Here is a 130,719-nt window from a genome sequence, read left to right on the forward strand (position 1 = left end):
ACAAGATCATTCAAACATTGAAAAAGGAAAATAAGAATTTTAAAATTAACTTTAAATTTGCACAGGCAACCGGGCGGTGTGTGCAGTTGTAAAACCAGCTAAAAGACACACAGCAGCATTTAGAACCAAAAGCTGATGAGGGAACAAGTATTTGAGTATTGGTAATCTAAGCGGGACAAAATAAATGGCTGGATCACTGTTTCAAAGAGTTGCCAGGAAATATTTCACTTTTACCCAGTGGGCGAAGGGCAGAAAAGTCTGGCAGTCGTCGGCATAGAAGTAAGTATGGAACCTAAATACATGGATAAAAACCTGTGGCCCTAAAACTGAGCCCTGTGGGACCCCACAAGACAGAGGAGCGCGAGGATTTAGACACAGAAAGACCGATCAGCTAGACGAGATCTAAACCAATCAAGTGTTCTGAATTCCCGTTAAGACATTTACACGTGATCTAAAATGCGGTGGTCCACAGTGTCAAAGGCAGCAGTCAGGTCAAGTGGAACCAAAACGGCATAGTGACCAGAATCATATAACAAATGGATATCAATAATAAATCTTAATGATGCTCTGTACTACGGCGTGCTTTAAAACCACACTTTGTAAATTTCCCTGAGATGATGTGTTTTGAGCACAGCCCTTCCAACTGCTGACTCGATCACACAGAGTCCACAGCATGTTGGTTTTCTATTACTTTACTACACGTTTATTCTACCAAAAACAGTGATATATATCCTGTAAGTGTTGTGGGAGTTATTATTTCCTTTCAGTTCCACAGCAGCGAGGGTGAAATAACCAGCACTCTGTTCTTCGTTTCAGACATCAGTATTTAATTTACATTATTGATAACATTTCGGATCTGTTAAAGAACTTTCTCATGAACATCTCTAAGTGGGACAAAAAGTGCAAATAATACCAAACAATGTTTTTTTTTTGTTGTTGTTGTTACAGATAACACTGCGTACACTACACTATTGTGCACGAACCAAAGTTAGAAACAATGTGACTCAGGTTTCTGGGCCTCTTTCAGAGCGGATACGTAATTACAGAGGATCGAGGGAAAAAGGCGGGACTGAGAACAAAGAGGATCGTTGTTTCATACAGGAAATGCTTCTGTGTTGTGTGATGGGATCGCGCTAGAGAAGAACTGAAGGCGTAAGCCTGCAGGAGGACATGCCAGAAGCACAGTAGCAGGTGTCGCGTTCGTCTCTAAAGTCCGTCGTCATACAGCTGCGAGGATTTGGAGCTTAAAGTCCCCCAGTTTGTAATTCTGTATCTGGATAACGATCAGTCTGTCACAGTCATCACGGACACAGTGAGATTTCTTGTTCCCGGTATGACTTCTTTTTCCCCTATTTTTTTTTTTTTTTTTATTACTAAAGAAAAACACAAGATTCCCTCCTTAACCAACAAACAAGGCTCAGAGAAAAAAGCTACAGTTACAGTCTCAGTGTAGATAAATCTGCTGCTGTACATAAATAATACGGAAGAGGGCAGAGAAGGTGCCTGTGATATTTCCAGGAGCTGTCCAGAGGAGCGGCCATGCTGGGTCATCATTTTTACTGGTAGCCCTTAAAACACGATTCAGACGGATACCCTCTGCTGATTAGGCGCCGCTGTTCCTCGGAGCTTGCATTGTGTGGAGCGCAGAATTTATTACAGCCACGCTGACCCAGTTGGCTCCAACATAACAAAGAGAAAAAGGTTGGCTACTGTGGTGGTCAGCCATGGTTGTGATTGGCTGCTGAGGACTTTTGTCTTTAAGGGGACAGAGAAGTGGTGTGATTGGATACAATATATGCATGCTCTCTCATCAGCCGTCTACATGTATCTCTGCAGCTTTACTGGGAAGTTTTTAAAGTGAAGCGGACTTGAAAAACGATAGTTCGAGCAGCCAGTGGTGTTCCAGGGGGAGTTTCCATGTGGAAGGGGTGGCAGAAAGTGATCCTCGGGCTCCGTGGGAAGTGTGCGTTCTCAATGCATGCTGTGTTGAACTGCCATCGGGGGGGGTTTATTTGATGATCTGTGGACAGTCGCTCCAGGCTTTGGCCTTTCGTTTCGCTAGCGCCAGCCAGGCGGGCTCTGTGGACACCTGGGGAGAGTCGCTGGAGGGGAACCGCTTCGACACGTCCTTGACAGCAGGTGGCGATGGTGTCGAGTCTGAGATCTCAACTGGAATTATAATAAACAACCATAAAGGATGAGTAACAGGTCTGCTGCGCCTTAGAAAGCAAACAAATCCTTGATCTTTGACACATCGTGTCACCGTCTATTTCATTCGGCTTTTATGGGATAGACCAACACAATTTGTCTGAAGTGGGAGGAAACCGACACTGGTTTTAAAAACAACATGAATACAATTCTAGGGGACATTATGTGCATTTATTCAGCCCCCTTTATTCTGACACCCCTAAAGAAAATCAAGTGAAGCCGATTACGGTTAAAAGTTACGGTCTTCGAATAAGCGTGGCTAGAAGGAAGCCATTGATAAAAGAGATCCATAAGAAGGTCCATTGCCACTAGCCATGTAGGGGACAGCAAACAAAAATAAAAGTCCAAACTTAATGCAAAATTATATCTGTGGAGGAGGAAGCACTGCAACCCCTGGAAGCATCATCTCCACCGTGAAACATGGTGGTGGTAGCCTCAGGTTGTGGGGCTGCTTTACTTTGGCTGGGGTTCATCTTCCAGCGGGACACTGACCCTAAACACACAGCCAGGGTTACAACACAATGGTTTAGATCAAAGCCGTATGTGTTAATACGGTCCCCGATCGAAAATCTGTGCCAAGACTTGACAACTGATGTTCACAGACACTCTTTATCTAATGTGAATGAGGTAAAGCTACTTTAGAAAGAAGAATGGGTGAAAATGTCTGTCTCTAGACCTTAAAAGAGGCTAACATATTTGCAGCGCAAAGTATTTACGCAGGGCAGTAATAATGAACTACTTTGTCTTGTTCAACCACATATCAGCCCAATAAAATACACTTAAGTTTGTAGTTGTAATGGAAAAAAAGTGAAAAAAGGTTGCACAGCACACCCCCTTTTAAGTCTACTGTAATTGTTAAAATATAAAGTTGAATTTTTAGCTCGGAGCGAGTTGGCATTAGAACAAGAAAATCCTCACATTTGCACACGTCATCCTTCAACTGAGCTTTCTTATCACGGAAAAATGACCGATCATCAAGCCAGTGATTAACAGGCGCAGGTGGGGGATCCCTACCTGTGACTGAGCTCGGTAAGGTGCTGGCCTTTTTCAGGGGGTCCCTGCGCTCGAATCGGCCCAGCAGGCTGTCGGGCCTCTTGGGTTCCTCTGGCGTCTGAGGTTTGGAGGAAGGACTGGTGCCGCCGCTCTCTTTGCCTTCTGTGGGACTCACCAGTGCGACCTGCAGAAAGAGATGTGAGAATACTTCGTAGGATTCAGAACTATGTCAGGGGGCGTAAAGGACAGTGGGTAAATGGGGATCTGGGGCACATACACTGTCTCTCTCCCTGGCTTGCTTCTCTGCTAGCTTGGCTTCTCTTTGGCTTCGACGCTCCTCGCGGCTCTGCTGTTGCTCCCTGAAGCCTTTCTGCTTCTGCAGGGCCAGGGTAATCCATAAGGGCCCGGCTTCTTTCTCCTGCACCCTTGCGCTGTCCAGTGAGTGTCTGGCCTGTAAGGAAGGTTTTTCTGCAGGATAAAAAAAAATACATTTGATCGTTACCATGCCTTTAGTAAATAGACTAAACGTTCTTTTCGCATTTACAACTAAAAACGCCTTCATTCCAGAGTCATGTTTGCCCTGCTTTTCAATTGGTAAATTAACACTCTAATTAGTAGCAACTTGGAGTTAAGTGCCTTGCCAAAGGCGACATTGAGATGTGGCATGGGAAGCAGCTGGAATTGAACCAATAACTTTCTAAGACAAGTGCTCTTGCCGCCCACTATAGCATCTTAGAAATAGTGAAGCCCTTCACCCATAAACACAGAGTGGTATCCACTAATAAACAGCTGGTTAATGGTCATGGGGACACCGACCTCGCCTCATAAGCTCTGCCTTCCTGTCTGCCTTCTCTCTCCAGGGGATGTTGATGGAAGGGAAGAAAGACCTCTTCTCCTTTGGCTCCTCCTCTCCTTGGACATGACTGTGGCTGCCTCTTTGCAGCTGGCCCACCGTGGACGGCTCTTCGCTTCTCCAGGCCTGCTCTTGGACGGATGAATCTGGACTCTCCATCCTCTGGGTGGCCTCCTCACAGGGGAACCCGTGGGCTGCTTTGGGTAGTGGAGATGGAGGAGGCGTTGGGCTGGCTCCGGAGGGTTTGGGAGACGTCGCTGGCCTTCGGTAGAGCGGTGGTTTGGAGAGGACCTTCTCTCCGTCGTTGTGCGCGGTGGGGCTGGTAGGTTTGCCTGGCTTGCCCCGGGTTATGGCAGGAGAGGCGGACGCGTGTAAATACTTGCCCACTACTCCCTCCTTCTGAGGCGACGTGGGACTTGATTTGTCAGAAAAGACCGAGGAGGCATCGGAGTCTGGCTCGATCGGGGTAAGAGGCGATGGGACTCCGTCAAAGCTGTCTCCGGCGCTGTAGCGTTTCTTCCTTTTCTCCGTGGACTGCTCGCTGTGGAAGCGCAGGGAGTAGTTTGTCCTTCTCAGTTTAATCCCAAAAGGAGAGGGGCTATCCTCGCCTTCCTGTCCCTGCGCCTGCCCCTCCTCCGTCTTGCTCTGAAGTCGGCTCTTGACTTCGGAGCCCTCGGGTTTGTCCCCCGGGCTGGGAACCAGGAACGACGGGAGGTCTTTGGCAAACATGTACTCCTCCGAGCCCCTCTCAACAATCCGAACAGTTTTGCTTGTCTGGGAGAGACATTTAACGGTCGGAGACTGGGGGGCCGCTGGGGGAATGTCAGATTGAGCAGCCTCCTCTCCTCCGTCCTTATTTTCTGCAGCAAAAGCCTCAGAGTTTCTGTTTGAGTCTCCAAACTTCTTCTTTGCGGGGGTGATGGAGAACTTGGCACTGGCGGACATTGTTTTTCTGAGGTTGGTATGGGAGAACTGAGGCTGCTCCTCGCTGCCCAGCTGAGGCTGACTCCTGCTCGGAGGGTCTGGGTACTCATCGTACTTGCCATCCTCTACCCCTTTAAATATCTTCGAGCGGATACTCGCCCACTCTGCCAGCACGGCTGCGCTCGACTGATCTGGGGAGAACGAAGACTCGCTGAGAGATTTGGTTTTCCCCGATTTGCGGTCCGGAGAGCTTTTGCTCTTTGCTCCGTGGGCTTTCCTTTCCTCTCCCAGACCCAGCAGGGACTTGCATGCAGTGTCTTTGATCTGATCTAAATTGACAGCTGTCCCACAGAGCTGGGCGCCTGTCACCAGGATAGCTGTGTGGGGGACATATGGAGATGCCGGTAGGTTGGGGGGGTCTTGCCCTTCTGGGGAGGAAGGTGAAGCTCCCTCCCTTTGATCTGCATCAGCAGGCCTCTGGTGGCTGGAGGCTGGTGTAACAGGGGTCAGGTTGACCTTCTGGAACAGAATCTGTTTCTCTCCAGAGGAAACTTTGAAGGAAAAGGGTCTCTGTCGCTCCTCCATCTCCCTCCAGCGCTGCTCCTCAGCTCTCCGCTTCCTCTCCTGTTCATCAGAGCCCCCGGCAGCCTCTTCTCTCAATTTCTTCTTCTGCTCCTCCAGTTCCAAGTATTTGTTTTGCTCCGTCTGCCTCAGCTTTAGTTTCTGGTCCTTTTTCTTTCTTTCCTCTTCTTCCTCTTTTTGTCTTTTGCGCTTCTCGGCCTCAAGTTCCTGTTGCCTCCTTGCCACCGCCTCCTCTCGCTTCCTCCTTTCTTCCTCCTCGCGTTTCTTCCTTTCCTCTTCCTCTCTTTGCTTCTGCTCTTCCAGTCGCCTCCTATCTTCTTCCTCTCGTTGCCGGCGCTCCTCTTCTCGCTTTCTCCTCTCCTCTTCCAGCTTTCGTACTAGCTCTTCCTCCTCCTGCCTCCTCCTTTCTTCTTCTTCCCTTATTCTCCTTTCCTCCTCCTCTCTCCGCATCCTCTCTGCTTCCTGTCGCATCTTCCTTTCCTCCTCCTCCCTTCTCCTTCTCTCGGCCTCCTCCCGCATCCTTCTTTCTTCCTCTTCTTTCATCCTTCTATCCTCCTCCTCTCTCCTCCGTCTATCTGCCTCTTCTCGCCTCCGTTTTTCCTCCTCTTCCCTGACTCGCTTTTGCTCCTCCTCCTCTTTCCTCCTCCTCTCCGCCTCCTCTCTCATCCTCTTCTCTTGTTCTTCCTGCTGTTTCCTGCGACACCTCTCCTCCTCCAGCTCACGCAGCCTCAGCTCCTCCGCCCTCCTCCTCCTCTCCTCCGCTTCCTCTCTGAGCTTCTGCTCCTCCACCTCCCTCCTCCGCCTGGCCTCCAGTATTTCCTCCTCATAGAGTCTCTGTTTCTTCAAGCTTTCTTTGGAGGACTCCAGAGATGCTCTGCGCTGATCATCTGAGAACACCCCGGCTGCCTCCATGTCCTCCTGCATGACTCCAGGGATAGACACCTCCTGGAGGTCCTGGGAACGAAGAGGCAGGATTGCTTTAATGTTTTAAACCACAGAAGGAGGTGACAGAATGTCATTGATCAACATGTTAGACAGTTGTGGGAGCTCAAATTACGTCTTCCTTACCAGTGTGAACCGTCGGTGTTTGCGGGAAATCCTCTGGTTTTTCGGTTTGACTGAAAGTTTATGCTTGGCAGCCGTGTTGTCCAGGCGAGGGACAGACTGGGGGACGGCGTCCAGGTTGATAGACTCGATGGTACCGGAGGGTTGGAGAACCCGTTTGGACCTGGGGGACTTTACTGGCGTGCTGTGCTGCCCGGATGATTGAGCTCCTTGGACCTGCATTTTCCACAACAGAAAAATAAATAAAGGAACGGTTTTTAATCAGAGCATCAATCAAGTCAGTTAAACGGCTGTAACATTGTTCTGGTCAGTTCAGTAGTGGAGGGGGTTGTTAATCAGCGTCGGCTGTTCTGGGGTTCATGAAATTACCACTAAAGGGGCAACAAAGGAATGGTTTAGCAGGTGGAGGCAATGAGCATTTTCCTTTCCTAATTGTTTTGACTACTTTTCAGTAGTTCTGGATCTGACCAGAGTCCGTGTCACTGCTGGTCGCACGAGGCGACACCTGGACCCTACAGCGGTTGTATAGGCAGTCCATCTCCACCAGGATGGTACATCAATACCTGCTAGTGACAAAAGGTTTGCTGAGTCTCCCAGTATAGTCTCAAGAGCACGGAGGAGACTCCAGGAGACAGACTATTACTCTAGAAGGGCTGGACAAGGCCGTATGGGGTTTTCACATATGACTGCAGGCTCACTCTGAGCTGATCTGGCAGATGTGAAAGCATCTGGAGAAGCTGTGGTAAACGTCATTTTCAGGATGAAACCCTTAAGCCCATTGCACAAACAATGGGTCCTGAGTTTCTCCTTGTGAGTAATAATGCCTGGTCTCATGTAGCAAGAGTAAGCAGGAAGTTCCTGGAGGATAAAGGAACTATTATCACTGACTGGCCTCCAGGTTCCCATGACCTAAATCCATTAGAACATCTCTAGGACGTCAACTTTGGGTCCACCAGGTTGCTCCTCAGACTGTCCAGGAGCTCATACCACAGGGCACCATCGGTCATATCACAAGGAGCATGCCCTGACGATGTCAGGCATGTGGAGGCCATACGAACTACTGAGTACCATTTGATGTTGCCGCAACGACATATCAGCAAATCAGACCAGCCTTGCCACATGAGTTTTTCAGTTTCATTTTCTCTATGACTTCGAATTAAGCCCTCTGTGGGACGATCATTTTCATTTTCATCAAATGAAGCGGTCTCTTTTTGTTACTAATATCAATGTGTTTCATTGGGATTTTAGGTGGCAGACCAACACAAACTAGTGCTTAACTGTGAAGAGGAGAAGAAGTGATGCATCGTTTTCACAACTCAAAGATCTTAAGGGAGTGGTGTGCATTTGTATTCACTCCTCTTCACTCTGATACCCAGAATCAGAAATCAGTCAATTAGTTGAGCTCATCTGTGTGTTTATCAATGTCAAACTATAAATGCATGCAATGAAATATCTCTATAAATCCCCCTGTTTTGTGACTTCAGAGGCTTGTAAAAAGAACGTTTATGAACAAACAGTTTTTCTTGGTCCTAAAGATCAAGAAAAGCAGCCGGTCAGAGAGAACGTTGTTGAGCAGGTTAAGCAGCGTTAGATTATAATAAAATGCACTGAAGGTTTGAACACAGGGCTCTGCTCAGTCCGTCGTCTGAAAATGGAAAGAGGATGGTACAGTTACAAATCTGCCAAGACCTGGACCTCGTCCTAAACTAGCAGGTCAAAAGCAGCCAGGAGATCCTTTGTAACTCTAGAGGAGCTTCAGAGATCCACAGCTCAGGTGGGTGTTTTGCTGACTGGATAACTCTTACTTGTGTGCCGCACAAATCAAAGCTTTATGGCAGAGTGGAAAGATTGTTTAATTGTTAAAACAAGGGGCTTGCTACAAATCTTGCGGACGATACCACGCATGTGAAGAAGGAGGTGCTCTGGGCAGGTGAAAACAAAATGAAGCGTTTGGCACTATGGATCTAATAACCCGTAATAACGCCCCATTTTAAAGTTCTCTGACTAGATGACTTCTACACTTTGCTTCATCAAAGAAAGTTAAAAACTACAACCTACTTTTCCCCAATCATTACTCGTTTAAAATCAATAGAAGAAGTTCTGTCGTTACCTTTGGTTCCATTTTTGGTGGCTCGGCTTCTACCTGGGCCAAAACCCTCAGAGGGCTTCGGGGAACCTCTTCCTCATCTGAACTTCCCTCATCTCCCTCACTTCTGCGAAGAGAAGAAGGCCTCTGGCCGAACTTTATACCTTGTGCAATCTGCCTCTGTTTGGTGAACACAATGATGGAACAACATTAAAGCACAGCTCGGGTGTTTTGATCCACTTGTCATGGTAGAGAAAGCCATATATGCTTTAGGCTTTTAATGATGCACCTGGTCCCTGCCAAGCAGTACACCAGCTTGGCAGCTCAATCTTTGTCTCCCCTGGGCACAAGGCCTTCTCCAGATAGCCCTGGGTTGCTCCATGTGGGCACCTGCCCACTTCTGTTAAGTATTAAGTTGTACTTTTTTGGTCATCACTCGCAGTCCATGGGACTGGTGCCAGTGGTGTTCTAGCAGCTTCTCGATCACATCGGGCCTAAACCTTGGTTTCTGACCATTTTGTACAAACTTTCCGTTCATTGCCAGATTGTAGAAACTTGAACACTGATGGGTGTTCAACATGGAAAATGACTCAAGGCACACATTAAAGCTTGTTTTGGAATGGATAAAGCAAGGTATTAAGCCGTTGGAATGGTCCCACCCGCAACACGATTCAAAATGCATAGTCTTTGTCCAGGATACCAAACAATTTAAATAAACTCTTAATACTTCTGCCAAGAAAACTGGTTAATTATCAAGACAGAATGCTGCTGGAAGCTTGTTGATGGCCACAGAAAGTCTGTTGAGGTAAAGCCTGCTAAGGGTCATTGATCTAAATATTATATGTATACATTGGAGCCCTCCTTGCTTGCATTTCAATATTCTTAAGTATGTATGGTGAGCTCAGAGAAGTGTAGGATTTGTGTGAGGCCCACCTGCAGGTTCCTAACTTTATCTGAAACGTTTTCCTGGGACATGCTGTGATCCAGACCGAGTTCCTTCAACGGCTCCTCTGGGATAAAGATGCTGTCGTGGGAGAGAGCTCGAGATCCAATGGGATTTAAGTCCCTGCAGAAGATTGACAGCATCCTCTAAGTTGCAGACATTTACTACAGCTCCTTTAACGCAGTGATGGAAATCAGCTTTTTACACTCTGGCATCACATTAAAAACATCATTTTACTTTTTCCGTCGAGCTGAATTGCTTTCAAACGTTATAATTGCATGTGTTCAGAGACCAAACTGTATTATGCATACAGCAATCTGCATGAAGGTTACGTTTGGGTGTTCTGTTGAATCGTGCCCTGTAATCAAAAATCAAATGCACTTACCTCAGATTTTTATTAGACTCCTCATTGTCAGACACAACTCCACTGCACACTTCCCCAGTTGAAAAACTTGCTTTTAACTCTGCTCCATCAAAGCTCCTTTTAGCTTCCCGCTTCTTCTTCTTCCCGAACAGCCGTCTGAAGGGCTGGAATTTGCCCTGCCGTCTCCGCTCTGCCGGGTGAGGGGGGTGGGGTGGGGGGGAGAAGGCAGACGATAACCACAGCTCAATCTTTTTTATCTGACTTCTTGCTGCGATAACGAGCAGGAGGATGCCCGAGGGTGTGTTTTTAGTGTGCGACTCCGAGAAGATAATGAAATGCAAGTGACATGGCTGAAATAAAAATGAACCAAAACAGCAGATAAAAGACAGATAAGAGAGACGACAGCGAAGAAGAAAACCTTGGTTTCCAGTTCTGGAACATGGGAAAGATAAATCTCAAGCCTTAAAAGCAAGGGAAATAAATGGCAGGAAAAACTTTACCGAACACATCCCTGTTTTCACGAAAATCCACAAGCAGGAAAACACCAAGTCTCACAAGCCAGTGAGACAGCCCAGTGATTCACACAGCTCCAAGAGTCGGAGCCAAAAGTTTGACTCATGTCACAATGTTCTATTCACATCACAGTTTATCCCTCTGTTAGTAAGTAATCTCTTCAACCGTCAGATTAGAACAAGAGCTCACACCTAAACATGCATCAACATGTGACATAACTAGTGAAAGAGACTGCAATAAAAATCTTTTAATGGTGGTTTATGAGGAAGTCTTAAACCAAGGCAAGAAATTAACCTTGGACTCTCAGCTTCAGTTATAAACTCTGCTACGTACACACAGGTCCCCCCATCTGTCGAGACCAAAAGATGAAGTTCACTTATCGTGCATCATCAAAAATTGTCATCGTATCCGGCTTTCGACAAATATTTCTGTGATTCAGAATCTGTCTGCCCGCACCCGAACGCCCTGCTGTGTGTTTTGCTTTTTCTCTGCGTGTTTGTCGCCCATTTGTCTGTCTGCTTGTAAGGATGCACCCAGTGAGGTAAGTGGGTGAGGTTACAGAGCTGTGAAGCTACTCTACACCGTTGCACAGACAGGCGTTCTCAGGCTCTGTATGTATCCCTTTCAGAGCTAAAAGTAGCAACTGGTGTGGGATTTCACTGCACACAAACCAAAGGCATGATGGGAAGTGATACAGTAAACTAATTTCTCCTCTTAGATCTTTTGACCCTAAACTTTATCCTTCTGTGGGAAAATGGATGACCATATGCCCTACGTTAAGGATTGAGATATACACAACATGAGTTGGATTTATGCTCATCATCACCATTTTAACAAGTTTGAAGCAATAATTTGTAATTTGGTTTGTAAGTGTAGGTTTTCTCTGTGATAAAATCATTTTGTGTCCAAATGCTACATGTAAAGCACCACTTGTGGTTGGATAGCTAAATTTAAGCTAGTCTCTGTAAAAGACGGTAACAGGGCAGAGAGTGAACTTGGTTTATTTAAGTGGTACAAAACATTTTTTTAAACTTAAACTTCTTCCACTTTATTAAAATAGTGAAACAATAATTTGATAATTTGTTCAGTAAATGTATTTTCCTTCTGGCACTGAAACCACAACGCTTTCTGACGGTTAGCTTAGCATTCTGCGATGGAAACTGCTAGTTTAAGTAAAATCCTACCGGCCCCCAGGTGTACCCGCTCTGCTGCACAGGGGGCTGGATGTGGTTGTTTTTTTTTTTGCTTGTGTGAGTGAGTGGCGCTGTGGATGGCGCTGGGTCTGGTGCTTGGTGCCCTTTAGCTCATGCTGTTGTGGACTAGGGCAAGCAGGGTTCTGGATTCTGCACCTGACTCCTGCTTAGGTGAATGGAGCCTGGTGAGTTGGTGGGCTGTTGCCACTGGTCCCTGAGGGGCCTCTGCTCCATGGCCATGGGGGCTCTGTCCTGGGCTCTCTGCTGTCTGGTTGCCTTTCACAGTTTTACTTGTTGTGGCCGTATAAATATATATATCCATCCATCCATCCATTTCTGACCCGCTTAATCCCTCACGGGGGTTGCTGTTGCCTATCTCCAGCGTTTACTGGGCGAGAGGCGGGGTACACCCTGGACAGGTTGCCAGTCTGTCGCAGGGCATATATATATATATATATATATATATATATATATATATATATATATATATATATATATATATATATATATATATATATACAGTTTGCTTGCCGTGAAGCTGGACATAGTAAGTGAAAACAAAAGTTGCTGAAAGGAAAAAAGTCTTGCTTTTCTCTTTTAAAACACACCCATCAGGTATAATTAGCCTAGTTCACCTCACTGTAGAACTAGGGTCCATACCAAGACTTTTTTCAATAGATTGGTATTAGAGTCTCTCACTAAACTTAACTCCTGATATGTTTGTAAAATGTCAGTGATTTCATCTTCTGCCCCTGAAGCAAGCTGTGCCGTTTTGCTGATACGGAAGAAATTTGGGTTTTCCCTAATAGTCTTTTTCACCACTATGTTTACCATGACAGCAATGGCTGCTGCATCAGGATATGTAGAAATTAATCTGTAGAAGTCAGTGGTACTATATGAAAAATACGTGCATTTCATTTTCTTCCATTTAGAGTTTAATATCTTCTGTTTCAGGGGCGGTTCTAGACAGGGGCCAACAGGGGCCCATGCCCCTGTAGAAATGGTTCTGGCCCCTGTTATGGCCCCTGTACTAAAGACATGATATTAAATACACTTCTCATAATTATTTGCAATGGCAAAGAAACCATAACTGATTGGTCAATATTATTTTTTACCTATAAAGTTTTACTCTAAAAAGAATTTAAAACTTAAGATGTTTCACGTTTAGCTTTAGCCGTATTGAGCAGGGGCAAAGTTTTTAACTGCTAGATCAGGGGTCTGAAACCTGCAGTTCCAGAGCCACACGTGGCTCACTTAATATTATTACAGAGTTTAATATTGCCATTTTATTGTTTTTTTAGTTTTTTGTTCTGTGAAAAAACACTGGCCCCACCTTGGCCCCCCTGGTAAATTTGGTCTAGAACCGCCACTGTTCTGTTTTATTCCATGAAGGGAAGACTTTAAACTCTGTATTATCTGGTTCTGGACAGGGCAACAGCAGATTTAGCTTGTTTTTCTGTGTGCTTTTAGGAATAGCTGACTGCATGACAGAAAGCATGGCTGGCTTTTTATATGCTATGACTAATATGTGGATTCTTTCTGGGCGACAGACGTATCTGCAGACCTGGAGGGGGTCACAAATGTTTTTCATCTAGCGTATCTGTTCTTATCTCTGTTTGTGAGAAAATGGATGGTATAGCTTAGTGCTCCGTGGGAACTCTTCTCTCCGACTAATATCAAGGTGCAGCGCTGATGTTCTGCTTCCCTACAGCATGTTCTCCCAACATCTCTGCCCATCCAGTGGCACAAAGCCCATAATGCACTGCCGTGGGCACGCTCAAACACTCATGCATGAAATAAGACAGGACACTTTTTTTCTGCAGCATGGACAACATGGCAGCAGGATAACACAGAGATCCAGCCCAAGCTAACTCATAGGTTGAATTTTGCTTTCTATAAACATGCAGTGAAGTGTATTTTGGCTAGACATCTACACTTAGACCCTTGCTGGGATTTACACATTAACCCACTGATGAGGGATTATTTATTGTCCAGCTATCGGACTGCCATTTAATATATTTTCAATGTAAAAACACAGATTATAGCTGTTTCTAGGATTGCAAACTGGGATTTCTGTAGGTGTTAATGTTGATCTAATGCAACTATTTAAACTGTGAAAACCCAACAAATAGTCTCATATTCATTTTAAACAAAACATGAAGATGAATTTAACAACATGCACGCAACATCATTGTTATGGACCAACATTTTGCCGACATTTTCGAATGTTTTGCCGAATTTCATCAATCAAAGCAAGATTTCTAAAAAACAAACAGTATTAAACAATGAAACTGTTTGTCTTCTCTTTCACTCTAAATGATTCCAATATTTAAAAAATAATCAGACTGAATTAAAGAAATGAAAGAATTTAAAAATGCCGATTGGAAATTTAAAATCAAGCCATAAATGTAGAACATGGGTGAATCATTTTAATGTCAAAAGTATTTTCTTAAATCTATTTTTTTGGTTTGAAACTATGTGCTTCATTAATATAATTTCATAGAAGAAAAAATACCCATCCTATTTTTGTAATAATTTTTCTTTTGTGTGTGTGTCTTCTTTGTTTTAAAACCTAACAACAAAAATAAGATGATGTTTTTTTTTTTAAAAACGACAACGGATTTCCTGAAGTAGAAGTTGATAAAAAAGTCTACTTTTTTTCTTCAAAAGGTCATGTAACATTTGGGGCTCTAAACATTTTTACATTGATGCTTTAAGCTGACATGTTGATGAATGTGCATTGTCCTAATTCAAACAAAAAAATAAAAAACAAGTGTATTAGGCTGAACTACGTGCAAAAATGGCTCTTTAGATTGTAAAATTTGCAGAGCCCTTGACTAGACCATGAAAATAAGAGCACAGTGGAAGGACCGACAACAAGCTGTTCGTATCATGCAACGCAAATGTACTTAGTAAACGTTTAGCTGTTGCACAAAAATGTAGATGATGTGTTATTGCTTGCAGGTAATTTAGCTGAATTTACAGTCTAAATTCTGCAACCACATTGACACCATCTTCAGCTCATTGTACAGAAAGTATTTTGAAGGTATGTGAACTAGCTTTAGCGAAACTGTAAGCACTTTTTCTAAAATTGTTATTTGTAAAACATGAAATATTTATTAAAATTAAATTTTATTGTGAATGGAACAAAGATGTGGAATAAAGATAAGTGTTATTTAGCTCTGGAGCTATTTTCGTCTGTATTGTCTTTTGCATTTGGACACAAAAGTAGCTTTCTAATTAGGCACTAAAAACTCTATTTATTTTTAATATAGAATAATTTTTCAGCATAGACCTAGCCTTCAAATCATCTTACAAGGATCTAAAAAAAGGCAGGAAAAAGTTTCAGAAAGATGTCAGAAATGTGAAGAGAGCACATTCCAGGGTGAGCCCTCTGCAAGTGTCCCCCACAAAGCCAAACCCATCACCACACCATGCAGGCCTTAAAGAGACAGTGAACCAAACGGAGGTTATTCTGTGTCTGTTGAAGCATTTCTATGGTTGTCTCACAATGTGTTTAACATCTTTATCCTGTTGAGAGCTCCAATGGGGTCACATTTTCTGCTTACTGATTGAGTCGAATACATTTTTATTTAAAATCATCTGGTATTGCTAAGAGTTCAAGATTTCATGCTCTCTAACAAGTCTCTCAGGACCTTTGGAAAAGAAGATGACCCCCAGCATCACAGATCCTCCCCTGTACTCAACAATGGGCATGAGCTGCTCTTGCAATGCTCCTCCTTTGTCTTGTATTGTATGTTAGTTTGATGTGATTCCTTTATTTAACTCCACTGTCTCTTTAAAAGGCCCCTTGAAAGCACTCTTTATTTCCTATTTACCTGGGCCTTGGGGTTCGGTTACCTCTAAAAGCACATCGTGGTTAGTTTCTGTTGCATCCGTTGCCATGGTAAACTGCACACCTTGACTGCAGTGGGAGAAGAAGAAGGTGAACATGAAAAGGGGTCCTGTTATTTACTGATGAGAGCGAGCACAAGCTTTACAGAAAAAAACAATGAAAGCAAAGGAACATGGGAAAGGGGAAGAGGCTCTGAAATCCGTCTGCACAGAAGCAGACCGGCTGCTCAGCTTCTTCACGTCCTGCTTTTCATTTAACTCTCCACTGCCTCCAGCATTGTCATCAGAAAAGGTTGGCTTTGTTAGCTCCTGCGGAATGGCTCTTGATGACGGAGGTCAGAGAAAGCCTGTGGTGTTTGACGTGCAACACAAGCACTCTGAGAACACTTTGTTTGGTCTTTCCCTTTTAAGTCAACTCAGGCTTCTTACAAATTTTCCATTTAAAAATGTCATTCAAGTCCAAAATACTACATTTCCTGACAGCTTTCAGAACGGTCTGCACAACTGAGTTCAGAAATTGTACTTGCTGGTTGTAGTTTTAAAAGCTCAGTCTGGTCATAGTATTTCAGCACTAAACTTGCTGCTTGTTTGCTTAACAAATCAGGAAACAAAACACAGCTAGAGTTGACTTTTGATCCACTAGTGTGATAAAGGGCTATTTTATTTTGTTGAAAAAAAAAATCTATAAAACATATGTTCCCCAAAACTGAACTGCATCATCCAACTGTAAATGTGGACTATTCAAAAGAACAATTTGTGAGGATTGACAAGTATTTTAAAAAATGTGCGTTTGCAAAGCTTAAGTAAAAATAGAATTCCCATTTTTTCACCTAAACCAGACCCAGGTTAAGGACACACTAATCCAAGTTCAAGGACACCGAAAAGCAATAAGACTGCCTGTTTTACTTGGAACGGTTATGTATTTACAGTATTGTAAAAAAAAAAAAAGTCCCCCTTAACAAACTTCACACGTAAACATTTTAAATCAAACAAATCTTAATATCAGACAAAGATTATCTGCATAAATACAAAATGCATGCTTAAAACAACAAAATAATCTAATTAAGGGGGAAAATGTTATCCAAACTGAACTAGCACTATATAAAAAACATATTTGTGACCCTATTAAATTGACTAATCATATTTTTTTGGTTGAATTTCACACCTAGCCAGATTACTACCAGAAAGGTAAAATAAAGACATCGCCCAAAAAGATCTTGTCTGACAATATGAAGTAGGCTGATGGATCTTAAAAAACAATCACTGCTCAATTTAAAGAAACTGACATAGATCACGCTGATTGCATTGTGGGTCTAGGAGGATCAACACCTCAATTTGGTTGCACTGTAAAAACCAACACTACTTCAAGAGTACATCAACAACCATCCCTAGAGCTCTCAAAGAACCCAGAAAAACATCTAAAGCACTGTACACCTCGGCAGCTCAGTTAAGGCTGTCAATGGTTTAAAAGTTGGAGAGAGACTGGGAGAAGAAAGCATCAGTGGGAGAGTTCCAAGATGAAAACCACTAAGATTGACTAAAATAAGAACCATGGCTCCATTGATGATCTCCAAGACCTTTGAGAAAATACTCTGCGGACGAAGATAAAAGTGGAACATGCTGCAGGTGTGTGTCCCAATTATTTTTGCTTAACATTGACAGCATTTCAGAGGAAGAACATCATGCTGACAGTCAAACATGGCGGCGGTGTGAGGGTCAAGGACTGCTTTGCTTCTTCAGGACTTGGACTACTTCATGTAACTGATAGAACAGCTAAACAAATCCTGAAGGAGAATATGTGGCCATCTACAGTTATGCAGCAGGGGAATGACCCAAATGACACCGGCAACCACACCTTGGTATGGAGGGGCCAAGTCAAAGGCAGAGTCAGTTGTTGTTAGCTAGCTGTTTATGTTCAAAAGCTCTTCCATGAGGGTGAAATCAAATGATTAAAATAAGGGGAACTCATTTCTTTACAGTGATTAATTATTTCCAGTTATTTCAAATACTGGCAGTGAAGATGCCACAAGCTGTTGTTCGGTTTAAGAGCATTACTTTTTCACACAGAGCCATTTGGTTAACTTTTTTTTTTATCTTAGTCTTATATCAAAATTTGGAAAGTCATAAGTCTTATAAATGTAACAAAACACAATAGCAGTAAAAAAATAATCTGCAAGACAACAAATAGGTTTACACAACCTTAGAGCTTCAAGTTCTTTCTGTAAATCAAAAGCTGTTGTAATGTGGCAAATCATAGATGAGGGAACAGTCAGTGTTTACATTTTTTGTTACTTTAATAAGACACAAAGTCTGGATAGCCAAACTTTTTTTTTCTTTTCCAGATTAAAAAAAAAAAAAGATCAAATAAAATTACAGACTTTTCAAGACTGTGTAGGAACCCTGTACAACAGCACACCTTAAGTTACATTCAATCAACCTACAGAATGCCTGAATAACCATTTCCTACAAGGGCTACAGGATGACCTTTTGTACAATTACATAATTAAGAACAGAGCACGAACCACCAAAATAAACGCTGTCAAGAACCAGGAGGTCACTGACAGCCTCCTAAAGACCTGGATTTCCTCTTCAACACCTGTCTGCAGTGTACCACTTTAGCTAGAGGTTTTCCGCTGCACTGCACGAGTCGTCTGGAAAGCAGCTGCATAAAACCAGACAGCAACGAGGGAGCCGGAGAGACGTCTGCCATCTCCAGTGGGACCAGAACGCAGTGTGCTTCCTTCCTGAGGGTGACGGACACAGGCCGACCCTCTCAGAAATGTCTCATTTAAAAAAAAAAAAGACTCTTTGTGCAGCCAGACCAGAACAAGGAGCAAACAAGCACGTTTGGTAGTAGGAGTTTATGAACACAGACAGACTGTGTGCAATTGTCTGCTGCTGCCAAGAGGGATGTTGTTGATTTTTCTCATTTTATTGTTTGCATCTTAAGTTGGTGTTTGTTGGCGTTGCATTATGTGAACCACTGCAGAGGACGCTGATGGAATGAGATGAGCAGGGGGAGCAGCCATGTGCTCTACTGTAAGGAAAGAAGTGCCTTTGACAAGGATACAGCTGCATCACAGTATGGCAGTGGCACAACACAGTGCAGCATCTTAAAAACAAGCCAGCACCACAACGTCCCTTGTCCCACAAAGCTACCAGTGTCCTGATGGTATGGGTCATGTGTTGAAGCAGCTAAGTGTCACAACCTTACAGCACGAGCAGCTTGCTGACGAAGCAGACAGACAAACCCAGTTTACCCGTTTCAGCAGCACAGCTTGAGATGGCCGCACAGCACCGCGGTAACACCCGAGGGAACGGGGATTTGCTCTTTATCACAAAGCTCGTTTTACTCAGATGAATGTCACTGCCGTCTCCACCGAGGCTCTGGGCGGAAATGAGGGAATAAATACAGAAACAGAACAGCAGGTTTGGGTTGTAGTAGTGATGATAGTATCAAAGTGCAGTCAAAGTGACCCATGAAAGGTGACCAGAGGATGAAGGAGAGTAATATTGAGCTACACTGATAATATTTAGGGCTGTCAAAATCACTGATATCCTGATATAATCAGTCCTTCACTAAACAAATTATTTAAAGATACTCATTTACGTCAACAGTTATATAAACTGACCCATTCACATTTGCCCAAATTGTCGCGCTTCTTCCAACTACCGTGCTAAAATAACAGACATTCAGCCTCTCATTTCAACAATTATCTACTGCCAGACTTTGAGCATAGCCAGAAAAATACACGTGACCCTCTTTAGCTGTCGAGGCACACAAAAAAAACATTGTTCTGCAGTACTTTCCCTGTAAGGCAACTGGACAAGAAAAAAGGAAACAATGACACATGCTAACTATAAGCTAATGCTACTACACTGACGTTTGAGAGGACATAAACAGGTTAGTAAAGCTCCTGTATCTGCAACAGGGAAGTATGAAAACCTCCGGGAGGACATAAGCTAATACTATGTTTAAATTTTAGCTTCATGGACACAGACAGCCCAATGACAGGATCATGACCGAGCTCCCCCATCAAGATGACCTTCCATGTTGTTCTATTGCAGTACGAATCAACACAGGAAAACATAAATCAGCTGATAGCTCAGTCGGCTACTAAATAGAGAGAGAAAATCAAAACAATTCATGCATTAAATAGAAATACATGCATTAAATAGGAGTCCAAAGAGAGACTTTGTGGCAACCTTCACAAGAAAAGCAAACACAAATTCCAACCTTATTGTAAAAAACGCAGGAAGTGTGGAAAAGAGAACCATTTTGCTTCAAAGTGCAAGTTCAGACAGGAGAAAAATAAAAAAGGCAGACCAATACACAAAGTTTTGGAGTCGAGTAAATCATGTGACCATAATGGATTTATGTGTGCATCAAGAGACAATAAACCAAATGAAAGTGGCACACAGTAAAAGCCAACAACTATTTGCAGGTAGGATGTTGAATAAAAAGTTCATTGACTTTCAGATATACCGTGGCTCTACGCATGATGTGATACTTATGCACCTGCTGAATCCAGAAACACAACTTGAAGAAATAGACAAAGTACAAGTTATGTAGAACAAGACTAGATTGAAACCACTTGGCAAGTATAAAGACAAACTCAAAAATCCAAGAAATGACTATCAGTACAGGCTGAATTTCCAAGTAGTAGAACAGGATAACACAACCCCCTATTAGGGAGAAAAACCAGTGAGGCAATAAAGATGATTATGGTTTAATATGAGAACACCCTGGCCATATACAGCAGAGTGACCAAACAGTGTCCAGAACAGCCAAAGGAAAGTGGTGAGGAGCTGTCAAATATGGATAAAATAAACACTGAATACAGGATGTTTTCACTGGAATTGGCTGCCTAGGAGAGTATAACATTGACATTGACAAAACTGTCCAACCAGTGAAATTTTCAAAGCACAAAGTGTCTGTGGCTATGATGGCACTACTCAAGGAAGAGTAGGACTTGGAGATGCAAGGCGTCATCGCACCAGTTGAGCATAACATGGACTGGATGCGGAATATGATGTCAGTAACCAAACCAAATGGGAAAACAAGGATCTGCATCGACCTAAAACTGCTGACAAAATCATAGAAGAGGGGTCATTTCCCTCTTCCCACCATTGATGACATTTTGCTGTAACTCTCAAAAGCCAAAGTATTCACTGTTTGCCATGTGAAACATAGATTTTGGCATGTTAACCTGGATTAGGAGTCAAGCTACCTCACCACGTGTGCAAACGTTTGTGTGGTACTGTTGGCTCAGGATGCCAATGGGTATAAGCCCAGCCTCAGAAGTCTTTAAGTAAAAGCTGTTGCAAGCACTAGAGAGCCTAGAAGGGGTGCAGATGACATACCTATCACTGTTGGGAGAGACACACAGGAGAAGGCAAATGAGACTCCAATGAAAACCTGAGATGCTTTAATCTGAAATGCAGACAAAAGGAATCAAGCTAAATTTGGACAAGTTTAAGCCGAGGAGAGAGTCTGTTCCTTACATTGTACATTCACTGACTCCAGAGGGGCTTCAAATTGGCCCAGAGAAGATACAGGCAATTCAAGATTTGCCCAGGCCCACAGACATTAAAGGTATACAGAGAGTTATAGGGATGCTAAACTACATGTCAAAGTTTTGTGCTCACTTTTCAGATGACTGCTAAGTTTTGAGACGACTCACGCATAAGGACAATGTGTGGGAGTGGACTTAGATGCATGAAACAGCCGTCAAGAGACTAAAAGAGAAAATAAGTGAGACACCACTACTGAAATACTTTGACCAGACTGAGCTTTTAAAACTACAATGTGACACTTCAGGTCTAGGCACTGCTCTACCTCAGAATGGTAAACCTGTAGGCTTTGCAAGTGGAGCAGTGATCCCTGCCGAGAGGGGTTCTGCCCATTTCTGCAGAGAGACTGTCCGTCATCTGAAATGCGACAAGAGAGGATGCAAAGCTACAAGGAGCGATGAAGCTGATCTTAACAGCTTGGCCAAAGAATAAAAGAGCCATTGCACAGGGCTATCCATCCATCCATTTTCCATCACGCTTGTCCCTTGTGGGGTCGCGAGGGGTGCTGGTGCCTATCTCCAGCATTCAATGGGTGAGAGGCGGGGTACACCCTGGACGGGTCGCCAGTCCATCGCAGGGCCATTGCACAGGACATTCAACACTATTTTGCCTGTCAAGAGGAACTGTGTTTCCAGATTGGCATACTGTTCAGGGGAGAAAGACCAGTTGTCCCTGAGTCTCTCAGAGCTGACCTGACCCACCGTACATAAACACGGAAGTCTAAGGATGCCTCAGATAGGCCGGTGTGTGTGTATACTGGCAGGGCATGAATGAATCGATAAAGACTTTTGTATCAAAATGTGACATTTGCAGGTCAGTTGACCCCTAACAACAGAAAGAGACTTGCAGCCCCATGACGTCTCTTACAGACCCTGGTCAAAAGTAGGAACTGATCTGTTTTCTTGCCATAATAAGGACTAAATGCCAATAGTTGCTCATCAGGGGATACCAGATGTGCTGATTTCAGATAACGGGTTGCTTTATTCATTACAAGAAATTAAGACATTCAGCAAAAGTGGGAATTTAAGCACTGAACATCTTCAACTGGATACCCACAAAGCAACAGAAAGGCAGAGTCTGCAGTCAAACCAGCTAAACGGCAGAAAGCTGCATCTGGGGGCCAAGATCCATACTTGGCTATGCGGGATCATTGTAATACTCCAAGCCAAGATCTGGACACAAGCCTGCCCTACAGACTTTTGAGTAGAAGAACCCAGACCCTTCTTCCTACTAAAGAGTCCCTGTTGGAGCCCAAAGTGACAACCAACAACCAAGGACTTATCACCAACAGACAAAGGCAGGAGAAATACTAAAACTGCACATCGAGGGCCTTGAGCTGTCTCAAAGCGGGGGACAGTGTGCAAATCCAGCCATTTGACCATGGCCAAACTTGGAAAGCACCAAAGGTGCTCAGAACAGTGAGCCCAAGGTCATGTGAGGTTGAGCTGGAGACCGTGGTGTCGTGAGGAAGAAACCATCACCATCTCAGGCACAACTACAGCCCACCTGCTCCACCAACACCTACAGACACTATGTTCAATGATGAGCAAGGTGATAATGCCACTGTTACAGCTAGGTCTGGCAGTCGATTTGAGTGTGGGACTCACCTGGTATAGAGCAGGCTGCAGTAGCATGTATATGGTCATTCAGAACATTAATAAAGTTCAGCTGAGACACTATATCGCCCATTCTGTATGACTTAAGACTTAAGAGTAAGTGGAACAAAATGAAACAGGGACGAGAGCAGACCGATGCAACTCTAAACTGAGACACACAACAACTCTTACAACACACCGCTGAAATGATTCTCCTGGTTCACACCAGCATGTGCTTGAACCCAGCTGTAGTTTCTCATAATGCTGTTCACTTAGCAGCGGCTGCTGGTCCCGAGCACAGTTACAATGAGGCAGCACGTACATGCACTTGACATTTAGCTAAGTGTTGGGTAATTCTAAATGCGGAAGATAAACATCAGTGCTTTGCTGTGATTAATCACCGTCTGCTCGGCTTGTACCAAAACAGAAACTGAGTTCCTTACAGTAATTGTTTCAGACACGCCTCTGTTGATCATCAAAATCCCCAGACAAGAACAAAGCTCTGGGAAGTTGGTTGGTTAGAATTTAGTGATAAAATAGGATTTAATTTTTTTCGTCATATTTCTTCGTTTTTTTTTCAAACAACCTGCTCTTTGTTCCTTCATAAAGATGTTCAAAAAATGAGAGTAGGTCTGGTTGACCTACTCATTACTTCAAGTGCTGCTGAACTTTTCACCTCACCTGATATACGTAGAAGGAAATCTGTCCTAGTCGTATTTTCTGGTGATAGCTTTTACGCAGTCACCTGGGTAAAAGATCTGATTCCCCCAAATTGTTTACACATTTTATCTGAATTACAACCCCAAAACCCCAGTGGATTTCATATCATAGACCAACAAAAAGAATGGCATTATTTTGTAGTAACACAAAATAATCTACGAATCCAACCATCCAATTGTCAATACCAGTTTATCCCTGCAAGGAGAGGGATTTTGGCAAGATAAGTTATACTCCCTGGACAGATGACTAGTCTATCCGAAGTTAACGAAGAGACACAGAGGACAAACAACAATGCACACACACACACTCATACCTAAGGACAATTTACAGAAACCAATTAACCAATTAAGTCATGCTTTTGGTCAGTGGGAGGAGGCCGGGCATGCACAGGGAGAACTTGCAAACTCCATGCAGAAAAAGGCCAAGGGGTTTGCATTCACATCCCCTGAATCAATGATTTGTAGAACCACCTTTTACTGTAGTTACATATGCAACTCTTTTGGGATTCATTTCTACCATCCAGACTAGAGACTGTTTATTTCTCTATTCTTTCTAAACTAGCTCAAACATAGATTTGATGGAGAGGGTGTGTGAACATCGGTTGTCAAGTCTTGCTTCAGACTCTCAGCTGGAGTTACGTCTGGACTTAGGGCGACTCTCACACATTAATATGCTTTAATACACAGACATATTCAATAAATTAGAACATTATTGAAAATTCACTAAGAGAAGCACATAGATTAACACAGACTGATGATGTTTTAAACCCTTTAATTGATTTTCACCCAACTCCATCTAATCAAAACACATAATTTAAGATTAGAATATTGCATCAGACCAATAAAAAAAAGCAACATTTGTCATGCAGGGATGAGGGCTTGATGAAAAGTATGTTTAATTCCAGTTAAAAAAATATATTTTCAAAAGGTGCCTTGTATCTAACAAACAAGGCCCTTAGAAATGCATATTAAAATTTACTGAATATGACTGCAATCCATTCCTGTGGTTATATGTTTCGGGTTGTGGTCCTGCCGGAATCTCTGCCTCCGTCCTAAGACCTTTCCAGCCTCTAACAAGTTTTCTCTTTGGATTGCCCAGTACTTTGCCCATCAGCTCTGACCAACTTCCCAGCTCCTGAAGAAACCCTATCAACAGCCATACTGCGATGAGGATGACTTCTTACGGCTTTCTTTCAACAATGCCTTTTACCTTCAGACTCTTCATAAGGGCCAGATTGGTGACGTGCAAAACAAATCGTATCCCTGTCATCAGGTTCTCACATCTGAACATGGAATCTCTGCAGCTCTTTGAGAGTTCTCATACGGTTCGGCTGCTACTCAAAATAATGCTTTCCTTGTCCAGCCTGTCAGGTCAGGTGCACTGTCCAGTCCTGGTAGCTTTGCAGGTTGGTTTACATTTTCGTTTGATAGACTAAACAGAATTCTGTGAGATGTTCAAAGCTTGATATGTTGTTTCATGACTTAAACCTTCTTAAAATCTCTCTACAACCACCTGCCTGACCTGCCTGGGCTCCGGGGTCTACATGATCCTGTGATCATGAAATTAAATGACACAGATGAACTTTATTTGCTTATCAGGGGATTTTGGAATCTGTTCTACTGGACTGTATTTGGGGGTTTAACAACAAAGGGGCCTGACTATCAATATACACCACTTTTTTTTTTTTATAATTCTATATGTACTAAAAGTTTGAAAACCATTTAGCATGGTACTGTGTGTTGGTCTGTTACATAGAACCCAAATAAAATACTCTTAAGTCTGCAGTAGAAACAACAGAGAATATGAAAACAATGGTATGAATTCTTTTTTGCAAGGTTCCTGTGCACAATCATGGACAATTTTAATGCTGAAAGAGCTTGTGGTGGTGTTATTACATGCAACAATTCTCATAAATACTTATAAAACCATAAAAACCAATAAGCTCTCTTCCCTCCGGGCCACCAGGCAAAAAGCGGCTGCCCAAGCAGCCTTGCCATCTTTAAGAAGTGCCACCAAGTGTGGCAGAAAACCTTGTTAGAAGTGCCAGAAAAAACATTGTCAACGAAAAAACATGCAGATCCAATAAGCCAGAGGAAAACTTAACCTCAGTTATAGAGCTGGTCACCTATAGAGATCCAAAGGGTGAATTAAAAGGAAACAATGGATTTGGGTGTCAAATGCAACCTGTGTCACATGACCAGGGTTATATTTTCCATGCATGGAAACAAAGAAGCCCATCAGGCACACAAACTCTGTCTCTCGTGATAATAGCTCAGTGCAAACGGAGCAACAACAACAACAACAAAAAAAGTAGTTCAGGAAAAATCAACTTAAAAATCAACTATGTTGTGTAAAATTAGCGGCCAATAGCGGTTCTACCTTCCCGGTACCTCTTGGTTTAACCCGGAGAGTCGTTGAACCAACAGCCTACCCGGCGTATTGAGATCTAAACCTAACTTTGTGAAGAAGAGCTCCTTCTTACCGTTCTGCTGCTGTTCTGTGTGCGGGGGGATCTGAGAGTGTGCGGCCGTTCCACCTGCCTGCTGTCACCGTGGATCTAGGGCATTACCTGGAGTCAGGTGTCAGACGCGGTAGGAACCCGCTTGTCTTAGTGTGTGTGTGTCTGCGTGCGTGTGTGTGCGTGTTTGCGTGCATACAGAGGAACCACGCTGTAAACACCTCTGAATATCCACAGATTACTATGAATTTGATTGCACCGTTACTGTACATCGACTGGAACATAAACTCACATGTGCATCAGAGAGGAGCGCATGTGCAGTCTTAGGGGGAGGAGGAGTGTCTTGCTGGGGCCGGGGTGGTGCTGACTGAGGGGAGATGGGCGTCCTCCTGTGTCTGTTAGTGCCACTGTGCTGAGGAGGCACAAAGTGACACTTTGTTTCCCCGTCAGATAAGCCTGTGCAGGAGAACAGAGTGGCATTCATCATTTCCACCGACTGATGCGCACAAAGGCCTTCGTTGTGGCTCCACGGCAATATGCACGTGTGATTCTAAAGGTTTTTAACACAACAAGCCACAGCTGCTTGACGGCATTACGGCCACAAACGTCTAGTATATTAACCGCCTCTGATGGTACAAGCTTTCAGAGCCTGCCCTCTGGCTGCAGTAAACAAGCACAGCCTCTGAGTACAAGCAAACATTTCAATGTATTTGTTCTAATACCAAACAGCAACTGGGGTCTTTGGCCTCAGTAGCACACAGCCAGAAAAAAAAAACACCCTCTCTACAGTATATGGCTAAATTTAATCTGAATCCTAATGGCTGTAAGGGCTGCTCCCCCTGCTCTCCGGTTTTGGCAGGATCACACTGTAGCCTCACAGGGATATGGTAATGATGGGGCTTTACCGCCCTGACTGCTGCCTGTATTAGAACAGCGCAGCACTTCAAAGACAGACGACTCTCTGACAATGTGCAGGAGCAGAAAACGCGCAGCAAAAAGCAGCGCAAACAGGCCCTCACACCAGCCGGTCGCTGGTTCACACACGCGCGGCCGACGGAGGCTCTTGACAACTTGGGCTTACGGGGATAAAAAGCGGGGGGTCCCACATCCTCAGCTGTGCTAAGTGAAAGCGTGGCGACTTGACTCAACATGCAGTGAAGCAATCAGTCACATCTTTTCATGGAAATATTTTTGAGTAATATGTCTTAAATCTACATTTCTTAAAAGGTGGGCGTAAAAGTGTGTCTAAGAGACTTTTAAACTGATGAAAGACTTTAAGGAACGTAGTGGTGGAATAGAATGTTATTCAAGCACGCGCAGAGCCTCGCGAAAGTATTCAAAGCCCAGGAACCATTTTAGATTTTTGGAATTTGCAATCATTTGGCTTTAATGCTATTTTTATTTGTATTTTTTTTTTTTTAGGATTTTATGTGATGACAGATTGGAAGGAGAGCGTCTGGGAACAGCAATTTTAAGTCTTGCCACTGATTGTTAAACTGATCCAGGTTTGGACTTTGATCTAAAGCCCTCCATCTAGCTTTGGCTTTAGGGCTGTTGACATACTAGAGCACGGGTGTCCAAACTTTTCGGTTTGAAATTGGGAAGTCAAAAGCACTCGAGGGCCAAAAAAATGAATTTAAGAAAAACATAATCAAAGAAGTGTGAATGTTTTTTACCCGTTCGAGAAAATATGATCATTATAAATAATCACATTAGACTAGCTCTATTTAGCTCATTTTAATAAATGAATTCCAAACAGATTTTATTGCACCAAAGTCTGTGTTTGAGTAAAAGTCGTTGGATAAATGTCGTCCTATTTACTATAAAATTAAAGAGCATGTAAAATTTGTGGTTATTAAAAGACAAGGATTTTGTGTTGGGGCCTGGCGGCTGGCCCCTGGGCCACACTTTGGGACACGCCTGTACTAGTGGGTAAACCTCCACCCTAATCTCAAGTCTCTCGAAGCGTCTATCGGTTGTCTCCCAGGACTGCTCTGTATCTCTCTACATCCGTTTCCCCATCAACTCTGACCAGACTCCCCGTCCCTGATGAAGGGAAGCATCCCAACAACATGGTGCTGCCTCCACCATGATTCAAGCGGGCGATGCTTTGTTCAGAGGAGATGTGCAGTGTTAGATGGACTCCTTTGCATGTAAGGGGGTGGGGGGAGTGCAATCTAGGTCCCCTAAGACCATTGCACTTTCATCCACGTAATGCTTGACAGCAAAGGTAACTTCTCATGGGTATTTTCTGCTATATCACGTGCCTCTTGGCTGCTTCTCCCATTAATATTCTCCTTGCCAGGCTTATAAGATTGGATAAATGGGTAATTTCTGGAAGATGGTTTTGAACAGTTCTTGGTTGTAAATATTCAGAGAATAACTCACAAATATAAAATCCCAACATAATGTATTGATTGGAGTTGTAACGGGATAAAATGTGAGGGGAAAATGGGTATGAATAATCTTGCAAGGCACTGTATATCCTAGGCAAGGGAACATATTTCTGAGGGCATGATTAGCTGCATCAAACAGAAGTGTAAAAAAAAGGAAGACAGTCTTCATAAACAACTATCTGGTGAGTACACAGTTCTGTTTGGGTTGAGGACCTAAGGGCAAATTTCCGCTATGTATTAAGTCAGTGGTGGCCTGCAAACCAAATGTTTTATTTGTGGATTTAATGAAGGAGATGTTTTTGCATACAATCCATTGCCTGCATACATGTATCTTTCAGTAGGGAGGATACAAGCTGAAGATTGAAACTGCAAGGAGTAGAGATAATGAATGTGGATGAAAGGGACCCCAAACACTTTTGTATCTTTTATTTATTTATTTGACTTTTACTGTGTTGATGCAAACGGTCTAATATTTGGCCAGTTTGTTTATATGGGGCCCCAATTTTTATTTCACATAATTTTCCTTCTTCTGCTTCTTCTTCTTCGAGAAAAACAAAATCAAACTAAAACAGGGAAACTAAACACAAAAAACTGTTTCTCTCTGGCCTTCTTTTTGCCTCCCTTTTAATATATTTATTAATACACCAGAAACTTTACTATATTTTATGTACTTTTTTTTCTATTTTGGTGTGTTGAAATCCATTCAAGAGATTGTTTTATTGTTTTTCCAGTATAGAATAAGACAGGCCATTCATGGCCCCTGTACTGATTTTGTGCCCCACCCCCCAGGTGGCTGGTACAGATGGAAACTTTTTATTTACATTTAAGGCAAAATTATTACAGACAAGTTAAAATATAATTGAATGTTAGGTACAACAGAAAACCTTAAGTCTTTTAATAACCACACTTTTTACATTGTCTTTAATTAAATAGTAAATAGTTCCGCATCTCTCCGACTTTTACTCAAATGTAGACGTTGGTGCATTAAAGTCTGATTGGAATTCATTTACTGAAATTGGCTAATACAGATAATCTAATTTGTTTATTTAAAATGATCATATTTTGTTGCACATGTTAAAAAATTTCACAAAAATATGTTGGTTATGTCATTTATTTATTTGTATTAATTCTATGGCCATTGAGTGAATTTTGACTCGTCATTTTCGGCCCACAAACCAAAAGGTTTGGACACGCCTTAAGATGTCCTGTCAATCTACCAGTTTGCATATGAGCTGGGGAAAAATGCTTTACCAACAATAATACCAATTGTTATTATTAACCATCTAATCAAATTTGCATAAATAGGATTGTTAACCTTTTTTCAAATTCAAAAGCAAAAACTAGACTTTAATTTCTATATTAAGGTTATTCAAAAAATACATTTTCTTGTTTATGGTTTATGGCATCCATAACAATATGTAAAATTGTTCTTAGAGCACAACATAGAGGAATTCCATTAACTAAGAGTTAAACACCTGGGGTCAGCAATCTAAAGCGATAGGTGGTGCCCTAGAAAGGTGAAGAAGAAAGTGCAGGTATGGCGTAGAGAGCGGGGTATCATGGGAGATTTGTGACAGAAGCATAGCTATTAAAACATTTTGGAAATCAGTATTATTAAAATATTTACTGCATTACCACAAAAAGCTCATCCAATTGAACACATGCTGATTGGCTTACAATGCTATGCCAGTTTCAAATGTAGGTGCTCGTTTTATTTCGGTCGACAGGACGACGTGGGTTTAAGCATTAAACATGAATGTCTGGCATTGAGACGGCTCTCTCCATGTCTTAGGAAAATGTCAGCCAGGTATTGCGGTGTCATGAGAACGGCTGCTGGCATGACATCTGACTCTCGTAACCGTTAGGCTCGTTCAAACTGGTTGATGGTGTTCAATCACACGGTGGAGCCCTTACATTCATAGCCCACCCATTAGCCGCGCTGCATCTAAAGGGCACATCCGTGGCGCCGTGGTTTATTCCTTACAGTCTACAGCACCCAGCAAGTGATACAGTCTATGCCTACATGTCAGAGAACTAGGGACCAAATTAAACCCCCTTTAAGAAAAGGAAATGAAACGGACCAGTTTACTTAACGCCAGCAGCCCGATGAGCACAACACCAGCAGCCCTGTGAATTCATTCCTGGCCAACTGCCATAAATTCTCCCTGCCTCCGAGTGTCTCAGCAACAAAGTCTACTGACTGTGCCAGAAATACAAGCATTGATTTAAAGGGGTTTAGATGACCCGTGGAAAAGCACATCTATAATTTCATTTTTTTTTTTTTTGTTCCCTCTCAAACATGTAGGCCCTCGCCATACGGCCTTTGTGTGGTTTCAACCCAACGCTTCAGATGCTGGCATTGAGCATCATACATGTAAAAAGACAGCCATTGCTTCAGTGAAAGACTCCATCAACATAGACTGGAAAGCCACCAATCAATACCCAGCCGAAACGTTAATGGCAAATTAGCGGATGCTGCCGCACAGGGATCACGGTCTATTAATTGCCATCCAAAAAGGCACAGAAAGAACAAAGAATCTGGCCTCCGTAATAATATTGTCACCAACGGGATCCGAAAGGCGTGCACATGATCACCACTGCTTTGGCTTTATACGAGGAAAAATGGATGCAAACGTGGTCTGTTGCAAAACGCGTTTGCGCATTTCAGGTCGCATCAAATTGAAAATATCCCATTAACGGCGCACGCATACACAGACACATCTGTGGGAGGGATGAAGCAGAAGATCGGTGCAGGTCAATTGTAAATGAGAAGAGGCGGCTGTGGTGACAAGGTCACCAGCGTCGTGCAAATGGAGATAGATAAAAAAAAAAACAGTCAGCATAAACGCAAACAATATGGAAGAAAAGAGAAATCCGAGCACCTTTGTGTCAGAAGGCGGTTCTTCCCTCCGATCGACGCTGAATCAAAACCCCTGGTCCCCCGGCTGCTCCGAGCCCTTTTGTGTTGCTGATGCTGCGGGTGCACGACAGGCAAGACGCACGCACCGAGAGTCGGTCCCGCACAGCTGCCCGCGTGCCAGACGGAGACGGGGATGGAGAAAGGGAGGGTGTGGCTGCGAGAGCAACGCGAGCGGCGGCGGCGGAGCGCAGCGAGGCGCGGCGCGGCGCGGCGCGGCGCAGCGCCGAGCGTCACGATGCGAGCGCGGTACAGTGGAAGCGCGTGCTTCTCCTGAGGCAGGTGAATGAATGGAAAACCCGGCAGCCAGCGTCCAATGGGAGGAATGTAATGCAGGAAGGCGTTAACCCTGCAGCTACGCTCTGTAGGCCTATACTGATTATGCCAAACCTTTGAATATAAAGAAAAACTCATTTTGAAAAGAAAAAAAAAAAAACAAACAAACTAATATTTCATGGTTCGAATGCTGCCTTTAAAAAATACTAGGAATGTCCAAATAACATTATATTCACATGCAGTGAAAGGCACAAGAATGTATCCCACTTAAACTTTTCAGGTTTTTGTCACGTGCATGACAAATTTCCAATTTTATCAATGTAGCAAAACAAGCTTTTTAAAGTCAGAAACCTTTTTGTTTACGTTTGCATTTCTGTGCTCTGAATCGGACCGAACCTGAATCTGTTGGATTAGGTTAGCTCAGGTCCTTTATTATTTTATCAGTTCAAGTAAGCCTGTGTCTCAATAAATATTCATCATTTAAAGTATGCGACTCCCGAGCTCCTGTCTGTGATCCGCTCCGACCACCCAGTGTTGACGCTGGCAGGTATTCTAGCAGGATTGCCCTGTATTCAGCTCCATCCACCTTCCAACTACCTCTAGTGATCGACATTCTTAGTTTTCTCAACATAGCAGTCTGAACACAGGGGAGACCAGCACACCTTCTTCCACATGTTGGAAGACAGCAACAGTACAAATAAGGATCTCTGCAGTTTCTCTTGAGTTACAAGAAGCCCCACATACCACTCCTGTTTTAGCGTTATGGATTAAAAAGTGCTTTCCGACATGGTCAGAGTTAGAATTTTTGTTTTATAACCCAAGCTATTTGTTCACAACCTTATCCGTGGCCAGAGTTACTTGAACTTCATGATGTTGTTTGTCCAACAATGTTCCGTAACAAACCAATCACGCTTTACAAGAACAGCAGGATTTATAGTGAGATTAAATTAGATACATACTGTATATAGCCTATGCCATTTACTAATTAGGTGACCTTTAAAGGCCCTTGGGTGCAATAGATTTTATTTAGGAATATCAGTGTCAAGAGTATACCTTTGCTACTGTTATGATCATCACACTTTTGTTGTTTTAGAAAACATATTTTCATTTTGAGGAAGAATGAGTTTTTCATTTGAGTACACGCTGAACAATCGTAGTGAATTAAGCCAAGTCACTCTCAGGGAATATGGATTTAAAAAACAGCTCATTTTGATTAACAGAGTGGCTGTGGGTTTCACCAAGGGAATGCAGGACGTGTGCTCTGATTCCCAACAGATAGCTTTAGATGTCATTACTACTAGGCATAGGCTGGTTAGGTTACATACCATTTTCATGGTCCTTTTCAGAGAAAGCCAGAGAAAATGTCAGATTCTTCTTAACTGCCAACCAGCTGGCTGATATTGGGCTACCACAGTACACTTTTCCCTTGCATGAAATTCAGCTGTAAATATGTCTGGGTGTGAAAAACAACAAAAGTCATGGTGTCAGGACTAAAAGAGTGCTACCCATCAGTTTTAAGAATATAGCAATGTTTTACAATTATATTTATTTGAGCGACCTGTCTGTTAAGTAGCAAACAGTGTTTATTATTTTATTTATGCTTATTACTGAAACCATTTGTAATTTTACTCAAAGTTATACTGTCAAATTATCACACTAACCTATAACCAGTTGCAACATAAAAAAGTTAACCTATATGTTTTTTTTTTTTGTTTTTTTTTCTTCCAGTGAGCTAAAAGCTAAATCCGGATGTCAATGTAAAAAAAAGACTCTGGTTCCTCATGAATGACGGACAGGCAGTCTTCCTCTGGAATGTAAATAGAAACAATACAGGGGTACAATTGTGTGCAATGATTAAGAATAACATTTTAGCAGTAACGTACAAATTACATGTATCTTGCTTACTTTTTTAAAGATGTTGAGACTGGAACCCATCTAAAAGGATGAATTAACAAGGGCTCTTAATATTCAGGCTCTGCGTCGTAGAGTGAAATCATATATTTGAGTTAAACTGAACTGTGGAACCACACGTTCTATAAATGTTAAAGAAAAACTACATTTCCCAGCTGGAAAGGAAATGAGGACTACAGAGGTCTGCTGTTAACGCAACAACAACAGCAAAAAACATTCCGGACACTAAACCCGTTATTATACACGCATCTGAAATCTTTATGCATTTTCAAGGGTTTAATATAATTTGCTGTTCAGTGGATCGATCCCTTTGTATTTTTAGTATATTTTATGTTGCATGGTGGTTTTATTTTGAAAGTATGTATTTTAAACCACATTTTAAAATATAAACCGAGAGAGAAATAATGAGTAATGACATGTGCCGTGCTCCAGACTGCACAGCACATATTTAATGTGCGTTTCTCCGCTATTTGGGATAACACTGTTGGGGGGGATTTTATTGTGACGATCCAAACGGGACTTTTTGCGAGACACGCTTGCAAACTTACTTTGAGCCTTAGCGGAGGTACGTGGTAGGTACCGAGCGGAAACTTCCACACGGAGCTGCTGCAAGAGTTTATGGTCTCCAAAAAAGTGGCAGACACCGGGCGAGCGAGCAGGACGCAGGCAGGATGCTTCCACGCAGGCAGCAGGACTACGGCAAGCGAAGGAGCGACGGAGTGCGCGGCGTCTCCGTCACCAGCTTCAGGAGCGCGGCGAGCCCGGGCTCCGTCCGCCGCGGCTCCGCCGTGCTGCCCTCGGTGCTAACATTCCTGGTGATCGTCGCCTCCGGAGGCCTGCTGCTCATGATAGAGAAAGGAATGCTGAACGGCGTGGAGACGCCTTCTCCTCGGGGCAACGCGAGGCGCCTGGAGCTCATCAGAGAGAGCCGAAGAAACGGCGCAGATGGCGCGGACGTGGACTCCCAGGTACGCGAGTGGAGATGTTCTCCTCGGAGTCACTGGAGAGGTTTGGTTGGCTTTCTTTCAACCAACATCTGTCGAAACAAGTTCACCGAAAGTTTTCTTCACCCCTATCTTAACGATTCGTGTGTAGAGAAATGTGATTATCAATGCGGATGCAGAGAATAGGAATTTGGCTCAAAAAGTCTCATTACTTTACAGCAGGGCTGTCCCAACTTTTTGTCACGTGGGCCAAAATGATCAAGTCAAAAGTATTCGAGTCAAAGACATAAAAATAAAATGTATTTAATTTCTCCTGGATTGTAGTGGGATTTTTTTTTACCTGCTCCACAAAATATGATCCTGCAACATTTTAATTAAAGTCAGATTCTCTGTAGGAATGGGGTGCATAAATCATGGTAGAGTCAAAACTTTCGCACACTTGCCAAATTGTTTTGCTAAATGGATGACCATCTCAATAACAACAAAAAACCCAAACTATTTTGTTTATTCGCAGCATTAAAAAAACAGACTTGGGTCGCTCTTTCTTTGAAAACACTTGCTCTAGTTGTCTAATTCTATTAGAGGGAAAAATAGGGCTGGCCGATAATTTAAATAATGATATACATCGATTGATAGACGTATATCGATTATAGAAAAAAGGGTCAATAGAAAGTTCAATAGAATAAAAGTTTCCTTCCTTTTGCATTTTAGCCGTGTAGCCCCCTTCAAAGAGTTCAGAGAGCAAGTGCTCTTTTTTTCCCTTTTTTAAAAACCTGCGGTTTTGGTAAACAGTTGGTTGAATAAAGGGTTGAGTTTAAATTCAGTGTTTGTGTGTTCTGTATCCAAAAATAGGCCGCTAAGCAACAGTATAGAATGGCCTGTGCTACATTTAAATTATATGTTTTGAATTTGTTGATAATTATTGATATCGATCAATACGACTTATCTTTTATCCATATGCTTTTTTTTTAAAGCATATGGATGAATAAAAGATGAATACTTTGTGTGGTACCTAACATTTTCAAGTACAAGAAGATCTTAACTTGTTCGTAATAATTTTGCTCTCATTAAAAAGGCTCCATCTGCATTAGCTACCCCTGCAGGTGGGCCAAATCATTCTTGAATTACAGTTGGGGGGGGTCACACAAAATCAGTCCAGAGGCTGCAAATGGCCCCCAGACCTCAGTTTGGACACCCTTGCTTTACAGAGAGGGTAACAAACTAGCCTACGCTGAAGCTCCCAGACAGGGACAATTAATAACAGTTTCTTTCACCTTTTTTAAACCATTTAACAGCAAACAGCTTTATTAAAAAGAGAAACCTAGCATCCACTTCAGAGATCAAGTTGAGATGAAGGTTAAAATAGGGTTAGGTTATACAACTAAATACCAAGCTTTAAATTTATCCTCTGCGAATGGAAAGAGTACGGCACAAACCTACCGAGACGTGGCCCTCCACCTGAACTGACGCACCTGCCAGCGACGGTGTGCTCCACAGATCTGGCCTTTATGGAAAGGTGGCTTACAAAAGCCACTGTTTAAAGAATGTCACTAGTTTTACCACAATCTATGAAAGCAGGTCATCAAGGAAAGTACTCTGATTAGGTTAGATCAAATGGTAATCTTTTTTTGAGGGGGCTTTATGTGCCTCAACTGTGTGTCAGAACCTCCCCCAAAAAAACAACAACATCCCTATAATGAAACATGGTGGTGGCGGCATCATGGTGTGGGGAGGATTTTCCCCTGATCAGTGTTGATGAGAAGATGTATAAAGCTAAAAATCAAGGCAATCCTGGAAGAAAACCTTAGAGGTTGCAAAAGTTTAGAGACTGTGGTGGAGGATTATCATATAACTCCAAATGTATAATTTTTTTGATACAAATATTTATGAGACCTCTACATCTTCCACAAAGTCGGTATTTTTCTGAAGATACAGTTTGCAACATACAAATTAGATTTTTTTTACACCCAATATAAAAATGCAGACAACATGAGGAGAATGTATTTTTTGTTTGGTTTAACATATCAATTACAATACAAAGAAAATTTAAAACGCCTGCCTTTTCATTATTTTTTTTAATGCAACCAAAAAGATTTTGGTTGCATTTTTTTTATTATTTTTTAAAATGTGAGGTGTCCTCACAATTGCCTGAATCAGGTTTTAAAGGGCTAAACATACAATGAGAGCTACAATGCAGTGATTTCTATTAGAACAAGTTCAATTGTTAGAATGACGACGTCAAAGTTTACTGATGAATCCGACTGGGAATCGGGGGCAAAACCTAAATTGCTTTTCAGAGAGCCAATCTGACTGAGTCCCGAGTTATTTTGCAAAGAAAAATGGACAAAAAGTTTTAGATCTGCAATCCTGGTGGAGGCGTACACCAATAGAGAGGGGCATAATACCAATGCATGGCACATTTCAGATGAAAACCATATATACCATTACATTACAACTCCTAATAAAATACATTTACCTTAGTGGTTGTAATGTGATAACATGAGGAAAAGTCCAGGAAGTATCAATACTTTTGCAAAGCACTGTTAACTAGTGGAACGTATTTAATTCGCCTGGGTTTCGTTCACATCTAGATCCTCCAGGAGATCCGCAACCGCACCATCAGAACCATGTGCAGCCAGAAGAACATGCCCCACAGCATCTGGTCCCTGAGCCCCCCGCAAAGGAAGACGGTGCTGCAGCACATCCTGGTCAACGACGAGTACCGCTTCCTCTACTGCTACGTCCCCAAGGTGGCCTGCTCCAACTGGAAGAGAGTCCTGAAGGTCCTGAGCGGCGCCTTGGAGAGCGTGGACGTCAACATCAAGATGGACCACCGCAGCGACTTGCTGTTTCTGTCCTCCCTGAAGCCGGAGGAAATCAGCTACCGCCTCAAGCACTACTTCAAGTTCATGTTTGTGCGGGAGCCCATGGAGCGACTGCTCTCCGCCTACAGGAACAAGTTCGGGGAGATCGAGTCCTACCAGAAGAAATACGGAGTGGAGATCGTAAGGCGGTACCGAAAGGGCCGCGCCAAGGAGGCGTCCCTGACGGGGGACGACGTGACCTTCGGAGAGTTTGTCCGCTACTTGCTAGACGAGGATGCGGAGCACATGAACGAGCACTGGATGCCCGTTTACAACTTGTGCCAGCCGTGTGCCGTTTCTTACGATTTCATCGGCTCTTACGAGCACCTCGAAAGGGACTCGGACTATGTGCTGCAGCGCATCGGCGCGCCTCCCTTTGTTCGCTTCCCGGAGAGGCAAACGTGGTACAAGCCCGTCACCACGGAAACGTTACACTATTACTTGTGCACTTTGCCGCAGAAGCTACTCAGGGAGCTCCTACCCAAGTACATTTTAGACTTCTCCCTATTTGCCTACCCCCTCCCAAACACAACCGTTGAACACTGCAGGCATTAAAAGATGTTCTGTTTTGCAGTTTTATTTTATTTCAGTTTGTGTTTTTTTTTATTCCTAAGTAAAAAGGCTGTATTTTGAGAGATGTTAAATATGTTGTATTCGTTGTTACACCAGCGAGTTCAAAACCACTAAAGCTTCACAGTGAGTACATGAGGAAAAGGGTCACTGAATCTTTTTGGGACTGTTGCAGTTGAACGGAGCAATTCATTTTCTAGTGACTGAAGTATTATGGTACTGCTGACCTTGGTGAAGGTCAATTTTTAACAGTGTTCTGTGGACATTCTGTGGTTTAGCAGGCTAAACCCAAGACCTAGCTAGAAGTTGGCACGCATTCACCGTCAGCATGAATCTCTGTACCGTAATTTGGTTCTTTTAACGATTTGTTTGAACAAAAACTGGGTTTTTTCCTCCAATCTGCATGAGTGTCAACATTTTTGCTCGAAAGTTTTTATGTTTGAAAGCCTTAGCTTGACTCCTCTTTTTGACAGTATAGCCAAGGTGCCCGGTTTTCGTCCTCTCCCAAAATGGTTTATTTCCAAAAGATGTCTAAATTTCAGTGGTGATATAAAATGTTGCTTATGGAGCAGAGGCTTCCTTCTTAGTTACCGCCTTCTCAGTCACTGCTGATATAAAAACTGGCTTCACTGTGCACAGCAACATTTAGCGGTCCTCCATTTTCCTGTTTATGGCCACTTTGAGCCTTGGTGCATCTTGGACATCCTCACCAATTTCCTTTCATCTGAGAGCAACGGTTTGCGTCGGGTGGTTGAAAATGGACAACTGGGCAATGAACCCTGACACGCACCAAAGCTTCGTTTTAGAATGGATAGGTCAGAATATTATTAGGCTTATTGAAGGGCCTCAACCCTATTGAGAGTTTATGGTTTACAAGCTAGAACCCCAAGAGAAAACCATCCATTTAAAAAGGGAATTATGCCAGAACCATCTCCATGGCCATACAAAAGAAAAAAAAAAAACAAAAAAAAAAAACCTTGGTCACAGTTTAACCATTACTCGGATACATGTTTGCATTTAGACCTGCATTTATCATTTTAAACCAGGGTAGATTAAATCCACAAATTAATTCTTGGTTTTAAAATTCAGTTGCATTATCAATCTTCTGCGAAAACTCCCCTGAAAAAAAAAAAACACAATTCAAAGGAATCATTTAAAGACTCCAAATAACAGCACATTCATGCTGATGAGTTGTTTTTTTTTCCCTCTGTGCCTTACAGTTCATGTTAGAAATTGTTTTCCATCAAATAAAACTGAGAAACTTTGTAAATATGTACATCCATTTCTTTTGTGATTCTTATTCCCTTTATTTTTTACAAATAATTTATTATTAGAATGCATAAAAAAAACAAAACAAGAATATCAATGAATAATTCACAGAACTCCCGGACATACATACCATTTCATTAGTTTAGTTTTTGGGGTTAGGAATGTTATGAATAAAACTCCTTTCAGACATGTTTGACCTGTTAATGTACCTGATACCAACAAGAGTTATATATATAAAATATTTGGAATAGGAAAACATTTAGTTTCAGGATTAAAACAGTTTTTTCCCTGATTTGAGACATTGCTTGGTTAGTACACTTTAGCAACACAGAGGCGTGCTTCAGGCTACGTCACATCGAGGTCTGTGGAAGCCTTCGTACTTCATATCCAACTATAAACTTATAGAGTTGATCTGACTCACTGCAACTTCATTTGTCTTTAATCCTTGAAGCTAACATTCCTGAAGGGGAGAAGAAAGAAAGGTTTCAAAATATTATAATAAAAAACAAATCAGTTTGTCATTTACAGTTTAAAACGAAGGATTTTATGATAGAGCAACAGAGTTCACCATCTTCACGACCAAACCTTACTTGTCTGTGGACTGTTCGTGGGTTCGGAGGATGGAGCGTTCTGCAGAGGTTTGGTGAGAGCCGCCGGACGAGCTGAGGGGAGACGAGCTTTGCAGAGATGAAAATGACAATCCCTGCCGACGCATCTCCTGAACCGCTCTTTCACTGAGGAGGACAGTGGCAGAAATGTTCGGATCGCACCCTTAGTAACTATTCGTCTATTTGCATGTATGCTCCTGTACACGCTGCAACACATCAGTTAGCCCAACCGCATCTCAGGAGCTTCGATGCTGAGAATCCACAGTAAAATCTTCAGCAGGTGACTGCAGAAATGCGTGGTTTTAACAAGTATCTGCAGTATTTGACACTCATCAACTTCATGTCTTAATGGTCAAAACCAAAATATAAAACCTCTAAGTTTTGCTGGAAAAAGAAAAAGGCTATTTTCAACAAAGAGGAAAAATGTTTTTGGAAATAAAAAATGGAATATCATTTGGTGCTAAAACAAAAACAAAAAAATCCACATTTTTTTACATTAAAACTGAAAGTCATGTCCTGGTGTTTCTATCAAAATTGCCCAAGACGAGCCATTTTTAAAGTATCTGTATACACACATTTTTATATATAGACAAGTTAAATGAGCTTTTTTTACTGAATATAGAAATTTTCTATAGAAATCTTCGACTTGCAGCAGAGAGAGGATGACTTCTGCATCAAGGTAAGCAGGGATTTGTCAGCGATGTCAAAATGTAAACGATAAATATAAGCTTAATCCTTTCCTATATCCCCCTTTCCGGAAATGTTCAGGTTAATGGTTCACAGTTAAAATAAACAATCACCTGAAAACTTCAAAGCACTTATTTTGCTAATTACACAAGTAAGCAGTTGGTCAAGAAAGTTCCCAGTTGTTTGCGTGACTAGAATTGCTTTCTTTTTCCAGGATTCCCACACATTTCTCATCTTAAAAGAAATTGTCGCACCCGACTATAGGTCACAGGATCAGCCAAGCTATGAAAAAAGTGTGACTTATAGTCCAAAAAACACAGTTAAAAAGAAAAGGAGAAAAAAAAACAGATGATCGACGGATGTATCCATGAATGAAGAGCTAATGGACTAGACAACGGAATAGGTAATAAACCCTGGGAGTACAAATATTTTCATAATCTGCATTTCCTTTTCCTAGAATTATCCGGACCTGAAACATAAATTTATCAAAATGCTTTTTTTTCCAGACTGTGCAGGAGCCCTGTTTTTTTTACTAACTCCAGCATTTCCAATTGTCAGCAGTAAAAAAGTTTCTCCTGATAGAAATAAGCTCACCGTTCAAAGCGCTCGGTGGTCAGCTGTCTTTTCAGGACGTCCATCTCCGTCTGCAGCTGAGACACTTTGCCGCGGAGCTGCGACACCTCCCTGGTGTGCTCTGCACTTTACGCACATATGAAACAAGCGTTTAACTTCCTCGTTTTTAAAAAAAGATTTTATTGAGCTCAAACCAGCGCAGGGAACTGGACTTGTCTTTTACTTTTTGCTGTCAGCTAGAGTGAGCCTGTCGCGCAGGGCTTTGAGCTCAGACTCTCTCTCGCTGGCAGTCAGATGCGTCTGGAACTCTTTCTGCCGGTTGGTGGACAGCAGCGTCTCCAGGTTGCGCACCGTCAGCCTCTCACTGGCCAGCTGCTTCTTCAGGACCTCGACCTCTGACCGAACGTCCTCCAGCTCTCCTGTGACCTTAGGGCAGAGGGAGAAACCACCATCACACCACTGACCCGCAGACGCCTCAGGCAGCTCAGACGGCTCTCGTCACCAAGAGCAACGCGCTTCGGCCAAGAGTGGAAGCGTGTTTGGAGGGAAACTAGTTTAAAACACCGAGTCTTACTCACCCTCTCTAGGTCCATGCTCTTGGAGGTGAGCTGCCGTGCGGTGAGGTCCTTTCCTGAGTCTAGTTTGACACAGAGCTCCCTGACGGAAGCTAGATCGGAAAGGAGAGCGGCCTTCTCCTCCTGGGCTTTGCGAAGCTCCTCGTCTAGTCGGGACATCCCGCGCACCAGTGAGGACACCTGGGCTTCATAAGCCTGCAGTGCCTGCATGTGCTGGGAGGGACAGGGGGAGAGAGAGAGAGAAGCTACATTGAGACTGGAATTTCATTTTATTACACCGGACTTAAAAAAAACCCAACAACTCAAATATACAGGACTGTCTCAGAAAATTAGAATATTGTGATAAAGTTCTTTATTTTCTGTAATGCAATTAAAAAACACGAACTGTCATACATTCTGGATTCATTACAAATCAACTGAAATATCGCAAGCCTTTTATTGTTTTAATATCGCTGATTATGGCGTACAGCTTAAGAAACCCAAATATCCTATCTCAAAATATTAGAATATCGTGAAAAAGTATACTAGTAGGCTATTCAACTAATCACTTGAATCGACTAATTAACTCGAAACACTGCAGGGTTTCCTGAGCCTTGAAAAACACTCAGCTTGGTTCAGTAAACTAAATCCCAAGTATGGTAGTGGTTAAGAGACGACATAAGATTCTCACAGTAACTGGTGTACTGACCATGGCATTACTGTCCTTGATTGGCCTGTCAGTTCCCCTGACCTGAACCCCATAGAGAATTTGTGGGGTATTGTGAAGAAGAAGCTGAAAGACACCAGAGCCAACAATGCAAATGAGCTAAAGGCCGCTATTGAAGCATCCTGGGTATCCATAACACCTCAGCAATGCCACAGGCTGATTGCCTCCATGCCACGCCGCACTGATGCAGTAATCTGTGCAAAAGGATTCCCAACCAAGTACTGAGTGCATTAATGGACATTTTCAAATGTTTGATTTTGTTTTGCTGTTATCATTTTTTTTACTTGGTCTGAGGAAATATTCTAATATTTTGAGATAGGATTTTTGAGTTTTCTTCAGCTATACGCCATAATCAGCGATATTAAAACAATAAAAGGCTTGCGATGTTTCAGTTGATTTGTAATGAATCCAGAATGTATGACATTTCATGTTTTTTAATTGCATTACAGAAAATAAAAGAACTTTATCACAATATTCTAATTTTCTGAGACAGTCCTGTATGCTTGGAGTAAATCTGGATGTTGTCTCTACACCTGTTGGATCTCTCTCTCCTTTTGTCCGACAGAATCCCGGAGCTGCCGGCGCTCTGTGTCGGCGGACAGCAGCTCCAGGCGGATGGAGTTAGTGAGGCCTTCGGCCTGGTGCAGTTTCTGCTCCTGTTCCTGCATCCCCGAGTGGGCCATCTTGAAGCGCTCCAGTAAATCCCTGCTCTCTTGTTCCTGAGGATCACCGCTCGACAGTCAGCGGGTAACGCTCTCCAGAGAGGCCAGGAGCGGACAGAACACACCGAAGACCTTTCTCCTACCTTCGTGGCCATCAGTTTCTCTATTCTGGACACCTCGGAGATGTAGGCGTGGACCCTCAGCTTCAACTCATCCTTCTCGTGCAAAGCCTCCTCCATTTCTAAATGCACAGCCTGGGCATGGAGACGTTGGTCAGGTTTGTGTTTTTGCTCCTATTTTCTAACACAAAAGGGAGTGAACATTTGCGCCTACTTGGTTCTCCCTGGTCATGGTGGCCAGGTCGTCCTGCAGCCTCCTGTTCTCTCTCAGTGTGACTTCCTTGTCTCTCCTGAGAGCGGCCAGCTCCTCCTGAGACGCGTCCAGCTGCCTCCTCAGACTGCTGACCTCCCTTTCACGGCTCTTCAGGGCTCCTTGTAGCTGACTGAACGAAATGAGGAAATCCCAGCTGTTTCATCAGCGGGAAAAATCGTAGCAACATGCTGCAGGGGCTTTTGCTGTCGGCACGTGGGCCGACTAAAAGCGGTACTCACGCCAGTGAATTGTCCATGTTTTTGACAGTGAGTCTCACATCTTCAAGGGTTTTTTCCTGTGAAGACGTCAAAGAAGTGCTCCTCATTAGTACAACCTACTATGACAGATTTACGAATGATTTAGTCCAGGTGCTTACATAAATATAGAACACAAACGCATTTAAAAACACTACACTGCGTTATGAGCTGGTAAATCACTGATTTGGGCTTTGAAATGTTTAATAGCTCATGCTGTGTGTACCAAACAGCTAACGGTGCTCTGGACTAGGGCTGAACGATTTTGGAAAATAATCTAATTGCGATTTTTGATCTTAATATTGCGATTTAATGCGTTTTTTTTTTTTCAGTATAATTTATCATGTCTTTTTAAACATATACAAACAACAAATCAATCCGTTTCATCGCTCAGCAGATCAGGTGCTAAAAGAGCCACTGTGTCTCAACTCAGAGCAGAAATGATTGCGTTCTGCCTACGATATATTTCAACCAAAACTGCGATTTGATTTAGACTTTTCTCTGCATTAACCACAAGCAACAAAAATGGCCTCTAGATAAAGATGTTTGTAAACATGGACTATTTAAAACAAGAACTTTTAATGTTTTTATTAATCAGAATACTATTCAAGAGAACAGCTTGTTGAACATAAAGTGCAACCAACAAGTCTATGTATTAAACACTTTGACCAGTACTTGATGCTATGGTGAGATTCCTGAAAGTTTCTGCTAAAAGTTTAATTATTTAAACTCTAAAACAAGTAATAAAATTAGATTATCTCACTGCTGAAACTCTCTACCCTTCCATGTGGAGGCAAACCCACATTAAACATTTTACTAACACCTAAAGGATGCATCTGATTCACTAATTGTTACATAGCCAAAAACTGCAGACCTCTGCGATTTGGGAATTGCGGGTTTTTTTTGTGTGACTATATTGCAAATGCGATTAATTGTTCAGCCCTACTCTGGACTACTCACTTACTCTGAACATGAGAAACTGTAGTGAAACCATTTTGATTTCATCTGTGTTGCATACTGCCACACATCTGCAATAAACATCATCTGGACTTTCCAGAAGCTTCTTTTTAGCCTGCTTTACCAGGTCTGCTTGATGATTGGCGAAAGACCCAAACGCATCCAAATTCCAGCAACCTGGAGGTAGTCTTCCTCTTTATTATTCCAGCCAGCATGGGCAAAGTTTCATGACTAACGTTGTAATAGACTCTGCATGATGCCTTGGAGGCCAGTAAGATGTTCTGGTGAGATCTTAACATCTAAAATTAAGTCTCTGCATTGTAAAAACAGCTGATTTAGTTAGAGGCAACTTTTCTTTTTGTTCCAGTACATGGAATCCACGTTTGCAATGAACTCAAAACAGAAAGACATCAGCGCTGTTTAGCCAAGTCCAGTTAAGCCCAAAATCCTTCATATCCTGCTAATATAATTGTTTATCGATCTCAACTCATCGCTTCTCTCCAATCTTTAACAAACTAATCGCGTGTTGTCCTAAAAAACCTCACAACCTTAGCTGGTACCCACCCAGTCCGTGGCTATTTAAGATGGACACCAGCGTTCCTGCAGTTTCTAGGTGAGAGCAAGTCTGGTGGTTCCTGGATGTTATCTGAACATCCTAACCAACTTCCTGATGCAGTTGGGAGTCCCAGCAGGACTTTGATCTCCAACACCCATCAGGAATGAGGTTTGAACTGTTAAAGCAGCCCAACATTAACCTTCTGTACCAGCCCTGACATCAGCGCTAAGACAGGTCTCTGTCTGGAAGCAACTATTTTGATTGAGTTCTAGTATTTCTAATAGAAAGCCAGACTTATGCCAGAAGGTGCAACTTGCTAAGGGATATTTAATGAATTATCAAAAGGATGCGCCTGTAATTGTTTGAGCCCGTATAATCTTGACCAACTCTATGTTAAAGAAAAAATATATTTTGTGTCCAGTTGTTTTTAAAATACAACCTGGCTGTGTGCTGCATTATCCTTTCAAACCACAAAAACACATAAATTAGGATGACAGTCATGTCAATGATCTGCTGCCATGATTATTGGCAGTGTACATATATTTTTAACAAAGAATAGATGTTAAATGTTGATGTACTTGTTATTACCTTCTGGGACAGGTTGTCCTGGAGAGCAACCAGTTTTTCTGTCTTTTGGTCCACCTCGTCCTGCAGGGCATCTTTCTCCCTATCCAGGGCAGAGATTGACTTCTGGAGGGCAGCTACTTCCTCTTTGTGTCTAGAGCTCTGCTGACTCAGCTCCCCTGACAGGAAAGAAAAAATAGAAGCAAACTTTTAAGCTGCTATATATATATATATATATATATATATATATATATATATATATATATATATATATATATATATATATATATAAACAAACAAGACTAAAGCGAAGGTTTACAACATCCGCCGGAGCGGCTCAACCACCTAATCTCTCTTCCAGTCTTTCAATCTGCTCGTGGGCCACATGCAGCTCGTTCATCTTCACTGAGAGCCTTCGTTGGGTATCAGACAGTGACTGCTCCATCTGCTCCTGCAGCAGCCTAGAGACGGAAAGACACAAGTGCAAATCTCTGTTCCTCAAGCAGATCCATGCAAACTTAACTTTGGCAATTATTTTGACAATATGAGAAGCATCTGTGGAGCCAGAGAGCAAAAATTGTTGAGCCGTATTGTTGATTGGCTCTGGTCACAATGATCTTTCCCCTATTCGTTAAATTCGTCAAATCTAAGAACCTGTATGATTTTTCTTTTTTGTTTTTAATCTATAAATGCATCAAACAGCATTTTCCTAATTTAACAAAAATTTAAGATACCAGATCAAAGCAAAGTACATTGATTGGATGCATAAATATGGGATTATCGTGTAATTACTTTATTTTCTGTAGACTTAAAAATTTATAGTACCAAATCAATGAACCTGTAGTACAGTTTTATGTTTTATGGGATATGGTCCTCAGGGAAGAAAAAAAAAAATCTGTACTAACAGATCAAACAAAACCACCAAGCAGCATCATAAAGACAAAAACCTCACAGGTGCATTTCTCCTTCAAAAATACACACTTTTTATATAAAACGTCCTTCCCTCTGGCCGATTTATAGTAGTATTTTCACACTTCATATAGAAAAGCCTCACAGCAGAACAGAACAGAGCAGATCTAGACAGAAACTCACCTGAGAGCGCTCGCCTCGGCCCTCTGCTGGGCCACTTCTTCTGCGTTTTGGACCACAGAAGCGGACCGCACCTTCAGCTCTTCCTCCGCAGCCTCCCGGCTCTCCTTCAACAGACACACCTGGGCGCGCAGATCCAACCTCTCCCGCTCCAGCTACACAACCCGAAGCATTTCAGTTATGGCAGAACAACACGCCGTCTTTGACGGAGGAAACGTTTGAACGTGGATCCGACTCACGCTCTTGATGGTATTCTCCAGGTCGAGAATCCTCCTCTCCTCTCCCTGTCTGTCTGTGAGAGCTGATGTCTGGGCAAGCTGCAGGTTAATAGCAGGGACAGTGGTGGTGGTCACTTATAGGTGGGCAAACGGGTGGACAGCAGGGAACTGGGATTTATGAGATCATTTCTAGGTTACTTTTTAAATAAACCAAGTGATCAGATAAAGTCTTCACCTTTAACCGCTCCATCAGAGAGTCCCTTTCAGAGCTCATCTGCTCAAGCTTCACTTCTGCTCGTCTCAGCTCCTCCCGCTGTCTCAAGACGTCAGCCGACAAATCTGCTCTGCGCGACAACTTCAGGTCATCTTGAGCCTTTGGGTGCAAGAGTAGATGTCAATCAGGGCGTATGTAATCTTGTTTTTATGTACTTCTCTGATATGTTTAGGTTTGAAACCTACTTGCTTAAAGAGGGTTCTGAAATGCTCCCTCTCACTAGTGAGGGCTTTCACATTGTTCTGAATGTCCTCCATGTGCTTCTCAAAGTCCATCAGAGCTGCCTTGAGCTCATCCCTTTCTTTGATCACACGGATCAGCTCTCCCTCCTGAACACCTCCCTGAAAAATAGTAACACATTAAGGAGACGTTTGGCATGATTTATACAGCTAATTGAAAGTAAAACAGAGATCTTAAAATAGAGAACATCTCAAGCGTTTCGATAAACATAAGCTTCCCAGCTTCAGTCACTGGTCAGCCAAGTCCCAGTTTGAGTCTCAAAACAAACATCTGCATAAAGCCTGCGTTTCAGTGAAAAATGAGCTCTGAATGTTTATTACAAGGTCTTTAAAAAGAATCTGAGGGACTGGGTCGCTTCAAGTTAGGCCGTTTGTGACGTTTCTTGGTTTACCACCAGTGAGACGACACCCTAGGTGTATGGCAAGCCGTTTTAACATAAATTCGGTTTCGTCTGACTATCAGTAATTACATTCCAGATATCTTAAATTGCATTTTGACTAGACAAAACTACATTTTGACTATCCGGAATGGTAATTTAAGATATCTTTATTTACATTCTTTCTAGGAAGAATAATAATTCAAGATATCTTCAATTACATTGTGACTAGTCAAAATTCCTTTCAAGATATCTCAAATTACGTCACCGGATTCGTCATTGAAAGCGTCACACATCCGTAGATGTAATTTAAGATATCTCGAACGTAATTATGACTAGTCAGAATTACAATTTAAGATATCTGAAATAAGACATTGCGTGTAAGCCCCTTATTGGCTGTAAGCTGCCCAAAGCTGCCTGAACATTCAATGGCCCTGGCTGTTTTCAACATAATTGTAAGAAAATACCACAATATAGAAAGAGCTTTTTCAGTATGGGATATGCAGAGAGGGCGAAAATAGTATACTTGAAGAATGCTTAAGAAATTTGCAAAGAATTTCGGATTTACTTGCTGCCGACACACACAATGCACTGAAAAACGGCTAGCTGAAAGCGCTACTATCGACTCATGTCCAAGCTGGAAATAAGGAATATTCCTCAGCCCGGACCAGTTCAGTTAATAACCAGATGCAGTTTTTATACTGTGGTAAAGCATCTGCCTCTTCAGAAATTATGGTAAAGCCAGCTAGCTCTTGATTTTGACATGCTAGACGGCACAAGGCATTACAGCACCCTCCTTTAGCTTCTCTGAAAACAAAAGCGCACGCCTCCGGTTCCTGTGTGATGAAATATGGCAAGCCGTTTCGTAATTCAAGATATCAGTAACGTCATTTTGACTAGTCAGAATGTCAATTTAAGATATCTTAAATGGAAAAGCTGAATAATTCAAGATATCTCTAATTCATTTAGAGATATCTTAAAAGGAATTTTGACTAGTCAAAATTACAATTCAAGATATCTTAAAAGGAATTTTGACTAGTCAAAATTACAATTCAAGATATCTTAAATTTAATATTTACTAGTCAAAACTATATTTCGCCTATCCAAAAATACATTTAAGATATCTTGAATTATGGTGGCATTTGAGATATCTTTAATTGGAATTATGACTAGTCAAAACTAAATTTAAGATATCTTGAATTGTAATTTTGACTAGTCGTAATTTAATTGTAGATATCTGAAATGGGTATTTCAGATAGTAATTCATTCGAGATATCTTGAATTGACGTTTCCATACAACTCAATGGAAAATCTGATGTCATTTCGACTAGTCAGAATGTAATTAGAGATATCTGGAATAGGTATTTTGACTAGTCAAAATACAATTAGAGATATCTTAAATTGCTAAAACGTCTAGTCATAAAACAATTTGAGATATCTCGAATGTAAGGGCGGTAAAACCGAATTTATGTTAAAACGGCTTGCCATACTAGGTGTTAATTATGAGCCAAAAGAAAAGCCAAAGTCCCCATATGTTTCTATAGCTGCTGAAAGCACTCTGTGTAGTTAGACATGTCTGTCTGTCTGTCTGTCTGTCTGGGCGGAAACATCAGTTGTTAAAAGTTACCACACCCTGTGGGCGGATAAACAGCTGGAAGGACTCCGGTTCTTCGCCCCTTAAGCGAACTCCACTTGTTGCATAAACATTTTGAAGGAATGACGCTCGAAACAGGAACTAAACTTTAACATATTTAATCTAACAAGGCACAGGGATGTTTACAGCTTCAGTACTGGACTCTCATGCATAAAACAACGCAGGAAACGGAGAGCCTATCCTCACTTATGTAAGCCTTATACAGAACCGAGTGTGTACACCCCTGCAGAGAGTTTCTGTACCTTTTATGTACATCTGCATCATCGCATGGTCCGTTCATTGTGTTGTAATACATTAGGGTAGGACAGTTTATCGCATTTGCAATATATTTAAATTTTAAAGAACACAATTTCCTAGTTGCTGAGGTCTGCAATTACTGGCTATGTAACCTTTAATGGATAAAACACGTCCTTTACCTCTCGGTAATGTGTTTAAAGTGGGTTTGCCTCCACATGGAAGGGAAGAGAGATGCAGCAGTGAGATAATCTAATTTTATTACTTGTTTCAGAGTTTATATAATCATGCTTTTTACCAGAAACTTTCAGGAATCTCACCATAGCATTAAGTACTGATCAAACTGTTTAATACATACAGACTTGTTTGTTGGTTGCTCATTATGTTCAACAAGGATTGATGTCCAAATCAGTTAAAAGCTGTTCTGTTGAATTATAAGATTCTTGATTAATACAAAAACTGTTAAGTTTTTTGTTTTAAATACTCCTTGTATACCAACATCTATATCTACAGGTCATTTGTGTTGCTTGTGGTTAGTGCAGAGAAAAGAAAAAAATTAAATTGCAATTATGGTTGAATTAAATCGCTATTTTGATTTTTGGCAATATCGTACAGCCCTACAACACATCCTGCTGCTACAAAAAACTTGCTCAGCTCATACGGCCTTACAACTTTTCTGTGCATATAAAATTGCATTATTTTGGTTTAACGCCACATTCCTGACGAATCCTTATATTTACAACGTTTCTCTTTTGTCTGTACATAGTGAATGTTAAGCTGAATGACAATGTCTTTCTATGTCTAAGTTTGTCATGCGGTGTTATAATGTGTCTTAAATCCCATTTTTGCAAGACGCAATCAAAGCCAATTTGGCTGCAAAATAAAAAAAGTTTGGATTTTTGGAGGAAACCCAGTTATTTAGATAAAGGATGAACAGAAAAGTCCATTAATCAGAAAAAGGTGTCTGTGGCAGCCCTCGTCTCATACCTTGATGCCTTTGCCTTTGGGACTCCTGCCTCTGTCTGGACTGCGACTGGGGCTCAAGCCGGGCCCACCAGCTCCTCTGGCCCTCTTGTAGCGCTCGGCCTCATGGCGGTAGAAATCCCTCTCCTCTTCTAGACTTTTCACGAAGGCGTCTAGACGAGACGGGGAGCGCTCTCTGCCACAGACTCCATGTTTGGCCCGCATAGCCTCCAACTCCAGCACCAGCTCTTTGTCTAGGAAACGAGCATCAAGTCATCAATAACTAAAGCACACACTGCAGAACGGATGTCGTGTGGGGTTCAGCAACAGAGCTGGAACTGGTTCCTACCCGCTGCCATGGTCTTCTCCACTTTGTCCTGCAGCCTGGTTTTCTCGTCCTGCAGGAAGTTGATCAGTCCCTCCAACTTCTCGTTCTGCTCCTGGAGCTCCAGCAGCTGATCTCTTAAGCGGTCTCTTTGAAACTCTCCTTCGGACTGCTCCTGGATTCAAATCGTTACATTAAAATCATTTCTAATTACGCTAATAAAAAAAAAAAATCTGATATCAAACGATCTTTATAGAATCAATTTTTCAAACCCTTCTTGTCTTTGTGATAATATCCTCCAAGTCTTCGATGATTTTCTGCTGCCGCTGAATTTCTTTCTATTCAGACAGAAAACATTTTTTACACAAAGCATTCATAGTCTAGTTCACATTTCCCTGTTAAACATTCTCTCACTTTAGTTTCTTGTAGTTCCGTATCGACGTTCTCCAACACTCGCTCCTTGTCCATCTCCATGCACTTCGCCAGGTGATCTATGTGCGTCAGTTCCTCACAGAGCTCCAGGTTCTTTAGGGAGAGGTTCGCCACCTCCGTGGAGGCGTCCTTCTTCTTCTGCTGCAGCCCTTCTATCCTTTCCTCCAGGGTCCTGTTGGCCTCCTGCAGGTACTCGATCTGCAAAACAAGGACCGCAATCACTGAGAAACCCCTTCCTGCGAATTCCGCACGTCACCGGCAGAGACGGCTGAACTCGCCTGCAGGTTGAGATGGGCGATCAGTTTCTCGTTGCTGACGTTCTGGACTTCGAGGGAAATGACGTCGTGAGGTCGCCCCCCCTGGAGTGCGCAATTCAAACGCTCGATCTCTCTGTCCCGTTCGTCCACCTTTCAAACAAACATAACGCCTCGTCAGATTCGGAGAGATGACCACGCCGGCGCGCAGTGCGAGGATTAGCCGTCCTCACCTGAGCGTTCAGATGATTTATACATTCTTGGGCGTTTTCCACGTCTAGTTTGAGTTTAATAATGTCTTCCTGCAGTTCGTGAACCCTACAAAGCAAAGCGGCCGTGAGGCGAGGGGGAATCGATGCAAATGAGAAGTGTACACAGAGAACACCGCGTGAGCTTTAAAGCGAACCTTCTGTCGGCCAGCTGCAGCAGGTCAGCTATGTAGGGATCGTCGGGCTGCTGGACCGGATAGGCCGACGTAGAGGAGGGAGGCGTAAGCTCGTCGATCTGCATTCTCTGCCGTCTGAATGGAATACTGCGCTTTTTCCCACCTGGAAAGGACGACAGAGAGGAAAAAAAACAAAAAACGGATCTGAGCGCCACGCAGTTCTGCCCTCAAGCTGCCAGAGAGTTCAGAGATGGTTACCAGGCGTCTGCACAACGGCTTGCATGTTCTTCTCCTGCAGCTGCTGGATGCGCTCCGCTTTGGCCTTGCTGTCCTTCTCCAAGCAGCGCACCTTATGCACATACTGGTTGTTTAGAAACTTCAGGTCAGACGTCTCGTGGTCCAGTTTCCTGATGTGTGTTTTGAGATCTGGAAACACAAGATTGCGAGCAACGAGTACAACACCTGATTGAAATCTGGCGGGGGTGGATGGAGGATGGAGGGGTTTAACCTTTACCTCTGCTGACACGATCTTTCTCCTCCCTCAGTTTCAGGAGCTCAAGGTGCAGCTCGTTGTTTTCCCTGACCACTCTGGCGTTCTCTGCCCTGTAGGGCTCCAGCAGAGCGTCGACGTTTCGGCTCTCCTTCTCGGTCTTCCCCGCTGATAGTTTGGCATTGCGCAGGCTCTCCGTGGTGTGGACCAAGTCGCTGCAGAACACAGAAGGATGAGCAGGCATCTCACCACCGGGTGAAGTCAATGGCGATGCTAAGGCAGTCGGAGAGGGTATTTCACCTGAACAGCTTCTCCACCAGCGGCAGCGACTCTATTCCAAGAGGTTGTCTGTAGCCCAGCTGATCCAGACGCTTCCGCAGATTGACGAATTTCCTCTCCGAGCTGCTGTTCATTGTTGTTTTTGTACTGCCTGCAGTTCGCTAACTAAGTAGTGCTTAAATGTCCAGTGTTTCATTTATAATACAGGACTACAAGTTACTAAAACAGCCGCATTTTTTGCGTGAAACGTTGAGCTAGCTGGTCCTGCTATCACTGAACTAGCTACTGGTAAACAGTTTTTTTTTTGTTTTTTTTGTCGCGGCTACTGTTAGCTTATTAAACGTCAGCATAACGCTACATTACCGCGTATGGTGCCAGCCCTCGGGCCAATGGCTCGTCTCAGCTTCATTTTAATGCCGTTTATGTTTTGCATGCCGCGTTAAATGATCATAATCGTGATGAAATTAAACGGTTTCCGCCGCAAAGTGGTTTGAAAAGAGCGCCGTTGATCTCTGGTTTGGATTCGTCGCCATGGAAGTAGCACATACTGCTTGGCGGAGGCCGAGGAGCGCGCGTTTTGTCAAGCGGGGCTGCCCCGGCGGAGGGTGGATTAGTTGTTGCCGTGACACTGGTCGTACGTCAACGTCGTAGCCATATTGTGAGTGGCATTTTTTGTTGGCACAGTCTAGAGCAGGGGTTTCCGGAACGTTTGAACCGTGACCCCCAAAATAACAGTGCCAGAGACTGGTGACCTCCCAATTTTGCGCGTTTTTTTTTTTTTTTTTTTGCCTTTTGGAAATTACAAGAATAAAGTAGTCATTTTATTAGAAGTCTTACAAAAAAGAACAGTCTACCCCATGTTGTTAGTATGAGGAATGTTGAGCACCTTGTAAAGTTATGCTTTGGTATCGGCTTTTCCATTAAGGAACTACTAAATCTTTTTAGCACATTGCAAATGATTGTGTGACTTTATTCTTGTAATGTTCTTTACTTTTGTACACCTAATGTTTTTACTTTACCTCTCTATTACTTTTACCAAGAACCAAACATGGAGAAGCTTTCAGCTTCTATGCTCCACAAATCTGGTACAAACTTTCAGAAAACAGAAGAGCCAGTCCAGGGTGTACACCGCGTCTCGCCCATTGACAGCTGGAAATAGGCACCAGCACGGATAGACGTGTAGGAAAATGGATGGTTGGATGATGTAAATCACTTAACAGCCTTGCTGCTGAAATGTGCTTTACAAATAAACTTGACTCCCAAAACCCCACGCCCAACACCCCCCTCCCAATAAATTGGATTAGGGTCATTTTATATTAAAGAAAATAAACTATTGGCCACAGAACATCTTCATCATTTTTATATATTTGCTAGAACATGCTTTCCATGATTAAAGGCAAAACATTTGCTATATTAAAAAACAGTATATCTCTTACATTGTAGTCAGAAATTTGGATCATCATTTGGTCCATCTCGTAACCCACCCGAAGTGGGTTACGAGATGGACCCCCACTTCGGGAACCACCGGTCTAGAGCACGCCAGCTTAAAGGCAGTGCGACATTGAAAAATAAGAGAACACGGATAGAAAAACTGAATTTGGGGACCTTTATTTTTAGCTCATTAAAAAATAAATAATTCAAGTCAGTGCACTTCTTTCCAAAAGACTAGTTCAAGCCATGTACATATAAAATAATTTTTTTGCTTTACCTTCCTGTCATATTTTGCTTTTTTTTTTTTTTTTTTACCTAAATCAACTTTATAACTTATTATTTTGTGTGTTTTCTGAAAAAACTGGGGGGAGAAAAAAATGACATGGGCCATTATTTTAGGAAAGTGATTAGGTTTTTCTGGCTTATTTTGATTTTCACATATTGCTTGTTTTTGTCTCAATAATCACAATTAACAGTACTCAAATTAGCATTTATAATTAAATCTAAAAACAGTAAATCAAAACAAGTTCAATTTGGAGTAGAGCGGTCGGCCTAAATAGAGAGGCTATTAGTCCTAGACGCCGCTATCTGGGGTTCAACTCCTGACCTCAGAAGCTTTGCTTGGATGTCCTCATTCCCCTCTCACTCCATCCTTTTCCGGTCTGAAACACTTTGAATAGTTCAATAGTTCAACTTAAATGTTTCTTTTATTCAGAAAAGCTTTCTCAAGCACACCTGTGCTGCTTTCCACTCACTACAAGCTGCACCTGCTGTCTGATAGTTCCTTTGGGCCAACAAAACCAACGCGGGAAATGCTCTTATATCTCCATGGCACAACGTTGAGATAGATGATTTCAAGGGTGCTTCAAGTGCAAATTTATTTTGTAGCCATGGCATGCTGCAATAAAAATCTCACAATTTAGTGTGTGTGGAAGAACTGCTTAAGCAACATACAGGCACATGAGCAGTGCTGCAACATCTGCATTACCGCTCATTGTACGATTCACTTTTAATAAAACAGTCAAACACATGAAATGTCCATACTTCAAGCACAAATAGTTAATGCGCGTTCAGCCAAAGTGAGGCAGTAGTGAATCGTTAGGAGAGTGTTCAGCAGCTAAACTAATGGGACTGGGCAATGCTGGAAAAGTACTCCAAAATGTCCTGGATGGTGAACTCCATGGTGATCCCAGATCCAGGATAACACCTCCCTATCAACCCTTCAAAGTGCTTGTACTGACGGATGAACTCGTCTTGCATGGAGTGCCACACCACCTGGTGGAGATGATAGGAAAGTGCAGCAGTTTAGACTTGTGAAGGATTTATCTTGAGACTGGTAACGTCTAGTGAATCTGAAGGTTTCTCACCTGCAGCAAACTTTCCTCTTCGCACAGATGTTTGTCCACCTTTTTGTAAAGGTTGTCGAGACCCTTTTTCACCTCTTTGCCAGGGTACTCTTTGATAACTTTGCGCAGCTCCTGTTTGTTGAAAGCCAGATGGTAGCTCACCTCCTCCTCCCGTACGCCCAGGGCCACACGGGACTCCACCCCTTCAAAGAAATGCTGCAAGAGAGAGTTTACCCGTCATAACCTCTCTGATCATGTACGTTTGTCCAGAACTGAAAGATAGTTCTTCTTACATTGAGTTTCTCCAGCGGCTGGCCAAGGGAGTTGATTACATAAGACTGCAGGTGGTCTGTGTATTTGTGCTTGGCCTCCCGTCTCTCCGTATCCAGGCACGAGATCTTTAGACGCGATAACGTGGAAAAGATGTGGTGGAAGTTCTCCATCATCACAACGTCCCGGGGCGTCTTCTGGCTTTCACTAGCAACCTTCTCCACTAATAACACAAGCTAATGTTAGACATCTTGTTTCCAGACATCACTGGGAGATTATAGCAACATCCACGTCTTTTAAATGACCAGAAGACTTACCATTCATGAAAACAGCCCTGATAAGCTTCACGTAGGCTTTATCCAGGTCCCCCCTGCGCTCTGCGTTACGGAAGATCGTCTCAGCCAGTTCAGCAAACTCCTCAAATCTTGTGACAAAAGGCAGGATCCCAACTTTGCTTTTCTTAGAAATCTTCACTTCTTCCATCTGTTTGATCTGACCTGACTGTATAAAGACAGATTTGAACTTGTTACACAACATGGACTTTGGCCTGACAACACAAAAGACGTATTTCCTTTTCATTCACAATAGTCGTTTCCTGTCTGTATGGCCTCTACTCACAATGCATTTGTCAAAGTTCCTCTTTACTGTGACCAACACATTTCCCAGCGTGGTGCTGAGGAAAGATGCCGGATCTACGTTCTCAGCTGTCCACACATGGTGGCTCATCTTCACCAGCATGTACAGAGAGTGGAAGCTGTCAATCTTGTCGCCCAGAGCGATCAGGCTGTTGAGCTCGGGTTCGATGCTCTGGAAGATTTTATTCATCATCAGCCGCACCGTGTCTTTCCTTTAGTCACAAACAGAAGTGAACCGATTGATCTAGTTAATTGCACGTTACTCATTTCATTTAAATACACACACACACACATCAATACTTACTTTCCCCAAATACATATTCAGACAAATAAAAAGAAAAATGTACAAAAATCCATCATAAAAAAAGCAGTGATGTGAACAAAGACACTTCAGAATCTGCCTCCCTGCTGCCTCAAACATAGTAAATTAATTATGAGAGGGTAAGAGAACCATACAAAACATGGGGCGGTGATTAATGCAAAATTCTCTTAGTTTTACTCAAAATTGTAATTCTTTTACATTTTTTTTCTCAGGATACACTTTCTACTGACACACCATCTATTTCTAAAGTAATCAAAGAATTTTATTGTTGATTACCACAGAGCTCAAAGTTTAAAAATAACTTACTTCCCAAAGCTAAAGCCAATTGTTCATCTATACACAAAATAAATGTTGATCTACCAGATCGATACGTCACAAATGGGTCCCAGGACTGAACCTCATGGGTCTCCAGCGTTCATGTTCTGTCTTCACCATCTAACTGTACAAACTGGGTTTTTTTTGTTAAACAATGCCTCAACAATATATAAAGAAACACCTCCAGTCCTACAAGCTTGACACTTTGAAAACCATAAATTATCATCTGAAGGATTAAACGCAATTTTAAAATCTTTAAATAATCTCATTCTATGCTGCTTTCTTTTAACCGCTACTGTAATGTAAATAAATTCAGTTAAGGCAAATAATAAAGATCTGTTTCCCGTTAATTTCATACTCATCCTGACTTAATAATGCATGTTTCCCCTTTTCCCACAATTTAGGAAACTGTGATATTTGTAGACCAGTGGTCTACAACCCTTATCACCATAAAATACATAAAGGATTGATAATATTTGTACTAAAAACATTAAGCATGTCAAAGTACTGACTCAGATGACAAGGAGTGTCGGTGGTCGGCCTGGGGAGGCATCCTTGACGGGATGCTTCCATCCGTTTCTTCTGTTTCTGGCTGACAGGACAAGCAGAAACAAAACAATGACAAGTCTTGTTAAACGTCCAGTTGTACATGAATGACGCTGTCACTGAAAACAGGCCAGCATCTGTTGCTGTAGCATGCTATGCTTTCAGAAGAAACGCACGTCCTATTAGAAGATGGCATGCCGCCGTTGGCTTTAACTAACACTTGTTCATTTGGATGTTACAGCGGTTTGCGTTATCTGATAACAGCTGTACCTGTGCGAGAGGGGGTAGGACCGTCTGGTGCTGCTGCAGCTTAAAGAATTTACTGATGAAGTCTTGTTCAGCAAGACAGAGAGGCTCCAGCTCACTGAGGACCTGTTCAAATATCTGCAAACACAACAGCACTCCATTTAATCTAAGTTCAACACAACAAGCAGAGTCACAGAGTAAATGAAGGAAATAAAGCATGTGCTGGTCATTATGTTTCAGTCTTTATAAACACTGCCTCAGAAATGCATGTTATTTTACAAAGTGCTCGCATTCAACAAAAAACTATTTCAAAATGCAGAAGCAGTCTGTGAAAAGCTAATGGCACCTCTTAATTACATAGTTCATTATATAGCTGGTGGAAGGAAAACATTGAGGATGTTCTCAATCCAGTGGCCTAGTTTTCTACAGCGGATGCTTCATCTGAGGACTCAGAGAAGGCAAGTCCATTACTATGGCCTTAACAAAGGGAGTGGATGAGAGTGGTTCCAAGTCGCTATTGCCCCTGAACATCTCAGACCTGTCACCGATTAGATACTTTTTCAATGTTGCATGGAGAGCTGGGTCAAAACCTGGGGAATGGCAGTACCGGATCGTAGTTCAAGTTTTTAAGAAGGTCATCCTGGTTAAGTTTACTCTAAGGAAGGGAGGCGCCAACTGATTGTGAAGCTCTATGGAGGAGGGGTGTGGGTTTTGTCCTGACAAAGGAACACTGGAGCAGAGGACCTGATCTGTACTCCTGCTGAGTTGCTGAGGGGGCCAGGGGAATCTGGTGTTGGATCTGAAGGCTCACGGCTGTCTTCCACCTGAATCCCTTTGCAGTGGGCGCAGCAGAGGTATAGGTTGATGGGGATGCTATGAGCATGCCCTATAGCCCTCCTATAACCAAGGCCAGAGCTGTGTCTGCATTCTCAACAAGTTGACTGATGCCTGGGTGATGTGAAGTGGCCAGGATGAGAGTCAGCTCTTTTAAGTCATAGGCTATGGTCCTTAACCAGAAAAGTGTGGATTTATCCCCTTTAGGTTGGGCTTCAGTCTCTGTCTGAGTCCAGGGAGCTGACATTTCTTGGTGTTTCTCCACAAGTGATGGTAGGATAATGCAGGAAATATAAACACTGTTTAGGTCCTTGTCTGCAGCGATGCTGGCGTTGCTTCAGTCTGTCGTGGTGAAGTAAAGGCTGAGCCAAAAAGCAAAGCTCTCAATTAGACCGTCCGTCTACATTTCAACACCCTTTTATAGTCATTAGACATGGATCATGACTGAAAGAATGAGATCCTGGATACAGGTGTCTAAAACAAGCCTCTCTGTAGGTTTTAAGGGTTTGTGAGAGGACAACTAAGGCAGAGAGGAGAACTAAGGGCAGACCCAGAACTCACTATAGATGGCATGGGGAGGCCCTGGGATCCTCCAGAGGAGGTAGAGACAAATGTCCCAACTTCAAAACGGGAGATTGGGAGGTTTGTGTGTAAAAAGTGATGGTTAAGCAGTCATAACTGAAACTAATTATGTGTTCAACCACTGCAGCATTTTGCATTACTGACAAAGCAATCTGAGCAAATGACAACATTTCACATTTAAAAGGTTTAAAAATCTGAGCAGGTAATTCATCCTAAGAAAGTGGTAGCAGCATAATTAATTTCCTAAACTGCTTCTGTAGTTTGGATTGGTTATTGTTAAATACATTATGTATTTGTTCTTTTCATTTAACACAGCACCATGTAACTTTTAGCCACTAGGGGGGACTAGATCTGTAACTTTCCACTGGTTGAAACGCTGCACTGTCGCAAAATTAAACAGTCTCCCTCCGTGTTTTGGAATCTGATAGCAGACCACTTTGGAGCCGCAGATTGAGAAGTCATGGAGTTATTTGTAATAATAATAATAATAATCATGGCCATGACAAACTTTAACTAAAGGATGACAAAGATAGAAGCATGTAAGGTTAGCTCTTGTGTTTAAAGGGAAGCTCAGACCACTATAAAGTGGCGCTATTGGTCATGTGACCCATCCAGTGATGGATCCGACCCTCTAAAGTTACATAGGCGAGTTTTTAAGAAGGCCAGCTTGCACCGAGCATTTATACCCACCAAGGGCTGAATATTGCCTGATAAATCATTTAATATATCTCCAATTAAACTAGTTATTGGGTCAAAACTTACATGGTGCTGCTTTAGGTTGTAATTGTATAAATAATGTCCCGGAAGAACCAGCTTATTTGTTTTCTCAGCTACTCCCCATTGTAGGCCGAACATTAAGTGTCACCTTATCAAACTTGGTCCTGTCCGCTACATCCAGGTCGGAGGCAGACATGTTGCCCATGTCCAGCAGGGAGGATGACTGGGATCGGCGGCTGTTGGAGCCCTGCACAGTCAGCTTGTTTAGGCTGGAAGTGGAGCCCGTAAGCTTCCCAGAGCTGCCGTGCAGGCCTGATACGCCAAGGTAAATACAGGATATGGTCCAAGTTGGTATTAAGCAAGAAACATTTTCTCTCTAGAGTTTTACACCATTATAAAATGCACAACTCAAGCAGCACTTTTCAAAAAAAAAAAAAAAAAAAAAAAAAGTCAAGTAGTTTGCCATTCATCACAGAATTATAAAATGTACTGAAAGATTAAAATGCACTGAGAGGTTTTAACACAAACCAAGCAATTACACAGTGAGGTAATGGACTGTATTAGGTGGAGAGGGTCTGAGAATAGGATTTATTTTAGTGCCGGGTTTAAAAGCAGACATTGGAACAGACAGCTCAATCTAAATATCATACTTACTTTCTGTTTCCTGTTTGAGCGCACTCTCTTTCCGAGGAAGCGTGGCTGCAGCCGGTTAGAAAGGCAGGCATCAAAGACAGACACAGGTTAGGCTTAAAACATGCAGCATGGGGACGGGGCAGAGGCTAGATGTTAGGTGCACCAGTTTTACGCTAACGATGCAGTGCCTTTGGTAGTAGGACGGACAAACCTTTCGAAAACAAATTCTTGTTTTTGTTTTCAGAAGCAAAAGCTAATACAGAGTGCAGAGAGCAGAGATGTATGTTCCTGCCAAAACCAAAGCTCAACCGAGGGTCCTATGCAGCTATTAAATATTCACAACTGAGCATGAAAAGAGCCTGTGCAAAGGGAAAAGAAGACATTATTAAAAGATAAAACAAAAAGGCAAGACATTAGCTCCTGAGACGGCATGTATGGGTTGGTGAGCTATATTTCAAAAACAGAACTTGTGCAGAAAAGCTGTAAAAAGACAGAGGCATCGCTTGTTCCCTTAAACATTCATCTGACATGAGAGACTAAAGGATTAGAAGAGACCTCAGAGAAAACCTCCACACACACTCAGTTTCATTTACTGCACAACCGAAACATGTTTCATGTCGACAGTCACACAGTGCTGAGGAATAAAAGCTCTTACCAAACTTGCCCTTCGCTTCTTTGGATGTCCCCGCCATCTTTATTTTGGCAACCTCAAAGAAGTCTTTGATTTCTCGCTCATACAGGCGGTTCATGTAGTCGACATAGGTCTGAAAATAACAAACAGGGGCATTTTATGTGGGAAAAACTACAAAACATCATATCCTTGACATGGTATTGCTACATAATGGTATATTTGCAGTGTATGATAACAATGAACAAAAATATCATGGTGTTTACATAAACATTTAGAGTAAAAAGTGTTTAACGTGATCTCATTGAAAGGCAATAACTATTTCTAATGCTGCTAAGTATAACAGTCTACCGTAGGGCTGGACGATAATGCAATATTTATCAATCAATGGACGTATATCAATGATGGAAAAAAAGGGTAAATAAAAAGTTCAATAGAAGAACAGTTTTCCTTCCTTTTGCATTCTATCCATGTAAGTTAGTATTAGTCATTACATCCTCCACACCGATCACAAAGCCCCTTCAAAGAGTTCACAGAGTGTCAAAGAGTGTTTTGAATTTGTTCATAATTATCGATATTGAACAATATGATTTCTATTTTATCGATATGCTTTTTTCCATATCGTCCAGCCATAGTCTACCCAGTTATATTAATATTATTTAGAACATTTATTTATTTATTCTTATTTTGAATTTCAGAAGTAGACTTTAGTCATTTAAAATAAGCACAATAAGTGAAATTTAGTAGTTTTGCAGTGAGATCTTCGGCCACTGCGATTGGATGCTTTAATTCTAGCAGCAATCTATTCTGTGCCATCATTAGGATAGTTTTGGTTTTTGACATTAATTGTACTCAAAGTGGTCAGAAACAACTTAAGCAGTACCCCCAAAACACACAGACCTCCCATAACCTGCAGTTTTTAAAAGCTTTTGTTCAAAAATAAAAACTAAGTAGCCTGAAGAGAAAAGTAGCACAAGACTCTGTGGTCAGACGAACCACAGATTTAGTCACATGGATGAGTCTCATCTATTTGGTGGATTAAAAAGTAGTGCTCCCATGTAAAACCTTGTGGTAGAAGTATCAGTATATAGGAGGTTTTGCCATAATCTAAATGAAATAAATACAGTTATTTATAATATCGCACATCATCAAAACCATCTCTCTACACATGTGAAAAGCCAGCTGCACTGACCCTCGACAGGCCTTCATACTTCTCCCTCTGGGTGTTCTTCAGCCACTCCATGAGCTTGGCGTAGCGCAGCAGGTCCCTGTGGAGGGGGCTGTGTTTGGGCAGCGTCAGTTCTGCACTGTTCTGTGACAAGGTAGAGCTTTGATCGTGCCCCTGCGGAAGGGATCAAGGAAACAAACAAGAACGCCTCGTTAGAGTGAAACCTCCTGTTGAGACCCATGTCAGCCTTACGCTGACGTAACAGAGGGCTTTTTGACCTCCAGCGTTTGGACCTCTAACTTTCACGGCCTCATCTCCCCTATCTCGAGTTTGTTCTCGATTGCTTTCCACTGCAAGACATGCACACGGAGCATAAAACAGGCACGGCACTTCATGACATGAGCTCATTGCAACTAAGCTAATGTGGGCATCAGAAACATGGAAAAGGCCTCAGCCAAGTCAGTTGGTAAAGGAGGCGGAAAATGATCAGAGCTTCTTTAGCTTTGAGATCAGATGAGAGATGTTAAGTAGTTAGAAATACACCACATGCAACAACCAATGCTCCGTAGAGAGGAGGGGGGAAAAAAAGCCTGATATCTCATGGCATGTAAATTGGAGTGAATTGTGAGAGGCCAAACATTAGCAAGGGAGGGCAAGTGGGGCGGGGCGGGGGGGTTGCTGTGAGGGTACTCACTGGAAGTGACAGACAGGAAGACCTATAATACTGAGGGATGGCCATTTTGAAGTAACTGAAGTGGTTGAACTGACACAGAGACAGAGAGCAGAGTGGGATGATTCAAAGTGAGCAACACACAGAGACAAGAACAGGCAGGATACAACACAGGAAGCTCAGGAAGAGAGTGATCGCTAAACAGGAAGTTCGTGAGCGGAGAGAAAGAGCCTGGAAAAGAGCAGGGAGGGGGCCACTGGGAGCCATACTTTCTGAGCTGTAGCATACAGACTGCATGTGGGGACACCGCAAAGTAGGAGTCACATCCCACAGTTTTAGTTTTATGTTTAAATACATACAAAGGGGGAGAAAATAAACAAATAATATCGTGGTTGGAGAAAACCCGTTCTTATATAAAATGGAGGACACGTGAAATTTTAACTTTATCCCATATTGTCAAATTACAACCACAAACATCAATGCAGCAACCTTTTAGGGCATGTCTCTGCCAACGTTTACCAACTACAGTCCAGTTTTGCCCATTCTTCTTTGTACAACAGCTGAAGCTCAGGCAGACTGAATGTCTATGAAGTTCAATTTGCAGCTCTATCGCATTTCTTAATTGGATAAAGGTCTGATCTAACACATGGATATGCTTTGATCTACACTATTACATCGTAGCTCTAGCTGTGGGTTTAGGGTTGCTGTCCTGCTGGGAAGTGAACCTCCAGCATGGCCCTGTATTTTGATCCATCCATCTTTCCATCAACTCTGACTAAATTCCCTGTCCAGCTGAAGAAAGGTTTCCCCACAGCATGATGCTGCCACCACCACCGTGTTTGTGGGGACGGCGTATCGGACTCTTTCCGTGCTTCGTGAGCTCTCCAAAGCTTAAGATATTTGCTTACAACAAAACCCTTCTTTAAGAGTCTGCACAGGTTAAATTCTGGCCTGTCTGCTGTGCTCCTTGGTCTTTATGATGTGGTTTGTACAAGAATGCCCTTTAATAACATGAAGAAGTCCTAACACACGTCTATAATTACACACTGTTTATTAATTTGGTGCCTTCAGAAAGAAATTGGTTGCATTTTTGTTTAAGCGTATCAGGTTAAAGGGGGCCGGAGGACATGGGCCAGCCACACATTTCAGATTCTAATTTGTAAAAAGTTTGGAAAAACTTCCATCCATCCATCCATCCATCCATTTTCTGATCCGCTTAATCCCTCATGGGGTTGCTGGTGCCCATCTCCAGCGTTCGTTTGGAAAAACTTCCAATTCACAATTATCCACTACTTTGTGGTTGTCTGTCGCAGGAAAGAAAAATCAAACAAAATACATTGATGGTTTTGGTTGTAATGTGTCAAAATGCTTTCAATGGTGTAGCATCAGGTCTTTATGAAGTACTTCTCAACAAGCTGACTTTCATGAGATCTGCAGGTTTACTTTCAAATTCCTTTGACTTCTTTGTCTGAGTAGATTTATCAGCGTCTGGTACAGCATCACTGACAGAAAACCTGGCCTAAAAAAATAAATAAATAAATCTACTCTGCGTAATCAGATCCAGTGCACCACAGAGCACATGTCCAGGCTAAGTGAAGCTCCGAGGGCAATGTCTAAATACCACTGAGGGTGTTACCTGGTGAACAAACACATTATTGAGATGATTGGTGAGTCGACGAGCAAAAGTATCTCTCAGCTCAGAGAACAGTTTCTGCTGCTGGGTGACGGCCGCCAGCTGGTCATGGCCTAAAGGAAGAAAATATCAACTATTACAACTTATAAGTTGATTTAAAGGAATAAAAAAAAACTGGTGGTTTTCTTGCCTAATGTGGAAACTGACCTGGCCGCAGAGCTACATTCATGCACTGCAGCAGAGCTTCAGATGCACTGATGCAGGCCTCTATACCTCTAGGTGAGGTCAGGTCTCCCTCCTGCAAAGCTCTGATGTGTCCCTTTGACAGGTCCATATAGTTCTACAGAAAGACAATCAGAAAGACTCAGATTCAGAAAAAATGCTGATTCATCCACACATCCATTATTTTTAAATGCCCACGTGGTTAGTGGGTTAAAAAAAGCAAAAGACCCACCACTAAGAACTGGATCTCATCCAGCAGCTTGCCGTTGTTGGTGCTGCTGATCTGAATGAGGCGGTTGCTCTGGGAGATCTGGTCCATCTGATCTTTGACGCTTTGAAGCATCTCCTCATAGCTGCTCAGCTTTCCCTCGATGGTGTCCACCTCTGCCAGAGCGTCATCCAGGAGCTTCATCAGGATGTTGACCTGCTTTTCTGACGCCATTATGGACTGAATGTTGGCCTTGAAGTCAAAACAAATAAAGGACTCAGAAAAACATGGTGACGTCAATCTGGATTGTCATGTCAGGAGTGGCTGTGGAGGTTGCTTTGCTCACCCCATCTAAGACCTGGAGCTCCTTGAAGAGCTTTTCCGCGAAAGCTTCTGCGTTGGAGACGGCGTACTCGCACATCTCCATCATGCCCTCGATGTCCTGCTCCTCACGAGCGCTGAGCTCCTGGTACTCCTCCAGGGCATCTTCGTCACCGCCTGCAACGCTCTGACTCTCACCGCTTGGCACTGACTCTAAAGCCGCAGAGAAGTGAAGATGAAATGAAACAAAAGGGCGCGCGATCCATAAGAACAAGCACCGCAGTCAAAAGAAAATGGGGTACCCTGGGAGCCATGTGTTTCACATTCTTATAAAGCACAACCACAGTAAATGTCATTTTGAGGAGAAGGAAGTGCTAGTCTGATGGTTTTCTTGCTTTAATCAAACAGGCTATTGTTTGATTGGACATTTCACTACCAGCGATGAAAATGTTGGGGTAATATGAGTGTATGGTGGAAAGCGATCTAGGGCAGTAGCATGAAGAAGGCTCTACTGTGCCTTGAACGTGTACTCATAGCTCTTGAAATTTTCCAGACAACCACACACTTCAATATATTTCATTGGGATGTTGACAATAGACCAACAAAAAGCAGACAATGATACAGCACATGGATTGTTAACATCAGCGGACAAACATCATGAGGACCAAAAGCGGGTAAGGCCGGGATTAAGTTACAGGGGGACATTTAAAGCAGGTTAATTTAGGCAATACACAAATCTGACCTCCAGAGAAAGGGGGTCCCAAAGTGAGGGTTGCGAGAAGATTTGATACAGAGGTGCTAAAAAGAAGAGGTCTTATAGAAATACTACTTTATTCAGAATTGAATGTGTATTTTAAAAATAGTATGACTTCATTCTTATAATTTCCCCCCGAAAAAACAATCCAACTTGCCAAAAGGGGACCAGTCTGTGGCAATGTTATTTTTGGGGTCGCAGGCTGAAAGGTTCGGGACCCCCTGCTCTAGAGAGCAGTGCTGATAAGAAAAAGAAAAATAGATACTGTTCAAAGAGAAACAGTGAGACGTCCTGTTTGGAGTTTGTCACAAGCCATGTGGCAGAAAAGGTTCTCTGGTCTGATGAGACCGAAATGTATCCATCTGGTCGAAATGCACATTTCTATGTGTTGTGTGTAAAATGAACGCTGCAGTGAAAAACGACATGGGCAGCATCATCCTGTGAAGATGCTTCCCTGCAGCAGGGATGGGAAAGCTGGCCGCGGAGGACTGGAAGACTGATGGGGCTGAATGCAGGGCAGTCCTGCCACAAAACCTGTTAGGGGCTGCGAAACACTCGAGACAAGGGTTGGAGGCTCACCTCCCAGCAGCACAAAACAAACATGCAGCCAGAGTTACAGAGGGACGGCTTTAATCGAAGAATATTAACATGGTAGAGTGGCCCAGTCAAAGTTTGCACGGATATCCAATCAAGAATGAGTTTGTGACCAGACTGGATGTTCACAGGGGCTCCTCGTCTAATTGGCCTGAGCTTCAGATCTTTTACAAAAAAAAAAAAAAAACACACAGGGAAAAAAATTTAATACCTGAATTTGCAAAGCTGATAAAGGTATTAGACCCCTAATGACTTGTGATTGCAGTTAAATGTGGTTCCACAAAGTTTGAAGAAAGTAGAATTGAAATGCACAGCAAATATTTCTGAATTACTTGTTTACACAGATGGACAAACTATGTGTTTTTAAGGCAGTCAGTCCCATTGAACTGTGTTTGTAAAACTTTTGAAAACTGCATATCGTTTTCCTTCCAAAAAATGACTGCTTTGTTCATTACTGAAGTCCCAATAAAAAACAGGGAAGTTTGTGGTTGTAACAAGACAATAAATAAGGAAAAGCTCAAGTCCTATGAATGATTAGCAAGGCACTTTATGCTTTCAAATAATAATCTGGAAAGTCCTTATTAGCTAAACATAAAATGCATTAATGAACATGTGCTGCTAAAGATTCTAATGATTGAGGTGAAATGGTAAAAAGGCTGAAATTAAAAATGTAATTGCTCTTGAGCACATTTATAAATATAAAAATAAAATAATGCCTTCCCAGTTTAGTTACATACTTCAAATTGCTGTAGCACGGTGACAGTCTCTGATGAGAATGATGGTTTGACGTTATGAAAATACAGTGGAAAGAAATGAGGAAAGGGAAATTTAGTCCTACCAACCTTCCGCTTTAGGAAGTTCTGGCCAGAGAAAGTTTAAGAGGGGAAAAAAAAAGTAAGAATAAAGAAGAATTTAACATGTAAAAAAAACATAAATTGGGACACAAAGAAGATTATTTAACGTACTACAAATAAAGAAACCCAACCATAATCCAGGAAAGCTTTCCCCTTCTTTAAAACTGAAAAGGTATGCTCAATCTTAATTTAAAGCACTTTAACACTTTTTCTAGACTGCACCCAACCATTAAAAGGATCATGCAGGCCCCAGCGGTGGCTGCTGATAGACGGGTTCACACACCTTCAAGCAGCTGAGAACTGACATTGACAAACTCCAGCTTCTTCCTCAGATAACGCTGGTTCAGCTTCCAAATACAGGAAATGAAGGAGTTCTTCTCTGCCGTACTGCTGGCCAGCCACTTGTAGACCTTCTCAAAATGAAGATCAAACTCTGGATTTTCCTGAATGGGAAAACGATGCGCATTATTTCCGACTCCACAATCAGGAAATTTGAAACAGGCTGACCGAGAGCAGAGACGCACCTTGCTGGCATCCTTAGCGTCGACCACTGTCAGGTCTCGGAGCTCCCACGTCTGCTGCCTCTTGTAGAAGTCGCCTTTGTCCGATTTTTTCACTTTAACCACTTTGACTTGTACAGGCCTCTCTGTGGTGACTGGAAGAACACGTCTGATTTGTCATCAATCAGTTCTGCTATGCTAATTCGTCAACCACCGATGGTGCTCTCGCTCATACCTGTGGCACACAGGAAGCAGTTCTTCTTCTTCTTTCCTGCCTTGCAGACGTTTACTATGCCGAGGAGGCGCTCGTCATTGGGCGTGAAGATGTCCCTCTGGAGAGCGTGCTTGATGGCTGTCATGGTGGATCCTGACATGCAGAACAAACGGGTTACTAGGAACAGCCTATCGGTGCAAGAACCTCGAGTTTTATGTCCAACACGCGCAGCTAATTGTACCGGAGCCATAAAACACAACAATAAAGCACAACTATAAAAAACATTCTGACTATGTCAGGGGAACACTGATGACATACAGCAAAAAAAACAAAACAAACAAAAAAAAAAAGACAAAGGCCAGAATAGGGACATGCAATACATTAAAACTTGTGTTTACCTGTGTTGCAACCTTTTTTATGCAATTTAAATCTTGCTTTCCTGTGTTTATTATTATCAGAAATGTACCTATTAATGGACCCAAGATCAGAATTGGACAACTGTCCCTTGATCGGGAAAGGAAACACTAATAAATTTGAGTTTCTTTCTAACCATCAATAAATAAATTGGCTCGATTTTTGTAATGCCTTCATTTTCTGCTTGATTTAAAGTCAGTTTAGTTTTCCTCTTGTATGCGTTACAATCATTAGAAATAACATTTGAATTCGTTGAAACGGAAGCTCCAATCCTCCAGACCTGAAGAAGCCAGGAAAGGCCTGATCGATGCAAATCTACCCTCCTGCCTTTGAAGCAATGGACCTGAAGAATCCGGAAGACAACATCTTGTTTAATTACTGTGTTTTTAATTTTCTATTGTTTGGCCGGTGGGCTCAGATGGGGTCCCTAGGACAGAGCCACTGGTTCTGATGCCGCTTCTCCATCCATTTCATTGTTCCTGTAATCTTCTAGCACACCATAACCAAACACCAGATATAAATAGCTTTAGTTAGGAGGTAGCTTATAACTGAATTTAGGAACCTGCCACTTTTCCGCCACCATTGTGTGTTACGATGTATCAGCGCAAGATGCGACTAATGACAACTAAACGAGCAGGAGCGCACAGCCAAAAAACAAAACAAAACACAGACATGGGAGTTTAAAGCCATCTAGTACAGGAGCTCTTCCAACAATAACAACACGGCTGCTGCTGCTGCTGTCTTCTGCTAATGTTTCTGCTAGCTTTGCATGGCTAACGCAGGTTAGCATCAGCTGCGAAGCTTACTGGCATCGATCAACAACAACAAAAAACGGGGCAACATTAAAGGTCAAGACTAACCAAAGCGCGTTAGATTTGTCGAATGTGCAATATGTCAGACTTTTTGTTTTGCAAAGAATGTAAACCAAACGCAGTGGTTACCTTATTTTCTTAACAGTCCACCAGCCCTTCAGAGCACCGCCCTCTGACTTCCTGGTTGTGGACCGGAGTGGTCACGTGACGCCATCCTATCGCCAGCGGAGACAGATATGTTTTATTGTGTTACTGTTCACACAATAAAAGTAGATAAAAAAAGTAAAAGTAGATTTCCAAGCTAAATAAATAATCCCCGCTTTAAATGTCCCAAGTCAACAGTGAACGACCTTTAGGGATGATCCTAAGATTCTCATTGGATGACCCATCCTGACGTCGGGCTCACCGTTATCGCTTCTCTACAATATTCAAAGCATTTTTTCCTTAAATCTCCTCCAGTGGCGTCTCCAGAAATGTGTCATGGGGGTGGCCAGATGGGGCCATTTGGGGTGGCAAACCAAAACTAAAAGCCATAAATTCAGGATTTTATTCTACTGCTGTAGTAAAGCTGCCTGTAGAAAACTATCTTAAAGACTTCAGTAAACACCTACTAATATATTTTGGTTTATTTGGTTTGTTTGATTTGTAATGTTACTAATGATCTAACGCGCATACACTCATAACAGTACAGTTAACATTTTGAGTTGAGGACAACAATTCATTTTTATTGTGTAATTATATTAGGAATAAGGTGTACATTTATAAATTTATTGAAAAACAAAACAATCACTAGGGGAACGTAAATACTGGCAGATACAAATAAATGTGCCATAGAAGGTCAAGAAGAGCAGCCAGTGGGGTGGCCCAGACATGGCACAGGGTGGTCGAGGCCACGCCCTGGTGGCGCCATTCATCTCCTCACTCTGTCTGACCCTTCATTTGAAGTCACCCACTAAAATATACGCTGCTCTTAGGTTTGATGACTATGTTAACTCTGTGGTAAAAACTTTCATCTTAGATGTCTAGTAGTGGCCTCGCAGCATATTTTTCCAGCCTGCTCCATCCCTAGACCCCTATCTTGTTCCCTCAGGTCACCTAACCAGATACTGCTGGTGGTTCCTAAATCACAGAGGAAACTGAGAGATGATAGAGGATAATCAGGATAATCAGCCGTGGCCCCAAAGATCTGGATCTGGGAAAATCTGCCTCTGCATATGAGACACAACTACTCTTTCAACACATTGAGTCTGACATTTATTGTAAGTTTTCAGTCCGTGTTAATGAATTTTTTTCAAATTTGTTTTTTTCCATCTTGTTGTGCAGAGCTTTGGTCAAGCGTGCGTGTGTGTGTGTGTTTTTTTTTAAAGTGTATGGAAGTAAATCTGTGTGGTTGGCATTTGAATTAAAATGCCACTGAAATTTAAATGTTGCATGTTTGTACTTACTCTTTCAATGTTAGAATATATTCAGAAAACATTTTTAACCTAAAAAAAATTAATTGTCATTATATCCATATAGCTGAAATTTCATTTGTGATTTTCATTTCAAGCTAAAAATTCACATTACTATTTGAAAGTGATTAAATTTTCATCCATCCATTCATTTTCTAATCCCCTTAATCCCTCATGGGGTCACGGGGGTTGCTGGTGCCCAGCGTTCACTGGGCGAGAGGCAGGGTACACCCTGACTTTTAACTTTTCAGTTTTAAAAAAAAATCTGCATATATAAAATTTTAACCTTTTAAAATTCAAACTCAATAATTTCAGCCTCCCGATATTCAACTTGCTCTATTTCACTGTCTTAAATTCAGCATCTAAATTCAGTGTAAAAAGGGAAGGGTTACTTCAGATCACAGAGCGCCCAGCCAATCCCGTTACGTTTTCTTAGTCACATGACGTGCCGCTTGTGCCGCTCAGAGTGAAGGAAAACCAGCATCACGGAGGCGGTCATGGAAGCTAACGCTAACTCAACGGTGAGTTTATTATTTTCATTTTTCTGTAGTATTGCTTTTCTTTGAGCATGAAATTCAATAAATAATATGACAACTTGATTTAAAACACGGGTTTAGGCAGCTGTGAATTAGACAACATGCATTTTTAGCACATTACCTGTTACCTATTATTACCCCCCCCCCCCCCCCCCCCCACCCCCCACCTCTTTCCCCAAAAAGATGCTAGTCAAGTCTAGCATCTTTTTGGGTAACCAATGGCCACTTTCTGGGTTGTTTGTTGTTTCAGGTGAGTTCAAAAAGACAAGAGGGTGTCTTGTAATTTTCCATGAAATTCTAACGCTAATGCGGTAATATGACTGCTTTGCCTGCTTGGGGGGGCTTTGAACACCTCCTACACTCACCTCCTACACCACACCCCCATTTAGATCAGCTGCTGTTCTAATGACTTGATTAATGCATGAATATATTGTCATTATAACATTATCCAGGCTACCAGTTCCCTGGAAAACTGCAAATTTACCTGCGGTTCAGACAGTTTCTAAAATTTAGTTGAGAGAAGTGCACAGAGCTTCCCACAGTAAAAGTTATCATTCTCATAAAATGCAAAATTCTCTTTGGTGTTCTCTTTTAACCTGCTACTTTGTCTTGTGTGCATTTTGTGATGGCAGGGTAGTCAGGATGATATAGTTCAGTCAGCCAGGCACTTGCTTGACTTATTGACTTCATCCAAAAGATCACGGAGTGGAGGAAGGAGCGACACCAACAAACCAGGATGCCAGGTTTAATAATAAAATTTAATTGCAGAATGTTTGGAATGTTAGGATCATAGGTGTCTGCTAAAGATTCTGATACCAAAACTTTGTAGTTTACAGAGACAAAATCCACAAAGTGGAAATCTTATGCCTCGAACTGAAACACCATCTGTCCACATGGAAATGACCAGGTAAATGACAACTTTATTTATGGTAAACTGTTTTAAAGCAGTCATTATGAAGCTCTGTGTTTGTTTCACAAAATTCCACTTGGATGTATTGATATGGCATAGTATATTTCTCACTCTTTGTTGGTCCATCAAATCCTCAGAGTTTAAATCTCTCAGAAAAGGTTTTTACAGTTTGGGACCAGTTTTTCTCTCTGATGTAAAAACTGACTTATGAAGGAGAAAAAACAATTCTTGAACTGGTTAAAATAATGACCCTTGTATTTTCTTATCTGGTATTTTGAGATGTATGTTTAAATTATTCAGTGGTTCTGTGAATCTACTTCCTCATTTGTCATAGGTTATGTCTTCAAGGTGATGTTGAAAATTAAGTAAACAGTATACTTTTGTTATCTTAAATTTTCTGAACATGAGGTCTTTCCCTGGAATTTTCACCAGGGGAAGAGGAAAAAGGAGGTTTCCTCAAACAAACCTTGTCCTTGCAAAGAAGATGAAGCCACTCGATGTAAATTTTTATTTACTGCCAAAACACTATGAAAAGTCACCTAAAGAAGAAGAACAGTTAATCCACATGAGAGCGAGATTGGGCCGGAAAACTGCTCATATAGATGAAGGCACGACACATGATTTTATTTATTTATTTCAGATTTTATTTATTTTTTCTTTAAAAGGGAACAGTGTACATTAATCAACTTTAAAACAATGTAAATGTACCCGCTAGCTAAAGAGTGCCAATTTTCATCGGTAGTCCCCGAGCCAGGTGTAAAAAAGGCAACCTTAAAAATAATCACAATTATAAAATCACAAGATAAAATTACAATGCCAATTACATAAAAAAACATTATGGTTAAGAAATACAATTCATGTAAAAAAATTATAAATTATTTAAATACACACAGATAACAAGTTTGGCTCTCTACAAGCCATTTTTTTTTCAATTCAATTTATTTATATAGCGCCAAATCATGAAACATGTCATCTCAAGGCACTTTACAAAATCAAGTTCAATCATATTATACAGATTGGGTCAGATTATACAGATTGGTCAAAAATGTCTTCTTTTTAAATGAAAAGAATGACAAAGACTCTCTGATGGTTTCTGGCACTGTGTTCCATTGCTGAGATGCTCTTACGGAGAAGACAGCCTGACCAAAAGCTGTTTTTCTCCGGGGGATGATGCAGTCTTCCCTCACTGCCCCTCTGGTTACCCTGACCTCACTGGATCTGAACTGTACAAAGTCACATAGTGGAGGTGGTGCTAAACCATGTCTGATTTTATAAATTAAACAGATGTTTTTGAATTTGATAAGATTGTCCCAGGTAAGTAACTGATATTTCCTCAGAATAAGTTACTACAGTGGTGGTAATGGTATGGTTTTTTATCCAGTATTTTGAATGCTTGTTTGTATAATGTTTCTAACGGTTTTATTGTACTAGACAATATGTTATATGGGATAAAATCATGGGAAAAAAATATGATTTAGCAGCTTTAGTTGAAAGGAAATCTCTAATGAATCTGAAGTTTGCTAAACTGAAATTAATCCTATTGCGAACTTTTTGGATGTGAGTTTTGAAATTTAGATGTGAGTCTATATATAAACCTTAATATTTATATTCAGTGACGACCTGTAATCTTTCTCAAGATATTAAAATTTCCGGTTCTATATTTATGAGGTTGTTTTTTGAAGAAAAAAAACAAAAACATGGTAACTGTTTTAGATATTTTCAATTGGAGACAGGGTTGCTCAAGCCAGGTTGAGATCAGTGACATGGCCTCAGTTAGTTTTGAGCAATGAGGAGGTAAATCCAACTATTTTCTTCACTTTTTGTCCCATGACAGTATCAATCAATTTAAAAGTATGACAAAATACAGTTACTGTTTGCTCTTTAGTGATTTAAAAAAATCACACTTCATGTAACTTGTGTCCTTCACAGGGTAAATTCAAAAAGGGTGCATTTTTCAAAAACATTATTTGGGTTTGTGGGGCAACAATTGCTTTTCCATTCAATCACAGCCATACAGTTACCTGCAAAAACACAGCCAAGAAGTGAGAAATTGTTATTCATCATCACTTTTTATTTGTGTCACAGTAGTAATTTAATTTAAAAATTGGCACATTCTGATGGTGGCACGGTTATTAGCAGATTTCAGCAATAAGACAATTCAAAGTGCTTTATGTGATGGAAACATAAAGGGAAGCATACAGCACATTGGTGTGGCATGTTAAAGAAAAGGCTGACTACAGACTAAAGTTAATGTTTCATTTAATAGTTTAAATTAAACAGTTAAAGGAAACTCCTAACAGCTAACCAGAACTCAGTGTTTCACTGTCCACTATATGTCTTTGTCAGGTTAAGTAAGTCTAAGCTATAATGTATGAAGAGTGCCTGAAGCTTGACTCCCAGTTAAGGCTGGGCAATACGTTGATTTTATCAATTTAATTAAAGTTTTCAATTCATGAAGATTTCATTTTTGGAAAATTGAGATTTTTGACTCTTCTGTGGAACGTGCTAACTCGGGCCATAAAGCAGAGAAAACTTTGCTGAGGTCGACAATGGGACAGGAAAGTTTGTGGCTTTTTTACTTATGTATGTCCACAAGGACATTCATTTAGACATCAACAAAATCATAGACATATTTGCCCAGAAGCATCCTAGAGGGTTGACATTTGTAAACCCATTATCATCGTCATCATAAAGTTGAAGGTTTTGTAGAAGAGAACAATATTCTTTGTCAAGTCGTACTGTTCTATTATAGGCTTATGGCTTAACTTCACCGTACATGTTCATTGGTTTAACTTACTTTGAAGTTGTTTTTTCTCTCAACATAGTTTATCTCGTTAAAATATATTCATAACTCCTTTATCACTTGAACCATAACAAACTGTTCTAAGTCCTTGGGTCTTTTTAAGTCATTTTTTCCTTAATATAGTTTATCTGGATGAAATAGATTGTTAAAGTACATGTATATTAAAAAATCATTTATGTCTCAAATAAGTGTTTAATTCTCTGCCAAAAATCCAGCAACTTTTCCCAACTTCTAACCTGTCTTTTACGCTTAACATAGTGTTTTACTAAACATTTAGCCAAATCTTACCGTAATACAACCTTTTTTTCCCCCAATGTAACTGCCTTGACCAACTGTTTGCACTCAGAATGCTTTCCTGGGCAACAAAAGCCATAAATACATCAATCTGTCCTCCCACTGATTTCCATGCTGCACAATCCTATTGATTTTCACTAATATCCTGATCAAATGCTCCCTCCGTGATGAACACTTTTTACCACACTTTGCACAGTAACTTTCCACCGTAAATCTCTTACACTCCTGCGCTATTCTGAGCCACACATACGCACTTACATACACACACACATGTGCAGATTTACACCCACACTCACTGTTTAGAGCCGCGGATTCAGTCTCTCTTTTACTCATTCAAACACAATGATCTAATTTTAACTAACACAATATGTTGGACAATATATGACAAAGATGCCATATCAGACAGACAGCTTGCGCGTAAAGAGTCTTCTGCAACACTTTTTTTCTACGGAACCTCCTTGTCTAACCGCAGTGTTTCCAAAAAACTCCCAAATTGTTTCTCTGGGATTCCCCTTTAAATCTCCTCATTTATTAATAATAGCTTCCTGGAATTTTAGCTATTTTTGTTTGTTAAATCACCCCTTAAACCTGCATTGTATTCTTTTACCCATGTAGCTAAATGTTTTATCAGCGTCCTGCTGTTCAACAAATTTCTTTACTCTGGAGCTGTTTCTACCTGCCGCAATACACCAATTGATCTGCTGCTGATTTCCACAAAACATCGGGTCCCCACCCGTCATCATGGGTCTCCCTATCAAATTCACCCTCCATTATAAAATCTGTATTGTTCACTTATAATATATCACTACACAATGTTATGTTGCATAAAAACCTGCAGCAATGGGAATCGCTCACGCTTGGCGTCACTCTCTCATCATTCACACTGTTTTCTGCTAAATTAGTCTGTTCTTGCTGGTTGTGTGTCCAGCTCACGGTTGATTTAAAAAAAAAAATTGTATCTTTATTCCTTCTCTGGTCTTTCTGTTTCTATGGCAGGTCACGGTTTCTTATAAAAATATTTCTTGAACTCACAGGACTTATTCTTGTTGTGTTATCCCGTACAACTTATAAATTTCTACTCTGTTCTGTAATTTTATGTCAGAACTCTATACGTCTGTAATCGGAGTTTCACAGAGTCACTCTCCATTAAATCTCCGAATTCATACAATGTGTATTGCCTGGTCTTGTTCTCACTCTTTATGTAGAATTCAAGGTTTCTCAGGTCCTCAGGCCTCTAACCCAGCAAAATTCGATCGAGAACTCATTGTGAGCCGCCACGCGCAAGACTCTTCTCTTTTTAAAAAAATTCCCAATACATCTCTGAACCACAACATATTCAATACTGCTCCAATGCACTCTAAATAATTAAACAGACTTGGTTCTACTAGGAGTTGGGACACAATAAAGTTTAGCCTATATTTTTCTAAGCCGAAAATGCAGATTTGATAAAACAGGTTCTGCTTACCCTTTTTCTTTTTTTTTCTTTTTTTTGTGACCACTGTGTCCCGCATTCGTTCGTCCCAGTATGATGTCCAATTCAGCCTGTCACCCCGAATCTCGGAACGAGCCCCCAAGTGTTGAAGCCGTCTTGCTTCTCCGGGTCCGTTGATTCGTTGTGCAGGACTTAATCAAGAGTCACTCAGCCAGGACGCAGGATTCAAGTTCGCCTTTGCAAAGGGAGATATGCACCTGCTAACCTCTGCGTGCAGCAACTCTGACTCTCTTCCCGATTCAGGCTCGTTTTATTAACTTCAAAAATTAGGATTTTACAGAGTCACACAAGCAAATGACGCACACAGTATCGGTTCTACTCCCTAACAACTACCTTTACCATTTATGGATTTGTTTTTCTCTACTGTTGAAACCTTCTCTTCTGCTAATTGATGACCTGGCCTTGAGACTCTCTTCTGCTACTTTGCTCACAAAAAGCGCTTTTTACCCTAATCTACTCACATTCTACTTTGAAGCATATAAAAGCATATAAAAACATGTTAAACATTCATAAAAGTGTATAAAAACGGATCAAAGTTAATACATTCCACAGTGTGAATAAATATGAAACAATAAAAAAGGTTGCAGTGGAAATACGGAACAAAAAAACCCACTTGCAATAAATACACAAAGAAAACATAAAGACTTCAATAAAAACGTATAACAGAAAACAAGTGGGTTAAAATAAGTCAGCATAAAATCAAGAAGAAAAGTAAAAATAAAAGTGTAAGTTAAAATATATATTTTTTGATGAATAATTGATCAATTGTTGAAAAAATATCTTATTATTTTGTCACATTTAATGGCACACAAATTCATATTATTAGCTCCTTTTTCAAGCCATTTTATATTATTAAGTCCTTCATTTATTTCTGTGTGTATTTTTAATTATGGCATGTAATTATGGCATCCGCAGGCATGTTTGATGCCAACAACCCAAGGGTGATTTAAAGGTGGAACGTGCATCTTTTCTTCTCTGGGGGAATTGGGGTGAAAATCTTCAGCAGTTTGGAAGCAGCTACATCCTAGCTCTAAAAGACATCCATACTTGAGCTTCGTGCGCTTCTTCATCTCTGTACGGCTGTTCTACTTCAAAGGTGGGCAGCTGAAAATGATCCGGAGGGCTTAAAGCGACGGAGCATTCATCAAGCTGAATCTTTCATAACCTTTCATAAGGCATTTGTAGAGCCTAGCTCAACATTTATACACACCAAGTAACCTGACATGTTGCCCTCTGTAAAAAAGCGTTTTTTTTTTTTCTCCGGTCCCTTAACGCGTGTGTCTGGTCTGCCCCGTTAGATGCTGCGGACGTGCTCCCTACCCGACCTCAGCCGAGTCTTTAGCCCTCAGCAGGACTCCGCAGGAACGAGCAAAGCTAACGTCTCCCCGGACAAAGAGCTGGAAATTGAGGATCTGGAAGAGGCTGTTAAGGACGATGACCAATCAGATGCTGAAGAGTAAGTCGTGCATAAACTCCTGCTTTGGGCTGACTCTGGATTTAATCATGTATGCAATGCTAAAGTATTTATGTCCTCTGTTTCCACGTTGTCCCTCATTAGAAACACAAGCGTTAATGAATTTTTATAGAGACTTCTGTGTGACAGACCAACAGAGTACAGCTTAAAGCAGCAGGAAAATGATGGCTGCTTTTTAAAACTTTTTACAAATAGAAATCTAAAAAGTGCGGGTGTGGATCTGTATTCAGTCCAAATGATACTCCAAGAGTCGGATTGAAGTGCTAGCTGTAATTTCAGCCGCAGGACTCATGGGACATGTGTCCGTCTGCTTTGTGAACTCAAACACCTAGGAACACAGAGGTTAAGGATAAAGCTGGGGAGACGTTTAAAGCAGGGTCGGGTTTATTAAACAGCACCTCAAGCTTTAAACGTCTCACGGAGCACTGACAGGCGGGAAAAGGTGTTAATCAGAGAAGCGTCTAGCAGGCCCATGTTTAACGCTGTAGCTGCAGAGATCCCACAGCTCAGCTGCAGGACGTCTGTTTATCACGCGTATAAAACATCCGGTCTTAATGGAAAGGTAGTTCAGAAAAAAAAAAAGCTTTTGCTGAGCAACTACCTTCAGAGGTGACGGGACACAGCCTCAGACAAGTGAGCATCACAAAGCAGTGACATATTTTTCAGTTTTTAATCAGTTAAACTTGTCACGATTTGGGTTTTGTTGTGTTTTAGTTTTGTATTTATTTAGCTGATTCTGTCTTAGGTTCAGGTTCTGTCTTAGTTTTGGTTTATGGATTAGTTTGGGTTTTGTGGTGGTTTGATTTTGTACTTTGTTTTATGTTATGAGCTCTTCTGGCCTGCTCAGCTCACCTCTGTCACCAGCCTTTAATCAGTTCACCTCTCCACCAATCTGTTTGCCTGTCACTTCCTTGTTTAGTCACCAGCCAATCAGTTTGGTTCATCTTAGTCACTTCCCTTCCTTTGATTAGTTCCACCTGTTTTCTGTAATTAGTTTCTACTCTGTTCACCTGCCCACCCCCCAATTTATTCCTGCTTCACTCCATTGTTCAGGGCCAGGTCGTCTTTTCATGTTTATGGGTGAGGCAAATCCTGATCTCATGTATGGTTTTGGATTTTTGACCCTGTTTTTCCCTCCAGAGTACCTGAGCAGTTTCTGTTCTCATGAAGTTCTGAATGTTTTTCTGTAGGCTTTTTGATTCTTCAGTCCTTTTTGGTGTTGCGCTGCTTTTTGTTTAATAAATTCCTTTTTTAAAGAACCTCTGCTGGTCTGGCTGAATTCTGGGTCCGCTGCCGTGATTCATCACATTTTTTTATTTTTTTTTTATTTTTTTTTGTACAAGACATGATTTTTTTTCTTTGAAGGCAGTATTGTTTTGTCTGTGTGCCATAGATTTTTGTATTTTATGTTGTACCCCGAGTCCATTCTCAGTTGAATAGACTCAGGGAAAATTGCAGATAAGAGCCATGAGAGAATACAACTGATTTTTATTTTTTTCCGCCTTATCTTACTTTTTGAAAGCAGTGAACGGTAGGATCAAAGAGCAGTACAGTAATGCATTTTCAGTTTATAATGCATGCACTGTCATTTATGTATTTCTCTTAAGTTTATTAATATAATATGAAAGTTTAATTAGTTTTTTTAGTATTTTTAAAATGTATTATTTATCTTTATAACTTAATTTTTTGTTATTTTTAACAGCATTTAGTGACAGTTTCTGCATTTATAGTTTCCATCTCCTACAGGTAAATATATTCCACAGTATAAGTTGACAAGACGAGATGGCAATAATATTGTCGTTTATAAGGAATAAAATGCAATAATAAAGACTAAGACAAAAAAAATCCCCTCTGATACAAGATAACCCCCACATTCTTAACCACTGTGGTATTTTATACCACTCAGAAAAGGGCCCGTCTCTAAGCAAATCGCTGTATTAATGAAGGCGTGACTGGGCTGCACCATAACTGGTCTCTGAAACCTTTAAAGAGTATGAACTCTCCTCCATCAAATAGATGTCCCAAACTTTTTAAAGTCCTGGTTTTAGCCATCTAATGGTTATGCATTTCGATGCTGTCATGAGCAAAATGTTTGGAAGATATGTCAGCCTTCCCTGAGGTATTTCTCCCAAAGAAATCTTCTATTTTAGTTGAAAAATACTCTGATTTGTTATGTTTTCCGTTGCTAAATCAACGATTCAACTATAGAAGAACCTGAAAGGCCTTAGCGACTGATCATACTGGGGGGACAACACAACTGAGGTTAAACAGGGTTTCAACATTCTCTCAAAGCAAAGACAAAGTTAGTCCAGAGCTCACATTGTATGCCTTCTTCAGCAACCTATTCAAAGTCAAAGTAACTTTTCTCACTCTAGTTTCTTGTGATGTTTGTTGGTCCCTGCAGCCTCAGTGGGCAGCTGACATATCTTCAAGTATATTGCAGGATTTAGGTTTTTTCTAACTTCTTATTGATGCTCCTCCCTGCTAGAGAACATAATGTCCGGCAGTGAAAACGTTTACTCTGAAGTGTTGTCAACCCTAATGTGTGGTGCGTTGACTGATCTGAAAAAAAGATTATAAACTTGCTGGTGAGAGGAACTAGTTTGGGGTTATTTTTTACTTTTTATTTATTTTTAGTACTTTTATTTGTTGTTTGTAAGTTTTTAACAGTTGAATAAGTAACAGACTATAATAAAAATAATGACAATGGAAGAACAAAAACAGAGAACAAACTGGGGTATATAAAGTGTAAAAGAAATGTATAAGAGTAAACAAAGACAAGCACCACAAAATTGGTTATTATAAAATATCATCCCTTTACATGACGTAGGTGGTCCATTTCTCCCAGAGGGCATCACCCTTCTGCTTTTGAAAGGGTTAAGCGCTTCATGGACTGAATCCTTTCTCTTCTTCGTTTGCTTGATCTGATTTTTTTTTATTATTATTATTTTGTTTCTGTCACATGTTTGTGTTTATTCCCTTTCTGTGGGGCCCAAATGCAAAAGCAAGGATCCCGATGCTGCTTTCATTTTCTAATATAAACGGCACATTCTCTGGTTTCTGCTGCAGCTGATGGTGAGAAAATTTCCAGAGAACGTTTTGCCTCAGCTGTGGATCAAAGACTAATGGATGGAAAGCTGGATTCAGATCAGAAAACGCCTGTGGCAAAAGTATCGCTGCTGCCCAGCCTTACAGATGTTCAGAGTAAGTTATCGCTTAGTTTGATCTTAATAGTAATAATCAATATTCCTTGTTATAAGCATTAATATTCACACACAGGTATATTTTCAGCTCAGCAAAATCTTGTTTTGGTTACATTTGCTCCAGATTCAGCCGACCTGAAGTCGGTGATTTTGAAGGAGATTCCTAAACAGGCATCCACTCCACCAGCTAATGTGCAACAAGCTTGGCAACAGGAAGCCCAAAAGCAAATGTGAGTTTTTAAATTGCCCGCTTTTTTGTTTTTAAGGCAGCAGCAAAAATATTATATATATTTAATTTGTAAAAACGTCTTTATTTTTAACTGTTATTTTTCTTACAGGCCACATGGGGGCGTTACAGGACCAACGGGCATCCAGGACATTGAGAAGAGTTCAGACAAAGCCCCTGAATCCTCATGTAAGATCAGTGTATGCCGATTCACGGCCATCTGTTGTCGGCGTGCTCCTGATCTGGGTTGACTCCGCCCGTTCATGGTTCTCACCAGGTTTGGCTCAGCAGGAGGAGCCCCTGTTTCGGAAGTGCTCACCGGCCCACCGACAAACCGCTGCCCTGTCCGCCCCGTCCTCCCTGGATGAATCCTCCTCCTGGGCTGTGAAGAGACTGCTGCAGGTAGAAAGTGACAGGAGCCCCCCAGATGTTCCTGGAGTGGGAGATTTTAACGGAAATCCTTCGCAGGCTGGAGACGGTGAGCTGTTCAACAGAATGGCAGCTGAGCTCGATCAGAACAACAGTTGGATGGCTGAGGATAATAATGATGACGAGGAGGAGGACGAAGAGGAGGATGAGGATGAAGACGAGGAGGGCTCTAATGGAAGTTCCCTGTTCCACTCTTCTGCGTGCCACGCCGCTTTTCAGACTGATCTAGCTAAAAGAAAGCAGAAAAACGGCAGCATCCCCGCACCAAGACTCCTTTAAAAGACGTATTTCCTGCTGATACTCTCTAATCGAGACGGAGCGCTACTTACAGGCGCAGACTTCTGCCCTGACTGGGCCATCTGTTCACCTCCCGGTATTCTGTGGTTGGCGTGCGGATCCCACCTGCCCTTCGCTCAGCAGCGTGTCTGTCTCTGTCACCTGCAGGATCAGCTCCTTCTATCCAGGCTCCTTTTATTTTGGCTTCAATCAGCCTCTGCTGACACCTGCGCGCAGCATTTGCGGAGCGCAAGACAACCAGCTTCAGCCCAGCTTGGATTGTTAAAGGGGGAAAATCAAAAAACAAAACAATCCAAATATGCAAAGCACAGCAAAAAATTAAATAAAAGAAAAACACAATCACATTTCCCCCTGTTTTTCCCCTGGGAATGTAGTGTTGGTGCGTGCAACACATGCACCAACACTACATCCCCCACAATGCAACGATAGCCCGCAAAGTCACAGCAGCGCCAACAAGCGGCTTCATTGTTCATCAGCAGTCAGAGCAGAGATCAACTTTCAGGTACCTCCCTCCTAAAAAAATGGCTAAATGCAAGGTGGATGCTGAGAACGGGGGGTTTCAAGCCAGATGGGAGGGAGACTACATGTTTACAGAGGTAAAATGCAAACCTGTGTGTCTTCTGTGTGGAGAAAGTTTGGCTGTAATGAAAGAATATAATCTAAGAAGGCACTATCAAACTTCTCAGAAACACACAGACAAAGACAAGAATATGGACACAGAACAAAGGCTACAGAAGGTGGAAGAATTAAAACGAGGCCTTAAGTCCCGGCAGGCTATGTTCATATTTGCCAAATCACAAAGCGAGGCTGCTGTCAAGGCTAGCTTTATTGTGGCAAAAGAGGTCGCAAAATAAGCCCGGCCCTTTACAGAAGGAGAGTTTATCAAAAACGGTATGCTTAAAGTTTGTGACGCAGTGTGCCCAGACAAAAGACAACTATTTTCAAACGTGAGCTTGAGCAGTGTTGCTGAAGACGTTTCGCTTCTGCCCAACAAACGTTGCTGAACGTGAAGACCAGCTTTCCACCAATATAAAAGAACAACTTGTGTGAAAGGCAAAAGATTTCATTGCATATTCTCTTGCTGTGGATGAAAGCACAGACACATCTGATATTGCCCAGCAGTCAGTTTTCATCCGTGGAGTAGATTCCAGCCTGAGCATAACCGAAGAGTTTTTGGTATTACATCCTATGCATGGCACAACTACAGGGCAGGGTTTGTATGACGAGGTATCCAGATGTGTAACTGAGATGGGGCTGCCTTGGGAAAAACTTGTGGGATTAACCACAGACGGAGCACTTGCGATGTGTGGGCACAGAAGTGGATTGGTGGCAAGGATGCGTGCGAGGATGCGGGAGGAAAATGTTGCAGATGAGCTGATAGCTTATCACTGCATCATACACCAGGAGTCATTGTGTGGCAAAGCCTTAAAAATGGAACATGTAATGACCACCATAACCCGAGCAGTTAATATCATCAGAGCCAAAGGTTTAAATCACCGCCAGTTCAAGGCAGTTCTGGGCGAGTTAGAGACGGAGTATGGTGATTTACTGTATCACACAGAGATGCGATGGCTAAGCCAGGGAAAGGTGCTGCAAAGATGCTTCGAGCTGCGTGAGGAGATCTGTCTGTTCATGGAAAGCAAGGGGAAAGACACGACAGAGCTCCGAGATGAAAATTTCCTGTGTGAAATGGCGTTTCTCAGTGACATCACGAGCCATCTGAATGTGATGAATCTGATATGTACAGTACAGAGAAGGCCTTTAAAACCAAGCTGAGTCTGTGGGAGATGCAGACGAGGAAAGAAAACTTGAGCCACTTTTCCAGCTACCAGACCATAAAAGAGAAGCTCTCCACCGCTGCATTCCCAATTGTACAGTTTGCTGATAAACTCAACCTACTTGCCGCGGACTTCCAACGCCCATTTGCTTACAAAACACCCCGTCCGCCCAGTCCTGCCTGGATGAATCCTCCTCCTGGGCTGTGAAGAGACTGCTGCAGGTAGAAAGCGACAGGTGCCCCCCAGATGTTCGTGGAGCGAGAGATTTTAACGGAAACCGTTCGCAGGCTAGAGACGGTGAGCTGTTTAACAGAATGGCAGCTGAGCTCGATCAGAACAACAGTTGGATGGCTGAGGATAATGATGAGGAGGATGAGGACGAGGATGAAGACGAGGAGGGCTCTAATGGAAGTTCGGGTGATGATCAGAGCATCCTAAAGGCTGATCTTAAGAGCGCTAAGAGAACTGACATGCTGTGTCCCCGTGTTAGACGGCAGTGGAGAAGATCACAGAGTTGAGGCTGGCCATCACGACAGCATCTTCAGCCGCCTGGAAGAGCTTCGCTTCAACCTGGAGCAGCAGATGGGCTTCGAGAAGTTCATTGAAGCTTACAATAAGATCAAGGTACAGATCCTTCGTTACTTGTCTGTAAAATCTGCGTTCTTGTGACCCGTTTATTTTGTTCTGTTTTGTCCAAGGCCATTCATGAGGACGAAGATGAGAACATTGACCCGGGTTCCAGTTTGCTTTCAAACATACTGGGAACTGAGCACCAGCATCTGTACCCAAACATCCTTCACCTAGTCATGGCAGACGGCGCCTACCAAGAATCTGAACCAGCTGTCTGTTTTACTTTCTAGGTAAATTGAAAAGGCAATTCTCTTAACATAAAATATTCAAATCAAGCAATGATTCAAACAGCCCAAACACGCAGGGCTGTCCATCTCTGCATCACTAAAAAGCTACAGAGTCAATACCCATCTGCAAGAATAACCGCACATCTCCTACAGCCCCTTCTAGTAAAGATATTGGGTCGGCAACTTTTATGTATTTATTTATAATTTTTTTTTTTTTTTTGGGGGGGGGCGGGGGGGGGCAATTTAAAATGTATTTATTTTTTTTATAACTTAATTTTTTGTTATTTTAACCGACATTTAGTGACAGTTTCTGCATTTATAGTTTCCATCTTTTGACCAGCCGCTTTGACGTTTTTCAGTCTGGCTTCCGTGCTCACCACAGTACACAGACCGCCCTTATCAAGGTGTTTAATGACATCCATATAAATACAGACTGTGGAAGAACTACCATGCTGATTCTATTGGATCTCAGTGCAGCATTGGATACTGTCGATCACTCCATTCTGTTAGAACGCCTGGAGAACCGGGTCGGCCTCTGTGGTACAGCTCTCAACTGGTTTAAATCCTACTTAAAGGACAGGGACTTTTTTGTATCAGTAGGTAACTTTACATCAGAGACGACAAAAATCACATGTGGGGTTCACCAAGGGTCCATCCTGGGTCCCCTCCTTTTCAATATCTACATGCTCCCTCTAGCTCAGATAATAAAAAATAACAACATCAGCTACCATAACTATGCAGACGACACACAGCTCTACATCACCATGTCACCAGATGACTATAAACCAGTTCATTCACTGAGTAAATGCCTAGAAGAAATCAACGCCTGAATGTGCCTAAACTTTCTTCAATTGAATAAAAACAAAACTGAAGTAATAATCTTTGGACAAATAGAGGAGAGATCAAAAGTTAGCACACAGCTTCAGTCACTTCAGCTAGAAACCACTAATCAGGCCCGAAACCTGGGTGTAGTGATGGACTCAGACCTGAACCTTCAAAAGCATCTAAAGACAATTACAAGGTCAGCTTTCTATCACCTGAAGAACAATTCTAGGATTAAAGGATTTATGTCTCAGCAGGATCTGGAAAAACTAATCCATGCGTTTATATTTAGTAGAATAGATTACTGCAACGGTGTCTTCACAGGTCTGCCTAAAAAGTGGATCAGACAGCTGCAGCTGATCCAGAACGCTGCTGCCCGCATCCTCACTAAGACTAAGAAAGTAGAGCACATAACCCCAGTTTTAAAATCCTTACACTGGCTCCCTGTATCTCAGAGAATAGACTTTAAAATACTCCTGTTAGTCTATAAATCCCTGAATGGCTTAGCTCCTAAATACATCACAGACTTGTTATCAGTGTATCAACCATCCAGACCACTCAGGTCTTCTGGCTCCAGCCTACTCTGCATACCTAGAACCAGAACTAAACACGGAGAAGCAGCATTTAGTTCCTATTCTCCACTTATCTGGAACAAACTTCCAGAAAGCTGTAAAAGTGCGGAAAGCCTGAGTTCTTTGAAATCAAGATTAAAAACACATTTGTTTGGAATTGCCTTTGACTGTTCTAGTTAAACTGTTTTACTGTTTTTAATGTTCTTTTTTGTTTCTACATTCTATTCCTACTTGCTTTTATTCTGTTTTATTTTCCTATATTTTAATCATGTAAAGAACTTTGCATTGTCTCTGTACTGAATTGTGCTATATAAATAAACTTGCCTTGCCTAGTTTGGGCTCTAAACTAAGTGATGCCGAAATATCCCTCAGCCTTATAACGCACTGCGGCTCACCCTGACAGCAGCAGAGAGAAAACTCAGAAAGAGCCGCACTGCCCGTATTTTCTACAGTTTATGGTTGCAATAACTGATAACTGCTTAAAGTAGATTAGGCGGTGCAGATCATCATTTTGAGCAGAGATTGGTTCTAAATATGAGTTTTGTACTCATAACATTGCAGAACCCAACCCATAAACCGTATTTTAATGCTTATTTGTTGTATTTTAATGTCTATAAAATGTAAAATTAGTATTAATTTAAATTTAAATGCTTAATACCATGTCTATCTTTGTTTAAGAGGTCAAAAAAATATTTCGGCATGAAAACGGGTATTTCTTTACAAGGGGACAGATAGGGCATTGGGACTTGCTCGACAGCCGATCCCACGACCTGACGTCACAAACTGGGAGGTGGCAGTACTGTTCTTCACCAAGATGGCTGCTTCTCCTTTAAGCGTAAGGGGCTTAACTTGGTCCTCTGGAAACAGGATGCCTTTCTGTGTCTTTACGTCGTCATGGACTACTGTGAGGGAGGGGACCTTTTCAAAAAGATCAACTATCAGTCCATTGTGGTACCAACACCGGACAGGGAGGATTACTGCTTCCAATGCCCATAATGTTCTCGTTAGACAACCAACAACCAATCCTGACAGTCTTGTAAAGAGAATAGTAGGTTACAAGGTGTATGACCTCTCCAAAAGTGCTGCTGTCAAGTGGGGAACTGAGACAGAAGATGAATGCAGACAAGCCTACAGTCTTCGCCAGAAAGCAGGACAGATAAATTTCACCTGTGGGTTGTCAGGGGTTTGTGATTGACCCAAACCATCCATTCCTCGGAGCCAGCCCTGATGGAGCTGTGAACTGTGATTGTTGTGGCAATGGAATCTTAGAAGTCAAGTGTCCCTTTAAACATAGGGATGTTGCTGTTGAGGAAGCAGCCATCACAGATAAGGATTTTTGCCTTGATGCTACTCTACATCTTAAAGAAAACCATAGATACTACACCCAAGCTCAAATGCAGATGTTTTTAACAAAGAGTCGGTATTGTGACTTTGTAGTATTCACTAAGAGTGAGCCCGCAAGCATGTGTATTATTCGCATTACACTTGATGAAAAGTTCTGTGAAAACCTCATAAACAAATGTGAGAAGTTTATTGAAGACCATGTTGTCCATGAACTTATAACTCGACAGTTAGAAAATGAACCTGTTGTCAACCAAGAACTGGATAGTAATGAAAAAAAAACCTGGTGCATTTGTAATGAACCTGAATATGGACGAATGATTAAATGTGATGGTGAGTTATGTCCTTACGAATGGTTCCACTATAAATGTGTGAACATTCGACGAAAACCCCGTGGTCAGTGGTTTTGTGCAAGTTGTGAACCATGATGAGTCACTGAGGACAGCATGAATCTATTCCACACTGGATCTTTAGTTCAAATACCAGAATTGAAGGACATTTTGAATTACTTCCATTTTTATTCACTTTGTAAATAAATTGAATACATGAATGATATTTTAAAAAAAATTGTTTTTATTGTGAAATTTTGTTTTTAATTCCAGTTGTACACTTATATTGAATGGAAAAGAATACTTAAAATACAGATAAAGGAAAAAATACCATTTCAAATTCAGTGTAAAAATTTTAGACACAGAAAATAGTTAAATTAAAGTACTTTCAAACAAACATGTCACTTCTTGAGTGAGAGAATTTTCTCATTTACATAACTAGTTTAGGTGGCAGGTTGCAGAGCGCAGAACAAATGGTAACTACACTGTCGGCATGTGGGACCATGTGCATTGTCATATTCGAACTCAAGATGTTAAAGTTCTTTAGTCTCTCTATAGTTCTCGCAACATGAATGCGCACATGAGCGATCCTGCGAGACAGTTCAACCTCTTTAGCAGATAATTGGGCCTTTCCCTTGGTAAATGAAGGTATAGCAAGTGTTGCACAACGGTTGGCCAAGTCTTCTGAAATTAAAAATCCCCGATCTGCCAAAACCTGGTCACCATCCTGAATGTTGTCCAGAAATCCACTTCTGAGTGTGATTACTTTGTCTGATGTTTTCCCACCAAATGCTTTTGAAGCAAAAGAAATGGCCCCTGTTGGTTTTATGGAAACCAAAAACTTTATGGTGTTATTATGTTTATAGTTAGAGCATGTCTGTGCTCTAGCTGTTAGCTTTCCAGGTCTCTGAATAAAGACTTCAAAACAGTCAATAATGCTGGAACACCTTGGGTATGAGACCATGAATATGTGTGGCATATGTGCTATCAGGTACTCTCTCTCTGACCACTGAATAAGGAAACAAAGTTTTCTAGCAAGTCTTGGAAGTCCTTGATTAAGAATGTCCGAAATTGTGGTCAGCGAAACATTAGCCCGATAGGCTAGATCCTGATGCTGCAGATTTAACCTTAGCTTCATGAGAATACACAATAGAACACTCTTGGGGGACATGACTCTGCTTGTAGGTAATACACATTCCACAAATGAAAGCAGTCACAAGAATATTGCCACGGATGGAATGCCAGTGTGAAATTGCAGCTTGCTATCACTTTCTATCACTTGTTCAAAATGTTGCTTGTTCAATAAGGTTGACAAACGCAAATTTTCCTCTTGAAGTCGTCCTAACTCTGCATAGAGCTGCTGAGGTTCCTTCCGGAGATCACAATCACGCAGCACGAAACGACCATGACTAATATGTTATGAAGTTTATTTTGTTCCAGAAGTATTTGTGCCTTGTAAGCATGAATTTGAAGTTGTAGAGAGAGTTTGGCATGCTTTCATCCAGTCGGAAAGAGCAGGGGTCCGTTCTTCGTACGTTGCTAACTCAGTTAGCTGGATTTGATTGTTGACGATTTGGCATGATCTTGGATTGTTTGGTTCTTCGAAACTCATCCTGGACTTGCTGTCATAGCAACATGTGCGCAAACTTTCATGTAAACAGGATTAGATTAGAGCAGGGGTCGGCAACCTCTTTAACGCACCTGATGCGGCTCATCTGTTAAAAACAATTATGTCACAGAGCTGTGTCCTCATGCAGGCAGTCGTCAATGCTGGCTGACGAACACTCCTCACCAGTTGGTGGCAGTAATGTGCACTGAAAAGATGTTTGCCAACTGCCAATAAACTCAAGAAGAAGAAATAATGCTTGCGAGTGGCTGCAAAGCGAAATAAGCAGAGAGTGCAGCATTTTCAGATGCTGTTTTTTTGTAAATTCTACAAATGACAAGGGGACCACAGTGACACGGGACCTAAAATAACATGGAGTCATTGATGAGGGTGAAGAGAGCTAAACAGCAGGGTAAGAGTAATTTCTATATCTGACGTTTGTTCATTTTCAAAGTGAGGAAAAGCAAACTGGGCTTGGCTCGAGGCTGTGAGCGGAGTCCTGCGCGGCTGAAGTCGAGCTTCAGGTGCCGCCTGAACGTCTGATAGCTCGTCTAATGCAGCTGTTAGCTTGTTAGCTGGTTAATGCCAGGAGCTCGTTTACGTGCGTAACTTTCCCGGATGTGATTAAAATGTGTTCAGATTAAAAGAAAAGTATTCCGAAAGTACCATTTATATGGGATGAAAATCAAATAATCCAACCATGACGTGCGTTTACTCGCACCAAGCTTTATTCAAAATAAAAACTCTGACATTAGCAGAGTTGATGATTTCCATAAAACAATAGAAGTTTTGTACTTCTACAAAAAAAAAAGAAAAAGAAAAAAAAAAAAGAGACAAAGATGCGTTGGTTCTGCTCCCGGTCCATTGTGTCGCAAAAAAAAAAGTGTGCAGTGTGATTTAATTTAAAATTTCAAAAGAGTTTTATGGCTCCCAGTGTTTTCTTTACTGTGTGAAACGGGTCCGAATGGCTCTTTGAGTGGTAAAGGTTGCCGACCCCTGTTCTAGTGGGTCCCGTGGAGGCTCTGACATAAAAGAACAAAGTAAATATGAAATAATAAAAAAGCAAAAATACATACTGTAGAAAGTGACAGAAACATCTACCATGGGCAGCACTTACGCATTTAATTTGTCTATTTTTTGCCAGCCCTCTCTCCTGGCTTTAGCAGACTTTGAGGTGTTACCTGTCGTTTTAATTAATGAAATAAAATTAGGCATAACCTTCTATTAAAAGCTCTTGTTCTGCTTGGGAGAAAAACTGGCCATGCTGAACAGCCAATAGCAGCGTTGCTGACCATTGTTTCTACTATCGACAGATTTCCCCTTCTAAACCGACGCATGAATGCGCAGTTATCTCAGATAACTCAATCCAGCGATACTAATCATAAACAACAGGTGTGTTCGAAGAACCCAATTAGCCGGTGTAGGTACCAGATCAACTCGGGTGGTCAGATCGACTCGGGGCCCTGCGCCTTCTGATGACGTCACTATACACGATTGGTTTAACGTTTGCACAATTATGCAAAACATTGTGATTGGTCTGGACAACTTACTAAAGTAATTATAGTGGGGTGTAGGTTTTATTCGAAAGTGGGATTGCGGTTTGTAAATGGACAATTTTACGAAGAAATTCTCCATGGTCCCTGCGCCTCCCGATGACGTCACATTATGGCAACACCATCAAACAAACTACATTGAGCCTGTGGTCTGCATTTGTAACAAATACATTTTATTTAGTTAATTTAGCGGTTTCTGTTTTCTTAAACGCTTCAGCTTAACGATGAACACAGAAAAATTTGAAATCTTAGCCATTCAAAATAATCAGCCCACTTTAATTGATAAAAATGAGGTAAAATAAATTAACATTAAATTAACAAGGACCACACTGAAAATGACAAAACAAATATTCAAGCCATTTTACAAAAAAATCAACAAATATTTGACTGTTGGCTCAATTTTTGGAAGAATATTGTCACAATTTCATCTGGAATAATAAAAAACATGTGATCACAAAGAACGACATAGTAATATCAGTAGAAAAAGGAGGAATAAACTTTATTGATTATAAAGTGACAAATGCCGTGATAAAATTAAAATGGCTGCAGACTTTTATTAAAAATGAAAAGAGTTTATGGTTTAGTTTCCCTTCACTACCTTTTTTTTTTAAAAAATTGGAGGAAGGAAATTTCTTTTAAGATGTAACTTTGATCCTGCAAAATTACCGATTAAATTGTCAGACTACCACAGAGGCATTCCAAAATGATGTTAAATGTTTTCATGCCTCGATTAAGTTACTGGAAAATAACCATAAATTAACAAAATAAAATTGATTTGTAACAAATGGAGACCGCAGGCCTAATGTAGTTTGTTTGAGTGGAGTTGCCATATAATGACGTCATCGGGAAGTGCAGGCCACCCGAGCCGATCTGGTACCTACACCGGATCATGATCGGCTCGATCATATTATCTTGGATGTGTCATTTGATCTTGGATGTTTTAAGCAACGTACGAAGAAAGAGCCCCAGGACCGAGTGCGCTCAGTATCCAGCTCCTCACTTATTAGATCAGCCGGTGTTCGAAATTCAGTTCCCCTCGGAAAATCTGTTCCCAGGGGAACTCTGGCAGCTGTTTACAAAATTGTAAAATAAAATTATATAAACGCGGTCTTTCAGGCAGCTGAAATATCCATTATCTCCTCTCCTCCCACGAAAACTTTGGGAAATAAAGAGCAACTGTTTTCCACTGTTACATTATCACAGAATGTAACAGTGCCAGAGACTGGTACGGAGCCGTCTAGGGGACATGGGGAATTTTTTTAATGTTTTATTTTTTGCGTTACCTCGCAATACTTTTGCGTTCCCTCGCAAAAGTTTTTGCGTTCCCTCGCAAAGTGCATGTTTCCGAAAAGTGCATGCCTGCTGAGATATGCATCCCCTGTCGTGGGAGCGCGCCTCGCTCTGTACAGCTGAATATCGACGAGGAAAATGGATTCAAATTTGACCAATGCAGTTGCTTGTTCTTAAAATAATGATACCAAAATGTTTTAATATACCTCTTGCGGGAAAAAACTGAGGTTATTTGGCAGATTAATTTACAAAATTACAGGTGTTATGAACAACTTTAAATCCAAAGATTTTATCCGAGGTACGGCTGATTTATTTGTTGTTGTCTCTTGTCATTCACACACAACAATAAACCGTAAGTGTAACGTTTCTGGCACTGGAGCTGCTGATTGCAATCAGCACACCTGTGTCTGTCTCCGCCCTGGCTGCTTAAAAGCTCTGCTCCTCGCAGCCTCCAGTGCCAGAACGTCTCTAGCCATACGGTGAGCGCTTCCAGCCTTGTTTTGCATTCCTGTCTGCCTGTCTGCCTCTCGACCTGTTTTTGCCTCTGTTTTTGGAAACCTGTCTGCCCCTTTGGATTTGTCTGCCTGCCTGGGTTCTGCCTGTCAGCCTCAGAGAACTGGACTGCCTCTCCGTGTTTCTGACCCCAGCCTGTCCGTGAGTAACGAGTTCGCCTGCCCCCTGTCTGTCTGTGCTTTTTGGATTTTGACCTGGACCTGGACGCTCTGTTGGATTCTCCCTTGGAAACCGCTGCCTGGATTAAACGGATTTCCCCCTTGACAAAGACCCGGACCGGACCTGGACAAAGAGCCCTGGATAACCCCCTCTCGGACCCCATCAACATAAGGAGTCAGAGTTCTGCCCTCAGCACGTCCAGGTTAGTGACCCTACTTCTCTCTCTCCTACCTGTCAATATCTGCTGGTCACTAACCTGCGACTCTGCCTTCAGGATTGGCCAGTCGTAGAATGCGAGCCGAGCCCGGGGACCGCGCCGCCAGCGTCAAAATAAAGACTGTTAAAGTTTTGTACTCACTTGTTTTCGGGTATTTCTTGGGTCCGTCCAAATCCATTACAGTACGTTCTGGCCAAGAAACATGGACCCTGTACCCGAAACCCAGTGGTGCGCGGGGGTAGAGAAATCCATTTCTGATTTAGAAGCCGGCGTTTCAGAGATTTTAAGACATCTTCGAAGTCAGGGAAGCCCGCAGCCTTCACTTCCGCTAGCAGCTTCCCCTAGCCTTCCGTCACTTCCGGTGACGTCACCCTCGTCAGAGCCCCGTCTCACTCCGCCGGGGATGTTTTCTGGTGATCCAGAACATTGTAGGGCTTTTCTCACACAATGTGAGATTCATTTCGAGTTGCAACCTTCCTCATTCCCCTCAGACCGGTCCAAGGTTGCCTATGTGATTTCTTTGCTAGCCGGCAAGGCCAGGTTATGGGGAACTTCCGAGTGGCAAAATGACTCACGCATCTGCCACTCATATCATGACTTCTCCAAGGAGCTTGTAAGAGTTTTCAGCCCCTTGTTGCCCTGCCGGGAGTCCTCTAGGGGGCTTCTGACCCTCAGACAGGGGGACAGATCAGTGGCAGATTATATTATTGATTTTCACTTACTGTCTGCTGAGAGCTTATGGAACGAGTTTGCTCTGATGGACGTTTTTATTTTTGGACTCAACGAAAAGGTTAAGGATGAGCTCGCCACTCGAGAGTATCCTAAGTCCCTGAAACAGCTCGAGGAGCTGGCTAACAGAGTGGACCTCCGCCTCATGGAACGGCGAAGGGAACGTCGTTCAACCCTTTCTAACCATCCTCGACTGTTGGCCCCTCCCCCTGTGATTTCACCAGTTTCACAGGAACTATCTGAGCCAGAACCCATGCAGCTGGGCAAGATGAGCCTCACCAGGGACGAGTATCAGCGCAGACTGCAGCAGAGACTCTGCCTCTACTGTGGAGGGACAGGTCATCAGGTCCGGAACTGTCCAGTTAAGAGTCCAAGCTCAGTAGGGGGTGGGGCATCCCTTCTGAGCTACACCAAACTTACTGTTCCTCCCAACCGTTTAATTCCTGCTACCTTGACTTTTTCCTCACAATCCCACAACATCTCTGTTTTCATTGACTCAGGAGCCGACACTGAGTTTCTGGATGAAGGCCTGGCCAGGAAGCTTAACGTCCCGCTTCAAAGCGCTTCTGCAGCTCGTAGTGTTCTCGCCCTGGATGGGCACGAGCTCAACCAGTCACGCCTCGTCTCCAAGCCTGTGGAAATGACCTTGGGAGGTAATCATAAGGAGAGACTCACCTTTATGGTTATTGACTCTCCGCAGGTTCCAGTGATCCTGGGCGCTACCTGGCTCCGCAAGCACAACCCCCAGATAGACTGGCGTCGCAACGAGATAACAGGTTGGGCTTCGTCTTGTTCAGAGTTCTGTTTATCCTCCGCTCAGCCTCTCCGTTCTTCCGAGGGTAAAATAGATGAATTTTACCCAGACCTGTCCAAGGTTCCGTCCGTGTATCATTATTTAAAGGAGGTTTTTAATAAGGCCAAGGCCACGAGTTTACCTCCTAATCGCCCTTATGATTGTGCGATTGACCTGTTGCCAGGCGCCGCTCCGCCCAGAGGTCGCCTTTATTCATTGTCTCCCCCAGAGTCCCAGGCCATGCAGGACTATATTAGTGAGTCCCTAAGGGCAGGCATCATTCGCCCTTCTTCCTCTCCAGCGGGGGCGGGGTTTTTCTTTGTTGAAAAGAAGGATGGCTCCCTCCGCCCTTGCATTGATTACAGGGGCCTTAACAATATTTCAGTAAAGAACCGATACCCAATTCCTCTAATGAACACCACTTTTGATCAGGTCCAAGGGGCTCAGGTTTTTACCAAGTTGGACCTTCGCAACGCCTACCACTTAGTCCGGATAAAGGAGGGTGACGAATGGAAGACCGCGTTTAACACCCCTACCGGCCATTATGAATACCTGGTAATGCCTTTTGGCCTTACTAACGCTCCAGCAGTGTTTCAAAACCTGGTGAACAAGGTTCTTGGGGACATGATCGGCCAATTTGTATTTGTTTATCTTGATGATATTCTCATTTATCCCAAAGACCTCACTACTCATAAGCAACACGTCCGCTCCGTCCTTCTCCGCCTACTTCAGAATCAGCTCTATGTGAAGGCAGAAAAGTGCGAGTTCCACACTACTTCAACCTCCTTCCTTGGTTTTCTTTTGTCGCCTGGGCAGATTGCCATGGATCCAGCCAAGGTTCGGGCCGTAACTGAGTGGCCGACCCCGGTGGATCGTAAGCAGCTCCAGAGGTTTCTGGGGTTTGCCAATTTTTACAGGAGGTTTATTAAGAACTACAGTCAGGTCGCTTCTCCTCTCCACGCCCTCACCTCTTGCAAAACTAAATACCTCTGGAATGAACAGGCAGACAAGGCTTTCAGGCGCCTCAAGGAACTGTTCACTTCAGCCCCGGTCCTCGTTTCTCCTGACCCAGAGAAACAGTTTGTTGTGGAGGTGGATGCGTCTAGCTCTGGTGTTGGAGCCATCCTCAGCCAGGAGGGTGATGATGGTCGTTTTCACCCCTGTGCCTTTTTTTCCAGGAGGCTATCTAAGTCTGAGCAGAACTACGATGTAGGCAACCGGGAACTTCTGGCAGTGACACTGGCTCTAGAAGAATGGAGGCACTGGCTCGAAGGCTCCAAGACACCTTTTTTAGTCTGGACCGATCATCGCAACCTGGAGTACCTGAAGACAGCTAGAAGACTCAATCCCAGGCAGGCCAGGTGGGCTCTGTTTTTTAGTCGGTTCAGCTTCACCCTCTCCTACAGGCCGGGGTCTAAAAACACCAAGCCAGACGCCTTATCAAGGGTCTTCGAGGCGAACGAGGAGGATCCGGAGGAGGAACGCGGGTTCATTCTACCGGATTCTGTGAGGTGTGCTGTCTCCCGCCTAGGACTTGAGAGGGAGGTAAGGGAGTCCCTGGCCTCTGTTCAGACGCCGGAGGCCTGTCCTAAGGACAGGCTCTTTGTTCCTCCAGACCTCAGACCAAAAGTATTAGAAATTTGTCACAGCTCCCGATTGTACGGCCATCCAGGCGTCAGTAAGACCATCCGACTCATCAGGTCCCAGTTCTGGTGGCTGTCCCTAGTTAAGGATGTCGGGGAGTTTGTTGCCGCCTGTTCCCCCTGCAGTCAGGCGAAGGTTTCTTGACGTCCCCCTTCGGGGTTGCTTCACCCTCTCCCAGTCCCTCCTCGACCGTGGTCCAGCCTGTCAATGGACTTTATCACGGGTCTCCCTTCCTCTGACGGTCACTCAGTCATCCTCACGATAGTTGACCGTTTCTCTAAAATGGTTCATCTAGTCCCTTTACACAAACTTCCTTCGGCCAAGGAAATGGGTCTCATCCTTGCCAAGGAGGTTTTCAGGTTACACGGTCTGCCTTCTGACATTGTGTCAGATCGGGGCCCCCAGTTTGTGGCCCGCTATTGGCAAGAGTTTTGCGCTATGCTGGGGATCTCTGTGAACCTTTCCTCCGGTTTCCACCCCCAGACAGACGGCCAATCCGAGAGGATGAACCAGGAGGTCGAGACCAAGATCCGCCTCTTCTGCCAGTCTGACCCCTCCAAATGGGCGCAGAACTTACCGTGGGTGGAACATGCGATTAACGCTATGCCCTCCTCCTCTACTGGTCTCTCTCCCTTCTATGTGGTTTACGGGTTCCAACCACCAGTATTTACCACACAAGAAATCGAATCCCGAGTCCCGTCCGCCCGTCTCTCTGCTTTGAGATGTCGGCGTGCCTGGAGAAGGGCCAGGAAGGCCATACACGCCGCTTCTCAGAGTCAGTCCCGTGCAGCCAATCGTCGGCGGGTTCCAGCCCCTACCTACCAAGTGGGAGATAGGGTTTGGCTGTCCACCAGGGATCTTCCTCTGAGGGTGGACAGTAAAAAACTGGCTCCACGCTTTATTGGGCCTTTCCCCGTCACCAAGATCATCAACCCGGTGGCGGTCCGCCTCCGTCTGCCTTCTACCATGAAGGTTCATCCCACCTTCCACGTGTCCCGTATCAAGCCTGTCAACACCTCCAGTCTGTCTCCCGCCACCACGCCCCCACCTCCCCCCCGCCTGGTTGATGGCTCTCCGGTTTACACCGTGAAGAGGATCCTTAAGTCCCGTAAATGGGGTCGAAGCACCCAGTACCTCATCGACTGGGAGGGTTATGGTCCTGAGGAACGGCAGTGGGTCCCGTCCCGCCACATCTTGGACAAATCCCTCATTAGGGATTTTCACAGAGCCCATCCGGACCAACCTGGGGCGTCTGGAATCCGCCCTTGAGGGGGGGGGCTCTGTAACGTTTCTGGCACTGGAGCTGCTGATTGCAATCAGCACACCTGTGTCTGTCTCCGCCCTGGCTGCTTAAAAGCTCTGCTCCTCGCAGCCTCCAGTGCCAGAACGTCTCTAGCCATACGGTGAGCGCTTCCAGCCTTGTTTTGCATTCCTGTCTGCCTGTATGCCTCTCGACCTGTTTTTGCCTCTGTTTTTGGAAACCTGTCTGCCCCTTTGGATTTGTCTGCCTGCCTGGGTTCTGCCTGTCAGCCTCAGAGAACTGGACTGCCTCTCCGTGTTTCTGACCCCAGCCTGTCCGTGAGTAACGAGTTCGCCTGCCCCCTGTCTGTCTGTGCTTTTTGGATTTTGACCTGGACCTGGATGCTCTGTTGGATTCTCCCTTGGAAACCGCTGCCTGGATTAAACGGATTTCCCCCTTGACAAAGACCCGGACCGGACCTGGACAAAGAGCCCTGGATAACCCCCTCTCGGACCCCATCAACATAAGGAGTCAGAGTTCTGCCCTCAGCACGTCCAGGTTAGTGACCCTACTTCTCTCTCTCCTACCTGTCAATATCTGCTGGTCACTAACCTGCGACTCTGCCTTCAGGATTGGCCAGTCGCAGAATGCGAGCCGAGCCCGGGGACCGCGCCGCCAGCGTCAAAATAAAGACTGTTAAAGTTTTGTACTCACTTGTTTTTGGGTATTTCTTGGGTCCGTCTAAATCCATTACAGTAAGAGCCGACGTGAGTTTTGAAACGGCAAAGGTTTCTCGGAAGATCAAACGTGCATCTACACAGCACAGCGTTCACAGACCAGTGTGATGCATTCGCAAGCGTCAGAAAGCTATGGTGCATTCAGGAGCACTTTTAAATGACCAGAAGACTCACCATTCATGAAAACAGCCCTGATAAGCTTCACGTAGGCTTTATCCAGGTCCCCCCTGCGCTCTGCGTTACGGAAGATCGTCTCAGCCAGTTCAGCAAACTCCTCAAATCTTGTGACAAAAGGCAGGATCCCAACTTTGCTTTTCTTAGAAATCTTCACTTCTTCCATCTGTTTGATCTGACCTGACTGTATCAAGAAGACAGATTTGAACTTGTTACACAACATGGACTTTGGCCTGACAACACAAAAGACGCATTTCCTTTTCATTAAAACTAGTTTTTTTCCCTGTCTGTATGGCCTCTACTCACGATGCATTTGTCAAAGTTCCTCTTTACTGTGACCAACACATTTCCCAGGGTGGTGCTAAGGAAAGATGCCGGATCTACGTTCTCAGCTGTCCACACATGGTGGCTCATCTTCACCAGCATGTACAGAGAGTGGAAGCTGTCAATCTTGTCGCCCAGAGCGATCAGGCTGTTGAGCTCGGGTTCGATGCTCTGGAAGATTTTATTCATCATCAGCCGCACCATGTCTTTCCTTTAGTCACAAACAGAAGTGAACCGATTGATCTAGTTAATTGCACGTTACTCATTTCATTTAAATATACACACACACATCAATACTTACTTTTCCCAAATACATATTCAGACAAATAAAAAGAAAAATGTACAAAAATCCATCATAAAAAAAAGCAGTGATGTGAACAAAGACACTTCAGAATCTGCCTCCCTGCTGCCTCAAACATAGTAAATTAATTATGAGAGGGTAAGAGAACCATGCAAAACATGGGGCGGTGATTAATGCAAAATTCTCTTAGTTTTACTCAAAATTGTAATTCTTTTACATTTTTTTTCTCAGGATACACTTTCTACTGACACACCATCTATTTCTAAAGTAATCAAAGAATTTTATTGTTGATTACCACAGAGCTCAAAGTTTAAAAATAACTTACTTCCCAAAGCTAAAGCCAATTGTTCATCTATACACAAAATAAATGGTGGTCTACCAGATCAATACATCACAAATTTCATTTATGTATAAATGAAAAAGTCTGGGTCCCAGGACTGAACCTCATGGGTCTCCAGCGCTCATGTTCTGTCTTCACCGTCTAACTGTGCAAACTGTTTTTTTTGTTAAACAATCAACTATATATAAAGAAACCCCTCTAGTCCTACAAGCTTGACACTTTGAAAACCATAAATTATCATCTGAAGGATTAAACGCCATTTTAAAATCTTTAAATAATCTCATTCTATGCTGCTTTCTTTTAACCGCTACTGTAATGTAAATAAATTCAGTTAAGGCAAATAATAAAGATCTCTTTCCTGTTTCATACTCATTCTAGGATTGATAATATTTGTACTAAAAATGTTAAGCATGTCAAAGTACTGACTCAGATGACAAGGAGTGTCGGTGGTCGGCCTGGGGAGGCATCCTTGACGGGATGCTTCCATTCGTTTCTTCTGTTTCTGGCTGACAGGACAAGCAGAAACAAAACAATGACAAGTCTTGTTAAACGTCCAGTTGTACATGAATGACGCCGTCACTGAAAACAGGCCAGCATCTGTTGCTGTAGCATTCTGAGCTTTCAGAAGAAACGCACGTCCCATTAGAAGATGGCATGCCGCCATTGGCTTTAACTAACACTCGTTCATTTGGATGTTACAGCGGTTTGCGTTATTATGTTTGAACGCACTCTTTTTTCCAAGGAAGCGTGGCTGCAGCCGGTTAGAAAGGCAGGCATCAAAGACAGACACAGGTTAGGCTTAAAACATGCAGCATGGGGACGGGGCAGAGGCTAGATGTTAGGTGCACCAGTTTACGCTAACGATGCAGTGCCTTTGGTAGTAGGACGGACAAACCTTTCGAAAACAAATTCTTGTTTTTGTTTTCAGAAGCAAAAGCTAATACAGGGTGCAGAGAGCAGAGATGTATGTTCCTGCCAAAACCAAAGCTCAACCGAGGGTCCTATGCAGCTATTAAATATTCACAACTGAGCATGAAAAGAGCCTGTGCAAAGGGAAAAGAAGACATTATTAAAAGATAAAACAAAAAAGTAAGACATTAGCTCCTGAGACGGCATGTATGGGTTGGTGAGCTATATTTCAAAAACAGAACTTGTGCAGAAAAGCTGTAAAAGACCGAGGCATCGCTTGTTCCCTTAAACATTCATCTAACATGAGAGACTAAAGGATTAGAAGAGACCTCAGAGAAAACCTCCACGCACACTCAGTTTTATTTACTGCACAACCGAAACATGTTTCATGTCGACAGTCACACAGTGCTGAGGAATAAAAGCTCTTACCAAACTTGCCCTTCGCTTCTTTGGATGTGCCCGCCATCTTTATTTTGGCAACCTCAAAGAAGTCTTTGATTTCTCGCTCATACAGGCGGTTCATGTAGTCGACATAGGTCTGAAAATAACAAACAGGGGCATTTTATGTGGGAAAAACTACAAAACATCATATCCTTGACATGGTATTGCTACATAATGGTATATTTGCTGTATGATAACAATGAACAAAAATATCATGGTGTTTACATAAACATTTAGAGCAAAAGTGTTTAACGTGATCTCATTGAAAGGCAATAAGTATTCCTAATGCTGCTAAAATATAACAGTCTACCATAGGGCTGGACGATAATGCAATATCTATCAATCAATGGACGTATATCGATGATGGAAAAAAGGGTAAATAAAAAGTTCAATAGAAGAACAGTTTTCCTTCCTTTTGCATTCTATCCATGTAAGTTAGTATTAGTCATTACATCCTCCACACCAATCACAAAGCCCTTTCAAAGAGTTCACAGAGTGTCAAAGAGTGTTTTGAATTTGTTGATAATTATCGATATCGAACAATATAATTTTTATTTTATCGATAAGCTTTTTTTCCATATCGTCCAGCCATAGTCTACCAGTTATATTAATATTATTTAAAACATTTATTTATTCTTATTTTGAATTTCAGAAGTAGAGTTTAGAAATTTAAAATAAGCACAATAAGGGAAATTTTGTAGTTTTAAAGTTTACATGCTTGCTGCCAAGAATATTAGACCTTTTTACCGATCTGCACGGTAAAAAGAGGAATGCTGAGACTCAGATTAGCAAAAGTCAAATTTGTCTTTGATGTAAACAAAGGAAACGTCTAGTGGTTGTCTTTCAGTCAACTGTTTAGCAACGGCCAGCAACATGTGGGGGAGGGGTAATACGGCATTACTCTTTGCTCCATACAAGCAGTGAAATCTTCGGCCACTGCGATTGGATGCTTTAATTCTAGCAGCAATCTTTTCTGTGCCATCATAAGGATAGGTTTGGTTTTTGACATTAATTGTACTCAAAGTGGTCAGAAACAACTTAAGCAGTACCCCCAAAACACACAGACCTCCCATAACCTGCAGTTTTTAAAAGCTTTTGTTCAAAAATAAAAACTAAGTAGCCTGAAGAGAGAAGTAGCACAAGACTCTGTGGTCAGACGAGCCAAGGATTTAGTCACATGGATGAGTCTCATCTATTTGGTGGATTAAAGAGTAGTGCTCCCATGTAAAACCTTGTGGTAGAAGTATCAGTATATGGAAGGTTTTGCCATAATTATTGCAACAATTATTTATAATATCTCACATAGGCCTGTCACGATAGTCAATAAATCAAATAATCGCACGATAAATAAAAACTATCCACGTCATTTAATTTATCGGCTATATTGTCTCTGCCTGTGTTTTTCTCTTTCTTTTGATGACACTGGATGGAAAGGCTTAACTCCGGTGCTATCCACAGACCCCTTCCTCATTTTTTTTGGAAGGGAAAAAATGAGGAGGGAGGAGGAGTGGACTATCGCATCAGGTAGTCAGCGTGCATCATTTTGTACTTCTGAAGCTTTAGAGCCCCGTGAGGAGTTAGAGGAGTTAGCGAGGTAAAAAAAAACAACACATCTTATGTTGGGGGGAAAGCTCGAAATGGAACTGGTCTCAAAGCTGAATGCAACAGCCGCAGTGTTGGAGTATTTCGGATTGAAACCAAATGACAGAGGTGAACCGCTGAACTTATGCGAGCCAGTATGTCGCATTTGTCATAAAACAGTAACAGCGAAGAGCAGCAATACAACCAACCTACACATGCACCTAAAGCACAACCACCCAGCAAAGTTTCTCCAGCTGGGGACAAAAAGTACAAGCGGTGGCCCGTCTGCATCTTCAAGTTCGCGACAGTCCATCACTGAAGCAATTAATCGACAGGCAGCATACAAAAAAGACGGCGCAAAGTGGCGCGCGCTCACAGACAGCGTAGTTCATTTAATTGCTAAAGAGATGCTCCCATTTAATATTGTTCAAAAGCCGGCATTTCGAAAAATGTTGCAGACATTTGATAGACAGTATGAACTCCCCAGGAAAACATACATATCACAAACGGCAATTCCACAAATGTACAGCAGTATTAAAGAGGACATACTGAAGGAGATAAAATACATTTCATTTTACTCTGCTACGTCGGATATGTGGTCAAGTTCAAAAATTACCCCTATGGTCATGTGACAATCAAAGAAGATATCCTTTGATGGCAAACTTGGTCAAAAAATACATGTGTATTTGTGCAACAAGCACCAGTTAAGAGAGAATGTTTAGTACAGCTGGACACATTGCTACTCCTGAGAGATCCTGTCTTAAACCACACATACTTAACATGTTGGTATTTCTTGCTCGGAATCTGTCTCACTAAAGTAGCTACAGATCTGCTTAAAGATTGTTGAGGCATCTGGTCTTATTTAAGAATCTGCTTTTGTTACTTTGCATTAAAAAAAAATAAAATGGCAGTTTTAAAATCTAATGATATACAGACTTCATTATATGTACTCCTTTGGTTGAATGCAGTTTTTATTTCCACTGTGGTTTTATCTTTTGTTTAGTTTTTATTCAAGTGTGTTTTTAGTTAACAGAGACTGAGAGTCCATTTGATTTTTATTTCTTGTTTTATTTTGTTAACCAGTTGCAGTGTTAAGTGTTCTGTTGAAAATAAAGTGTGTTTATCTTTGGCAGGAAATCGCATTTATTATTAAGTCATTTCCATTAAATCAGTGTAAAAAGGTCTTCAAACAATATTATCGTTTATCGCAACAATTTCTGAGACAATTAATCATTCAGCAAAATTTGTTATCGTGACAGGCATCAAAACCATCTCTCTACACATGTGAAAAGCCAGCTGCACTGACCCTCGACAGGCCTTCATACTCCTCCCTCTGGGTGTTCTTCAGCCACTCCATGAACTTGGCGTAGCGCAGCAGGTCCCTGTGGAGGGGGCTGTGTTTGGGCAGCGTCAGTTCTGCTTTGATCAGAATTGGACAACCGTCCCTTGATCGGGAAAGCAAACACTAATAAATTTGAGTTTCTTTCTAATTGTCAATAAATAAATTGGCGTGATTTTTGTAATGCCTTAATTTTCTGCTTGATTTAAAGTCTGCCAAATGACCCGCAGCACATTTGTGTTTAGTTTTCCTCTTGTATGCGTTACAATCATTAGAAATAACATTTGAATTCGTTGAAACGGCAGCTCCAATCCTCCAGACCTGAAGAAGCCAGGAAAGGCCCGATCGATGCAAATCTACAGGGTATGTTTCACATCTCAATGAAAGTGAACTGAGTTGACCCAAAGCTGTTTCAAATGAACCCAATGACTCCTTAATAATCCTGAAAGGAAATGGATGCTGCGCGGATACCCTCCTGCCTTTGAAGCACTGGACCTAGAGAATCCGGAAGACAACATCTTGTTGAATTACTGTGTTTTTATTTTCTATTGTTTGGCCGGTGGGCTCTGATGTGGTCTCTAGGACAGAGCCACTGGTTCTGATGCCGCTTCTCCATCCATTTCATTGTCCCTGTACTCTTCTAGCACGCCATAACTAAACACCAGATATAAATAGCTTTAGTTAGGGGGTAGCTTCTATCTGAATTTAGGAACCTGCCACTTTTCCGCCACCCTTGTGTGTTACGATGTATCAGCGCAAGATGCGACTAATGACAACTAAACGAGCAGGAGCGCACAGCCAAAAGGAAAAAAAAAAAAAACACAGACATGGGAGTTTAAAGCCATCTGGTACAGGAGCTCTTCCAACAATAACAACACGGCTGCTGCTGCTGTTGCTGCTGTCTTCTGCTAATCTTTCTGCTAGCTTTGCTGGGCTAACGCAGGTTAGCATCAGCTGCGAAGCTTACTGGCATCGAGCAACAAAAAACGGGGCAACATTAAAGGTGAAGGCTAACCAAAGCGCGGTTAGCTTTGCCGAAAAAACAAACAAACATGCAATCTGTCAGACATTTTTAAAAGAATGTAAACCAAACGCAGTGGTTACCTTATTTTTATCAGTCCACCAACCGTTCAGAGCACTGCCCTCTGACTTCCTGGTTGTGTGTAATCATATTAGTAATAAGGTTTACATTTATTAATTTATTGAAAAACAACAATTACTGGGGGAAAGTAGATACTAGCAGATACAAATAAAAGTGCGATAGAAGGTCAAGAAGAGCGGCCAGTGGGGTGACCCAGACATGGCAAGACATGGCATGAGGGTGGTCGACGTCTCGTAGTGGCCTCACAGCATATTTTTCCAGCCTGCGCCATCCCCATCTTGTTCCCTCAGGTCACCTAACCAGATACTGCTGGTGGTTCCTAAATCACAGAGGAAACTGAGAGATGATAGAGGATAATCAGTCGTGGCCCCAAACATCTGGATCTTGTTAATTTAATAGTACTGGCCTAATCCTGCGTCGCTCTGAAGGCCCATTTTTACCCCGGTTAAGATTTGACAGTAAATGAGAAAAAACATTGATCAGAGATACATATTGTAATATGCATATTTAATTAATTAGGAATTCCAATGGAGACAGAGTTTTACATTACCATTTTGTTGTATTCTTTACCAGCTGACATCCTGGAGATGTAAAAAGTTCTGTCTAACTTTCACAACTCTGAACACATCTTTTTAAGGGTGAGACCCTGCCATCTCTTCAAGGGGGGGGGGGGGGGGGGGGGGGTGGTGATCTGTTTTTAAAACAAAGAGACCCTTCTACTCTGCAAAGGGTCAAGCCAAATTACCTATCACCTGCCATAAAGGTTGAGGTCAATCCACTGAGGGTTCATTTCATTCAGAACGCCAACGATAAACCTGCCATGTGTGAAGCTGGTGTTGCTCAAAGTGGAAGTCAGTGGTTGCTTTACATTTTCTCCAACCAAACCCACATGTGCCTCTAACTCGGGTTTCCTGCAATTCAATTTCTTTGTCTTGTCTTGCTTAGCAATGCAGTCAGACCACTGAGCTGTATTTATTCACTGGAGTGCGCATTGGCCGTATATGATACACGTCGCTTTGAAGCCACCGGCCGGCGGCCGCCATATTGGTACTCCCAATATCCTCCAGTAACTAGGGAATATGTGTGCTACAACATCAAATAACGAGGATTTTTTCATGTTCAGGGCGGGGGGCTTAAAACTTTTAAAATGTCAAATGCCATATACATTTATGTTATATACTAAAAGTACTGAGAAAGTCATGTGCTGAAATATTTTGGATGTTATATATATATATATATATATGTATATATACGTTTTTTTTTTTCGTTTTTTTTTTTTCACAAGGCTGTGAAAAAGTACTAAAAGTACTGAGAAAGTCATGTGCTGAAATATTTTGGATGTTATATATATATATATATATATATATATATATATATATATATATATATATATATATATATATATATATATATATACGTTTTTTTTTTCTTTTTTTTTTCACAAGGCTGTGAAAAAATATAAATCAGAAAGGTCAATTATGGAAAAAAAAAAACCCAAGTTTTAAAATTAAGATGTGCTAGGTTTGATATAGACCTACCCACCTACCCTACCCTGATGATATATAACTGATGATATATAACATAGCCAGCAGCAGTGTGCGAAACACCTGTCAATATTTGGGGGGGTCCCCATCTCCCGATTGTTGCGCAATACCGATGTAAATTTTCTCAATATGCAGTAGGCCTATAACATTACAATGTCAAAGTCAAAGTTAGCTTTAATGTCAATTCTTCACATTCAGAAGACGTTCCTCATTCACCAACAGTGAAACAGATAAAGTGCACAGGCACAACAGATAAGATCAGTCCCTAATACTAAAATTTAAACATTTTTAGTATTAATCCCCCTGGGATCATTAAAGTATATCTGATTCTGATATTTGTGAATAAATGTTTTGAATTTGAAATACTGGACATGTTGAGCTTAAAATTTTTTTAGTGACCATTAGTGACAAAAAAATATTTAATTTTTAATTTTTTTTACACAATTTAAGACCCCTTTTTAACTTTGCTTTTGAGGCTTTCAGGGGGTCTCATGGGTTAATCGGGGGGGGTCGAGCCCCCCCGGACCCCCCCGTATTTCGCACTCTGGCCAGCAGTATGTGAGTTTTGTTGTGCATTTCTGTTTACTCATATTTTTTTTTTCATTTTGTCATTCCTGTCAGAAACCAGACGGAAGATTTTCTGCAAGTTACCAGGAGTTTTGCAGAACCGTTGTAGAACAGAGATTGGTAATTAACCAGGAAGTTCTACGAATGTCAAAATGTCTTTAAAAAGACTGTCAAAGAAAAAGAAGGGATCACAATTGGACAATACAGGTACAACACACATCTTTTTATTTAAAGTTGGCTCTTTCAACACCATAGCTTCTGAATGTGCAGGTTTCACATGGAGAACTTTTATTTATGAGTTTAGTCCCTAGTAATGATTGAAAGTGCATAAATATTTTAGTTCCAGGGTCACAGGAACAAAACTTAATTTAGAACAACTGTACAGATAACAGCTACTGCATATGAGTTATTTTCCCCTTGGCTTTAAACTTGACTGTAATTCCTTCCTCTTTGTGTTAAACAATTTAAACCGAAGACTTACGGCCAAACAGTCAAAACTGACCAAACTAAGCTGCATTTCTTTGAGCTGGATTTTATGTTGTTTGCAGGTGAGTTTACAGTTCCAGAGGAATGAAGCTTAAGCTGGAACTACAGCGCTGTGTCACCTCTTAACTTTTTTTTAGCGACAATGTTGAAATTGTAAACTTAGTTCAGAAGGTTTCAATTAATTTTAATTTGGCTCAGCTGGATTTAAATCTATTTCCTGTAAAGGGACATAAAAGAAGATGTCAGGTGATCAACAATAAAAAAAATACAGGAAATATTAAGTTTGGTTGCAGTATTTGATACAAATTCCCCAGTCAAAATATTATTAACTTGACCTGTTTTTCTTGCAACCCTGCCTCTCGCCCAGTGAACGCTGGAAATAGGCACCAGCAACCCCCGTGACCCCATGAGGGAATAAGCGGTTTGGAAAATGGATGGATGGATGGATGTTTTTCTTGCAAAAGGGGATTTTTTAATTAACTTTTACTATACAAATAAACTATGGTTGTTTGTCTCTGTGTTGCCCTGCGACAGACTGGTGACCTGTCCAGGGTGTACCCTGCCTCTCGCCCAGTGAACGCTAGAGATAGGCACCAGCAACCCCCGCGACCCCATGAGGGATTAAGCGGGTCAGAAAATGGATGGATGGATGGATGGATATACAAATAAAGTGCAATTGATTTAATAGTGCAGCCAGGTGATGTACTACTCTACAACTTTGGCAAACAAAAAAACAGTTAAGTTGGGTTTTTATTTTTAAAGCAAGTTGTGTTTTTCATATACTGCCAAAAGCTCCTTGCCGCTGCAACTCTTATGTCTGTGTTAGATTACGGAGATCTCCGGCATATGGTCTTCTCTGAGGTTTCATCATAAAAAGCAAATTGTCAACAAACCACTGTGATTCATATTCTCGAATGGGAAGGCTTGGTTTGGCTGCCCGAAGGTTTCCCACATTGGTTAACTTTGAGGCATAGGACATCTGCCATCCATCGTTATCTATACCTGCTTATCCGTCTAAGGTCATATGGGGATCATGCCTATCTCCAGTGGTTGTACCACAGTTATTTAGAAGAACTATATTATATCCCTGGTCCCTGGGCTGCCACTTTATTGTGGTGGAAGGGTTTGAGTGTCCCAATGACCCTATGAGCTATGCTGTCTGGGGATGTATGCACCTTGTAGGGTCACCCAAGGCAGACAGGTCCTAGGTGAGGGACCAGACAAAGAGCAGCCTAAAAGCCCCTTATGATGAGTACGATTAATGGATGTCGTGTTCCCTCGCCCGGACACAGGTCACCGGGGCCCCACTCTGGAGCCATTCCTGGAGGTGGGACACATTGGCGACCGCCTGGTGGCCGGGGTTTTTCCCATGGCGGGCACAGCCCGAACATAGACCGTTAATGTCTGCTAACATTGCTTCCCTGCTCACTGCTGTGAATATTTTCTATTTGAGGTGGATTTGGATAGGGAAACTACAATAAACATTTCACCTCTGACAAGCTGTTAGCTGACCCTACCCTCACAAAATCTCACATCATAAAAGCCAAATGAACCTTTAAGTGTAGTACCTCTATTTAGAAAGGGTTAGGACTTAAGTTAATCAGAGTTTAGAGAAACTAGCCAATTAATGAATGTTTTTTCTAGGGATTAGAGATTATATTACAAAGCAAAAGGTACAATTTGTCTTTCTCCCTCTTCAAAATTAGAAAGACAAGAGAATGTGCCATTCAAGTGAAGCACATATGTGCAGATTTAAATAAACTGGAAAATGGCTATAAGAAAATAGTCACTCGTGCAAACCTTGAGCATATTTACAGTCAGAGTAATAATGATAAAGGCTGGATGAACAAGGCTGGATTAGAGCACATTTATCTTGCCATGATGCACAATGAGCAGGATGTGGGGGGATGTGAAAATTATAAGATATTATAGGCTAGCAAATATTTTTCAAATGTCTTAGATTAAAATGGAGGGGCGACAGTGGCGCATGTGTTAGAGGGTTTGTCCTGTAGCTGGCGGCGCGCTGTTTCAATCCCCCGCTCTGACCGTCTCACTCGTTGTGTCCTTGGGCAACACACTTCACCAGAATTGCCTGCTGGTGGTGGTCAGCCAGTGTATGGCAACCTCGCCTCTATCAGTCTGCCCCAGGGCAGCTGTGGCTACTAACATAGCTCACCACCGTCAGGGTGTGAATATGTGTGTGAATGGGTGAATGACTGACTGTAGTGTAAAGCACTGTGGGGTTGTTGGACTACTTAAAGCACTATACAAGTTTATGCCAGGAATCATATGCAGGATCTGGAATAGAAATATAAAATTCACTCAGTAAATAATTTTATGGAGTTGCCTGATGATTTTATTAATGAATTTAGCATGATTACATTATGCACCTTTTTCATTATATCATTTAAACAGTATTCTGCTTGTGCTTTTAGGTTTACAAATTGACTTTACATTTCTAGCCTATAAAATCTGAGCTCTCTTGACGTTGATCAGTAACCATATGAAGTCAGGTCCACCCTATGTCAAGCATGATCTTTTCACAACACCAGGTGGCATTGTTAAGCCACAAAATAGTTATTATTTCTTTAAATAGTTTGGTTTATTCCTTGTTTACTCTGCTCCTCCATATTAATGTGGATGTTGCGGATGTCCTATCTAGGCATCATGTCTTTGAGATGGTAAAAATGACAAAACGGCTACTAGTCCACATGACAGGAGGAGTCAACACAGTGAGTCTTTCATATGATGGAGATGGTATTCAGGGATTAAAGGGATCTGCACACAATGCCTTGAGGTGCAACGTCGGCGTTTGAATCTACTGTGCAGAGACGATGTTGAATCTACCAGCTGGTGAATGTGTCATGCTCTGTCACGCGTAGTTAAAGTCACAGTTGTGTGATGTTGGCTTACAAACGACGTGCCACAGCAGAGATATTTTAAAACAGTAGGTGTTTTTTGTTCTATTTTATTCACTTCTCATGTAGAGCATTCTTTGCCTTTTGCGTCCAGGGTGCAATTCGAAAGATCATGTATTATTAATCCAGAGACAACAGCATCATTGTAGTGCATCAAAGGGTCTCTTTGGTACCGTTTTGTATTAATACACCCCATGTATCTTCCTCCACTCCTCAGGGAGGTTTAAGCATAATGTAGCTTACATAAACAGTAGGTTTCACCGACATGACATGCCACCTTGTAACAGATTCAGTGTGGTAATATTGACATAATGGGACAGGTTATTAAACCCACAGACTTTATGTCAAAAACATGGACACAAATGTATACACATACATACATACATACCACATGCTGGCTTGAACAAATATGGGAATAAACTGTTCTCTGTAAAGCCAGTTATCAAACTTGACCAAAATAGATGACAGTAGCATCTTTATGTCCAAACAATATTCCTTTAAAGGCTAAAACAGTTCTAAACACATTTATTAGGGTACTCCTGGTAAAAATTTTAATAAGCTTTAAAATCAGTGTATCTGTTCATGGAGTTATCCTACATTGAAAATTAGAAAAAATTCTAACCTTTGCTGTAAAAATCTTATGTTAGGAATTTCTACTTTTGATGAAATAATCTCTGGTGGCACAATTGTTGCCATGGCTGTTGCCAACGGTTTAGTGGGAGCTATCTACCATATCTATCACACTCACCTCCTTTTTTTCTAAGGGTTTTGGAATGGCTTTGGAAGGAAGTTGATTTTGTGTTTGGTGAAGCCCCTCTGTGTTGGTTTGGCCACAGGGTTTGATCATATCCTGAATTTGTAAAGAGCTCACGGAGCCTCACACTCTCAGAAGGTTCCCTGGGCCTTTGGGGGGAGAAAACAGACCGACAGCCTCACAGATCCTCCAGCATACGTATACATGGCGATGAAGTGTTTTTCCACACATTCATCTTTTGTTTCACGCCTGGAGTGTTTGTTGCTGAACAGCTCAATCTCATCTAAACAACCTGTTCAGATGCACTGTTCTCGTTAAAATTTCACAGAAATTTAGCAAACTCACAATTTGAATTTGTAATGGTAAAACATATAGGGTGTTTTTTTTCTGGCATCCCTCTAAAACATCTTTGTTGGCATGTAGATGGCGCCTAATTGTTGTTGAGGACATTTACTTTTTGCTGCATTTCTCCAACAGTAATCTTTGGGGGTGCTTCTTTTTTAACCAATCTTACCATCTTAATGACCTTTTGTGAATATAAACATAAGTCATTTTTCAGCCTAGAGAATTGGACCACTGTGTAGTTTCTTTTTATTTGCATCTCAGGGGAACAGAACATCATTCATTTTTTTACAGTGTCCTGTCTGGCAATGTGGCAATAAGAATTAATGCCAGTAAGAGCCCAACAGATTTTCTTCTCACAAGTGGAGGATTGTCGCTTTTGGCATAGTGCTCTGCTTGATTTATATATGTAAATAATTTTATTATGATTTATGTAGGGAATAATTCATATTATGGGGACACTACATTGAAAAAGTTGAAGAGGACAGAAAATGAGAAGGAAAAAAAAGGAGAAAAGGTAAAAGAAAGAGGAGCAGGCCTTTTTTTTTTTTTTTTTTTTTTTAGAAATGTCCAACAGCAGCTTTTAGTTGACAGTTTGAAAACAGCATAACAAAAAAAACTCACAGACCTGGATGTGTATCAACATTTCCAAACAGTACAGCTCCTGCAGGTGAGAGGAGGCGAGGTGAGAGGTCTCCCCTCTAAATAAACCTGTCGTTTCACTGGGCCAGTAGACTGACAAAGAGAACCCCAGTAACATGCGTGCCAGGTGACACATAAACAAAAGAGCATTTCACTGAGGGGCTGCAGCCTCAGGAGGAAGCGATTACATCTGTATAATCTACATTTGACATTCATGGTGGTGATTAAAGAGCAGATAGCATTTTCTAATTCAGTTGGAATTCAGAAACACTGGAGTTGCTATCTGGATGGTATTTTATGCAGCCTTTAATATTTAGAATAAGACATTGTCAGAGCTGTTTTTAGACTCCATTTGTCATACTGTCGGCCTCTACTCGGATATAAAAATATCCTCAAATAAGATTTCTGCTCAAAATGTTTAAAGTGCTTCTGTTTTTGCTTTCTGTCACGCTTAAATAAGATATTCTTGATTCTTAGATGTTTCAGGTCATTAAACACATTTAAATGAGAAGAAACAGCAGTTCTCATCCACCCCCGGGGCCTTGCCACCAAGGAGCTTTTTAACAACCTCGGCAACCTCAGCACCAGAGATGGGAGAACCCGACCCAAAGTCCTCAGGCTCTACTTCCTCAATGGAAGACGTGTTGGTGGGATTAAGGAGGTCTTCGAAGTATTCCGCCCTCCGACACACAATGTTTTAAATGTGCTTTGTGGATCTGGAGAAGGAATTCGACCGTGTCCTGTGGGGGGTACTCTGGGAGTATGGAGTACCGGACCCTTTAATAAGGGCTGTCAGGTCTTTGTACGACCGGTGTCAGAGTCTGGTCCGCCTTGCCGGCAGTAAGTTGGACTCGTTTCTGGTGAGAGTTGGACTCCGCCAAGGTTGCCCTTTGTCACCGATTCTGTTCATAACTTTTATGGACAGAATTTCTAGGTGCAGCCAAGGTGTTGAGAGGATCCGTTTTGGTGGCCTTAGGATTGCGTCTCTGCTATTCGCGGATGACGTGGTCCTATTGGCTTCATCAGGGCGTGATCTACAGCTCTTACTGGAGCGGTTCACAGCCGAGTGTGAAGCGGCCGGGATGAAAATCAGTGCCTCCAAATCCGAGACCATGGTCTTGAACCGGAAAAGGGTAGAGTGCCTTCTCCGGGTTGGGAAGGATGTGCTGCCCCTAGTGGAGGAGTTTAAATATCTTGGGGTCTTGTTCGCGAATGAGAGGAGATCGACAGGCGGATTGAGATGGAGCGGGAGATGGACAGGCGGATTGGTGCAGCGTCTGCTGTGAAGCGGGCGCTGTACCGATCCGTTGTGGTGAAGAGAGAGCTGAGCCAAAAGGCCAAGCTCTCGATTTACCGGTCGATCTACGTTCCTACCCTCATCTATGGTCACGAGCTTTGGGTCGTGACCGAAAGAACGAGATCCCGGATACAAGCAGCCGAAATAAATTTTCTCCGTAGTGTGTCTGGGCTCTCCCTTAGAGATAAGGTGAGGAGCTCAGTCATCCGGGGAGGACTCAGAGTAGAGCCGCTGCTCCTCCACGTCGAGAGGAGCCAGTTGAGGTGGCTCGGGCATCTGGTCAGGATGCCTCCTGGACGCCTCCCTGGTGAGGTGTTCCGGGCACGTCCCACCGGGAGGAGGCTCAGGGGAAGACCCAGGACACGCTGGAGGGACTATGTCTCCCGGCTGGCCTGGGAACGCCTTGGGATTCCTCCTGAGGAGCTGGCCCAAGTGGCTGGGGAGAGGGACGTCTGGGCCTCCCTACTGAAGCTGCTACCCCCGCGACCCGACCCCGGATAAGCGGAAGACGATGGATGGATGGATGGATGGATGGATGGATGGATGGATGAAAACAGCTGTTTTTAAATTATTAATTTCATTCAGTAAAGAAGATACAACAAACAACAGCAACCTTGCATTGTGCGATAATATCCTTAACATCTTTGTTATATCATCAGTTGACTGACCACATTTTTGGGAAAAGCGGTGTTCAGTTTGACTAAATACCCTCAGATCTGATTATCGCTAGATTGGTAGAAACAAGAAATAACTTATATATATAACCTGTCTGATAACATGAAGTATGCTTGAGAAAATATTCTTTGGGCTGATGGGAGAAAAAGGTGCAAACAAAACAAAGCTTGTGGAATGGTCTCATATTAGGCATCTGAGTGTGTTGAAACAATAACGGGAGAACAGCTATGTGTTTTTTTCCGTTTTAACCCACTAACTGAACAATTAGGTGTCGAAAGTCCTCTTTCACTTTTTATCACAAGTAAAACATCTCTACTTCCATGTCTAGGCGGATAAAAATGAGACAAAGTAGACTAGATCTGCTCCTCCTGCGTTGCTCCCGATGTACAAAAAGATAATCTCACACTGAACTTTCCATAGAAGTTGAGAGGTCTGGACAGAGGTTAGCTTCACGTAGCAGTAGCCGAGTGCTGGGTGACAATACGCAGAAAGCATAGCTCTAGATCTCAGCTCCAAGGTCACCTCCAACCCGTCTGTGTTTTTAACAGATTTTCCCCACTCGACACACCTGCTGAGAAGCTGACTTGTAATTGGCAGCTCTATAGTCAGAAACGTGGCATTACATACACTAGGGACCATAGTCAAATGCCTGCCAGGGGCCAGAATGGGCGACATCAGATCCTACCTAAATCTGCTGGCTAAGGATAAGCGTAAATACAGAAAGATTGTTAGTAATGACAACCAGTTACGACAATAGGAGGTCACTAAAGTTAGTGTTGCTTCGGTCTGAAAATTTGCTAAAACAATGTCGGACTCCGTAATTTTCCCTGTCTTGGACAACTGATGGACGAAGGTCATGTTCAAAGAGATTGCGTTACTTATCCTCGAGTTTGGCGGGGCTTGGTGGCCAGGTAATGGAAACACAATGTCCAGAGTTCAGGGGCTTGTAGAAGTCAGACGAGGGCAAAGAAGAAACGCTGGAGCTTTTGATAACATGGCAGAGACAAGGTGACTGGAGAGCTCTTAACTAGAACAGATCACAGGTGAGAGAAATCATGCTCACTGCAGCAGTGGAGTTGAGTGTGACGAGAGAGGAGAGCAGGCAGACATAGCTAAGACAAAGGGCTCTGATTATTTCTAAACCGTATAAGGAAAGTGTGTTAAATCAGCAACCAAATAGCCCTAACTTAAATTCAGTTTAAAATGAGCAAAATCCCATTATAATTATCTTGACATTAGTTTGTTCTTAATTTCTTAACCCACCTTGATGTTGAACTGTTGAAACATTAAACATTTTACATCACACTGAAACTGAATAAAACAACAACAGCTATAAAAGGTAGTGGATACATGATGTATTAATCATTACATGTGCTGTACAGGTAAAACTAATGCCCTATCCAATGTCTTCTCCTTATCTGAGATCTAGCTTACGGGGTAACAGGTCTTCTTGCATTGGGATAGGGATGGAGAACCTCCAAAGGCAGGCACCCAGGAGGCAATCAACTGAGTCATTTAAATGTGGAGGAGCAAAGATGGCCGCCAGGTGGTGCAGCTGGTAGCACATTGACCCTATATTTCAGCCACTTGAATCTGGGAGCTTGTTCTGTCTACCAGCCTTCATGAACAAGACAAAAATATAGTTGAGCTTCTCCACTTGAAGCAGAGACTGACCTGAATTGAGCAGTCCCTATTTTTCCAAATAAGAACCCTGGCCTCAGATTTAGAGGAGTTGACTCTCATTCCGGCAGCTGCGAACCGCTCCAGTGCATACTAAAGATCCTGCTCAAAACATGCCAACAGAAGTATATCATCCACAAAAACCAACAATGAGAACCTGTAGTTCCCAAACCACACATCGTCTTTCCACACCTTGAGATCCTGTCCACCACAACTTGGACCTAGACCTAGTCCAATAAAAATGTATCACTCAGGTTCAGTTCAGGGTTGGCTGTTCATCCCAACCACACCCCTGCAGGCCCATCATTACTGCATGGTGCCAGAGGGCAACCTTTGCAGGACATTATCCAGACACTCCAAGAAGGCCAGGTACAAAATAAATAAAAAATAAATAAAATAAAACACTAACAGGGAAAACCTTCCCTATTGCAATTCTATGCTGCAAACATGTTGGCAACCGTGGTTCAGAGGGTAGAGTGGTTGTCTTGTGATCGTAAGGTTGTAGGTTTGATTCCATGTTGTTATGCCCCTGAGTAAGGCACTTAACCCCAAGTTGCCAACATATCTATGTATCTATGTATAGATCTGTGTTTAGAGTGAGATTGTGACCATGGCACACCCAAGGCCCCGCCCACCCTTGACTCCTGACCTTAAAGTTTTGAAGTTAGATATTATTTATTTTCTTTCCCATACATGCCCTTACAATTACCCCATTAAAATGAGTTATCATCTATTTACCACAGTTGCCTCTATAGGCTGGAATAGTCAGTTCATGAGAGAGCTGCGCACTCTCGTTTACCCTGCTACTTTTCTAATCGATGCATTAGCAAGAGAACACGGGCTATTTATAGCTGTCTTACCTCAGAAGATATCACAGCTCTAAACACAAGACCTATGCAGTATGATACTTTTCCTCTTCTCCCATGCACGTGGATAACAATGGTGTCATTTCAGCTTGTCGCCAGAGGAGGCAGACCTTTGCAAAAATCCAGAAATTTACGCAATGTCCCTTTAATGTCCCTTCCTGCTGGTGATGAATTCACATTTGAGGTTTTCTTTTGCTTTTTCAGGTTAGACCAGGCTGAACTCCATGAGCCAAAGGGAATGTGGATCAGTGAATTGGAAGGTTGTTGGTTCAATTCCAGCTTCTCTCTGTCACATGTTAGTTTGAGTGCCCTTGGCAAGGCACTTAACTCCAAGTCGCCCCTGTGTGTCAGTTTGCGATTGAGTGAATGTGGCTCTAGTGTTAAGCGCTTTGAGTGGTCAGTATGAAAAGAAAAGCGCTATAAATTCAGTTCATTTATCATTTATCTTGTACTGGTCTTCCTAATAATTCAAGTGAGTTTCGCCCAGTACGGTAATAAGCTGTTACTAAGATCTTCAGATCACTCAATGTCAGGATAAACCATCAAGCAAAACATGATAAAGATCTACAACAACAAGCTTATTATTTCTTTCATAGAACTATTACCACTACTCTTCTTGAAAACACATGTGTACCAGTGAATAAGAGGAAAAAGGCAGAACTTCACTTAATTGACTGTGCTTCCCTCTAATGAAACATGTGTCATACATTACACATATGTGTAATATCTTTTATGATGGTCAGCAAATCTGGTTCCACATAAATTACAGAATGATATAATTCTGTGTAAACATCCATTAACTCATGATGCATTGCGAGATAGCTAATTACATAAACAGGAAATCATAGCACACTGCAGTATTGAGAGCTTTCAGCCTCTAAATGCAGGTTCGTATCCTTTATACAGAGAGTATTAGAATATTCTCTTGTTGATCTTAAATCCCTAAATTTGTTTGTAAAAGCTTGTCCTAGATCTCACTGAAGCTAAATTTGATTGTAGTTAGAAAGAAACAGTTGCCGTCAAATCTCTGTATTGTCCAGATCATAATTGTCAGTTTGTGAGGACGTTGGTAGTGCGTCGCTGTATTTAGCTGACTGAACCAACTCGCAAGCTGCACGTGAGGAAAAAGCAACAACAAATGTAATACACATGGCTAAGCTTTAGCAAAGGCGGCTTCCGTTTTAAACAAGCATATACAAAGCAAAAATGTGATTGTCATCAGTTGGAAACACAATAAAGAAGGAGGCAAAGTATATTTTACAAAATTAACGAAGGGTGTTGGGAGGAGGATATGACTTGCTAATGAGTTACTCATCCTGCTCATTTTCCTATCATGAACACCCTGGATTTGTTTTGGTGGCAAACTCTATATCAGACATGATGACATTAGGCCCATCATTCAATACTGACAGGATTTTTTTGTAAGAAAGTTTGAGAGATAGCAGAAAAAACTACAACAAAGAAGCTAAAGAAAATAGGTCAGCATTTTATCTGAGAAAAATGCTTGAAATGAATATCCAGACTAACTGCTTCTGGCTAACTTAATCATAAAGCTAAATGTTTCTGACTTTTTCTGGATTAAATATGTCAATCTTCCTTCAATGTGTTTATAGACTAGAAATACCTTTTATTGTCCCACAATGGCGAAATTCAGGATTGACAGTAACAAACACGTGTAGACAGGATATACCAGAGTTACACGCTAGACTAGACATGATTATATAAAAATACCATAGGGTACCCCGATCTTAAATATTGTGGTATGCTTGTAAACAAACAAAACTTAGTATTAACTGCCACCTGAGAACAGCCATGAGGCTGGATTTTCAATGGGGACAGATTGTCCAAAACGAGGACTGTCTCCGTTCCTCGGGGATGCATGATCATTCTAGAACAAGCCACAAGTTATCTATAACTTGTGGTAAGAGGAATTTTATCTCTCTCCCTCATTGTTCCAATATGGGCTCTTTAACGTATCCATCCATGATCTATACCTGCTTATCTGTGCAGGTTTGCAAGGGGGCTGTTGCTCCAGCAACTGAAGCACAGATATTTTTGTAATAAATTACAGTGGGGCAGAACTTTGGCTGACTAAACAACAGTTTTTCTTTATTTTTAAGTAACAGTTAATGCTGTCTCTAAGAAAAAGTCTAAAATCAGAAGTTCTCCATTCATTAAAATGAATGGTGTCTAGAGAGATTATGTGAAGGATTTGAGCTTTCTCTTTCTTTTACAGCAGCTCCCAAACTGCCAGCAGTATACGTAATTTATTAATTTAAATGGGGCCGACCAAATTGGTTTTGCACATCTTATCCATTGGGGACACAATGTAGATCACCCGCGATACGTTCACTTATTGCTTGCACAGTTTTTTTTTTCTGCCCATGCAGTTTATAGCTCCTTATTTGGAATCTTTGAGGACCAAACCCTGTATTTATATGCTAACAAAGAGGGAGCTGAGCTAAAGCTCAAACAGATCTACCAGCCAAAAGGTAAAAGGCCTGAATCTAACATAAGAGACTAAACTAAAAATGCATAGATGATATAGCACAAAAATAATACTTGATAATAACAAGAATAAGACGGAATATGAAACTAAACACAAAGAAATGTGCTTTATGGCAATACCCTAATGGCAATTGGCAGGACTATCAGAACCTTATTAAACAACAAGGAAATTATCAAAACACAAACCCCAATTAAAAACCAAAACTCAAACCCAAGGATCAAAACAAATATTTAATACATACACTAAATAAACCAAATGTGGCATTGCATTATTAAGCTTAGAATTTCTTTCTATTTCTGGCCTTTGAAAATGGTAGTTAAATCTTTTAGAAAAAGTGCCGAGGAATGATGCATGCAGTGAATAATTACAAAGACAGTAAGGAATATTTGGCTTCAGCTGTGTTGCAGAGGTTTATTTCCAGTTCCCATCTTTGAAAGGGGATTAGAAACAGATCAGAGTGAAGCCCATAATCTTTGTTGTGGCTTCACAGTGTAATAGTGTCTCAATCATACATAAATAATCTTCCCATCGGATGCTACCTTTTAGTTTTTAATTATTCTATAAATTAATAATAATATGAATTTAATTAGAGCAGCATATGTAAATGCCAAACAACTTTAAAACAACTTAACTCTTTGAAGGTCATGACATTTCAAGTGTTCTCCAGAATGGTGGACCAAATGATAGTCGTCTCCTGAGCTTTCAGGATATGGCACCAACATGATGCGATGACACCAACGAATAGTTCCTTCACTTTATGAACTTGTGCATCTTCTGTCTGACCAGTGAGAAAGAGGATCCAGTTGAGCTGTCGTTATTGCCTGCCCCTGACTCACTGTTTGAACTTAATTTATGAAGGAGGAATAGATGTAGGAGGATGGCAAGGGTGGAGATAAATGAGACGCTCAACTGTAACTAGAGCTAATATGGGAGGAGGACCGTTGACAGCTGTCCTCTATTAAGTGTTGTGTTTTGACATTTAAAACTTTTAAGTTTGCTTTCGCTGAAACAGATTCTTCTTTTCATGGAAGCAATGAAATCATTTAATAAGTAAAACTGACACACCCTATTATGATGGTTACAAAATCCTACTGCAACGACCACATTTTATCCAGTAACTCTTGCAGAATCCGTGTCTCCTCCTGACTTACATCATATCTTCCCCATCTCTTCTTCATGGGATGTTAATAAAATCTTAAATCCCTTTTATCTGTGAAGCCACACTCAGTGAAACTTAATCCACCTTACTTTGTAATCATATATCCATTTCTCCTATTTTCATTATGTTTTTTTCTTACAGGGGACACATAAACAGTGGTGTAGTTTTTTTTTTTTATTTTAAATATATATAATTATGTTTTCTGATTTATCGTAAGAGATCCAGATAAAAAGATCTACTGGGAAGTGTCTCTGCTTTCATGCATGGCTTCACAAAGGCCAACAAATTGCCTGAGTGCTATGAGACAAGGTAATTCAGTAATGACTCATAATGACTCTCTATACAATAAAGTAATTTAAATGTATTACAAATTCAACAAAAGTACAATAGGATTGTATTTTTTTAGTAGTTGTGTGGTGGTCTGACCTAAAAATGGGAGGGCCATTACTTTTGTTAATTAAGAGCACTGCTATACAGTAAGTTCTGAGCTTCACTTATGTAATTGCTAGCTCACAACTTTGCCATAGTTGTTTAGCTAAGTAGGAGTTTGGGTTTATCAGTTTACATTTTGCTTTTTTTGACAGCTGAGTAGGGTTTTAAGAATGATCTATATCTCAACATAATCGACACAAAAAAGTAATTATTCTAACATACTCGTTTATGTCAAAATCAATTCAAACTGACCTGCTCACCTTTGCCTAAATTTTTGCACTTCCTCCATTAGAAGCACCATGATATCAGCTCCTCCTCTGACAGAGCCACCGTGGCTCTGTCAGGTGGCGGGGTGCCCCTAGACCTCAGGTCTCTAGGCCCATGACTGGATCCGCTCCAGCGTAGCTAGCTGCCGGCGGAGCCCATGGGCTCGTTGCCGCAGCTACCGGGGGCTCCAGCACTGTGGCTGTAGGGGTGTTTCCTTGGGCTCCTCTCTGCTCTTCCCTGGGATGGGGGAAGCAGCTTTCCCTTTGTTGATCCCTCTTGGGCACCTTTGCTGTGAGGGTCCCTTCGGGCATCTGGGGTTCTGGTTCCCCTGGCGTCTGCCTCGGCTCCTCACAACCACCATTGAGCATTTTTCTTATGGATAAACCTCACATACACAAGTGCACTCTCGCTAACACCTACGTGTGCTTAGAATCAGGTGCTTACAGATTCACTTCTATACAGAAAACCCCTATTATTATTTTCAGCTTCCACTTTATACATTTCATATTAATTAATACTCTATATTCTTCAGTGATGTTATCAAGACGTTGATTGTTTGTACCTGTAATACTTTAGCAGTTGGTTTTGCTGTTCTTTTTACAGCTCTCTTTGCAAGTGTAGAAGCAGACTCAGAGGATGTTATATTGCACTCTCCTTTTCCTCATCTCTTTTTCACCTTTTTTCCTTTTTACCATTTTGTCTCATGTTTTTCTCTTCTTTTTTTCCCCCTCTTCTACTTTACCGTTTCTGTGTCCATTGAACATGAAATAGTCCCAGAATAAAATCTAGTAAAGCTTTTTTTGCATATATAAATCAAGTGGAGCTCTATAGCAAAAGCAGTAATGCTCCAGTTGTATAAGTAAAATCTGTTGGGAATATTAAGATTATTTTACGAACCACCCCGATAGTCGGTGCCTGTCGGAAGGGGAAGATCGAGGCAAAAATCTTGCCTTGTGAACCAGCCTCAACACTACGACACTGATGTTTGAGAGGAACTTAAAAAGGCCTGTATAGCTCCTGGGTCTCTAACAGTGAAGTAGTAAACCTCCTGGAACACGTAGGCTAACACTATCCGTTTAAATATTGGGGTCATGAACCAGTACAGCCAAATGACTGAGCTCTGTCTGCAAATCGAACTTAACGATAAATTACATGTTGCAGGACTAATGTGAAAAAAAAAAACTATTTTGCTTACTGGTATAATAATGTTTCCCTTGGTAGGTGTGCCACTTCAGGCAGAACAGCTACTATTAAGCTACTGGATGTTTGGGCTTGTCAAATCTCCAGGAATACACGTGGAAGCAAAAACAATGTTTGTAATTCCGATTAAGCTTTTCTCACCGCTTACAACTTCCTACTTACTCATCATTTCCCCCTAAATTACTCCATTGCTCACAGCTTCCCACAAGCACTTCACCTCCAACTTGTTGATCCGTCCTCATAACTTAACAGGCGCGTGGGGCTCCCTCGCCAGTGACGCAGCCACGTTCCTCCGTGGAGGGTGTGGGGAGCGCGAGCCTTCATATTCTCTGACGGCAGACAGAAAGTATCAGAAGAGCTCGTAGGGAGAGGGGAAAAAAACACAACAGAGAAGAAAGGCCAGTCAGAGAGGGAGATGAAGACCTTTAGGAGCCAAAGCCAGCCAGAGCAGCGGGGAGCCCTCAGCAGCCTGAGCAGCCTGAGCAGCAGCGCCATGAGTCCCCTCAGCACGGCCAGCATCACCCTGGCAGTCCTCTTCATCCTCACCATACCAGCCTGTACCAGTAAGTTGACACGGATTTTTATTCAATATAAGCACATTTTTCCCATGCATGTCTTTTTTGTTTTTTTCTGCTGCCGTTTTTCTGTAAATGTGAACAACTTATGTGACAGTGGAAGCATTAGAAGTTCAAATGTCTGCCTGTCTGTCTATTTAAACAACACATGACAGTTTGACTGTTTGTGTTTACTCACTGACATCAAGTCAAAAATGACTGATGGGAGTGCAGATATGGACTGACACTCTATCATGTCCTCCTGTCAAACTGACCTTTGGATTTGTTTGTATGGTGTTAACGCTGAAATGTTTTTATCTGTAGATACACCTGGGATAGTTAACGCAGTTTTCTTTTATTATCGTGGGTGATCTTTTGTATCGAAGCAGATATAATTTCGCGTCACGTTGAGCAGTTTCTCCCCATGTGTTTGACAGTAAAGCTCTTACCCCGCTAATGGACCTTCACTGCAATCATGCCTAAACATGCTTTGAAAATCGTCGATCACCGCTGCTCTACCTGCGTGGTTCACGCAGCCGTAACGCAGTTGTTTAGCCCCCTGGATAAAAAAAAAGCGTACTATCAATTTTGGATGAAAGCAGCGGAATGATAAAGTGTTAACTGTGTGTTTTTTTGTTGTTCTGGGAAATAACAGGCGCTCCAGCCAATCTTCAGCAGGCCTCAACAGATCAGATTGAGCTACTTCGCCAGGTAAGCTTCGCTTGGTAGTTTTCTCCATGGGATTTCTCGGCGCAGTCCTCCTTCATCCTCTGTTCGTGCTTACAGATAGATGCCGTTTGCTCATCCTACCTCTCCGCAGATCTGAAGTACTGGGTGAGTGAGGTCCGAAGCTCTGTTTAGAATGAAATATCACGTCCTATTTGCATTAAAATCCTTTCTAACAGTGCCCATATTTACTTTGCAGACATCGGATATCATAGGAGAACTCTGTATCTTGATGCTGGTTCAGAAGTCCAAGGTATCTTACATCAAATACTGGCTTCTCGTCTTCGCAAAATGATTGTTTGCAGAACTCTGACATATCAGTAATCGGATTTGTACATTTGTAGGAGCTGAGAGTTCAGGAAGATAGTAAAAGGGTAAGTTAATATTTATCTTCCTTGATGCAATTTACTTACCTTTTAAAATAGTCCTAACCATATGCCAATGTTTTGACTCTTGGTTTGCATGTGCATTTTTTTTTTCTGATGTTGGACATCCTGTGCTGGATGTGCAGTTTTTATTTCAATATTCTAGACCACAAGGCTCTGTCTTGTCACACGGGGTGGTAAGTTAAAAGATAAAAGTAAATTACACGGGACCTGCACTTATTTTTTAGACCCACAGGACTGAATTTTGTTTCACTCATACTGATTACAGCAAGTGATAAAACGATTTGCATGTCAGTCCCCTAGACTATGTACAGTAGTATATTGAGTTATAGCTGCAGAATGCATGGTGACACATGCACAGCACTAAAATGCACAGAATGCAAATGAGACCCTGTCACAGGACTGTCCTCGCTTAATGTGTGTGATGCATGTTGGACAACATTTTTTTTAGCTCCAAAAAAAACATTTTTTGGTTACATGAATAGTTGTCAACCTCCTCAGGACAGGAGCAAGAAGGTCTTGGGTTTGAATCCTGGCCTGGGGTCTTTTTGCATGGAGTTTGCATGTTCTCCATCTGTTCTCAAAGGGGACTCCGGCTTCTTCTCATGGTCCGAAAACATGGGAGTTAGATTAATCCGTTACTCTTAATTGCACTTAGCTGCCAGTGTGTGCGTGCATGGTTGTTTGTTCTTTGTGTCTCTGTGTTGCCCTGGGAGGGACTAGACCGCTGTGCTCTCTAATGACCGTTGGAGATTGGCCACAGCTCCCCCATGATCCTGCATATTCTAGACAATAAAAGGATGAAAAGCTCATAATTTCACATAAAGTGTTGGTCAGTGTCATTGACATTTCCAACATCACAGTAATAAACAGTGGCTTGTTTTATTTAACTTGTTTACAGTTTCCTACATTTAAATTAAGTAGATTTCATAGTCTGTGTAACAACAGGTTTGATCTGTTGTCTTCTGCAATATTTCTCTAGAACTACTGCTATGTCCGGTATTAAAAACAATGCAATCCAATAAATAGTTAAATAAAGAAATAATTTATCTATATATACCTAGCAAGAGAGAGACTCGAAATAAGGTCAAATAATGCAGTCAACAGATAATGTATAAATACATTTATAACATTTAGGAGCCAATCTTGGTTAAATAACTAACCAAACAATTAAATATGGTATTATTTGAATTTCACTTCCTTATATGTTAAAATGATATACAATTATTTCAATATTTATTTACACAACCATCCCTGTGTTCCAGTGCACCAGGAAAGTAGAGCCTTACATCCGATTGGTTACCTGCACTAAAAGTCACATTCAGACAAATGATCTTTTACTACAGCGGTGTTAACCAAGCCACTGGTTTTGATGTTTATGGTTGAAAAAATTAATAATATGTAAAATAGAGAAACATTTTAGTAAATACTAAAATACCTTTTATATGGTTTAACCATAGATTGAATTTACATTCTCAATAGAGATTTCCATAATTCCTGACAAATTTTTGTACACATCTATTAATTTACCGAACGTCTTTATTTTCAGCTCAGTTAGCACAAACATATATATTTTATTTATTTTGCACAAGATGCCACTTAAGGCCTTCCATAGTTTCAGTCGGTTTAGTCACGCTTGAGAGAGATTCGAGAGAAAAAAGAAAGAGAGAGATAAAGATTAGAGATGAAATGGGTTCTTCAATAAATATGAATTTATTTTTATGTGCTGCTTATTTTTCCAAAGTAGTATGTGGCATTCCATTTTGTTTAGCTGTCACACCTTTTGCTCATGCATCTAAGTAATCCACCAGTCTAAACCAATACTGAGGCTTGACCATCTCATGAAGATTTACATGATCATTTGCCTCATTTTAATGAAAAAAAAGGAGTTACAGAGAATATACTCACATATAGAGCACAATGTCCTCCATGACTGCCGACTAGAAGCATCTGCTTTTCTGTGTTGCACACTCTTCTTCGTAGACAATAAGCAAACTGTGTACATTCCAGCTTTTCCGCTGTTGTTGATGTTTGTGTGTCTTTCCTCTGTCTCTGTGTGTGTGTGTGTGTGTGTGTGTATGTGTGTATGCGCGCTTGTGTGTGTGCATGTGTGTGTTTTTGTCAGACCTCTCAGTTGCACCCTCTTCTGCATCTCGTTTCTCAGCTCCATCCCAGAAGAGAGAGGGGAGTCGTAATGAGCGTATGTACCACTCTCATCACTTCATTTTGTATTGTTTTTATTTATTTGATGTAGAAAAAAATGTTAGACTCACCACTTAACAACACATTAAGAAAATATGTTCTGCATGCAGAAACGCAATACATTTACTCCACCTCTCAACACATTTTTCTGACCTGTCCCGAATTAAAATAAAACCCAAACAAGACATTTAGCTGCCTTGCGTTTTTGACAATGACAATGACGTTTTTGACTTAGAGCGGATTAGAGCTGCAGCAGGCACAGCCAGCAGATGTTGATCCTGACACCCATGTGCCTGATTCCACTGAGAACCTAAACACGCTTTCCCTGACCTTAGCTCACACGTCAGTAATGTTCAGTCTGCATTAGTCGTATTTTCCAAGTTGAGAGTAATTATGGTCTAAAAATGAGTGCTGGTGGAAGGGGAACTCATCCTCCTCTTCGCTATCAAACAAAGCCGATAAAGAGCAAATGTGGATGGGAAATGTGGAGACTGTTTGTTGTGGAGTGACTGTTTAAATGGGTATATGCTGTTGCCTCTGCTGGGGCAGAAAACGTTGCTTTCTATGTCAAAAAAAAAATACAAAATAAAATCCATCATCATTTATGTGGAAGCTCAAATCCTGTTGCTTTTTGTATCCATGCAGGCTGAACTCCAGGGACCCGGTGGAATTGAAAGCAGAGGCTACTTCCTCTATCGGGTATGCTTGTTTCAGGTATTAACGGGAAATAAAGGTTGTGCAACAGGTAACAACATTTAAAGGCTCTTTTTGCTCCTACAGCCCCGTAATGGAAGACGGTCTTTAGAATACGAATAAGAAAAAGGTAACAATGCAAAAAAATATATATATATCAGAAGTTTAACTGACATATACTGACAACTGGTGGATTTTACTATACCAAACTGATGACGTGCAGAAATGTGTTGCAGAAACTCCACCTGCGAGTGTACAGAGACACCACGGACCCCCGAGACCCGAGCCGCTGCACGATGACTGAGTGACCCAGACTCCAACCACAGCCCTTTGCCTCTGCTGTACAGTGATGTTTGAATCTTTACAATGACTGCTAATTAAACAACCATTCATTTGTCCAGATCTTTATGTTGTGTGATTCATCTAGGTTTGATTCAGGACATGGAGCGGTATTTGTATTTGTATTAAATATTATTATTTGAAGGCAGCTTAAGTTAAATATGCAATTATTACACCCAGCAGTAGATGCCGCCATCGTTCCATCATCAATGTGTGAATATTTAGAATAGATTTCTTTTACTATAAAATCCTTCAGAACCCAATGCAAATTTTAAAATGTTCAGTTGCTTACTGCAATCAAATAGCAAAAGACCTGCAACAAAACTTGTTGGCATCAGAGGTTTCAGTTTCTGCAACGAGGGACTGAATTTTGAATGCTGAAGAGTTCCCTGCCTGATCTCTGAAAGGCCAGAACTACTGATCAAGAACAAAAAAAAAAATTCTGATATATCTTCACAAATATATAAATAGGTCTGTCTGTCTGTGACTCACATTTGCAGCAGGTCATAACAGCAAAAAGGTGCTCTACTAACTATTCAAGGTACTTTTCGTAAAGGGGATGGATACATTTGAAACGGCAGCAGTCATCAAAGATGACATTTTATATTTATTTAGGGAGACTACTTGAAAATTGTGTTTTGAGTTTGTTTATCGCAAACAGGTGCTAGTTTGTATAATTTGCATGTAATCCTAATTTGCAGTGGGGGTGGAATAATTTTAGATGCAACTATAATTACTCACAAATTATAATAAATCAGATTAGAAAAGTTTATTTATCATAGATACTTTAGAATTGGCTACATTAGGAAATCATTGGTTTTACTGTTGAATTATTCTGATCCAAAATATGGTGACCGATTTTTCTTTAGATCTAAATGTGTTTTTGACATTTATCTATGCAGATCAATACTAAACACTTTCACTTTTTGGACAAGATCTTTAAGATCACAGCTTAGAAATATGACAGCATTAAAACCCGAATGTGCCAGACAAAAGCATCCTTCTGTGTTACTTTAAAAAGTTTCATTTTCATTTTTTTTTGAGAAGTGATCTCACTTAAGGGAGCAATAATTATGTTATATGTTCCTAAACACTTTAAAAGCCTTTTGATTTTTCCCAATATGGAGCAATTAGTGTGAACCCAGTAGACTAAATCCCCTCAGTCAATGTAATAGGGCTGAATTTAAACACTTTCTTGTGGGCACACAATATGGTTTACATAATGTGAATAAATAGGTTTTTGTCATTTACTCAAAACAAATATTTTGTTTCAGCTATTTTCTCTTTGCTCTTTATGTAATGATTTCATCTATTTTCTTCCCCTTTTCAACATCTAAATGTGGTCTGGACTGGTTAAACAATTTAGATGCTGTTACAAATGTAATAATTAAACTGATAAATGGGCAGCAAAAAAGTAATTTTCTAGGTTGTGTGTGATACTGATATGTGCTACACTGCTATGGACTGGCCAGCCAGTAAACAAGGTCACACAAAATGTCTTCAAACGCAGCTGCCACCAAACCCCTTGGAAATATCTTGGCAGTCATTTTATATCATGAGAATTTTTAAGGTAAAAATATTGGTAACAAAAATTAAAAACAAATGTCTTATATATTTCAAAATTCTCAAGATCTTTATATTTGTATTTTATTAAAGAATAAAATTATTATCTTTTTTATTTTGGGAGAAAAATCACAATTAAGCCTCTGTTCATTAAATTGGACATTGTGCACCACTGGCTGGATTTTAACATTTGTTTCCAGTACTGTGACTATGTTATCATTGAAAACACTTTTCCACTGTAAATACAAATACTTTTTATTAGTTTATCCAACTAAAACAATATGTTTTGCTGGTCAGATATTACATACGTTAGAACTGGGATTGAGATTAATACAGGCTGGTTAAACACTGAGGGGGAAAGGGAGAGGAAGCATGGAAAGCAGGTGGAGGTAATAAGCTGATTATGGAAGACGGGTGAGAGCAATGAAGGTAGAGAGCTGAGGGAAAGGGAGATGTACAGGCCAGACAGGGGGGGACACACAGACATCTAACAGAACACAATGTAAATAATATACAGAATGAAGTAAGAGCAGATAATCACTAATTACTTGACAAGAGTAGAATAAAACATTTAAGGAAGATAAGCACAAGAAGGCACGATCCAGCAATTAAAAGAGTCAGTCCAGATGCCTGGGGATCGTGATAATTAGTGGAGCTAATTTCTAGTGAGAGTGCCTAAATACTGGATCTTTCAGAAAAGGAAGGAGGATTGAGAGATACAGAGCCTTGTAAAAGTTTTTTGTTTGGTTGTTTAATTTCCTAGCAATAATGGCCTTTATTTTTACATTAGGCTGACAGGAAATTGGGTCTGAAGAGAGGGGGCAGACTTACTGCAAAGGTCCACAGGCCGGGACTTGAGCCTGAAACAGCGGCGTTGAGGACTGAGGCTTCCGTATATGCATACTACCCCTGTGGCACCACCACGTCCCCTTGTAAAAGCTTTCTTACCCCGTTGAACTTTTTGTCAAATTACAACCATAAACCTTTACGTATTTTATGTCTGGCAAGTGCTGGACAAATACAAAATTGGGCAGTGGAAGGTAAATAATAGTTGGTTTTAAACATCTTTTACACAAAAAATAAAAAAAAATAATAATAATGGAAAAAGAAAAATAACATTCTGAAATGTATGGTTTGCATATTCAGCTTCCTTTATTCTGATATCCCTAAATCAGGCCAAGGGCAACATGCCTTCAAAAATTCCCTAATATGTAAACAGAATCCACTTCTATTTAATTTAATCTCAGTGTAAATACAACTGCTCTGCGAAGGCTTCAGAGATTTGCTGGAGAACATTATTGAACAAACAGCATCATGACCGAGAACCACAACACACATGTCAGAGTTAAGGTGGAGAAGTTTAAAGGAGGGTGGGATTGTAAAACAACATCCTGAGCTTTGTGCATCTCAAGGCAAAAGCAAAAGAAAAAAAAAAAAAAAACT

General features: G+C 41.8%; 6 protein-coding genes and 1 long non-coding RNA gene across 20 annotated transcripts; 2 read left to right on the forward strand and 5 right to left on the reverse strand.

Annotated features, from left to right (window-relative positions):
- Positions 1–806: 806 nt before the first annotated feature.
- On the reverse strand, positions 807–31,430 carry cracd (capping protein inhibiting regulator of actin dynamics). Of its 3 annotated transcripts, XM_021318423.2 has the most exons (10): positions 31,205–31,429; positions 26,219–26,382; positions 10,040–10,208; positions 9,645–9,777; positions 8,736–8,891; positions 6,629–6,841; positions 4,018–6,514; positions 3,479–3,669; positions 3,223–3,385; positions 807–2,169 (listed from the first exon to the last, which is right to left on the reverse strand). In XM_021318423.2, the coding sequence occupies exons 4-10, from the start codon at positions 9,684–9,686 to the stop codon at positions 2,009–2,011; spliced, it is 3,423 nt and encodes a 1,140-aa protein (XP_021174098.2). In that variant the 5' UTR covers positions 9,687–9,777; positions 10,040–10,208; positions 26,219–26,382; positions 31,205–31,429; the 3' UTR covers positions 807–2,008. The 3 variants fall into 3 exon arrangements, with proteins under 3 accessions (XP_021174098.2, XP_021174097.2, XP_021174100.2); XM_021318422.2 differs by lacking the exon at positions 26,219–26,382; XM_021318425.2 differs by lacking the exons at positions 8,736–8,891; positions 26,219–26,382 and having other exon boundaries at positions 31,205–31,430.
- Positions 31,431–33,834: 2,404 nt separating this feature from the next.
- On the forward strand, positions 33,835–39,074 carry chst14 (carbohydrate (N-acetylgalactosamine 4-0) sulfotransferase 14). Its single transcript, XM_012866425.3, has 2 exons — positions 33,835–34,394; positions 36,962–39,074. Exons 1-2 carry the CDS (start codon positions 34,098–34,100, stop codon positions 37,787–37,789), a joined length of 1,125 nt encoding a protein of 374 aa, XP_012721879.2. The 5' UTR covers positions 33,835–34,097; the 3' UTR covers positions 37,790–39,074.
- cep135 (centrosomal protein 135) lies at positions 38,923–53,363 on the reverse strand. Its single transcript, XM_036141472.1, has 25 exons — positions 52,822–53,363; positions 52,546–52,736; positions 52,290–52,457; positions 52,053–52,194; positions 51,880–51,964; positions 51,671–51,799; positions 51,375–51,590; positions 51,233–51,298; positions 50,985–51,135; positions 50,660–50,889; positions 47,354–47,509; positions 47,130–47,267; positions 46,916–46,993; positions 46,680–46,831; positions 45,933–46,048; positions 45,612–45,766; positions 43,496–43,551; positions 43,218–43,386; positions 43,028–43,138; positions 42,756–42,941; positions 41,520–41,729; positions 41,165–41,367; positions 40,963–41,067; positions 39,664–39,807; positions 38,923–39,533 (listed from the first exon to the last, which is right to left on the reverse strand). The coding sequence occupies exons 1-25, from the start codon at positions 52,932–52,934 to the stop codon at positions 39,512–39,514; spliced, it is 3,492 nt and encodes a 1,163-aa protein (XP_035997365.1). The 5' UTR covers positions 52,935–53,363; the 3' UTR covers positions 38,923–39,511.
- Positions 53,364–54,919: 1,556 nt separating this feature from the next.
- On the reverse strand, positions 54,920–69,922 carry exoc1 (exocyst complex component 1). 7 transcript variants are annotated; one of them, XM_021318427.2, is made up of 21 exons: positions 69,799–69,922; positions 68,465–68,596; positions 68,254–68,384; positions 68,013–68,172; positions 67,718–67,735; positions 65,553–65,740; positions 65,231–65,458; positions 64,984–65,116; positions 64,780–64,889; positions 63,168–63,236; positions 62,498–62,647; positions 61,333–61,441; positions 60,699–60,743; positions 60,193–60,356; positions 57,936–58,049; positions 57,632–57,711; positions 56,466–56,694; positions 56,165–56,348; positions 55,871–56,070; positions 55,599–55,793; positions 54,920–55,506 (listed from the first exon to the last, which is right to left on the reverse strand). In XM_021318427.2, the coding sequence occupies exons 2-21, from the start codon at positions 68,586–68,588 to the stop codon at positions 55,354–55,356; spliced, it is 2,784 nt and encodes a 927-aa protein (XP_021174102.2). In that variant the 5' UTR covers positions 68,589–68,596; positions 69,799–69,922; the 3' UTR covers positions 54,920–55,353. The 7 variants fall into 7 exon arrangements, with proteins under 7 accessions (XP_021174102.2, XP_021174104.2, XP_012721875.2 ...); XM_021318429.2 differs by lacking the exon at positions 67,718–67,735; XM_012866421.3 differs by lacking the exon at positions 63,168–63,236.
- A 29,172-nt stretch (positions 69,923–99,094) lies between these two features.
- LOC118564252 (exocyst complex component 1-like) lies at positions 99,095–100,632 on the reverse strand. Its single transcript, XM_036141681.1, has 3 exons — positions 100,530–100,632; positions 99,445–99,673; positions 99,095–99,322 (listed from the first exon to the last, which is right to left on the reverse strand). Exons 1-3 carry the CDS (start codon positions 100,568–100,570, stop codon positions 99,095–99,097), a joined length of 498 nt encoding a protein of 165 aa, XP_035997574.1. The 5' UTR covers positions 100,571–100,632.
- Positions 100,633–100,821: 189 nt separating this feature from the next.
- On the reverse strand, positions 100,822–104,358 carry LOC118564196. The gene is made up of 3 exons (XR_004931711.1): positions 104,341–104,358; positions 101,442–101,550; positions 100,822–100,854 (listed from the first exon to the last, which is right to left on the reverse strand). It is a non-coding gene; the product is annotated as an uncharacterized LOC118564196 (long non-coding RNA).
- Positions 104,359–123,093: 18,735 nt separating this feature from the next.
- On the forward strand, positions 123,094–127,774 carry nmu (neuromedin U). Of its 6 annotated transcripts, none has more exons than XM_036141476.1 (10): positions 123,094–123,376; positions 124,023–124,078; positions 124,154–124,201; positions 124,293–124,346; positions 124,438–124,467; positions 124,605–124,655; positions 126,605–126,679; positions 127,327–127,380; positions 127,462–127,504; positions 127,598–127,774. In XM_036141476.1, the coding sequence occupies exons 1-9, from the start codon at positions 123,229–123,231 to the stop codon at positions 127,495–127,497; spliced, it is 552 nt and encodes a 183-aa protein (XP_035997369.1). In that variant the 5' UTR covers positions 123,094–123,228; the 3' UTR covers positions 127,498–127,504; positions 127,598–127,774. The 6 variants fall into 6 exon arrangements, with proteins under 6 accessions (XP_035997369.1, XP_035997368.1, XP_021167878.1 ...); XM_036141475.1 differs by having other exon boundaries at positions 123,095–123,376; positions 127,611–127,774; XM_021312203.2 differs by having other exon boundaries at positions 123,096–123,376; positions 126,644–126,679; positions 127,611–127,774.
- The last annotated feature ends 2,945 nt before the right edge of the window (positions 127,775–130,719 follow it).

This window comes from Fundulus heteroclitus, chromosome 9, assembly GCF_011125445.2.
Source record: "Fundulus heteroclitus isolate FHET01 chromosome 9, MU-UCD_Fhet_4.1, whole genome shotgun sequence".
Classification (NCBI taxonomy): domain Eukaryota; kingdom Metazoa; phylum Chordata; class Actinopteri; order Cyprinodontiformes; family Fundulidae; genus Fundulus; species Fundulus heteroclitus.

Excerpts from the sequence above, each read along its gene's own strand:
- cracd (XM_021318422.2), bottom strand. The coding sequence starts at position 9,686 with ATGTCCCAGGAAAACGTTTCAGATAAAGTTAGGAACCTGCAG. Across the intron at positions 6,515-6,628 it reads AACACCGACGGTTCACACTG|GACCTCCAGGAGGTGTCTAT; the intron begins GTAAGGAAGACG and ends CTTCGTTCCCAG. Across the intron at positions 3,670-4,017 it reads GGCAGAGCTTATGAGGCGAG|AAAAACCTTCCTTACAGGCC; the intron begins GTCGGTGTCCCC and ends TTTATCCTGCAG.
- chst14 (XM_012866425.3), top strand. The coding sequence starts at position 34,098 with ATGCTTCCACGCAGGCAGCAGGACTACGGCAAGCGAAGGAGCGACGGA. Across the intron at positions 34,395-36,961 it reads GCGCGGACGTGGACTCCCAG|ATCCTCCAGGAGATCCGCAA; the intron begins GTACGCGAGTGG and ends GTTCACATCTAG.
- cep135 (XM_036141472.1), bottom strand. The coding sequence starts at position 52,934 with ATGAACAGCAGCTCGGAGAGGAAATTCGTCAATCTGCGGAAGCGTCTG. Across the intron at positions 51,591-51,670 it reads TCGCCCATCTCAACCTGCAG|ATCGAGTACCTGCAGGAGGC; the intron begins GCGAGTTCAGCC and ends CTTGTTTTGCAG. Across the intron at positions 46,994-47,129 it reads CTCTGATGGAGCGGTTAAAG|CTTGCCCAGACATCAGCTCT; the intron begins GTGAAGACTTTA and ends ATTAACCTGCAG.
- exoc1 (XM_021318427.2), bottom strand. The coding sequence starts at position 68,588 with ATGACAGCCATCAAGCACGCTCTCCAGAGGGACATCTTCACGCCCAAT. Across the intron at positions 56,349-56,465 it reads GGAACTTTGACAAATGCATT|TCAGGTCAGATCAAACAGAT; the intron begins GTGAGTAGAGGC and ends GTCTTTATACAG. Across the intron at positions 55,507-55,598 it reads AAGAGGAAAGTTTGCTGCAG|GTGGTGTGGCACTCCATGCA; the intron begins GTGAGAAACCTT and ends CATCTCCACCAG.
- LOC118564252 (XM_036141681.1), bottom strand. The coding sequence starts at position 100,570 with ATGCCTCCCCAGGCCGACCACCGACACTCCTTGTCATCTGA. Across the intron at positions 99,674-100,529 it reads CGACACTCCTTGTCATCTGA|GAAAGACATGGTGCGGCTGA; the intron begins GTCAGTACTTTG and ends TTGTGACTAAAG. Across the intron at positions 99,323-99,444 it reads GGAACTTTGACAAATGCATC|TCAGGTCAGATCAAACAGAT; the intron begins GTGAGTAGAGGC and ends TTCTTGATACAG.
- nmu (XM_036141476.1), top strand. The coding sequence starts at position 123,229 with ATGAAGACCTTTAGGAGCCAAAGCCAGCCAGAGCAGCGGGGAGCCCTC. Across the intron at positions 124,202-124,292 it reads CCGCAGATCTGAAGTACTGG|ACATCGGATATCATAGGAGA; the intron begins GTGAGTGAGGTC and ends TTTACTTTGCAG. Across the intron at positions 124,656-126,604 it reads CTGTCTTGTCACACGGGGTG|ACCTCTCAGTTGCACCCTCT; the intron begins GTAAGTTAAAAG and ends TGTTTTTGTCAG.